The 120296-nt window shown below is 43.8% G+C and overlaps 3 protein-coding genes across 7 annotated transcripts; all 3 read right to left on the reverse strand.

Moving 5' to 3' along the window:
- Nucleotides 1–4229: 4229 nt before the first annotated feature.
- Nucleotides 4230–31165, reverse strand: LOC101112843 (cationic amino acid transporter 3-like). 3 transcript variants are annotated; one of them, XM_027978744.3, is made up of 24 exons: nt 31014–31165; nt 29888–30029; nt 26249–26644; nt 22889–23066; nt 22450–22562; nt 22059–22281; nt 21745–21884; nt 21540–21642; nt 21171–21370; nt 20802–20972; nt 20238–20346; nt 14171–14315; nt 13363–13434; nt 10843–11242; nt 10093–10251; nt 7141–7312; nt 6790–6902; nt 6423–6636; nt 6114–6253; nt 5911–6013; nt 5530–5729; nt 5165–5331; nt 4807–4915; nt 4230–4641 (listed from the first exon to the last, which is right to left on the reverse strand). In XM_027978744.3, the coding sequence occupies exons 3-24, from the start codon at nt 26616–26618 to the stop codon at nt 4553–4555; spliced, it is 3690 nt and encodes a 1229-aa protein (XP_027834545.3). In that variant the 5' UTR covers nt 26619–26644; nt 29888–30029; nt 31014–31165; the 3' UTR covers nt 4230–4552. The 3 variants fall into 3 exon arrangements, with proteins under 3 accessions (XP_027834545.3, XP_027834546.2, XP_060255128.1); XM_027978745.2 differs by lacking the exons at nt 20238–20346; nt 20802–20972; nt 21171–21370; ... (6 more) ...; nt 29888–30029; nt 31014–31165 and having other exon boundaries at nt 10843–11239; nt 14171–14307; XM_060399145.1 differs by lacking the exons at nt 14171–14315; nt 20238–20346; nt 20802–20972; ... (7 more) ...; nt 29888–30029; nt 31014–31165 and adding an exon at nt 11531–11705 and having other exon boundaries at nt 13363–13421.
- An 87-nt stretch (nt 31166–31252) lies between these two features.
- LOC101108819 (cationic amino acid transporter 3-like) lies at nt 31253–78074 on the reverse strand. The gene is given in 14 exon segments (XM_027978749.3): nt 31253–34704; nt 35851–36334; nt 36497–36605; nt 36877–37043; nt 37242–37441; nt 47702–47804; nt 47907–48046; nt 48215–48391; nt 48393–48435; nt 48593–48705; nt 48910–49087; nt 50045–50203; nt 51208–51606; nt 77978–78074. Coding segments are annotated over 12 exon segments (1857 nt in total). The 5' UTR covers nt 51578–51606; nt 77978–78074; the 3' UTR covers nt 31253–34704; nt 35851–36236.
- Nucleotides 78075–90746: 12672 nt separating this feature from the next.
- On the reverse strand, nt 90747–99964 carry LOC101115398 (cationic amino acid transporter 3-like). 3 transcript variants are annotated; one of them, XM_060399147.1, is made up of 12 exons: nt 99868–99964; nt 96447–96514; nt 95775–95933; nt 94212–94410; nt 93897–94009; nt 93509–93731; nt 93202–93341; nt 92989–93091; nt 92592–92788; nt 92228–92394; nt 91860–91968; nt 90747–91695 (listed from the first exon to the last, which is right to left on the reverse strand). In XM_060399147.1, exons 2-12 carry the CDS (start codon nt 96502–96504, stop codon nt 91574–91576), a joined length of 1590 nt encoding a protein of 529 aa, XP_060255130.1. In that variant the 5' UTR covers nt 96505–96514; nt 99868–99964; the 3' UTR covers nt 90747–91573. The 3 variants fall into 3 exon arrangements, with proteins under 3 accessions (XP_060255130.1, XP_004015916.3, XP_060255129.1); XM_004015867.4 differs by having other exon boundaries at nt 96447–96846; XM_060399146.1 differs by having other exon boundaries at nt 96447–99603.
- Between the last annotated feature and the right edge of the window lie 20332 nt (nt 99965–120296).

Consider the following 120296-nt stretch of genomic DNA (forward strand, 5'->3'; position numbering starts at 1 on the left):
CTATGCCAAAGCCTTTGACTGTGTGGATCACAAGAAACTGTGGAAAATTCTGAAAGAGATGGGAATACCAGACCACCTGACCTGCCTCTTGAGAAAACTATATGCAGGTCCGGAGGCAACAGTTAGAACTGGACATGGAACAACAGACTGGTTCCAAATAGGAAAAGGAGTACGTCAAGGCTGTATATTGTCACCCTGCTTATTTAACTTCTATGCAGAGTACATCATGAGAAATGCTGGGCTGGAAGAAACACAAGCTGGAATCAAGATTGCCGGGAGAAATATACATCACCTCAGATATGCAGATGACACCACCCTTCTGGCAGAAAGTGAAGAGGAACTAGAAGCCTCTTGATGAAAGTGAAAGAGGAGAGTGAAAAAGTTGGCTTAAAGGTCAACATTCAGAAAACTAAGATCATGGCATCTGGTGTCATCACTTAATAGAAAATAGATGTGTAAACAGTGTCAGACTTTATTTTCGGTGGGCTCCAAAATCACTGCAGATGGTGATTGCAGCCATGAAATTAAAAGACGCTTACTCCTTGGAAGGAAAGTTCTGACCAACCTAGATAGCATATTCAGAAGTAGAGACATTACTTTGCCAACAAAGGTCCGTCTTTGGTCCATCTATGGTTTTTCCTGTGGTCATGTATGGATGTGAGAGTTGGACTGTGAAGAAAGCTGAGCACCGAAGAATTGATGCTTTTGAACTGTGGTGTTGGAGAAGACTCTTGAGAGTCTCTTGGACTGCAAGGAGATCCAACCAGTCCATCCTAAAGGAGACCTGTCCTGGGTGTTCATTGGAAGGAATGATGCTAAAGCGGAAACTCCAGTACTTTGGCCACCTCATTGCAAGAGTTGACTCATTGGAAAAGACTCTGATGCTGGGAGGGATTGGGGTCAGGAGAAGAGGACGACAGAGGAAGAGATGGCTGGATGGCATCACCAACTCGATGGACATTGAACCCGGGTGTCCTGGATGAAAACCAGGACTCCTAGCCGCTCGTCCACCAGGGGCCAGAGGCTAGAGACAAGGTTCCCCTGACTCTTGCCTCCATTGAAAAATGCATTTCTCAAGGAGGAAAAAAATGTTTTTACATCTAAAACAGGTACAAAGTGTATTATTAGAGACACAGCACAACAGTGAGAGAGCACTCAGAGGAAGTTTGCTCAGTTAAGACAGAAGCGAGGCAGAGATACACAGCTGGAGAGAAAGAGTGTAGACCTCCTCCCAGGAGGAGGAGCCCCATAACCCAACAAAGTCAGTAAAATCATCCACAAGGGCAGTTCTGAGTTTGCTTATCTTTAGCCAATTATCCACTTATTTTAACACAACTGACCTGCCCTAGGACCCTCACCCACTCGCCTGCGCAACTTTTTTTCAGGATGTATTCCAGCCGGGGGGCCATGGGATGGGGTGGGTCCTGGCACCTCATGTTATGGGGGGATGCCCTCCTCCTCTCTGACCCTCAACATGTGCCATGTCTCCCTGGCCACAAGGCTGGGAAATCTGTCACTCTTGACCTCTAAATCAAAGAGGGTTTAGGCCTGCCACAGTTGTTGCCTGAAAGTGTCCACAGGAGACAACGTCCAGCTACTCACTCTGTTCTTGTCGTTTCCATCTTGAAGAGCCAACAGGAGGCTGCTTGTAACTCTCTAGCCCAGAGCCCCCTGCCTCCTTCCTCAGGAAATGTAAACAGAAGTCTAATTGTAAATGCCCAGCCTGGAGCCCACTAGCTCCTACCTCAGGACCATATGGGGCTCCTGGGAATGAAGGCTTTTTTCTGTCCCCTGTTCCTTTTTCAAAAGTATTTTAAATACCAAAAACATTTTGTAGTGGGGTGTAGCCAAGGAATGATGGTGGCGTAGGTTCAGGTCAACAGCGAAGGGACTGAGTCTCACATGGACTTGTGTCCATTCTCCCCCAAGTCCCGTCCCGTCCAGGTTGCACCCAACACTGAGCAGATTCCTTGTGTCTACAGTAGGTCCTGGCTGCTTTTCCATTTTATATATAGCAGTGTGTACCTGACCTCCCAAAGTCCCTAGCTATCGCTTCCCCTGGCAGCCATAAATTCATTTCCTAAGTCTATGCGTCTCTGTCTGATTTGTGAGTAGGTTCATTTCTGTCCCTTGTTTTTTGTATCCAGACTCAGCTTCCCTGACCTGCTCTGAGTTCCAAAGGGCAGCTTCAAGCAGTGGCTGCTCACAGAATCTGAAACTCCAATACTCTGCCCACCTGATGTGAAGAGCTGACTCATTTGAAAAGACCCTGATGCTGGGAAAGATTGAAGGCAGGAGGAGAAGGGGATGACAGAGGATGAGATGGTTGGATGGCATCACCGACTCAATGGACATGAGTTTGGGTCAACTCCGGGAGTTGCTGATGGACAGGGAGACCTGGTGTGCTGCAGTCCACTGGGTTGCAAAGAGTCGGACATGACTGAGAACTGAACTGAACTGGACGGAATCATGGAAGGAGCTGCTGAGAAGCCTCCTGAGGCAAAATTAAAAGGGCCAGAGACCCCTTAAGTTTTCATCTTTGTCAAGACGAGGAGACCTACCGCCTGGGACCCTGCAAACACCCTGCTCTGTCAGCAACTGCGCCCTGAACAGTTGCCATAAAACTCCTCACCGAACTCGCCTGGGTCGGGACTCAGTTTCAATGGCAGGAGCCCGCTCTGTCCCCTGGGCCTGGCAAAGCAATGAAACTGTTCTTTCCTCCTCCACCCAGAACTCTGCCTCTGAGGTTGGACTCCACACTGGTGTTCAGAGAGGCTGAGCTTTCAGCATCACTTGCTGTTAATGCAGGTGTGACCGACCCAGATAGCCGGAGTTGGACGGGTGACAACCTCATCATTAATAGACAAAGGAGACCTCATTTCTCTCATTTCCTTTATTTATTTATGATTTTGTCTGTGCTGGGTCTTTTCTGCTGCATGTGAGTTCTTTCTATTTGCGGGGAGTGGGGGCTACTCTCCGGTTGGGGTGCAGGGGCTGCTGGCTGCCGTGGCTTCAGGCTCTCGAGCGCAGGCTTAGTAGTTTTGGACAGAGTCTGAGCTGCTCCGAGGCATGTGGAATCTTCCTGAACCAGGGATTGAACCTGTGTCTTCTGGATTGGAAGGTGGATTCTTATCCACTGGACCACCAGGGAAGTCCCCTAGATGCCATTTCTTCTCAGGAAAATTTGCCTGACACCCAGTCAGGACCTGGCCCTTTGGGGAGACGTGCAGTCAGGCTCCAGTTGTCTCCTTTAACTAAGTAGGTCTTAACTATTTTTTGTAGTGAAACAAGTAAAGCGTACCCTTAATCCATATATCTTATACGGGTATGTATTTTATGCGTGTTGATTACACATGCACACACATGCTTCACTTTTTGCCAATGCTGCCTTTTTCACAAATTGTGGATTTGCGGCCACTATGTTGTCAGTTAATGTTCACCATATCTTAGAAAAAAATTATTTTACAATCAAAGTATGTACAGTATATATATATTTTTTACAGGTTGTTTTTTCTCACCCTGACATCAGCTTGATGTATTTTTTGCAGCCAAAGATGGAGAAGCTCTATACAGTCAGCAAAAACAAGACCGGGAGCTGACTGTGGCTCAGATCATGAACTTCTTATTGCCAAATTCAGACTTAAATTGAAGAAAGTGGGAAAACCCACTAAACCATTCAGGTATGACCTAAATCAAACCCCTTATGATTATACAGTGGAAGTGAAAAATAGATTTAAGGGACTAAATGAACTACGCCTAATGAACTATGGACGAGGTTCATGACATCGTACAGGAGACAGGAATGAAGACCATCCACAAGAAAAAGAAATGCAGAAAGGCAAAATGACTGTCTGAGGAGGCCTTACAAATAGCTGTGAAAAGAGAAGTGAAAAGCAAAGGAGAAAAGGAAAGATATACCCATTTGAATGCAGAGTTCCAAGGAATAGCAAGGAGAGATAAGAAAGCCTTCCTCAGCAATCAATGCAAAGAAATAGAGGAAAACAATAAAATGGGAAAGACTATTTTGAAGAAAGATCTCCTCCAGAAAATTAGAGATACCAAGGGAACATTTTATGCAAAGATGGGCACATTTCATGCAAAGAGTCTTAGCCACTGGACCATCAGAGAAGCCCCTAAAGTGTAACTCCTGACATAATACATAGTTACCTGAGTTTCCTTCCCATGGGACAATCTCGTTCTTATTGGAAATAAGTACAAGAAGGTGCGTCTTCTGTGTAGGCTAATATTTTATTTCTTCCTCTAGTTGTCAGTAACATCATAATACTTTCTTTGTGAAGATTCATCTTACTACACACTTATGAAGCATGCAATCTTCTGATGCATATTAAGCTTAAAAAAGTTTACTTAAAAATTATACAATAGCAAAGTCATTTTGTCCACTGGCAATAAACACAGAGCACTAAATGCTTTCCACTTGCACAGTCCATAGAGGCTCAAAGTGCGCCTTGAACCAGCAGATACCTCCAGTGTATGGAAGGGTCCACACAGCATCTATTTCCTTTGGCTAAGATGCTTCATCACTAGGGGTGTTTTAGTCTGGAGTCTGGGAGGTGGAGGCTGGTGGCTCATTGTTCTCCTCCAAGCTGTGTCGGACCCCATATCCAAAGTATATGGCAAATCCTAGTAGGGAAATGAGACAGTAAGAAGAAAAACAGGGGCCCTCTTCACTTATGAATACCCAGTAAGCCTTCTATTATGGTGTCTGACACGGTTTGGGGGGAGGGGGTAGGAAGAAGATTGGGCTCAGTCACTCAAGAAGCCTCTTCAGCCCAGAAAGTCACTCACCAACGGCATTCCAGATGCCAAAGAGGATCCAGGCCCCAGAGGTCATCTGCATCATCAAGTAAAGGTTCACGAAGATGCTCACCAGTGGGAGGACAGGCAGAGCAGGGACCTGAGGGCAGAGTCAGTTCATCCCTGAACACAGCCCAACATCGGAAAGGGAGACCCTGACCTTCGTGGGTCAGGCTTTGTGTTCAGTGCCTATTGATCCTGGTTTGTAAGCACTGAGTGTGGATCAGGGAAGAGTCCACTGGTTTCAGCAACTCCTCTTCTTCCCTGGTCCAGCCAGGGATGTTTAGGTCTCAAAGCATGCAGACCTCCTTCATTCAACATAGACACTCTGTACATATAGGTCACATACCCTGAACGTAAGAGGACTGGGGCTCTGGGGCTGCCTCCAGATGATGGCCGTCACCCCAGTGATGAGCAGCAGCAGCAGCACAGCCACTGTTGTGAGCACGGGGTCTCCAGAGAACACACGTCTGGGCCACTGGGCCAAGACCAGGCTCAGGATGCTCAGCAGGAGAACTGCAAGGGTCAAGGAGGAGGAGAACAGTCTGGACCCAGAAGACAAAGAAGTCAGGACCTCGGGTCCCACCCCTCCCTGAAACCACCAGCATCAGGAAGGGCCATCATATCTCCCAGACCCCTTAACTGACAAAATACACACTCTCACTCCATCCTGTCCATTTCAGAACATGAGTTAAGGGAAACCCCACTGCTTACCAAGCAGGAAGGCACATCTATAGACAATCTGGCCAGATTTCCGGGTGGGGGTGGTGCTAGTAGGGAACCACAGGCTCTTTAGAATGTTTGAGGTTCCTGCTTCCGGTACAGAGTCCAAAGGACTTCCTACAGGTACAAGCTCCGTCTCAGTTTCTTCTTCCGTTTTCTCACTCTTACTTAAATTCTGATCTGGCTGGTACCTGAGTTAGAGGTTTAAAGGCAATATTAACAGCAGCCACTATTCACAGAACACCAGATTGTCTATTCCACTTCTTTCTTCTCTTGAACAATCAGAAGGCATAATGAAGACACAGACCAGGATGACCTCCCCATCATCCCCATGACCCCAAGCCCCTCAGTCAAGGTGTAGCGGGGTCTCACCTGAGAACAAGGACCGAGAAGGACACCATGGAGTAAGCAAGCAGGGACGCAACTGCCATGAGGTTTGCAATGTGGCTGAACTCAAAGAGTAATGCCATGATCCCTAGAATGGGGGAGCAAAAACGGTGGGGTGGGATTAAGAAACCACTGGGACTGCACTTAAGGGAAATGGATCAAGGAAGGAGCGAGCTTTGTTTATTCACCTGCAAGGCTTCCAGAAGACATGATGGCCACGACGGGGATTTTTCTGTGACCATAGACCCGGGCAAGTCCCCGGAAAAGGAGCCCGTCCTCTGCCATTGCACGGATTAACCGAGACATGGGGAACATGTCACCCAGGAGGCTGGGAGAGAAAGTGGAGACACGTGTGAGGACGTGGAGAAGCAGGGGAGACCAGGGCATGTGCTCCCTAGTCTACACGGAGCAAGATGCCTTTCCCTCTTGTGTCTCAGTCCCACGGGCTGGGGTGCATGAGCTTCTGACAGTAGACGGGGAGAAACCCGGACACTGACCTGGACGTAAGAGCACAGAGGATGCCAACAGCCACCACACATCTGGCAGGGCCCCAGCCAACATGGAGAAAAGCCTCGGGCAAGGGGCTGTGGTGATGAATCTGGTAGTAGGGCACCATGAGGGTGAGTGCCCCGGAGACAGCAAAATACGCCAAAAAGCACATGAGGAGTGAGATCAGGGAGATGGACCGCTGAGGATTTAGGTCTCCTCTCTCTGCAAAAGGGGTGGAAGCAGCAGGTCAGGAAAACGCCATGGGGTGAAAGCACAGAATTGCCTAAAGCAGGCTAACCTTCTCCCAACCTCTGTGCCCAAGGGCAGCCCAAACTCTGTCCAAACCCCCAATGGGACACTCAGTGATCATGTTACCTCTAGTGGCAATGGCAGCAAAGCCAACAAATGCATAGAAACACGTAGCTGCTCCTTGGACAACCCCCTCAAAGTCAAAAGGCACAAACCCTCCAGCACCTGGAGGGCCCAAGCTGTGGTGAGAGAAGGACCAAGAAAGATCGTGGGTGAGGTGGGTTCAGCCATCACTTCTGGACTCTTCCCTCAATACCACAAACTCTGGCCTCCAGGAAACCCACCATCCGGATCCACCAGCCTCAGTCTCTTTACTCCCCACCAGATTCTCAGCTCCCACCTCCCTACACACACACACACACACACACACACACACACACACACACACATTAATATGACCAAGGGTACGCTCATAACCTATACGAGAATACAGCTGTTGACAGTGTGTAGTCCTGTTCTGTGAGCTTCCAGTTGTGCGGGTCTCCATTAATGAAGCCAGAGATGATGATGAAGCTGAGAACCAAAAGGTTGATGCCCGTGAACACTCTGTAAACCCAGGCTGACTCAGGAACTCTCAGAGCGAGTAGTACTGCAGGAGAGATGGAATACGAGACACGCACAGTAACTAAGTCCATAGCGCCAGGGAGCAGCCTGGGGGCTGGGGGCTGTGGGGGTGGGGTGGATGGACCGTGATGCTCAGGGATACAGGGTGTCTTTTGGGGGAGATGAACATGTTTGAAGGTCGATGGAGGTGATGGCTGGACAACATTGTGAATGTACTAGTGCTCCTGAATTGTACCCGTAAGATAGTTAATTTCTTTTCTTATAATTAAAAAAAATTTTCATTTTATTTGTATTTGGCTGGGCTGAGTCTTCGCTGTGGCATAACAGAATCTTTAGTGGTGGCATGTGAACCTTTAGTTTCATTAAGTAGGATCTGAGTTCCCTGACCAGGGGTGGAACCTTGGTCCCCTGCACAGTGAGTAAGGAGTCTCGGCCACTGGACCACCAGGAAGGACCTAATAGTTCATTTCTTATTGTGGTGATCATCTCACATAGGCAAGTCTATCAGATAGTCACTGTGAGACTTTCCTGGTGGTCCAGTGGTTGGAAGTCTGCCGGCCAATGCAGGGGACATGGGTTCCGTCCCTTGTCCAGGGACATTTCACGTACTGCAGACCAACTAAGCCGATGTGCTGTAACTACTGAGCCCGAGCTCTAGAGCCCGTGCTCTGCAACAAGAGAAGCCACGAGAACGAGAAGCCTGTGTATCACAGCAAAGAGTAACCCAAGCTCTCTGCAACTAGAGAAAACCTGTGAGCAGCGATGAAGACCTAGTACAGCCAAAAAAAAAAAAGCACATTGTACACCTCAAACTTATCATGCTGTATGTCAGTTTTATCTCAGTAAAGCTGGGGGAAATAGCATAATGATAAATTTATGCTGTGTAGATTTCCTATGAAATAAAAAATAAAAATCTTTTGTCTCAGTACCAAGAAGAAAATATGTCAGTCTAAGAAAATGATTCTCACCTGGGAGTAAATTTTATTCCCCAAATATTTGGCATTGTTTAGAGACATTGAATTGTCAAAATTCCAGAGTGTGTTTCACTGGTATCTAGTCATGTGTGGATGTGAGAGTTGAACTATAAAGAAAGCTGAGCACTGAATAACTGATGCTTTTGAACTGTTGTGTTGGAGAAGACTCTTGAGAGTCCCTTGAACTGTGAGGCGATCCAAGCTGGATCTAGAAAAGGCAGAGGAACCAGAGATCATATGGCCAACATCATTGGATCATGGAAAAAGCAAGAGAGTTCCAGAAAAACACCTACTTCTGCTTTATTAACTATGCCAAAGCCTTTGACTGTGTAGATCACAACAAACTATGGAAAACTCTTCAAGAGATGGGAATACCAGACCACCTGACTTGCCTGTTGAGAAATCTGTATGTAAGTCAGGAAGTAACAGTTAGAACTGGACATGGAACAACTGACCGGTTCCAAATTGGGAAAGGAGTATGTCAAGGGTGTATATTGCCACCCTGCTTATTTAACTTATATGCAGAGTACAGCAGGAGAAACACTACGCTGGATGAAACACAAGCTGGAATCAAGATTGCTGGGAGAAATATCAATCACCTCAGATATGCAGATGACACCACAGTGATGGCAGAAAGCAAAGAGAACTAAAGAGCCTCTTGATGAAAGTGAAAGAGGAGAGTGAAAAAGCTGGCTTCAAACTCAATATTCAGAAAACCAAGATCATGGCATCTGGCCCCATCACTTCATGGGAAATAGAAGGGAAACAATGGAAACAGTTAGAGACTTTAATTTTGGGGGCTCCAAAATCACTTCAGATGGTGACTGCAGCCATGAAATTAAAAGCTCCTTGGAAGAAAAGCTATGACCAACCTAGGCAGCCTATTAAAAAACAGAGGCATTACTTTGCCAACAAAGGTCTATTGAGTCAAAGCAATGGTTTTTCCAGTGGTCATGTATGGATGTGAGAGTTGGACTGTGAAGAAAGCTGAGTGCCAAAGAATTGATGCTTTGGAACTGTGGTGTTTGAGAAGACTCTTGAGAGTCCCTTGGACTGCAAGGAGATCCAACCAGTCCATCTTAAAGGAAATCAGTCCTGAATATTCGTTGGAAGGACTGATGTTGAAGCTGAAATTCCAATACTTTGGCCACCTGATGCGAAGAGATGACTCACTTGAAAAGACCCTGATGCTGGGAAAGATTGAAGGCGAGAGAAGAAGGGGACGACAAAGGATGAGATGGTTGGATGTCATCACCGACTCAATGGACATGAGTTTGAGTAAACTCCAGGAGTTGGTGCCAGACAGGGAGGCCTGGCATGCTGCAATCCATGGGGTCACAAAGAGTCCATCAGGCCTGAGTGACTGAACTGAACTGAATTTGGCTGAGTTGGCTCTTAGCTGTGGGATCTTTTGTTGCGACCCAAACAGCAAAGTTTGGGAATCAGTGGATAAAGAATCTGCCTGCAATGCAGGAAACACAGGAGACATGGGTTCACTTCCCAGGTCAGGAAGATCCCCTGGAAAAGGTAATGGGTAACTCACTCTGGTATTCTCGCCTGGAGAATCCCAGTGACAAAGGAGTCTATTTTGCTATGGTCCAAAGGGTCACAAAGGGTCAGACGTGACTGAGCAACTAGACACACACACACAGAGATTCTCTAGTTGTAGTGTGCAGGCTAAGGACTTGGGCTTAATTGTTCTGCAGCACATGAGATCTTAGCTCCCTGACCAGGGATCGAACCCTTGTCCGCACATTGCAAGGTGGATTCTTAACCACTGGACCACCATAGGAGTCCCCTCATCACATCTTATATCTAACCGCTGACTCACCCGCAAGCAGCAGCACCAGACCCAGTGCAAAAAAGTCTGCATCCGTGGCCAGGAAATAGGGTGCGTGCAGAGGGACAGTTTCCTCCAATTTCTGAGAGACGTGGTCCCCAATGAGGCTGTCAAAGGCGTATCTCCAGGCGCGGGCTGTACACGCAATGGCTGCAGCAGCAGAAAAACGAACATTCACAGACAAAATTGAACACCTAGTAAGTGCCAACGGACGTATTTTGGAGGAAAAAATATACAAAATATAGAAGCTCAAAGATTTTTTTTCCATGGGGTATCGAGAGCAGACTGAGATGACTCACAAAAAAGGTCCTCTATTTAATATGTTAGGAGGAGATCAGTGTTTCACAAGGAAAGAAAACAGGGGAGTTGGACCAGGAGGGCTAAAAGATGAGGGATGAAATTTTAAATCAAGTGGCAACGCCCCCCCCCCCAAAAAATCACTCAGAGGCAACAGCTGAGCAAAGACTCCAATACAATGAGGTGATGAGCCTGTGGGACACGCCTCCCTCCCACCCGTGCCCAGTTTCCTTTCCTTCTCTTTCTCAGTCCAATTATTTAAGGAAAGCAGGAGAGAGCTGACCAGAATGAAGTTGTGGGGTTTTCCAGCCACAGTTACCCATTTCCCACCTCAAGTCAGGTAACAAAGTGCCCATGAATGAGACCACAATCCCATCTCCCAGTTTCCTGACCTTAGCCCCCACACCTTTCCCCCACACCTGTCGCCTGGTCCCATCACCTCACCAATTAAAAATAACAGTATGATGTTCCAGCCAACGACGAAGGCCCAGAGCTGTCCCATCGTGACGTAGCTGCAGACATACGCAGAAGAGGAGCGTGGTACCCGTGCATCAAACTCCACATAGCAGAGCCTCGACAGCAGAGAAGACAGGCCGGCCACCAAGAAGGAGACGACAATCGCTGGTCCAGCTACGTACTTGGCCACTGCACCAAGCACGATGTACAGGCCGGCTCCCAGGTTCCTGCCCACACCCAAGAACACCAGGTCTGTGGCGCTCAGATGAATCTTGAGACCGTCAGACTCCTTTATGGTGTCTGCCCCTCGCCTGCGGACCAGCCTCTGACCAAACTGGCGAACATACTGACGCACCATCCTAGACATAGTTGAGGAGGCTATGATCTGCTGAGAAAACAAGACACAGAGCCAGTAAGATTGTTTATCTGTCCCTGACCCTAGGAGTTAAATTCCATGAAGTATTGGAGTGATGAGGGGCAGGTGGTAAAAGGACGCACTGGGCAAGTTCTCCCATCTCTGAGCTTTGGTTTCTTCAGACACAAAGAAGCCTCTTAATGTGTTTCACAATTACTAGAAAGAACGTTTAAAGACAAGTGATGGGGAGCAGAATCAGTTCAGTCACTCAGTCGTTGGGACCCCATGGACTGCAGCACCCCAGGCCTCCCTGTCCATTACCAACTCTTGGAGCTTCCTCAAACTTGTCCATCGAGTCAGTGATGCCATCCAACCATCTCATCCTCTGTCGTCCCCTTCTCCTCCCAGCTTCAATATTTCCAAGCATCAGGGTCCTTGCAAATGAGTCATCTCTTCACATCAGGTGGCCAAAGTATTGAAGTTTCAGCTTCAGCATCTGTCCTTGCAATGAATATTCAGTGTGGATTTCCCTTAGGATGGACTGGTTGGATCTCCTTGCTATCCAAGGGACTCTCAAGAGTCTTCCAAGCATTTGCTTTTCCCATCTTCCCTTGGGTTCTCTTCCTCCCATTTCAAGCCGAAGATTCCTACTCCCTTCTCTTTAGGTCAGGGGAGGATATGAGCCTCAGTTGTTTGAAAGTCTTTGAGTCTCAGAACTTTTATGGGGCTTCCCTACAAGCAAATTGAATCTCCTAATCTGTCTTTTTTTGTTTGTTTGTTTTGGCTGTACTGGGTCTTAGTTGCAGCACAGAGATCTTTCGTTGAGGCAGGTGAACTCAGTTGTGGCATACGGGGTCTAGTTCTCCAACCACGGATGGAGCCCAGGCCCCCTGCAGTGTGGGCACAGAGTCTTAGCCACTGGACCACCAGGGAAGTGCCTGTCTGACCAGCCAACGAGCTTAGAAAAGGAAATCTCTGCCCCTACAGAAGCAAAACCTGGCACACTGCCTGGCTCACAGTATCTGCTTAACTGGTATGAACTGAGTGGATAAGAATGCTGATTTCTTCTTTTTAAGCAAAATCAATCAGGTCTGCCATTTCAAATCCAGCTCTGCTATTTATTAGCTTGTTGACACTGCGCACACTAGAGCCCATCTTTGTCCTGCTGTTGTGGGAAACCTGTCATGATCGTTACTTCCTTCTGTCTTAGATAGGGATGAAGTGACTAATGGGCTTGGGGATCAGAAATCCCAGACTCCGCCTGTTTCCATGATGAAGATCCTAAAAGCTGGTAGCTTCCTGTTCTGTTGCCTTCAGAGTGACATGGAACAGGGACTCTGCTTTGGGGCAGAAGCAGATGGAATTTGTAGGGAGGGACAGACTCAAGCCCAGCTCAGTCAAAGCATCACAGCAGAGTGGCCTCCCAACTACCTGCCTGGAGGAAGAGAGATCAACTTTTATTCTGAATCAGGAAGGACAGGACTCTATTTCCTGCTGCTTTGGGGCATGAAATGTCCCCTCACTACACTGCTCTGCAGGGCTAGGATGACCCACAAGTCACCATCAGGGGGCTTCCACCCCTGATACTCGGAAGTCCAAGTTTAGAGTGTTGGTTCAGAGCAAGGATTCAAAAACCCAGGAAACTCTGATTTGAATCTTGGCTCCTCGAACACTGCTGTGCCTTTGAACAAGTCATACACTTCTCTGGACCTGTGTTTTCTTCTTGCTCAAATGCTGCTGACGAACCCCTGTGCACCGTGAGCAGGAATGTAAGGTTCTCTAAAGAAACTAAAACTGGAATTACCACCTGATCCCGCAATTCCACTGCTGGGTGTACACCCCAAAGAACTGAAAATGGGATCTCAAACAGATATTTGCACACCTATTTTCATAGCAGCATTATTCACAACAGCTGAAAGCTGGAAGCAAGCCAGCTGTCCAACCTCACAGAAATGGATAGATGTGATGAGGCCTATACATGCATTGAAATAATACAGTTTCATTTGCTAATCCTAGTCATGAATCAGGTATTATAAAGCTCACTGGATTATAATCAACAGTTTTAATAAGTAAAAGTTGAAAAGATTTCCTTTCCATTTCCCACCCTCAGGCTCAGGAACTAGAGATAATTAGATTAGATAAGAGACTTGTACCTCAGAGCGCTGTCTTAAGGCACAGGAAAGCCATGTTCTTCTAGCAGAACGTCTTCTCTCAGTGTCAGAATTCTGGGGGGAAAAAAAGTATTTTAAAAGCTAGCTTTCTCTAACTGCACATGCAAAAAGAACCAGTTTTTGTGTGTTTATTTTTGTTTGGGGAGGTTGTTTTTGTTGTTTGGGTTTTTTTTTTTTCCTACCCAATTTCAAAAAGTTTTATCTTAGCCAGTTTTCTCTGGAATCCAGAGAATTTTGTGGCCACACCAGGTCATAATAAAATGTCATCTTTCTTTTCATTAGTCAAAGTTTTATAGCTAAAATTTAGACCAAATAGTGCTCAATTTGGCCCAGATAAGAATGGCAGATTGGCTGAGAAAATGCTGTCCCACAGGGAGAGTCCCTCTGGGGAGATGGCGTCTTAGTTGGATTAGATGAGGGGGAATGAGACGGCAGAGGAGCAGGTGGGTGTGGAGTTCCTCTGTCTCCAGAGATACCTCAGGAAGACACCTTCAGACACAGGCGATCTTGCAGAACGGCAGAAGAGAGCAGGCAGGAGCACCTGGCCACCGGAGAAGACTATATAGAACCACACAGAACTCGGCAGGGTGGAAGACGTGGGGCAAAAGAGAGTCAGTGGGCCTGGACCTGCCCTGGGAGGGTGGGGGACTGAAGCAGGGGCCCGGTCCCAGCGTGGGGGCCCTTGGAGGCTGAGGAAACTGTTCAGGGGACAGAGGAGAAGCACTCGAGGCTGAGAGTGAAGCAGCTGGTCTGTGAGGGTCTGAATGGAATGAGAATCACGGAGACAAACCTTGCAGCAGCCATAAGTTCCCCGGAGAGGGATGCAGGGACGCATGTCCCCTGGGAGGCGCAGGGCTGGGAGCTGGAGCACCGGGATCCTGGAGCGATCCCGCGGCGAGGTCAGCTGTTGACTGCGGGGAGACGCCTGAGGGGACCTGAGGGCGGAGTCGGCAGTGGGAAAGGCCTGAGCAGGAAACCCGGGCAGCCAGGGAGGCAGGGCGACCTGCTGAGTCACTCGCAGGCGGTGGAGCCATCGCTGTGGCCTCTCTGTCCCCACAGGTCAGCCCTGGAGAGGGGAAGGCCCCAGAGAGAGGCTGGCCTGTTACTGCCTTCACGGGGGAGGGAGCCGGGAGCAGAGAAGGACCGGCCCCAGAGGCGCTCTGACCACAGCTGCCAGAGGCCAGGACGACACCCTGGAGGGCCAGAGCTCCCTCGGCTGAGACAGCTGGGGTCCCTGCACACTCGGCGCCCCCAGAGTTCCCACGATCCGAGCAGCTGTGCCACCCCCACGCTGGATGCCGCTGGGGCAGAGCTGCCAGAGGCTAGAAAGCCCCTTTCCTGGGGCCCTAGGCTCCAGTTCCCATGAGCACCTGGTGCCCCGGGCCCTGCCGCCCCAGCAGCTGCACCCCCCTCACCCCCTCCTCCCTGGGGCAGACCCACGCCCTCCAGGGCAGCCTCAGGAGCAAAGCCCTGTGGACGACTCACAGGCAGAGGCGGAGACAAAGCCACAGCTGAAACCCAGGGGCAGTGTGGCTAAGGAGGAGGACTCAGAACCTTCCCCCTGCTGCACAAGTTGCAAATTGAATCCACCCCATCAAGGAGGCAGACTCTGTGTCTCTGGAATATAAGAAAGGACACCGAGCGCTCCCGCAGAAGAAACCACGCCAGCTCTGGCAGCTGTGGACCTTGGAGGCAAGAACACCCAGGAGTAGGACCAGATTAGAATCTGAGCTGTCCACGCAGCAGGGCCAGAGACCAGCACAGTGTTGGAGGGTATCCAGGGCAGTCGAGGTGCATGGAGACTCCCAGAGAGGGAAGGCAAGCCGACAGCTGAGATCCAAGGAAAACGCTTATTATTCTTATACTTTGACTTGTTCTCTAGTTGCTTCTGGATTTTTTTCCCCCACTCTGTTGCTGTAGTAGTTGATTTTATTAGTACTGTTAAATCTACTTAAGCTTTTGAGAACTTTTTAGCCCCCTGGGAGAATTTTTTTATCACACTTTGTATTTGCTGTTTATACTTCTGCCTCTATGTTGGCCTTCTCTGGTTCTTTGGGGTTTTCCTTTTAAATTCTTCAAGTTTTAAATTTTATTATTATTATTTTTCTACATGTATTCTTTGGCTTTTCTTACTGCTATTTTCCTGTTGTAGTTATTCCTTAATACGCATAAATCTTTATTTACCTCGACTTACATTTGCTTCTTCTCTCTTCTTCTTTCTTTTTCTCACCATATTTGTTTTGTTTCTGTTGCTTTACTCCCTAGTTGGCACCTTGATTTGGTTTTATTTTCCAGTTTGTGCTTTATTTAATTTTGTTTTTAACTGGTGGCTATCATTTTGGTTCCCTTTGCTTGCTGGGTCCATCTCTTGTACTTTATTGAGTTTTTGACTGTTTGGGTTTTGTTTATGGGTGTATATGTCTGTGTGTGTGTATTCCATTGATTTCTTTTGGCTGATCAGAACAATCTGAACGAGTAAGAGAACTTGCAGGAGTGGGGAAAGCTTGATTTCCCCCCTGAGATTTGGAGGAAGATCAAAGGGGATCGTTTAGAATGTAGGGGGGTTAACCTCCATCCATGTTCCTATACTCTGGCAATATAGATCTAATTGTAGGATAGTATTATAAATGAGAAACCAAATTTTTTCATGCACCAACTTAAATAAAGGCCAGGCAACATTACAGCAAAGCTTAGTTTTCCTTTCTCAGCCTCTCTGGCTTAGAAAGGGGATTCTCCATGTGAAGAGCTGACCCATTTGAAAAGACCATGATGCTGGGAAAGATTGAGAGCGAGAGGAGAAGGGGACAAGAGAGGATGAGATGGTTGCATGGCATCACTGACTCAATGGACATGAGTTTGGGTAAACTCCAGGTGTAGGCGATGGACAGGGAGGCCTGGTGTGCTGCAGTTATGGGGTTGCAAAGAGTCAGACATGACTGAGCAACTAAACGGAAGGTAAGAAAAACCCAAGTAAGATGGTAGGTGCTGAGAGAGGGCATCAGAGGGCAGACAGACTGAAATCACAATCACTGAAAATTAGCCAATCTGATCACATGGACCACAGCCTTGTCTAACTCAGTGAAACTAGGCCATGCCATGGGGGGCCACCCAAGATGGATGGGTCATGGTGGCGAGGTCTGACAGAATGTGGTCTACTGGTGAAGGGAATGGCAAACCACTTCCGTATTCTTGCCTTGAGACCCCCATGAACAGTATGAAAAGGCAAAATGATAGGATACTGAAAGAGGAACTCCCCAGATCAGGAGGTGCCCAATATGCTACTGAAGATCAGTGGAGAACTAACTCAAGAAAGAATGAAGGGATGAAGTCAAAGCAGAAACAATACCCAGTTGTGGATGTGACTGGTGATAGAAGCAAGGTCCGATGCTGTAAAGAGCAATATTGCATAGGAACCTGGAATGTCAGGTCCATGAATCAAGGCAAATTGGAAGTGGTCAAAGAAGAGATGGCAAGAGTGGACGTTGACATTCTAGGAATCAGCAAACTAAAATGGACTGGAATGGGTGAATTTAACTCAGATGACCATTATATCTACTACTATGGGCAGGAATCCCTCAGAAGAAATGGAGCAGCCATCATGGTCAACAAAAGAGTCCAAAATGCAGTACTTGGATGCAATCTCAGAAACAATAAAATGATCTCTGTTTGTTTCCAAGGCAAACCATTCAACATCATGGTAATCCAAGTCTATGCCCTGACCAGTAATGCTGAAGAAGCTGAAGTTGAATGGTTCTATGAAGACCTACAAGACCTTTTAGAACTAACACCCAAAAAAGATATTCTTTTCATTATAGGGGACTGGAATGCAGAAGTAGGAAGTCAAGAAACACCTGGAGTAACAGGAAAATTTGGCCTGGAGTACAGAATGAGGCAGGGCAAAGGTTAATAGAGTTTTGCCAAGAGAATGCACTGGTCATACCAAACACCCTCTTCCAACAACACAAGAGAAGACTCTACACATGGACATCACCAGATGGCCAATACGAAAATCAGATTGATTATATTCTTTGCAGCCAAAGATGGAGAAGCTCTATACAGTCAGCAAAAACAAGACCCGGAGCTGACTGTGGCCCAGATCATGAACTCCTTATTGCCAAATTCAGACTTGAAGTTGAAGAAAGTGGGGAAAACCACTAAACCATTCAGGTATGACCTGAATCAAATCCCTTATGATTAGACAGTGGAAGTGAGAAAAAGATTTAAGGGACTAGATCTGATAGGCAGAGTGCCTGATGAACTATGGACAGAGGTTTGTGACACTGTACAGGAGACAGGGATCAAGACCATTCCCAAGAAAAAGAAATGAAAAAAGCAAAATGGCTGTCTGAAGTGGCCTTACAAATAGCTGTGAAAAGAAGACAAGCGAGGAGCAAAGGAGAGAAGGAAAGATATACTCAATTGAATGCAGAGTTCCAAAGAATAGCAAGGAGAGTTAAGAAAGCTTTCCTCAGTGATCAATGCAAAGAAATAGAGGAAAACAATAGAATGGGAAAGACTAGAGATCTCTTCAAGGAAATTAGGAAGGGAGCATTTCAAGCAAAGATGGGCTCGATAAAGGACAGAAATGGTATGGACCTAACAGAAGCAGAAGATATTAAGAAGAGGTGGCAAGAATACACATAAAAATTTTACAAAAAAGATCTTCACGACCCAGATAATCACGATGGTGTGATCACTCACCTAGAGCCAGATGTCCTGGAATATGAAGTCAAGTTGGCCTTAGGAAGCATCACTATGAACAAAGCTAGTGGAGGTGATGGAATTCCAGTTGAGCTACTTCAAATCCTGAAAGATGGTGCTGTGAAAATGCTGCACTCAATATGCCAGCAAATTTGGAAAACTCAGCAGTGGCCACAGGACTGGAAAAGGTCAGTTTTCATTCCAATCCCAAAGAAAGGCAACGCAAGAATGCTCAAACTACCGCACAGGTGCACTCACCTCACACGATGGTAAAGTAATGCTCAAAATTCTGCAAGCCAGGCTTCAGTAAAACATGAACTGTGAACTTCCAGATGTTCAAGCTAGTTTCAGAAAAGGCAGAGGAACCAGAGATCAAATTGCCAACATCTGCTGGATCATGGAAAAGCAAGAGAGTTCCAGAAAAACACCTATTTCTGCTTTATTGACTATACCAAAGCCTTGATGGTGTGGATCACAATAAACTATGGAAAATTCTGACAGAGATGGGAATAGCAGGCCACCTGACCTGCCGCTTGAGAAGCCTGTATGCAGGTCAGGAAGCAACAGTTAGAACTGGACATGGAACAACAGACTGGTTCCAAATAGGAAAAGGAGTCCGTCAAGGCTGTATATGGTCACCCTGCTTGTTTAACTTCTATGCAGAGGACATCATGAGAAACGCTGGGCTGGAAGAAGCACAAGCTGGAATCAAGATTGCTGGGAGAAATATCAATCACCTCAGATATGCAGATGACACCACCCTTATGGCAGAAAGTGAAGAAGAACTAAAAAGGCTCTTGATGAAAGTGAAAGAGGAGAGTGAAAATGTTGGTTTAAAAGTCAGCATTCAGAAAACTAAGATCATGGCATCTGGTTCCATCACTTCATGGGAAATAGATGGAGAAACAATGGAAACAGTGACTGACTTTATTTTGGGGGGCTCCAAAATCACTGCAGATTGTGATTGCAGCCATGAAATTAAAACACACTTACTCCTTGGAATGAAATTATGACCAACCTAGACAGCATATTCAAAAGCAGAGACATTATTTTGTCAACAAAGGTCCATCTAGTCAAGGGTATGGTTTTTCCAGTAGTCATGTATGGATGAGAGAGCTGGACTATAAAGAAAGCTGAGCGCAGAAGAATTAATGCTTTTGAACTGTGGTGTTGGAGAATACTCTCAAGAGTCCCTTGGACTGCAAAGAGATCCAACCTATCCATCCTAAAGGAGATCAGTCCTGGGTGTTCACTGGAAGGAGTAATGTTGAAGCTGAAACTCCAATACTTTGGCCACCTGATTTGAAGAGCTGACTTACTTAAAAAGACCCTGATGCTGGAAAAGATTGAGGGCAGGAGGAGAAGAGGACAACAGAGGATGAGATGATTGTATGGCATCACCAACTCAATGGACATGAGTTTGGGTGAACTCCAGGAGTTGGTGATGGACAGGGAGGCCTGGTGTGCTGCAGTTCATGAGTCGAAAAGAGTCAGACATGACTGAGCAACTGAACTGAACTGAACTGAAATGCATTGCACCTTCATAGTCCATAGAGGCTTAAAGTGCCCCTTTAACCAGAAGATTCCTCTAGCATATGAAGAGATTCCACATGGCATCTATGTCCTGTGGTTAAGATGATTCAGCAGCAGGGATGCTTGAGTGAAGAGTTTGGGAGGTGGAGGCTGTTGCTTCTAGTTCTCCTCCAGGCTATGTCGGATCCTATAGCCAAAGTATATGGCAAATCCTAGTAGGGAAATGAGACAGTGAGAAGGGAAAGTAGATGCTCTCTCTACTGATACGTGCTTGTGTACACGCTCGTGTGCATGCTCAGTCCCTCAGTCGTGACTGACTCTTTTGTGATCCCATGGACCATAGCCCTCCAGGCTCCTCTGTCCATGAGATTCTTCGGTGAAGAGTACTGGAGTGGGTTGCTATTTCCTCCTCCAGAGGATCCTCCTGACCCAGGGATAGAACCCATGTCTCTTACATTTCCTGCATTGACAGGTGGATTCTTTACCATTGAGACACCAAGGAACCCCACTCTTGCTCACTAGGTCTCCTATGAAGGTGTTTGACACAGTTTAGGGGAGTGGTGTTAGGAAGAAGATGGGGATCAGTCAACTGAGAGGTCTCTTAATCCCAGAAAACCACTTACAAATGGCATTCCAGACACTGAATTGGATCCAGGCCCCAGAAGTCATCTGCACCATCAGATAAATGTTCAGAAGGATGCTCACCAGTGGGAGGACAGGCCGAGCAGGGACCTGTGGGCAGAGTCACTTCATCCCTGAACACAGCCCAGACGTTGGGAAAGGGGCCTGCAACCCACATGTGGGCAGGAAGACTCCAGTCCTGTTGAAGCTGTGTGTTCAGTGCCTACTGAAACTGGGTATGTGAAGCATTGAGTGTGGATCAGGGAAGGGTCCATTGGTTTGAGCAATTCCCATCTTCTCACATTCAGTAAAGGATGTTTAGACCTCAAAGCAGGTGAACTTAAGGCCACCTACTTTTTAAAAAAATTAATTAACTAATTAACTAATTAATTTGGCTGCATCAGAACTGAGTTGTGGCCCAAGGGCTTCTCTAGTTGTGGGGGCATGGGCTTATCTTCCCTGCAGCACATGGGGTATTTTTACCCCCACCAGGAATCTAACCTACATCCCCTGTATTGCAAGGTAGATTCTTAACCAACCACTGGACCACCAGGGAAGTCCCTCACCTACCCTGAACGGAAGAGGAGAGGGGTTCTGGGGCTGCCTCCAGATGATGACTGTGACCCCAGCGATGAGCAGCAGCAGCAGCACAGCCACTGGTGTGAGCACAGGGTCTCCAGAGAACACCTGGCTGGGCCACTGGGCCAGGACCAGGCTCAGGATGGCCAGCAGGAGAACTGCAAGGGTCAAGGAGGAGGAAAACAGGCTGGACCCAGAAGACAAAGAGGTCAGGACCTCGGGCCACATCCCTCCCCAGGCTGCCCACATCAGGAAGGGGCATCATATCTCTACTACTTCGTAACTGAAAAAGACACGTATTTCCAACCCATCCTGTCAGTTTCAGAATACCACCAAAGAGAAGTCCCATTGCTCACCAAGCAGGAAAGCACATCCATAGACAATCTGGCCAGATTTCCAGGTGGGGATGGTGCCAGTAGGGAACCACAGACTCTTCAGAATGTCTGAGTTTCCTGCTTCAGATACAGGCTCTGGGGGCTTTTCTTCAAGTTTAGGCTTCATCTCAATTTCCTCCTCTGTTTTCTCCTTCTTGCTGAACTTCTGATCTGGCTGGTACCTGAGTGAGAAGATATTAAGGCCATATTAACAACAGACCATATACTCATCCATCACCAGAGAGTTTAATCCAACTCTCTCCTGATTTCAGCAGAGCAGGACATGAAGCTAGAGGAGTTTTAGCTCCCCTTGAGTCCACAACTCTGAGCCAAGTTGTAGCGGAGTCTCACCTGAGGGCAAGCACAGAGAGAGCCACCAGGGAGTCAGCAAGCAGGGTCCCAATTGATAGGAGGTCCACCAGATCGCTGAACTTGAAGAGTAATGCCATGATTGCTAGGATGAGGGCACAGACAAGGTGGGGAAGGGAGTGAGAAACAGCCAGAAATATCCAAGGTAAGGAAATGATCAAACAAGGGGTGGGTTTTGTTTATCCACCTGCAAGGTTTTCAGAAGACATGATGGCCCTGACAGGCGTGCCTGTGTGGGCGTGGATCTGGGCAAGGCCCCGAGAAAGGAGTCCATCCTCTGCCATCACGCACATCCCCCGAGGCATGGGGAACATATCACCGAGGAGACTGGAAAAGAAAATGGAAACATGTATGAGGACATGGAGAGACGGGAAGGGAGGACCGGGGCTTCTGTTTCCTAGTCTACTTGGGTCAAGGTGTCCTCCCCTCTTGTCTCTCAATCCCAAGGGCTGGGATACCCGAGCATCTGACAGTCAGTGGGGAGAAAGCCATGATACTGACCTGGACGTAAGAGCACAGAGGGCGCCAACAGCCACGACATATCTGGCAGGGCCCCACCCAACGTGGAGGAAAGCCTCTGGCAAGGGGCTCTCAGGATGGATCTGGTGGTAGGGCACCATGAGGGTGAGTGCTGCTGAGACACCAAAGCACACCACAAAGCAGATGAAGATCATGATCATGGTGCTCACGGGGATGGAGCGCTGAGGATTGAGGGCTTCTTCCCCTGCAGGATGCATAGATGTACTAGGTTAGGAAAACACAGGGAGCGAAAACACAATACCCCCTTTCCTCTTGCACCATCAAAAGCAGCTTATCCTTCTTCCGACCCCATGCCCAAGGGCAGCCTAATCTGTCCCCAAACCCCTGATGAGAAGCACAGTGACTATATTACCTTTAGTGACAATGGCATCAAAACCAATAAACATGTAGAAACACAGAGCTGCTCCCTGGAGAATCCCATCAAAGCCGAAAGGTGCAAACCCTCCGGAACCCAGAGGGCCCAACCTATGGTGAGAGAGGAATGAGGAAGAACATGAGTGAGGTGAGTTCAGCCATCTCTACTGGGATCTTCCCTTCATACCACAAGTGCTGGGCTCCAGGACCCCCATCACTTAGATCCATCAGCCCAGGTCTCTTTGGTGGTGGTTTACTCATTTAGTCATGACCAACTCTTTTGACTCCATGGGCCGTAGCCTGCCAGGCTCCTCTGTTCATGGGATTATCCAGGTAAGAATGGTGGGGTGGGTTGCCACACTTTAGTCCCCACCAGATTTCCAGACTTGCACCCACCTTCACACAAGTGTCGCTATGGACAAGAGAACCCTCCTAACCTAGAGGTGCCAATGGATTCAGAAGTGTTCAATGTGTAGTCCTGTTCTGTGAGCTTCCAGTTGTGCAGGTCTCCCTTGATGAAGCCAGAGATGATGATGAAGCTGAGAACCGAAACGTTGATGCCTGTGAACACTTTGTAAAGTAGAGTTGACTCAGGAGCTCCCAGAGTCAGTAGTCCTGTGGGAAAGAAGGAATATGAGACATCCAAAATAACCAAATCCATGGAGACAGAAAGCAGACCAGTGGCTACAGTGTCAGGAGGGCTGATGGTGGTGGATAGATGGACAGTGACTGCTCAGTGAGTGCAGGGTTTCCTTTGCTTGTGATGTAAATGTTTGGAACTAGATGCAGGCGATGGTTACACGACACTGTGAAGGTACTAAGTCCCACTAAGTACACTTGCAGACAGCTTGTTTCTTACTGTGGCCATCATCTCACAGTAGACATGTCTATCAAATCATCATGTGGTACACTTTAAACTTATACAATGTTGGATGTTAATTAACTCAACAAAATTGGGGAGAATAATTAAATGGTTAATTTTATGCTATGTAAATTTTCTCTCAATTAAAAAAAAAAAGTTTGGTCTTAGTATAGAGGAAGAAACTTGTCAGTCTAAGTAAATGCTTCTCAGCTGGAAGTGGTTTTGTTCCCCAAGGGACTGTTGGCAACGTCTGGAGACATTCTCTTTGGTTTGTTGTGGGTTCATTTTTTGGCCATGCCATGGTTTGTAGGATCTCCATTCCCTTGCCATGGATGAACCTGGGCCATGGCAGTGAAAACCCAGAATCCTAACCACTAAACCACCAGATACACAGATGACACCACCCTTATGATAGAAGATGAAGAGGAACTGAAGAGCCTCTTGATGAACGTGAGAGAGGAGAGTGAAAAAGCTGGCTTAAAACTCAACATTCAAAAAACTAAGATCATGGCATCTGGTCCCATCACTTCATGGGAAATAGATGGGGAAACAGTGGAAACAGTGTCAGACTTTATTTTGGGGGGCTCCAAAATCACTGCAGATGGTGATTGCAGCCATGAAATTAAAAGACACTTACTCCTTGGAATGAAATTATGACCAACCTAGATGGCATATTCAAAAGCAGAGACATTACTTTGCCAACAAAGGCCCATGCAAGCCATGGTTTTTCCAGTAGTCATGTATGGATGTGAGAGTTGGACTATAAAGAAAGCTGAGCACTGAAGAATTGACGCTTTTGACCCACGGTGTTGGAGAACACTCTAGAGGGAGAGTGTTGGAACACTCTAGAGAGTCCCTTGGACTGCAAGGAGATCCAACCAGTCCATCCTAAAGGAAATCAGTCCTGAATATTCATTGGAAGGACTGATGCTGAAGCTGAAACTCCAATATTTTGGTCACATGATGCAAAAAACTGACTCATTGGAAAAGACCCTGATGCTGGGAAAGCTTGAAAGAGGGAGGAGAAGGGAATGACAGAGGATGAGATGGCTGGATGGCATGACTGACTCGATGGACATGAGTTGAGCAAGCTCTGGGAGTTGGTGATGGACAGGGAAGCCTGGCGTGCTGCATTCCATGGGGTTGCAAAGAGTTGCACATGACTGAGCGACTGATCTGAGGTGAAGCCACCAAGAAACTCCCTGGAGACATTCTGATTGTCACAACTTGGGGGGTTGGTGTCACCCATATCTAATGAACATAGTTCATAGATGCTACACATCCAACAATGATTAAATTAAGATAACCCTACAGTGCACTGGTTAGCCCCCACACCAAAGGCTCCTCCAGCCTAGAAGATCAGTAATGCCAAGGGTGGGAAATAACGGTCTATGTCTTGCCTTCCTGTCTCTCATACCAAAGACCATTCTTCCTAGTTCTAATCTCCCATATGCTGCTACCCCAAGCCTTCCCCACCCCTTTTCCCCTCCACACCCCACCCTTCCTGTCCCATCATGAAAATCCCCAGCTTACCAGGGAGAAGCGGCAACACGGCCATGGCAACAAAATCTGGGTAGGTGGCCGGGAAGTAGGGCATATACGGAGAGAAAGTTCCCTCTAACGCCTGAGAGATATGGTTCCCAATCAGGCTGTCGAAGGTGTGGCTCCAGGCCCTGGCCACACTTGCAACGGCTGCAGCAGCAGCAGCAGAAGGAACATTTGTTAACAAACATAAATTGAACCCCTCTGTGTGCCATAGGATATATTTTGGGGGAAAATTACAAAATACTGATGCTGATCAGAGCTCTGTGGGACTCTGGGCACAGAGGCCTTTTTGTTCCCCATTTCTTGTAGGCAAAACTTCAGCCTCCATGACCTTCCCTGAGTTCCAAAGGACAGATTCAAAGAGTTGTTAATCAAGGTAGGGGGGCCAAGAAACCACCTGAGGCAAGATTAAAGGGAACACAGAAGCTCATCAATATTAGGTGGTTTGTTGGTTGCTTTCCTGATGGTCCAGTGGTTAAGAATCTGCCTTGCAATGAAGGGATTCACATTCAAGATCCCATGTGGCACAGAGCAACTAAATGTGAGCATCACAACTAGAGAGTCCATGCCCCACAATGAAAGATCCTGTGTGCTGTAGCTAAGACCTGACACAGTCAAATAAATAAATATTCAAGAAAAGAAAGAAAGAAGAAAACACTTAAAAAAAATTAGGAGACCTGATCACCTGAGACTCTGCACATACCGTGAGCTTCTCAGGATAGCTCTGACCAGGAGCCCTGACTATATATTCTCTCCCTATTCCCATGGCAGTGGGGGCACTGTTATTAAGGCACAAACCTACTGTCTTCCCACTTTGCCTGGCAGAGAAATAAAGCCACTCTCTCCTTCTGCTTTATGACTCTGTCTCTTTTCTGTTTGGTGTTGGTGCACAGAGAGCCAAGATTTTGCATCAATACCTACTCTCAAAGAGTTCTTCTTCATGAGGTGGGGAGAGTAGAGTCAAATGATCACCAAATAGGTCAACTATTTAACACATTAGCAGGTGATCAATGTTATGTAAGAAAACAGTGAAGTGGGAACAGGAAGATGGGAGACAAGGGTTGAAATCTTAAATCAAGTGGTAAAGGGAAATCCCATGAATGCAACAACTGAGCAGAGACTTCAGTACGGTGAGTGGAGGAGCCTGTGGGACACACCTCCGTCTCACCCACTCCTAACAGTTCCCCTTCCTCTGGCTTCTTGGTCCATCATGTAAAGAAGCAGGAGAAAGCTGAGTACAACGAAGTTGTGGAGTGTTCCTGACACTATTACCCTCCTCCTTCTCCTCCAAGAAAGTGGATGACAAAGTGCTCGTGAACGACCGAAGACCCAACTCCTCACTCCTAAATTCTGATCTCAAGCCCCACAGCTTTTCCACCCATCATCTCACCAATGACATAAGCTAGTATGAGGTTCCAACCAGTGACGAAAGCCCACAGTTCTCCCACACTGATGTAGCTGTAGAGATGCGCAGAACCGGTCCATGAGACCCGTGTCCCAAACTCGGCATAGCAGAGCCCAGACAACGCAGAAGACAGGGCAGCCACCAAGAAGATGACGATCGCTGGTCCAGCAATGAACATGGCCACTTCTCCCACCAGGATGTAAACGACGGCCCCCAGCGTGCTGGCCACACCCAAGACCACCAGGTCAAAGGTGTTCAGGTGACAGGCCTTGGGACTCTCAGGCCCCTCAGTGGGCTTCAACTGTTGCCTTCGCACCAGCTTCTGACCAAATTGGTGAACATCCTGACATTGCATCCTAGACAGAGTTGAGGAAGTAAGATCTGCTGAGAAAACAAGACACAAAGCCATCAAGAATGTTATCCACTCTTGGCCCTGGGAGTTTCACAGATGAACAGCGTGATGGGGACCACATGGTCAAAGGACACATTGGCCAAGTTCTCCACCTGTGAGCTTTGGTTTCTTTAACATAAAGAAGGCTCTTAATATGATTCAAAGTTACTAGAAAGTTTGCTTAAAGAGAAGTGAAGGGGAGCAGACTATGTCTCCCCCAAATGTCCCACTTTGGCATGCAGGTTGCTTTGAGCTAAAATTAATTAAGACCCAGAAGACTCAGGAGAAGTTCCTTGTCTCTCCTTTAACTGCTCAAAATAATGTAGATTAGACCTATGCCAGGAAGAGAGTCATTTACCAGGGATAGCTTTTTATCTCAGAAAGACTTACCTGTCTGGAGTGGCAAATGTTTGCTTCCCAAATAATAGCTCTTCCCATCATCCTGTGGGTTGTCTTCCTCCCTTTTGAAGCCCCAGATCCTTAACCCCTTCTCCTTAGCTCGGGGCAGAGGGCATATAAGCCTCAAATGCCTGTCTTTGAGCCTCTGAGTTTTCATGGGGCTCCAATACATAACAAAGTAAGCTTGTCAATCTAACTTATGCCAATTTAATTATTAGACCAGTCAAAGCACCCTATAAAGAAATGTTTTCTGCTCCTACAGAAGCAAAGGCTTCCAGCAAAGTGCCAGGCACAGAGTAGCTGCTTCGTTGGTATGAGTTGAGTGGATAAGAATACTGGCTTTCGGATAGAAATCCGTCTGTTGGTTCAAATTTCACTCTGCTACATAATAGTTTATCTGCTTTTGCACAAGCTACATACCACTCTTCGTCTTCCTTTACTTAATCCCTGGGTCAGGAAGATCCCCTGGAGAAGGGAATGAAAACCCACTCCAATAGAGTTGCCTGGAGAATTCCACAGGCAGAGGAGCCTGGCGGGCTACAGTCAGTCCATGGGGTCGTAAAGAGTTGGACAATACTGAGCGACAGAATGGAAAAGACTAGAGATCTCTTCAAGGAAATTAGAGACACCAAGGCAGCATTTCAGGCAAAGATGGGCTCAATAAAGGACAGAAATGGTATGGACCCAACAGAAGCAGAAGATATTAAGAAGAGGTGGTAGGAATACACAGAACTGTACAAAAAAGATCTTCATGACCCAGATAATCACGATTGTGTGATCACTCACCTAGAGGTAGACATCCTGAAATATGAAGTCAAGTGGGCCTTAGAAAGCATCACTACGAACAAAGCTGGTGGAGGTGATGGAATTCCAGTTGAGCTATTTCAAATCCTGAAAGATGATGCTGTGAAAGTGCTGCACTCAATATGCCAGCAAATTTTGGAAAACTCAGCAGTGGCCACAGGACTGGATAAGGTCAGTTTTCATTCCAATCCCAAAGAAAGGCAATGTCAAAGAATGCTCAAACTACCGCACAATTGCACTCATCTCACATGCTAGTAAAGTAATGCTCAAAATTCTGCAAGCCAGGCTTCAGCAATACATGAACCATGAACTTCTAGATGTTCAAGCTGGTTTTAAAAAAGGCAGAGGAACCAGAGATCAAATGGCCAACATCCGCTGGATCATGGAAAAAGCAAGAGAGTTCCAGAAAAACATCTATTTCTGCTTTATTGACTATACCAAAGCCTTTGACTGTGTGGATCACAATAAACTATGGAAAATTCTGAAACACATGGGAATACCAGACCACCTGACCTGCCTCTTGAGAAACCTATATGCAGGTCAGGAAGCAACAGTTAGAACTGGACATGGAAAAACAGACTGGTTCCAAATAGGAAAAGGAGTACGTCAAGGCTGTATATTGTCACCCTGCTTATTTAACTTCTATGCAGAGTACATCATGAGAAATGCTAGGCTGGAAGAAGCACAAGCTGGACTCAAGATTGCCGGGAGAAATATCAATCTCCTCAGAGATGCAGATGACACCACCCTTATGTCAGAAAGTGAAGAGGAACTAAAAGCCTCTTGATGAAAGTGAAAGAGGAGAGTGAAAAAGTTGGCTTAAAGGTCAACATTCAGAAAACTAAGATCATGGCATCTGGTCTCATCACTTAATAGAAAATAGATGTGTAAACAGTGTCAGACTTTATTTTCGGTGGTCTCCAAAATCACTGCAGATGGTGATTGCAGCCATGAAATTAAAAGATGCTTACTCCTTGGAAGGAAAGTTCTGACTAACGTAGATAGCATATTCAAAAGCAGAGACATTACTTTGCCAACAAAGGTCCGTCTTTGGTCCATCTATGGTTTTTCCTGTGGTCATGTATGGATGTGAGAGTTCGACTGTGAAGAAAGCTGAGCACCGAAGAATTGATGCTTTTGAACTGTAGTGTTGGAGAAGACTCTTGAGAGTCTCTTGGACTGCAAGGAGATCCAACCAGTCCATCCTAAAGGAGACCTGTCCTGGGTGTTCATTGGAAGGAATGATGCTAAAGCAGAAACTCCAGTACTTTGGCCACCTCATTGGAAGAGTTGACTCATTGGAAAAGACTCTGATGCTGGGAGGGATTGGGGGCAGGAGAAGAGGACGACAGAGGATGAGATGGCTGGATGGCATCACCAACTCGATGGACATGAGTTGATGATGGACACGGAGGCCTGGCCTGCTGCAGTTCATGGGGTTGCAAAGAGTCGGACATGACTGAGCAACTGAACTGAACTGAACTGAGTGACTAAAACTTTCACTCCATAAAACAGGGAACTTAACTAACACCATTATCCCCTCCCTTGTTTGATATGCTTGAAGTGACTCTTTTAGGAGCCTGATGATCAGAGAGTTCAGACTCCACACATTTCTTCACCAAGGATCCTGAAACTTGTTATCTTCCTGTTTATTACTCACAGAGTGACATGGAATAGGAACTCTGCTTTACAGCTGAAGGAGATGGAGTTTGTAGGAGGGACAGATTGTGGCCCAGCTCAGTCAAAACATCAAACCAGAGTGGCCTCCCAACTGGAGGGAGGGGCTAACCTTCATTCTGAATCAGAAATGACAGGACTCTGTTTCCTGCTCCTTTGGGGCATGAAATGTCCCCTCACTACACTGCTCTGCAGGGCCAGGATGACCCAGTGACCACAAGTTACTGCCATGGGATTTCTGCCTGTGATACTCCAAAGTCCAAGTTTAGCATTTTGGTTAAGAATAAACATTCAAAGAGCCAGAAAAGTACGGTTTTTTTGATACCACCTGTGCCTTTGAACAATTCACTTACTTCTCTGGTCCTCTGTTTTCTTCTTGTTTAAATTGGCTGATGAACCGTGGTGCACAGTTAGTAGGAATGTAAAATGGTGCAGCTGCTATGGTGGTTCCTCCAAGAACTAAAAATGCATTTACTATGTGATCCAGCAGTTTCCCTGTGGGTGTACATCCAAGAGAACTGAAATCAGGATCTCAACGAAATATTTGTACACCCATACTCATAGCAGCATTATTCACAATAGCTGAATGTTGGAAGCAGCCCAACGGTACATGCAGGAAAGAACAGACATACACAATGTAGTCTATAAATATAGAAAAAGGCAGGAAATTCCGGGCCATGCTACAATGTGGAGGAACCATTGGAACATTATCATAAGCGATTTCACAGTCACAGAATGACAAATGTGTCTATTTCTTCCTGTGTGAAGTTCCTAAGAAGTCAAATTTATAGAAGTAGAAACAAAAAAAATAGTTGTTTCTCCAGGGCTGGGGTGAAGGGAAAAACAGAGAGTTAATTGCTAAATGGGGACACAGTTTTGAGTTTACAAGATGAGAAGAGTGCTGGAGGTTGGATGCACAACAATTTAAATATATTCAATGTTGCTTAACTGTACACTTAAAACAGTTAAGATGGGAAATTTTATGTTAACGTGTGCTTTACCACCACTTTCCTAAACTGCTGCCCATGGTAAATAATACAGCCGGCTTCACAGAGTTGCTGTTAGTAGCAAACCTCAACATGATATAATATAAATTACCAAACTGTCGCCCCTCAGGAATACCCACAGCCGCGGGTGCTCGAGTTCCTCCTAGTCACCCCTGCATCTGCAGACACGAAGAGCAGGCAGTAGAGTGAGGAGTGAAGTCAGTGGTGCACGCGTCACATTCACTGTGCGAGCATAATTACTGTTTGCACATGAGTCAAAATAGTCTTATATGCAAGGACGTTGATCCACACACGCTTCTCTTTTCACCCACATCTGTAGGTCCCAGCTCCTGCTTTCATCTGGAAAATGTGTCTCTCCACCCTCAGGCTGGAGCTGGGCTCACCCCCCACACTCTGGGATTGCAGAGGTCTCTTTGGGAGGATGTGAACTCAGTGCCCAGTCTCCCACAGAAGAGGGTGACCTGAGACTTACTGGATCCTTGGAGCAGAGCCTGGAGCACTGGGTCAGTCAGGGAGGCTGAGGGTAAGCCATGCGGGGCTGGAGCTGAGACATCTCCAAGAACCGAAGTGGGGAGTCCTGAGCACAGAAAACAGTTCCCACCCCTGGGTTGTTGGGGTGGAGATGGGGTTGGGCGGGTGGGGAGGATCTGCAGTGTTGTTATCAGTCTTTGACACTTATGTGGTTACCCTGGGGGGAGACTGTAAGAGGGCTTTTTTTTTTTTTTAATTTTTTTTATTGTGGTAAAACACACACAACTTAAAATTGACCATTTTAACCACCGTTAAGTCTCCATATCAGTAGTAGTAAGTACATATACACTTTGCGCAACCAAACCCCAGGAGTTTTTTCACCTTGCAGAACTTCAGCTCTGTACCCATTCATTAGCAACTCCCCCTTTCTCCTCCACCAGTTCAGTTCAGTTTGCTCAGTGGTGTCCAACACTTTGTGACCCCGTGGACTGCAGCACACCAGGCTTCCCTGTCCATCACCAACTCCTGGAGCTTGCTCAAACTCATGTTCATTGAATTGGGGATGCCAACCAACCATCTCCTCCTCTATCGTCCTGTTCTCTTCCAACCTTCAATCTTTCCCAGCATCACAGTCTTTTCCAATGAGCCACTTCTTTGCATCAGGTGGCCAAAATATTGGAGTTTCAGCTTCAGCATCAGTTCTTGCAGTGAATATTCAGGACTGATTTCCTTTAGGATGGACTGGTTAGATCTCCTTGCAGTCCAAGGGACTCTCAAGGGTCTTCTCCAGCACCACAGTTTATTTTTTTTTTAAGGTTTTTACAATAACATTTATTTCTTAAAAGTTAACATATACATAATAGGAAACCAAAAAGCACAAGAAGCAAAAAACGAAGTCATTCATAATCACAAGCAGTTTACCGTTTGACATCTCCTTCTAGGTCTCATTTGTGTATTTTCACAACTAAGCATTCATTTTTATGTAATTAAGACCATACAGTTATGTATCATGCTGTTTCACACATCATGAATATTTACCATTTCAAAGTCCCAAAGCTATGAGTATTTTGATAACCAAGAATACACTACACCAACTCAATCTGGAAGGAAAAAAATGTAATCTTGCCTTTCTTGGCAACAAAAATTTTAAAGACAAAAATGGCAACAGGCCTCTAGATAAACATATTGGCAGAGCTATGATTAAAATACTACATTCCCTTAATGTTCAATTAAAATGAGACATAAAGCAACAGAGTACACAAAGTATAATAGTTCTAAGAGGATTCATCATCTGATCTAAACTATTAAGGTATTAGCAAGGAGGTATGTTTCTGCTGAATTATTTAGCAATGCATTCCTATAGGACAGCCAGGAGATGCACACACATCAATGGTTATCATCAAAATATAAACGCGAGCGCATCCACATACAGCCTTCCCTCTATACTTCCTTCCTCCCCTCAGCACCACAGTTTAAAAGCATCAGTTCTTTGGCATTCAGCTTTCTTTATGGTCCAACTCTCAAACACACACATGACTACCAGAAAAACCATAGCTTTGACTAGATGGACCTTTGTCAGTAAAGTAAGGCCTCTGCTTTATCATATGCTGTCTAGGTTGGTCATACCTTTTCATCCAAGGAGCAAGTGTCTTTTAATGTCATGGCTGCGATCACCATCTGCAGTGATTGTGGAGATGAAGAAAATGAAATCTTTCACTGTTTCCATTGTTTCCCCATCCATTTGCCATGAAGTGATGGGGCTGGATGCCAGGATCTTCGTTTTTTGAATGTTGGATTTGAAGCCAGGTTTTTCACTCTCCTCTTTCACCTTCATCAAGAGGCTCTTTCATTCCTCTTCACTTTCTGCCATAAGGGTGGTGTCATCTGCATATCTGAGGTTATTGATATTTCTCCCAGCAATCTTGATGCCAGCTTGTGCTTCATCCAGCTCTGCATTTCACATAATGTACTGTGCATATAAATTAAATAAGCAGGGTGACAATATACAGCCTTGATGTACTTTCCTAATTTGGAACTAGTCTGTTTTTCCATGTATGATTCTAACTGTTGCTTCTTGACCTGCATACACATTTCTCAAGAAGGAGGTCAGGTGGCCTGGTATTCCCATTTCTTCAAGAATTTTCCACAGTTTATGGTGATCCACACAGTCAAAAACTTTAGGTAGTCAATGAAACAGTAGTAGATGTTTTCTGGAATTCTCTTGCTTTTTTTTTTTTATGATCCAATGGATGTTGGCAATTTGATCTCTGGTTCCTCTGCCTTTTCTAAATCAAACTTGAACATCTGGAAGTTCTTGTTTCAAATACTGTTGAAGCCTAGCTTGGAGAATTTTGAGCATTGCTTTGCTAGTATGTGAGATCAGTGCAATGCTGCGATAGTTTGAACATTCTTTGGCATTGCCTTTCTTTGGGATTGGAATGAAAACTGATCTTTTCCAGTCCTGTGGCCACTGCTGAGTTTTCCAAATTTGCTGGCATATTAAGTGCAGCACTTTCACAGCTGTGATCAAAACTATCCTCAAGAAAAAGAAATGCAAGAAGGCAAAATGGTTGTCTGAGGAGGCGTTACAAATAGCTGAGAAACAAAGAGACAGGTAAAGGAGAAGATGAAAGATATATCCATCTGAATGCAGAGTTCCAAAGAATAGCAAGGAGAAATAAGAAAGCCTACCTAAGTTTTCAATGCAAAGAAATAGAGGAAAATGATAGAATGGGAAAGATTAGAGACCTCTTCAAGAAAATTAGAGATACCAAGGGAACATTTCATGCAAAGATGGGCTCGATAAAGGACATATATGGTATGGACCTAACAGAAGCAGAAGATACTAAGAAGAGGTGACAAGAATACAGAGAAGAATTATAGAAAAATTATCTTCATGACCCAGATAACCACGATGGTGTGATGACTCACCTAGAGGCAGACATCCTGGAACGTGAAGTGAAGCAGGCCTCGGGAAGCATCAGTATGAACAAAGGTAGTGGAGGTGATGGAATTCCAGCTGAGTTATTTCTCCTCCACCAGTTCCTGGAAGTTACCCTTCTCCTCTCTGTCTTGATGAATCTGACCACTCCAGATACTCCATTTAAGTGGAATCACAGAATATTTGTCCTTTCCTGTCAGGTTTATCTCACTTAAAAGAATGAGTTCATGAGGTTCCTTCATGTTGTAGCATGTGTTAAGATCCCCTTCCTTTTTAATGACGAATAATACTCTGTTATTTGTGCTTGCCACATCGGCTCATCTATTTCTTAGTCAGTGGGCACTTGGATTGCTCTCATGCTTTAGTTATTGTGAACAATGGTGCTGTGAACATGGGTGTACAAATATCTCTTCTAGAGTGTGCTTTCAACTCTTCCAGGTATATCTTCAGAGGTAGAATTACTGGATCATGGAGTTCTAAGATTTTTATCTGCTGATGATGGAGAAAATGTTCACATATTGAGGGGAGGTCAACTTAGCTTATACATGGTTCAGCCTGAACTTTGTGTGAACCAAGGCTGCATTGTCCAACCCTCATAGCTCATCTAATTTAACCCTTGGGGTAAAGAACATCTGTTTTGAAGATAAGGATGAGTAACTCCCTTCTCATCGGCTTCCCAGGTGGCTCAGTGGTAAAGAATCCGCCTGCCAAGCAGAAGACACCAGTTTGATCCCTGCATCGAGAAGATTCCCTGGAAGAGAAAAAGGCAACCTACTCCAGTACTCTTGCCTGGAGAATCCCATGGACAGGGGAGCCTGGCAGGCTACAGTCCATGGGGTCACAAAGGGTGAGACTTGACTTTGTAAACACACACATCACTAAGACAGGCTTACTGATTGATTCTGAAAGAATTGAGAGAATCCTGACTTTTTCAATTCTCAGAATAAAGAAATCTCTCAGGGGGTTTCCGACTAAGTGGACACGGGTGTGAACAAACTCCAGGAGATGGTGAAGGACAGGGAAGCCTGACATGCTGCAGTCCATGAGGTTGCAGAGTCTGACATGACTTGGCAATTGAACATCAACAACACAATTTTACAGGAATTTGGTACCTAGTTTTTTCCACATTGTCCAATCTCTCTGTGCCTTAATAAAGTCTACACAACCAGACCCATTGAACAAATGACAAAAGCCGTAAAGTTATAAATGCTTTAAAATATGCAACAGCCCAAGCTCCAGCATTAGGCCATCCTAACTATAAATGACTATTTTCACTCTTTGCTCCTTAAGATAGAAGATTCACCTTGAGCATATTAACTCAGAGACATAGTGACTCATATGGACCCATTGGCTATTCTGCACCCGGAGTTAGATATCTAACCAAATGCAGGTTCAGCCACTTGCTGCTCAACAGACAATAAACCATGGGGCAAGCTTTCATTGAGCAGAAAGATGCTTTCATCAGAAAAGCCAGTGATCTGAGGAAAAGGTGGACTTGTATCCATGACAGTTCTGCTCAGCCATGAACATCTTTAAAGGGAAACAATCTCAGTTAATCGTTAAGGCAGAAAGTTACTGTCATTTTTCCATTGCTGCAAGCCTGCTGACTTCCTATTTTCTCCAGGACACTGTCTTGCTTGAGTCATCTTAACCACAACCTGCAACCAGAGATTCTCTTGCCCGTATGGTCCACCTGCATTTTAATAAGGGGAAGCTAGGGGAGGAAAGTCAGTCATTCTTAAACCAATTTTTTTTTGGCTACACCATTGGGCATGCAGGGTTTTGTTCCCCAACCAGGGGTCGAATCCAAGCCCCCTGCAGTGGGAGCATGGAGTCTTAGCCACTGGACTGCCAGGGAAGTCCCTGGAGTATAACTCTTCACATAATTCGTCCTCACCTGAGTTTCCTTCCAATGGGGCAGCCTCTGTGTTCTTGTTAGAAATAAGTACAAGAAGGTGCTTCTAATGTGCCCATAATAATTTATTTCTTCCTCTCATTGCTGCTTACATTGTGGTCCTTTGTGAAAATTCATCTTGCTGCACACTTATGAAGCATGCACTTATAAGTATGTATAGTATGCTTTGAAAAGTTTACCGAAAATTGCACAACAGTCCAGTCACTTTCTCCACAAGCAACAAATACAGGGCTTTAGATGCCTCCACCTTCACACTCCACCGAGGCTCACAGTGTCCCTTGCACCAGCAGATCCGCCAGGGCATGGAGGGATTCCATGCAGCATCTACGTCCTGTGGTTAAGATGACTCAGCACCAGGGATGTTTTTGTCAAGAGTCTGGGAGGTGGAGGCTGGTGGCTGGTGGCTGTTGATGATTGTTCCCTGCCAGGCTGTGTTGGATCCCATATCCAAAGTATATGATAAACCCTAGAAGGGAGATGAGACGATGAGAAGGAAACGTAGGTGCTCTCCTCACTTCCAAATGCCCAGTAGACCTTCTATGGCGTCTGATACAGTGTGGGGAGAAATAGCAGGAAGATGTTGGGTGCAGTCATTCGAGAAACCTCTTTATCCCAGAAAGCAACTTACCAATGGCATTCCAGACGCCAAACAGGGCCCAGGTCCCAGAGGTCGTCTGCATCATCAGGTAAACGTTCACGAAGATGCTGACCAGCGGGAAGACAGGCAGAGCAGGGGCCTGTGGGCAGAGGCAGCTCATCCCTGAACACAGCCCAGGTGTCCTAAAGGGGACCCCTACCCCACGTGGGTGGGAGGCACCTGTCCTCCTCGGGCTGTGCATTCAGTGCCTACTGAGATCGTGTATGCAAAGCCCTGAGGGTGGATCAGGGAAGAGTCCATTGGTTTCAGTAACTCCCCTCATTCCCTGTCCAGGAAAGGACATTTTGCCATCAAAGCACACAGACCTCATTCACCCAAGGAGGACACTTTGGACACATCAGCTCACTTACCCTGAATGGAAGAGGAGAGGGGTCCTGGGGCTGCCTCCAGATGATGGCTGTGACACCAGTGATGAGCAGCAGCAGCAGCACAGCCACTGTTGTGAGCACAGGGTCTCCAGAGAACACCTGGCTGGGCCACTGGGCCAGGATCAGGCTCAGGATAATCAGCAGGAGAACTGCAAGGGTCAAGGAGGAGGAGAACAGGCGGGACCCAGAAGACAAAGACGTCAGGACCTCGGGTCACATCCCTCCCTGAAACCACCAGTATCAGGAAGGGCCATCATATCTGCAAGACTCCTCCACTGACAAAACACACACTCTCACTCCATCCTGTCAGTTTCAAAATATGACCAAAGAGATGTCCCAGTGCTCACCAAGCAGGAAGGCACATCCGTAGACAATCTGGGCGGATTTCTGGGTAGGGCTGCTGCTGACAGGCAACCACAGACTCTTGAGAGTCTTTGAGCTTCCTGCTTCAGGTTCAGAGTCCAAAGGATTTTCCTTGACTAGAGGCTTCATCTGAATTTTGTCTTCTGTTTTCTCATTCTTGCTTAAATTCCAGTCTGGCTGGTATCTGAATTAGAGATATTATAGGAATATTAACAGCAGTCCCTACTCATTCAAAAACAGATATCCTAATGCACCACTTTCCTGCCTTAAGCAGAGCAGGACTTTAGAAGGCTGAAGGAGGTGGCGGGTGGTGGGTAGGGAGGTGAGGCCAAGACAGCAGAAGAATAGGACTGGGAGACCACTTTCTCCACCACAAATTCTTCAAAAGAACATTTGAACGCTGAGCAAACACCAGAAAACAAATTCTGAACGTTGGCAGAAGACATCAGACACCCAGAAAAGCAGCCCATTGTCTTCAAAAGGAGGAGGACAAAATATAAAAGATAAAAAGAGAGACAAAATAGGGACAGAGATCCTTCTCGGGAAGGGATTCTAAAAAGAGAAGTTTCCAAACACCAGGAAACCCTCTCACTGGTGGGTCTGGGGGAGTTTTGGAATCTCAGAGGGCAACAAAACCAGGAGGAAAAATAAATAAAACCCACATGTTACGTCCCTAATGGCAACTCCCAGAGAAGTACCCCAGACCTTTCCTCCACCACCAGCAAGCAGGGACTGATTGGGGATGAGCTGGCTGCCTTGCTTAGCCTAAGGACCATGCCTGAATGGCTTGAGGGCAATCTGAGGGAGCTAACATGAGACGGAAACCTAAAGTGTGGAATAGCCAGAGAGAGAGAGGGAAAAAAAGAGAAAGAGAGAAAGAGAGAGAGAGAGAGAACTATCCCGTGAAAAGCCCAAACCTAAGGCACTGCCAGCCTGCTCACAGAACTAAGGACTGAGCGAATACCAGAGGAGAGCTAGCTGGCTGCAGACCGGCCATCCCCAGCTGGAGGCAGGTGGGGGGCAGCCAGAGCCAGAAAGGGGCAATCTCGGCCCCACAGAGGGCATCCCCTACCAAACTGCAAAGAGGCTTCCAGTTTCTAACCAAGACTTCCTGAGATTCTCAGAGGGTAACATCCACTGGGAGGGTCGCAGCCAGAAATCAGCTCCCCAGAAAAGCCACACCTCCCACCGTAGATGGGCGTGCCTGAGGAACCAAGCGGCTGGAACTGGGGAGGTGATAAGATGCACCGCACATTAGGACAGTGTGCTCTCCAAGCACCTGGTCTCCTGAGCTGCTCGGATCATGGAAGGGCACAAACGCAGGCCCAACCGAGTCTGTGCTTTTGTGGAGTACCCGAGAACCTGAACCTGAGCAGCTTAGACCTGGGAAGTGCATGCAACCCAGAGCCCGCTCCCTGCAGAGCAACCTGAAGCCCGAGCAGTGTAGACTGGGAAAGCACACACGCCACGAGCAGGGGCAAACTCTGTGTGGCCGAGACACTGTGAGCACGCCCCACACACGCCTGTGATATTTGTTTGCAGTGTTCCTCCCTCCCCACAGCACCACTGAACAAGTGAGCCTAAACAAGAGATCACCTTCGCCCCCTTGTGTCAGGTCGGAAATTAGACACTGAACAGACCTGCAAACAGAAGAAGCCAAATAAACACAGGGAACAGCTTTGGAATTGACAGGTGCCACAGATTAAAATCCCTGTCGTTAACACAGACTACATTGGAAGGGGCCTACAGATCTTGAGAAATATAAGCTGGAACAGGGAACTACCTGAAACTGAACTGACCCTACACTGCCCGCAACAGCTCCAGAGAAACTCCTAGATATATTTTTACTATTACCATTCTTTTTAATTAAACATTTTTTTCCCTTTTTTAAAATTTCTCTATGGTGAAGTCGCTCAGTTGTGTCCGACTCTTTACGACCCCATGGGCTCTAGCCTATCAGGCTCTTCTGTCTATGGGATTTTCCAGGCAAATAGTCCTGGAGTGGATTGCCATTTCCTTCTCCAGGGGATCTTCCCAACCCAGGGATTGAACCCGAGTCTCCTGCATTGTAGACAGACGCTTTACCATCTGAGCCACCAGGGAAGTCACTTAAATTCCTCTATTACTCCTTTAATATTCATTTGTATAAATTACTATTACATTGCAAAAAAAAAAACCCTATTTTGAAAACAAACTTCATATATATATTTCTTATATATTTTGTGATTTTTTTTATGATATTGTGTTTTTGAGAGTCTAACCTCTAGATTTTTAATCTTTGCTTTATGGTATTTGTTATCAGTTTTGTACATTTAAGAATCCAATCTTCAGTACCCATTTTTACTTAGGAATATGATTACTGGCTTGATTAATCTCTCCCCCTTTTGACTCTCCTTTTTCTCCCCCAGGTCACCTCTATCTCCTCTCTCCCCCTTCTCTTCTCAACCCAACTCTGTAAATCTCTGTGTGTGTTCCAGGATGCTGAGAACACATAGGGAACAGAATACAGCCTAGATCTATCTCTCTCCTCTTGATTCCCCCCTTTCTCCTCCTGCTCACCTGTATTTCCTTCCTCCCTCTCCTCTTCTCCATGTAACTCCATGAACCTCTCTGAGAGTACCAGACTGTGGAGAGCACCTAGGGAATTGATTACTGGCTAGCTTGCTCTCTCCCCTTTTGATTCCCACTCTTCTCCTTCTTGTCACCTCTATCTCCTTACTCCCTCTTCTCTTCTCTGTGTAACTCTGTGAACCTCTATGAGGGTTCCAGACTGTGGAGAGCACATAGGGAATTGTTTACTCGCTAGCTTGCTCTCTCCCCTTTTGATTGCCCCCTCTTTTCCTCCTGGTCATCTCATCTCCCTCCTTCCTCTTCTCTTCTCCATGTAACTCTGTGAACCTCTCTGGGTATCCCCCACTGTGGAGAATGTTTTCACCATTAACCTAGAAGTTTTATCATCAGTGCTGTATGGATGGAGAAGTCTTGAGGCTACTGTAAGAAGAAGGCTGAAAACCAGAGGTGGGAGACTTAAGCCCAAAACTTGAGAACACCAGAGAACTCCTGACTCCAGGGAACATTCATTGATAAGAGATCATCCAAAAGCCTCCATACCTACACTGAAAGCAAGCACCACCCACGAGCCAATAAGTTCCAGAGCAAGACAACCATGCATATTCTCCAGCAATGCAGGAACACAGCCCTGAGCTTCAGTATACAGGCTACCCAAAGTCACACCAAACCCACAGACATCTCAAAACTCACTACTGGAGACTTCATTACACTCCAGAGAGAAGAAATCCAGCTCCACCCACCAGAACACTGACATAACTTCCCTAACCAAGAAACCCTGACAAGCTGCATGTCCAAGACCACCCACAGAGAGAAATCTCCACAATAAAGAGGAACCACAAACTGCCAGAATACAGAAAGGCCACCCCAAACACAGCAACCTAAATAAGATGAAAAGGCAGAGAAATACTCAGCAGGTAAAGGAACATGATAAAAGCCCACCAAACGAAACCAAAGTGGAGGAAATAGGGAGTCTCCCTGAAAAAGAATTCAGAAAAGTGATAGTAAAAATGAACCAAAATCTTGAAAATAAAATGTAGTTACAGATAAATAGCCTGGAGACAAGGATTGAGAAGATGCAAGAAATGTGTAACAAGGACCTAGAAGAAATGAAAAAGAGTCACTCAATAATGAATAATGCAATAAATGAGATCAAAAACACTCTGGAGGGAACCAACAGTAGTTTAAAGGGGGCAGAAGATAGGATAAGTGAGGTAGAAGATAGAATGGTAGAAATAAATGAAGCGCAGAGGAAAAAAGAATTAAAAGAAATGAGGACAACCTCAGGGACCTCTGGGACAATGTGAAACTCCACAACATTCGAATCATAGGAGTCCCAGAAGAAGAAGACAAAAAGAAAGGCCATGAGAAAATACTTAAAGAGATAATAGTTGAAAAATTCCCTAAAATGGATAAAGAAATAGTCACCCAAGTCCAAGAATCCCAGAGAGTCCCAAACAGGATAAACCCAAGGTGAAACATCCCAAGACACATATTAATCAAATTAACAAAGATCAAACACAAAAAATAAATGTTAAAAGCAGCAAGGGAAAAACAGCAAATAACACACAAGGGGATTCCCGTAAGAATAACAGCTGATCTTTCAATAGAAACTCTTCAGGCCTGAAGGGAATGGCCTGAAGGACATATTTAAACTGATGAAAGAAAAACCTACAACACGTATGACTGTACCCAGCAAGGATCTCATTCAAATAGGAAGGAGAAATCAAAAGCTTTACAGACAAGCACAAGCTGAGAGAATTCAGCACCACCAAAGCAGCTCTCCAACAGATGCTAAAGGATCTTCTCTAGACAGGAAACACAGAAACGGTTTATAAACTCGAACCCAAAACAACAAAGTAAATGGCAACGGGATCATACTTATCAATAATTACCTTAAATGTAAATGGGTTGAATGTCCCAGCCAAAAGACAAAGACTGGCTGAATGGATACAAAAAGAAGACCTCTATATATGCTGTCTACAATAGACCCACCTCAAAACAAGGGACATATACAGACTGAAAGTGAAGTGCTGGGAAAAGATATTTCATGGAAATGGAAACCAAAAACAAAAAAAAAGCAGGAGTAGAGATATTTATATCAGATAAAAAAGACTTTAAAACAAAGGCTGTGAAAAGAGACGAAGAAGGACGCTACATAATGATCAAAGGGTCAATCCAAGAAGAAGACATAACAATTATAAATATATATGCATCCAACATAGGAGCACCTCAATATGTAAGGCAAATGCTAACATGTATGAAAGGGGAAATTAAGAGTAACACAATAATAGTGGGAGACTTTAATACCCCACTCACACCTATGCATAGATCAACTAAACAGAAAATTAACAAGGAAACACAAACTTTAAATGACACAATGGACTAGTTAGGCCTAATTGATATCTATAGGACATTTCATCCCAAAACAAGGAATTTCACCCTTTTCTCAAGTGCACACAGAACCTTCTTGAGGATAGAATACATCCTCGGTCATGAATCTAGCATTGGTAAATTCAAACAAATTGAAATCATTCTAAGCATCTTTTCTGACCACAATGCAGTAAGATTAGATGTCAGATACAGGGAAAAAATTTTTTTAATTCCATCATATAGAGGCTAAACAATATGCTTCTGAATAACCAACAAATCATAGAAAAAATAAAAAAGAAATCAAAATATGCATAGAAATGAATGAAAATGAAATCACAACAACCCAAAACCTGTGGGACACTGTAAAAGCAGTGCTAAGGGGAAGGTTCATAGCAATACAGGCTCACCTCAAGAAACAAGAAAAAAGTCAAATAAATAACCTAACTCTACACCTAAAGCAATAGAAAAGGAAGAAATGAAGAACTCCAGGGTTAGTAGAAGGAAAGAAATCTTAAAAATTAAGGCAGAAATAAATGCAAAAGAAACAAAGGAGATCATAGCCAAAATCAACAAAGCTAAAAGCTGGTTCTTTGAGAAGATAAATAACATTGACAAACATTAGCCAGACTCATCAAGAAACAAAGGGAGAAGAATCAAATCAACACAATTAGAAATGAAACTGGAGAAATCACCGCAGACAATACAGAAATACAAAGGATCATAAGAGACTACTATCAGCAACTATATGCCAATAAAATGGACAACTTGGAAGAAATGGGAAAATTCTTAGAAAAGTATAACTTTCCAAAACTGAACCAGGAAGAAATAGAAAATCTTAACAGACCCATCACAAGCACTGAAATCGAAACTGTAAAAAAAAATATTCCAGCAAACAAAAGCCCAGGTCCAGACGGCTTCACAGCTGAATTCTACCAAAAATTTCGAGAAGAGCTAACACCTATCCTCCTCAAACTCTTCCAGAAAATTGCAGAGGAAGGTAAACTTCCAAACTCATTCTATGAGGCCACCATCACCCTAATACCAAAACCTGACAAAGATGTCACAAAAAAAGAAAACTACAGGCCAATATCTCTGATGAACATAGATGCAAAAATCCTCAACAAAATTCTAGCAATCAGAATCCAACAACACATTAAAAAGATCATACACCATGACCAAGTGGGCTTTATCCCAGGGATGCAAGGATTCTTCAATATCCGCAAATCAATCAATGTAATTCACCACATTAACAAATTGAAAAATAAAAACCATATGATTATCTCAATAGATGCAGAGAAGGCCTTTGACAAAATTCAACATCCATTTATGATAAAAACTCTCCAGAAAGCAGGAACAGAAGGAACATACCTCAACATAATAAAAGCTATCTATGACAAACCCACAGCAAACATTATCCTCAATGGTGAAAAATTGAAAGCATTTCCCTAAAGTCAGGAACAAGACAAGGGTGTCCACTTTCACCGCTACTATTCAACATAGTTCTGGAAGTTTTGGCCACAGCAATCAGAGCAGAAAAAGAAATAAAAGGAATCCAAATTGGAAAGAAGAAGTAAAACTCTCACTGTTTGCAGATGACATGATCCTCTACATGGAAAACCCTAAAGACTCCACCAGAAAATTACTAGAGCTCATCAATGAATATAGTAAAGTTGCAGGATATAAAATCAACACACAGAAATCCCTTGCATTCCTATACACGAATAATGAGAAAGTAGAAAAGAAATTAAGGAAACAATTCCATTCACCATTGCAACGAAAAGAATAAAATACTTAGGAATATATCTACCTAAAGAAACTAAAGACCTATATATAGAAAACTATAAAACACTGATGAAAGAAATCAAAGAGGACACTAATAGATGGAGAAATATACCATGTTCATGGATTGGAAGAATCAATATAGTGAAAATGAGTATACTACCCAAAGCAATTTACAAATTCAATGCAATCCCTATCAAGCTACCAGCCACATTTTTCACAGAACTAGAACAAATCATTTCAAGATTTGTATGGAAATACAAAAAACCTCGAATAGCCAAAGCAATCTTGAGAAAGAAGAATGGAACTGGAGGAATCAACTTGCCTGACTTCAGGCTCTACTACAAAGCCACAGTCATCAAGACAGTATGGTACTGGCACAAAGACAGACATATAGATCAATGGAACAAAATAGAAAGCCCAGAGATAAATCCACACACATATGGACACCTTATCTTTGACAAAGGAGGCAAGAATATACAATGGAGTAAAGACAATCTCTTTAACAAGTGGTGCTGGGAAAACTGGTCAACCACTTGTAAAAGAATGAAACTAGATCACTTTCTAACACCGCACACAAAAATAAACTCAAAATGGATTAAAGATCTAAATGTAAGATCAGAAACTATAAAACTCCTAGAGGAGAACATAGGCAAAACACTCTCAGACATAAATCACAGCAGGATCCTCTATGATCCACCTCCCAGAATTCTGGAAATAAAAGCAAAAATAAACAAATGGGATCTAATTAAAATTAAAAGCTTCTGCACAACAAAGGGAACTATAAGCAAGGTGAAAAGACAGCCTTCTGAATGGGAGAAAATAATAGCAAATGAAGCAACTGACAAACAACTAATCTCAAAAATATACAAGCAACTTCTGCAGCTCAACTCCAGAAAAATAAACGACCCAATCAAAAAATGGGCCAAAGAACTAAATAGACATTTCTCCAAAGAAGACATACGGATGGCTAACAAACACATGAAAAGATGCTCAACATCACTCATTATTAGAGAAATGCAAATCAAAACCACAATGAGGTACCACTTCACACCAGTCAGAATGGCTGCGATCCAAAAATCTGCAAGCAATAAATGCTGGAGAGGGTGTGGAGAAAAGGGAACCCTCCTACACTGTTGGTGGGAATGCAAACTAGTACAGCCACTATGGAGAACAGTGTGGAGATTCCTTAAAAATTGCAAATAGAACTACCTTATGACCCAGCAATCCCACTGCTGGGCATACACACCGAGGAAACCAGAATTGAAAGAGACACATGTACCCCAATGTTCATTGCAGCACTGTTTATAATAGCCAGGACATGGAAACAACCTAGATGTCCATCAGCAGATGAATGGATAAGAAAGCTGTGGTACATATACACAATGGAGTATTACTCAGCCGTTAAAAAGAATTCATTTGAATCAGTTCTGATGAGATGGATGAAACTGGAGCCGATTATACAGAGTGAAGTAAGCCAGAAAGAAAAACACCAATACAGTATACTAACACATATATATGGAATTTAGGAAGATGGCAATGACGACCCTGTATGCAAGACAGGGAAAGAGACACAGATGTGTATAACGGACTTTTGGACTCAGAGGGAGAGGGAGAGGGTGGGATGATTTGGGAGAATGACATTCTAACATGTATACTATCATGTGAATTGAATCGCCAGTCTATGTCTGACGCAGGATGCAGCATGCTTGGGGATGGTGCATGGGGATGACCCAGAAAGATGTTATGGGGAGGGAGGTGGGAGGGGGGTTCATGTTTGGGAATGCATGTAAGAATTAAAGATTTTAAAATTTAAAAAATAAAAAACTAAAAAAAAAAAAAACACTGATTAAAGAAATCAAAGAGGACACAAATAGATGGAGAAATATACCATGTTCATGGATTGGAAGAATCAATATAGTGAAAATGAGTATACTACCCAAAGCAATCTATAGATTCAATGCAATCCCTAAAAGCTACCAACAGTATTTTTTACAGAACTAGAACAAATAATTTCACAATTATTTTGTATAGAAATACAAAAACTTCGAATAGCCAAAGCAATCCTCAGAAAGAAGAATGGAACTGGAGGAATTGACCTGCCTGCCTTCAGACTATACTACAAAGCTACAGTCATCAAGATTGTATGGTACTGGCACAAAGACAGAAATATAGGTCAATGGAACAAAATGGAAAGCCCAGAGATAAATCCACGCACCTATGGACACCTTATCTTTGACAAAGGAGGCAAGACTATACAATGGAGAAAAGACAATCTCTTCAACAACTGATGCTAGGGAAACTGTTCAACCACTAGTAAAAGAAACAAACTAGAACACTTTCTAACACTATACACAAAAATAAACTCAAAATGGATTAAAGATCTAAATGTAAGACCAGAAAGTATAAAACTCCTAGAGGAGAACATAGGCAAAAAAACTCTCTGACATAAATCACAGCAGGATCCTCTACGACCCACCTCACAGAGTAATGGAAACAAACGCAAAAATAAACAAATGGGACCTAATTAAACTTAAAAGCTTTGCACAACAAAGGAAACTATAAGCAAGGTGAAAAGACAGCCTTCAGAATGAGAGAAAAGAATGGCAAACAAACAACTGATAAAGAATTAATCTCAAAAATGTACAAGCAGCTCCTGCAGCTCAATTCCAGAAATGTAAATGGCCCAATCAAAAAGTGGATCAAAAAACTAAACAGACATTTCTCCAAAGAAGACATAGAGATGGCTAACAAACACATGAAAAGATGGTCAACCTCACTCATTATCAGAGAAATGCAAATCAAAACCACAATGAAGTATCAACTCACGCTGGCCAGAATGGCTACTATCCAGAAGTCCACAAGCCATAAATGCTGGAGAGGGTGTGGAGAAAGAGAACCCTCTTACACTGCTGGTGGGAATGCAAACTAGTACAGCTACTATGGAGAACAGTGTGGAGATTCCTTAAAATACTGGAAATAAAACTGCCATATGACCCAGCAATCCCACAGCTGGGCATATACACCGAGGAAACCAGAATTGAGAGATCCGTATATCCCAATGTTCTTCGCAGCACTGTTTACAATAGCCAGGACATGGAAGCAACCTAGATGTCCATCAGCAGACGAATGGATAAGAAAGCTGTGGTACATATACACAATGGAATATTACTCACCCATTAAAAAGAATACATTTGAATCAGTTCTAATGAGGTGGGTGAAGCTGGAGCCTATTATACAGAGTGAAATAAGGCCGAAAGAAAAACACCAATACAGTATACTAATACATATATATGGAATTTAGGAAGAAGGTAACAATAACCCTACATATGAGACAGCAAAACAGACACAGATGTATAGCACAGTCTTTTGCACTCTGTGGGAGAAGGTGAGGGTGGGATGATCTGAGAGAATAGCATTGAAACATGTATATTATCATATGTGAAACAGATCACCAGTCTAGGTTCGATGCATGAGACAAGGTGCTCAGGGCTGGTGCACTGGGATGACCCAGAGGGATGGGATGGGGAGAGTGGTGGGAGGGGAATTCAGGATAGGAAATACGTGTAAACCCATGGCTGATTCATGTTAATGTATGGCAAAGACCACTCCAATATTGTAAACTAATTAGCCTCCAATTAAAAAAAAAAAACCTGAAGAGGACGAACTGTCATTTACTCTTTAGGAATGTAAGAGCCCCAGTCAGGGTGCAGTGGAGTCTCACCTGAGGACAAGGACAAAAAACGCCACCAAGGAGTAAACCAGCAGGTGTCCAATCGACATGAGGTCCACCAGATTACTGAACTCAAAGAGCAACGCCATGATCCCTAGAATGAGGGCACAAACGAGGTGGGGGTTGGCATGGAGAAACCACTGGATGTACCCAGATAAGGAAAGGGATCAGAGGAGGAGTGAATTCTCCTGCTCACCTGCGAGAATTCCAGAGGACACGGTGGCCATGATGGGGATCTTCGTGTGGGGAAGTGTTTGGGCAAGTCCTCGGAAAAGGAGCCCGTCCTCTGCCATTTCCTGGATCACCTGAGGCACGGGGAACAAGGAGCTCTGCAGTCTGGAAGGGACGGTGGGAACACGGGTGGGGATGTTGAGAAGCAGGAGAGACCAGGGCTCTGGCTCCCTAGACTACCTGGTAAGGGGTCTTCCCCTCTAGTCTCTGAATCCCAAGGGCTGAAACACCTGAGCATCTGACAGTTCATGGAGAGAAGGCCTTGACACTGACCTGTATAAAAGAAAACAGAGGATGCCAATAGCCACGACATATCTGGCAGGGCCCCACCCAACATGGACGAAAGCCTGTGGAAAGGGGCTGTCAGGCTGAATCTGGTAGTAGGGCACCATGAGGGTGAGAGTCGCCGAGACACCAAAATACGCCAAAAAGCAGATGAAGACCGTGCTCGACGCTGATGGGGATGGAGCGATGAGGATTTGGGGCTTCTTCCCCTGCAGGGTGGGTGAACATCTCAGGTTAGGACAACACTGATGGCACAGCACAAAATCCACTTTCCTCTAAACTTTCAAAAGCTTTAAAAAATCTTCTATCAGCCCCTATGCCCAGGGGAAGCCCAATCCCCTGATGGGGCACAAAATGACCAGTTACCTTTAGTGACAATGTCATCAAATCCCACAAACGAGTAGAAACATAGAGCTGCTCCATGGAGAATTCCGTCATAGTCAAAGGGCACAAACCCTCCAGAACCCAGAGGGCCCAAGCTACAGTGAGAGAAGAAGCAAGAAAGACCATGAGGGAGGTCCGTTCAGTCATCTCTGCTGGACTTCACCCTTAATACCACAAGCCCTGGGCTCCAGGACCTCGTTATCCAGATCCACCAGCCCAGGTCTCTTTAGGCCCTGCCAGATTCCCAGCTCTGCACCAGCCCCAACAAGCATGACAAGGACCAGGAGCACCCTCCTGACCTATAGATGTCACCAGATTCAGACGTGTTCAATATGTAGTCCTGTTCTGTGAGCTTCCAGTTGTGCAAGTCTCCCTTAATGAAGCCAGAGAGGATGATGAAGCTGAGAACCAAAAAGTTGATGCCTGTGGATATTTTTCCAACCAGGACTGACTCGCGAGCTCCCAGAACCAGTACTCCTGTGGGAAAGATGGAATATGAGACATTCCAAGATAGCCAAATCAAATCCATAGACACAGAAAGCAGACTAGTAGTTGCCAGAGGTTAGGGGGCTGTGAGATTAAGATGGATAGTCTGTCTTTGCTCGGTGGGTACCGGGTTTCCTTTTGCTGCATTGAAAATGTTTGAAGCTAGATGAAGGTGATTGTTATACGTATTGACCGTAAGTACCACTGAATTGCATATTTTAACATGGTTAGTTTCTTACTGTGGCCATTATCATATAATATGGGCTCAGTCACTTGGTCGTGTCCAACCCCTTGAGACACACGGACTGTAGCCTGCCAGGCTCCTATGTCCATGGAATTTTCCAGGCAAGATTACTGGAGTGGGTTGCCATTTCCTACTCCAGTCACATAATATACACATCTATCAAATCATCGTGTTGTTCACCTTCAGCTTACATAACGTTGTATGTCAATTATATATCAATAAGGCTAAGGAAAAATAATAAAATGGCTAATTTTATGCTATGTTAATTTCCTCCTAATTGAAAAATGTCTCAGTACAGAGGAAGAAACTTGTCACTTTAAGTAAATAATCCTCAGCTGGGGGTGATCTGTGTTCCCAAGGGACATTTGGCAATGTCTGGAGACATCCCGATTGTCACATTTTGGGAAATATGAGTCACAGGTGTTTAGTGAATGAATTCCAAAGATGCTACACACCTGACAGTGATTGATTAAGAAAATCCTGCAGTGCACACATCAGCCCCCAACACCAAAGGCTGTTTCAGCCTGGAAGGTCAGTAATGCCGAGGCTCGGAAACAAGGGTCTATATCTTGACTTCCTGTCTTTGGTTAACCAAACCCTAATTTCTAGTTCCCACAGTTCTGCCTCCTCACGCCTTTCCCACCCTAGTTCCCCCGCCACCCCACATCCCAGTCTTCCCATCCTAACTTGGATCCCTGCCTCACCTGTGAGCAACAGCACCAGGGACAGGGCGACAAAGTCTGTATACATGGCCAGATAGTAGGGCATATATGAAGAGAAAGTTCCCTCTAAGGCATTAAAGATGTGGTTCCCAATCAGGCTGTTGAAGGTGATGCTCCAGGCCCTGGTCACACTGCCTGTGACTGCAGCAGAATAAGAAGGAACATTCATTGACAAATATAAATTGGAACCCCCCTCCCCCATACACCAAGACCCCTTCGTGGATCACAGCATTGTCATGGTGAAGGGCGAGCATAGCTCAATAAAACTATGACCCATGCCATGCAAGACCACTCAAGGCGGACAGGTCACAGTGAAGAGTTCTGACAAAACATGGGCCCTGGAGAAGGAAATGGCAACCCACTCCAGTATTCTTGCCAGGAGGACCCCATGGACAGCATGAAAATGCAAAAGGTATAATGACCGAAGAGGAGCCCTCCAGATCAGAAGGTGTCCAACATGGGAAAGATTGAAGATAAAAGGAGAAGGGGGCAGCAGAGGATGAAATGGTTGAACAACATCACTGACTCAGTGAACATGAGTTTGAGCAAATTCCAGGAGAGAGTGGAGGACAGAGGAGCCTGGCATGCTGTAGCCCATGGGGTTGCAAAGAGTTGGACACAATTTAGTGATGGAAAAACAACAACAAATTCACAAAGTCATGTATGTTGGGGAAAAAATACAAAATACCAAATCTCAGAGCGCTTCTTTTCATGGGGTGGGGAAAATAGACCCAGATAATTCTAAAATAGGTTAATGTCAGTGGGCAATCAAAGTTATGCAAGAAACAAGGAAAGTGGGAGCAAGTTGTCTGGGTGATGAGGATTAAAATTTTAGTTCAAATACTAATGGAAACTCTATGAAGGCAACCGCTAAGCAGAGACTTCAGTATGGTGAGGGGATAAGCCTATGGGCCATGCCTCCCTCTCACCCACTCCCTACAGTGCCCTTTCCTCTGGGTTCTTGGTCCATCACTTAAGGAAAGCAGGGGAGAGCTGAGAATGAAGTTGTGGACTTTTCCTGATGTTATTTCCCTCTCCCCTCAAGGAGTGGATGACGCAGTTCTCATGCACAACCAAAGACCTAAACACCCTATCCTGGTCTCCCAGACTTCAGCCCCACACCTACCCCCCACCCATCCCCTCACCAACGACATAGGACAGGATGAGGTTCCAGGCAGTGACGAAAGCCCACAGTTCTCCCACGCTGATGTAGCTGTAGAGATACGCAGAACCGGTCCACGAGACCCGTGTCCCAAACTCGGCATAGCAGAGCCCAGACAACACAGAAGACACAGCGGCCACCAAGAAGGAGATGACGATCGCTGGCCCAGCGATGAACATGGCCACTTCTCCCACCAGGATGTACATGCCAACCCCCACGGTGCTGGCCACACCAAAGGCCACCAGCTTCAGGGTGTTCAGAGGAGCCATGGGACTCTCAGAATCCTTGGCGGGCTCCAGGAGCCGCCTGCGGACCAGCTTCTGACCAAACTGGTGGAGATCCTGACACCGCATCCTGGAAGGAGTTGAGGAGCTGTGATCTGCTGAGGAAACAAGACACGAAGCCATCAGCAAGGTCCACCCGCCCTTGGCCCTGGGAGTCCAATTCCACGGAGCAGTGGAGTGACGAGGGGCAGGTGGTAAAGGATACTTGGGACAAGGTCTCCATCTCTGAGCTTTGGTTTCTTCAAACCCAAAGAAATCTCACATATTTCAAAGTTACTGGAAAGGCTTTTTAAAGAGAAGTGATGTGGAGAGGATTAGGCCTCCCTCAAAAAGTGCCACTTGGAATATGGATTGTTTGGTGTGTGTATATGCTCACTCTGTCTGACTCTTTGAGACCCCTTGGACTGCAGCCTGCCAGGCTCCCCTGTTGTGGGATTCTCGAGGCAAGAATGCTGCAGTGGGTTGCCATGATCTCTTCCAGGTGATCTTCCCAACCCAGGGATCAAACCTGAGTCTCCTGTGTCTCCCGCATTGGCAGGTGGACTCTTTACCACTGAGACCCCTGGGAGATCCCTGGATTGTCTTGAGCTGAAGGCAGTTAAGACCTGCAGACTCAGGAAATGCTTTCTGTCTCTCCCTTAACTGCTCTAATGTAGATGTACAAGCACAAACATACATCCACTTATTGTGCCACAATATATAGACTTTTTTAAAAAACTGAAGGTTTGTGGCAACTGTATGTTGTCAGATGATGGTTAGCAATGTTTCTTTTTATAAATATAGTGTCCTAAAATTACAGAATCTGAAGGAGTAAGGAATCCTGGAGCCTGGCAGGCCATAGTCAAAGGGATTGCAAAGAGTCAGACAAGACTGAGCGACTAAACAACAACAACAGGATTGGCGAAGCTTGGGTTCCCCCTGAGAGTTGGGAGAAGTTAGAAGGGGGTCATTTAGAATGTCAGGAGAGTTAACCTCAGTCCATTTACCTATGTTGTGGCAACTAAGATCTAATTGTAAGATAGCATTATAATCTAGAGACCCAAGTTTTAGGCCACTTTCCAACCCCCAACTTAAATAAAGCCTCGACATTGTTAAAGCAAACTTGAGTTTTCCTTTTCTTGGCCCATCTGGCTTTTGAAGGGAATCCTCCTGGGTTGAGCTTCCCTGGGGGCTCAGACAGTAAAGAATCTGCCTGCAGTGCAGAAGACAAAGATTCGATCCCTGGGTGGGGAAGATGCCCTGGAGAAGGGAATGGAAACCCACTCTAGTATCCTTGCCTGGAGAATCCCATGGACAGAGGAGCCTGGCAGGCTACAGTCCACAGGGTCACCGAGTTGCACATGATTTAGTGACCAAACAATAGCTACAACAAAGTGGGAGCAATTTGATGGCTGTGGTGGTAGGTGCTGTGCCTTGATTCAAGGCGTGATTCTCCCAAAGTTGATGAGGAACCTCTTCTTGGGTGAGGGAAAGGCTGGGTGTTGTTGTTTAGGCAGAATGAGAGAAATGGGGAGAAGGGCAAGAAAAAGATAAGTGGGGCTCCTTTATTGAGCAGACCTAGGTTAACCTCTGTAGGTCTTGGAAAGAGAACAAAGCAGAGAGTGAGAGCAAGTTTTCCTGTGAGAGAGAGAGAGTCAGAAGTCTCCAGCCAGCCGTTTGGAGAAAACCTCAGTTTACCTTGAAATCCTGGGTTTCAGGCCCAAATGATCTCGGAGAGAGAGAGAGCCGTGAGTGCTGGCTTAGTTCTGTGCCCAAGAATTGGGCTCGAGTACGCTGTAAGAAAACCAGGACCCCTAGTCGCCAGTACATCGGGGGCTAGAAGCTAGAGACAAGGTTCTCCTGGCTCTCATAACCAGTTTAAAAAAAAAAAAAAAAAGAAGAAGAAGCATTTCTCCGGGAGGCAAAAACTAAAAATATGGTAAAGGTTTATTAGTAGAGACACAGCACCGTCGTGTGGGAGCACACAGAGGAACAGTTTGTTTAGTTAAGACAGAAGCCAGGCAGAGCTCACACCCAAGAGAAAGGCTGTGGGAGTCCTCCCAAAGGAGGAGGGGCCCCATAAAGAGACTGTTAAATCGTCTATGCAGGGCAGTTCTTCCCATCTTTGTTTACCTTGGCCAATTACCTGGTTTCTTTTTCCACACCTGCCCTGCCTTAGGACCCTCCCTGACAGGTGTGTGCAGCTATTTTTCTAGATGGGTTCCAGCACACAGGCCTGTGAGGGCCTGGACATCACCTACTATGAGATGGCACCCCCGCCTTTTTGCCCCCTCAAGGAGTTTTTCTGCACATGTGTGGTGTCCCAGAGATAGAAAATATGTGACCTCTTGACCTTTTACACACGCAGGGTTTAGCCCCTTTCGGTCCCTGCCATGATTGTTATAGTAACACGTCCACAGCAGGCAAAGTCCAGTTATTTACCCTGTTCCTGGCATTTCCATCTCCAAGTGCAAACAGAAGTCTAGTGTAAATATCTAGCCTAGACCTCTCCTGCCTTGTTCCTCAGGAAACGTAAACAGAAGGCTAGTTGTAGATGTAGTTTTTCTCCTGTTCATCTACCCTTCATGTGTCTTCTTTGCAGGCTCTAGACAGAGAACCTAGGAGGATAGAGGACAAGATTATCTGCCCCAAGAGCAATAAAGTTTAAATGCTTCTACAATATGATGAGGGTTCCCTGGTGGCTCAGATGTAAAGAATCTGCCTACAACACAGGAGTTCCCAGTTCAATCTCTGGGTCAGGAAGATCTCCTGGAGAAAGGAATGGCAACCCACTCCAGTATTCTCACCTGGGTAATCAATCCCATGGACAGAGGAGCCTTGCAGGATATAGTCCATGGGGTCACAAAAGAGCCAGACACAACTGAGTGACTAAACAACAACAAATATATATATATCAGTTCAGTTCACTTCAGTCGCTCAGTCGTGTACGACTCTTTGCAACCCCATGAATCGCAGCACGCCAGGTCTCCCGGTCCATCACCAACTCCCAGAGTTCACTTAGACTCACATCCATCGAGTCCGTGATGCCATCCAGCCATCTCATCCTCTGTCGTCCCCTTCTCCTGCCCCCAATCTCTCCCAGCATCAGAGTCTTTTCCAATGAGTCAACTCTTCCCATGAGGTGGCCAAAGTACTGGAGTTTCAGCTTTAGCATCATTCCTTCCAAAGAAATCCCAGGGCTAATCTCCTTCAGAATGGACTGGTTGGATCTCCTTGCAGTCCAAGGGACTCTCAAGAGTCTTCTCCAATACCACACTTCAAAAGCATCAATTCTGCGGCGCTCAGCCTTCTTCATAGTCCAACTCTCACATCCATACATGACCACAGGAAAAACCATAGCCTTCACTAGACGGACCTTAGTCGGCAAAGTAATGTCTCTGCTTTTGAATATACTATCTAGGTTGGTCATAACGTTTCTTCCAAAGAGTAAGCGTCTTTTAATTTCATGGCTGAAATCTCCATCTTCAGTGATTTTAAAATAAAAATAAAGTCTGACATTGTTTCCACTGTTTCCCATCTATTTCCCATGAAGTGATGGGACCAGATGCCATGATACACATACATATATATTCATACATGCATACAATGGAATGAAACTCAGCCATGAAAAATGTAACAATGATACTTGCAGCAGTGTGGACCTAGAGCTTATCATAGCTAGTGAAGAAAGTCAGAAAGAGAAAGAAAAACACCATATGATGCCACTTATATGTGGAATCTAAAATACAGTCCAAATGAACTTATCTATGAAACAGAAAGAGACTCACAGATATAGAGACCACACGTATGATAGCCAAGGGAGAGAGAGAAGGAAGGACTGGGAGTTTGGGATTAGTACATGCAAACTATTCTATATAGATAAACAACAAGATCCTACTGTATAGCACAGGGAACTATAATCAATATCTTGTGATAAATGTCACTGAAAAGAATATATCAATATATATGTATATCTGAGTCACTTTGCTGTACAGAAAAAATTATCTCAACTGTAAATCAACTATACTTCAATAAAATGAAAAGAATATAGTTCAAATTGAAGAAGCCAACAAGTGAGAGTCTAAATTAAAAAAAATAAGACATCTAAAATAGGCATTAGGGATTTAGTAGTAAGGAGCACTTCCTTCTTTCACAACAGCAGGACATTTGGAATCCAACCCACATATATTATACTGAAAAAAATTCCACATTGGTTTTAAAACATCTGACTTTTTAAACAACTGTAATATAAAAGGAGAAAACATACAGAGTTTAAACTAATGTAAGGACAGAGACTTAAGCTATGAGAAAGGCATGTCTGATATCACCTTGTATAGCATTTTCTTGTTCTTTAGTCACGCAGTCATGTCTGACTCTTTTGTGGCCCCATGGGCTGTAACGTGCCAGGTTCCTCTGTCCATGGGGTTTCCAGGCAAGAATACTGGAGAAGGTTGCCATTTCCTCCTTTAGGGGATCTTCCTGTCCCAGAGGTCAAACCCGGGTCTCCTGCATTGGCAGGCAGATTCTTTACCACTGAGGCACCAGGGAAGCCCAGTAGACAACCCTAACTGACAGGCACTCTCTTCCTGTTATGATTCATGAGAGAGCCACTCAGGTCCACCTCTGCTACTTTCTCCCCACCCTCTCCTCTTTCCAACATAATTTCCCATGTTTTTAATTCATCTCACGGTGACTGCGGTAACTGTCAGAGGTATGCTCACATTCCTGTTCTTTTCCCTTTTTCATTCAACAGTTACCCTGTGTCTCCAAATGAGTGTCCTGATCATTATCCCTTCCCTAACTTCCCAGCCCTCTGACCTCTATCTCTCAAATACTAACACTTTTCATTTTTGTGTACTTCCTAAAGTGTCTGAAATTATTACTCAATTCTATATCCATCGCTGAGTTTGGGTGCTTTGTATTTACATATGTGAATATTTTACATTGATGTTGAGTTCAGTGTGGCCTGTGACTCACAGTTGATAACCAGCCCCTCCCCCGCCCCTCCTCCCCTCCCTCACCCCAGTCTTCAGCATGTTAGTCCTCCCATCTGTACCTCCTCTTCCTGCCTCTTTTCTGTCTCAGATGGAAACACTTCTTCATCACACTCTGTCTCTCTCTTGCCTTCTGCCCCCTCCCCCATGCATCCTGTTTTTGACATGAGCTCATCACTGTGCCTTAGACCAGTGGGTTTCCTGTTTTGGTTGCATTTGGAAATCAATCCAAATCCCTAAGCCAGGCTAGCCCTGACAGAATGGAAACTAAATCACAGGGGAATCGAGAAAATGTCATGTGACCTGGGAAGAGGATGAAACAATTCCCAATCGTGGTATCATCAAAGATTACGAGGGGACCCTCTTGGGAACACACATACACACACACCACGAGTTTTCTCCATTATCTTGTAAAAGGAAGGAGTCTAGAAATAAATGTAGTTTTTTCATGTTTGTTGATATTCTTACTTTTTGACTTCCCTGGTGGCACAGTGGATGAGAATCCACCAGCCAATGCAGGGCATATAGATTCGATTCCTGGTCTGGGAAGATTTCACGTGTATGGAGCAACTAAGCCTGTGCTCCACAACTACTGAGCCTGTGCTCCACAATAAGAGAAGCCACCACGAGAAGCATGCACACCAAAGCAAAGAGCAGCCCCCTCACCACAACCAGAGAGAAAGCCCACGCACAGCAACTAAAACCTAGTGCAGCCAACATTTTAACGTTTTTTTAGAAATCAAATGTTTTGTAAAAATTGCCAGTGAAACTATCTTTTCTGTGTTGAGAGTTTTCTTATCACTGATTTAACCTCCTTACTTGTTTGTTACACGTATTGTTTATTTTATTCTGATTTTGTCTTGATATGTTGGATGCTTCTAAAAATTTGGTCTGTTTCTTCTAGGTTATCCAATTTGTTGGCATATAGTTTTTCATAGCAATTTCTTATAAGACTGTGTATATATAAACTACTATTTATAATATTTCCTCCTTTCTGATTTTATTCGAGTGTTCTCTTTTTAAATTTTTTTTAAAAAATTATTAATTTTAATTGGAGGCTAATTACTTTCCATTATTGTAGTGGTTTTTGCCATGCATTGACATGAGTCAGCCACGGGTGTATTGCTTTACAATGTCGTGTTAGATTCTGCAACAGAAAGAAGTGAATCAGCTTTGTTGCTGGTTAGTCACTCAGTCGTGTCTGACTCTGTGCCACGCCAGGAACTGTAGCCTGCCAGGCTCTTCTGTCCATGGGATTCTCCAGGCAAGAATACTGGAGTGGGTTGTTATTTCCTTCTCCAAAGAATCTTCCCAACCCAGGGATCAAACCGGCATCTCCTGCATTGGCAGGTGGATCCTTTACTGAGCCACAAGGGAAGGAAGCCCAGTGAATAGCTATATGTATACATGTGTCACCTCCCTGCTGGGTCTCCCTCCCACCCCGTCCCCCAACCCAACCCTCTAGGGCATCACAGAGCTGCAAGCTGAGGTGCCTGTGCTTATGCAGGTTCCTATTAGCTATCTGTTTTGCACATGTAGTGTATACATGTCAATCCTAATCTCCCAGTTTGTTCAACCCTCTCCTTCCCCCAAAGGGTCCACATGTCAGTGAGCTATCACCTCACAGAAGTCAGAATGGTCAGCATTGGAAAATCTACAAACAATAAATGCTGGAAGGGATGCAGAGAGAAGGGAACTCTTCTGCACTGTTGGTGGGAAAGTAAACTGACACAGCCACTATGGAGACCAGGATGGACATTCCTTAACAGTCTAGGAATAAAACTACCATACAACCTGGCAATCCACTACTGGGCATAAACCCTGAGAAAACCAAAGTCAAATCAAACCAAATCACAAAGATACATGTACGTGAATGTTCTTTGCAGCGCTGTTTACAACAGGCAGGACATGGAAGCAACCTGGATGTCTACAGCCAGGTGAATGCATAAAGAAGATGTGGTACATACATATAACGAAACGTCACTCAGCCAAAAAAAGGAAAGAATCTCAGTCACTTGTAGTGAGGTAAATGAACCTAGAGTCTGTTATACAGAGTGAAGAAACTCAGAAAGAGAAAAGCAGATATTGTATATCATGCATATGTATGGCATCTAAAAAAATAGGACAGATCAACCTATTTGTAGGGAAGGAATGGAGATGCAGATGTAAGAACAGACTTGTGGACACAGTTGAGGGAGGTGAGGGTAGGACGAACTGAGAGAGGAGCACTGACATTTATACACGATTGTGTGTGAAACAGATAGCTCGTGGAAGCCACTGTAGAACACGGGGAGCTCAGTCTGGAGCTCTGTGGTGACCTAGAGGGATGGGGACATACACATATAGTTATGACTGAGCCTCCTTGTTTTAAGCAGAAACCAGCACAATACTGTAAAGCAATTATTCTCCAACTAAAAAAAACTTTGTAAAAATTTAAAAAATTAAGTATTATTAAATTTGTGGAAAAAAAGAAAAAGGGAAAACAGATGGCCTCCCAAGTGCCTGAAGGGAGGGAGGAATAATCTTCATTCTGAATCAGAAACGAGAGACTTTGTTTTCAATGTTTGGGACATAGAATGTCTCCACATCACACTTGCTCTGCGGGGCTAGGCTGACTCAGTGAACACCAGTTAAGGTCAGGCGGCTTCTGTCCATGTTACTCTAAAGTTCAAGTTGAGTATTATGGTTGAGAATAAGCATTCAAAGAGTCAGGAAGCTATAATTTGCATCTTGGCCCCACGAACACCTCTCTGCCCTTGTGCAAGTCATATACTTCTCTCGACACGTGTTTCCTTCTTGGTCAAATGCTTCTGATGAACCTTTAAGCCCTCTCGTTAGGAACATAAAATGCTGCAGTTGTTGTGGATAAAGTATGGTGGCTCCTCCAAAAAACCAAAACTGAAATTACCATCATGGTTGGGCAATCCCACTTCTCAGTGTACACCAAAAAGAACAGAAACTGAGGTCACAGGAGACATTTGCACACCCAGGTTTGTAGCAGCTTGGTTCACAACAGCTGAAAGATGAAAGCAGCCCAAATGGCCATCCACGAAAAACGGATGAACAGAAAGTGATGTGTGCCTACAGAGGAATATCATTCAGGAATAAAAAGACAGGAAATTCTGACCCATGCTACAACAGGGACAATACCCTTGTGGACAAGAGATTTGAGGACAATATGCTAAATGATAAAAAGCCAGTCTCCGAAAGACAAATACTATGTGGTTCACTTCTATGAAGTACCTGATATAGTCAAATTTACAGAGGCAGAAATAGAATGGTGGTTTACTACGGCCTGGGTGAGAGGAAAAATACCGAGTCATTGGTAAATGAAAATCCGGTTTCAGTTTTATAAGATGAAAAGAGTTCTGCAAATTGGTGTCACAGCTGGGTAAATTTACCCAATATTGCTGAACAGTTCATTCAAAAATAGTGAAGATGGCAAATTTATGTGTATTTTACTACAATTAAAAAAAAATGATGCCAGTGATAAACAGGAGAGCCAGCTTCACAGAGTTGCTGAGTGTACAAAACTCCAAGGTAACTTAACATGAAGCACCAGTGAGTCGTCCTCAGCAGAATGCTCAGCTCCTAGATGAGGCATCAGCAGACATGGAGGGCAGAAAGAGACAGGAGACTGAAGGCAGTGGTACCCAAATCACAAACTCTATGTGAGGGTCATCTGAGTGTTGAGTGAGCACCAGTCTAAAAGTGGTTGAAGAGCCTTTGGACATAGATCCAATCTCTCCCAGCCCCTCCTCTTCTCATACAAACACAACAGCTCCCAGCTCTTTCTACTTTCATCTGGAAAACAGGTCTCTCCACTCTCAGGCTGGAGCCGGGCTGACCCCTGCACTCTGGGATTGCAGAGGTCTCTTTGGGAGGATGTGAACTCACACCCAGTCTCCAATCGAAGAGGGTGACCCGAGAGTTACCGGATCCTTGGAGCAGAGCCTGGAGCACTGGGTCAGTCAGGGGGGCTGAGGTTAAGTCGTGCAGCGCAGGAGCTGACCTTTGTCCAAAAACCAAAGAAGGAAGTCCCTGAGCAGAGAAGACAACTGTTAACCCCTGGGTAGTTGGGGTGGGGAGGAGGCTGAGGGGACCGGAAGCTGCTGCAAAGTTCCTGTCAGCCCTTAACATGTCTGTGGTTACCGTCACAGGATTTTCAAAGATGTTTTTAAACTGGGGTAATGTACAAATGACATCTCCCTCATAGCCCAGTCGGTAAAGAATCTGCCTGCATGCGGGAGACCAGGTCCGATTCCTGAGTTGGGAAGATCCTCTGGAGAAGGGATAGGCTACCTACTCCAGTATTCTCACCTGGAGAATCCCATACACAGAGGAACCTGGCAAGCTAAAGTGCATGGGATCGCAAGAGTCAGACATGACTTAGTGAATAAACCACCACCAAAAGGCAGAGGAACCAGAGATCAAATCGCCAACATCCGCTGGATCATGGAAAAAACAAGAGAGTTCCAGAAAAACATCTATTTCTGCTTTATTGACTATGCCAAAGCCTTTGACTGTGTGGATCACAATCAACTGTGGAAAATTCTGAAAGAGATGGGAATACCAGACCACCTGACCTGCCTCTTGAGAAATCTGTATGCAGGTTAGGAAGCAACAATTAGAACTGGACATGGAACAACAGACTGGTTCCAAATAGGAAAAGGAGTACATCAAGGCTGTTATTGTCACCCTGCTTATTTAACTTCTATGCAGAGTACATCATGAGAAACGCTGGACTGGAAGAAACACAAGCTGAAATCAAGATTGCCGGGAGAAGTATCAATAACCTCAGATATGCAGATGACACCACCCTTATGGCAGAAAGTGAAGAGGAACTAAAAATCCTCTTGATGAAAGTGAAAGAGGAGAGTGAAAAAGTTGGCTTAAAGCTCAACATTCAGAAAACGATCATGGCATCCCGTCCCATCACTTCATGGGAAATAGATGGGGAAAGAGTAGAAACAGTATCAGACTTAATTTTGCGGGGCTCCAAAATCACTGCAGATGGTGACTGCAGCCATGAAATTAAAAGACGCTTACTCCTTGGAAGAAAAGTTATGACCAACCTAGAAAGCATATTCAAAAGCAGAGACATTACTTTGCCGACTAAGGTCTGTCTAGTCAAGGCAATGGTTTTTCCTGTAGTCATGTATGGATGTGAGAGTTGGACTGTGAAGAAGGCTGAGCGCCGCAGAATTGATGCTTTTGAAGTGTGGTGTTGGAGAAGACTCTTGAGAGTCCCTTGGACTGCAAAGAGATCCAACCAGTCCATTCTGAAGGAGATCAGCCCTGGGATTTCTTTGGAAGGAATGATGCTAAAGCTGAAGCTCCAGTACTTTGGCCACCTCGTGCATAGAGTTGACTCATTGGAAAAGACTTTGATGCTGGGAGGAATTGGGGGCAGGAGGAGAAGGGGACGACAGAAGATTAGATGGCTGGAAGGCATCACGGACTCGATAGATATCAGTCTTGTGAACTCCGTGAGATGGTGATGGACAGGGAGGCCTGGCATGCTGAGATTTATGGGGTCGCAGAGTGGGAAACGACTGAGCGACTGAACTGAACTGAACTGAATGTACAAATAACAGGAAATTGAATATTTAAACCCTCTTTAAGTAATCAGTTCAGTCGTGTCATAACCAAAAGCAGAGTCCAGCTGCTGGCTCCTCAAAAGCCATTAAGAATACTGGAGAGTGGAATACAGGTTGGTGGAAGGAAAGTCTGCTTTATTTTGAATGCCAGCAATGGGCAGGAGGGGGGTTATACTACTGCCAAAGGTCAACTCCCCTGCCCACCCCAACAAGTAGACAGTAACAGCTTCAACAGGTTTCCCTGGTAGTTCACCTAGTAAAGATTCCACCCACAGCGAAGGAGATACCACTTCGACTTCTGGGTCAGGTGGACCGCCTGGAGAAGGAATAGGCTAGCCACTCCAGTATCCTTGGGTTTCCCTGGTGGCTCAAACAATGAATAATCTGCCTGAAGTGCAGAAGCCCTGGGTTCAAACCCTAGGTTGGAAGGTTTCCTGGAGGAGGGCATGGCAATGCCCTCCAGTATTCTTGCCTGGAGAATCCCATGGACAGAGGATCCTGGTGGGTTACAGTCCATAAGTTCGAAAAGAGTCAGACATGACTGAACACAGCACAAGAGCTTTTATAGACTCAGAGAGGGTGATACACTCAGAAACAGCACAGTTCACTCTGACAGTCATCTTGAAATTGGTCATCAGTGAGCTGACCAGCATTGTCTGGATTGTTCTAGGTACAGTTAATCTGTGAAGAGGAACGAAAAAGCCTCTTGATGAAAGTGAAAGAGGAGAGTGAAAAAGATGGCTTAAAGCTCAACATTCAGAAAACGAAGATCATGGCATCTGGTCCCATCACTTCATGGGAAAAAAGATGGGAAAACAGTGGAAACAGTGTCACAGTTTATTTTGGGAGGCTCCAAAATCACTGCAGATGGTGACTGCAGCCATGAAATTAAAAGACACTTACTCCTTAGAAGAAAAGTTATGACCAACCTAGATAGCATATGAAAACAGAGACATTACTTTGCCAACAAAGGTCCATCTAGTCAAGGCTATGGTTTTCCAGTGGTCATGTATGGATGTGAGAGTTGGACTGTGAAGAAAGCTGAGCGCCAAAGAATTGATGTTTTTGAACTGCGGTGTTGGAAAAGACTCCTGAGAGTCCCTTGGACTGCAAGGAGATCCAACCAGTCCATTCTGAAGGAGATCAGCCCTGGGTATTCTTTGGAAGGAATGATGCTAAAGCTGAAACTCCAATACTTTGGCCACCTCATGTGAGGAGTTGACTCATTGGAAAAGACTCTGATGCCGGAAGGGATTGGGGGCAGGAAGAAAAGGGATTGTCAGAGGATGAGATGGCTGGATGGCGTCACCGACTCGATGGATGTGAGTTTGAGTGAACTCTGGGAGTTGGAGATGGACACGGAGGCCTGGCAGGCTGCAATTCATGGGGTCACAAAGAGTCGGACACGACTGAGCCACTGAGCTGATCTGAACTGAATCTTCAGTAACAAGGTCAGCTTGTTCCCATTTCCTTGAGGACGGTTCTCAGAACTGGGGCAGCTGTTGTCATGGCTACACTCTGGTCATCAGTTAGTTAACTTCTTCCAGCTGGTGGAAATGTCTGTATCTGCATGCTCTCAGAATATTGTCTGTAGCCCTTGAGAAGGAACTAAAGGTCTTTGACTATGCTTAATCACTATATTATTATTATTATGCATTCTCCTTTTATTGTTTTCCTTTGTTTCTGCATGCTCTTACTTCTTGGATTAAATTTTTTCTTTAGATAAGCTTTTGCCACAGACAGAAGGCAGGCAGAGGACATGGGCTCACGACTTGCCCCATTTCCATGTTAAGTACATTCACATTTTGTGCCACCAAACTCCAGGACTTTTTTCCTCTGGCAAAACAGAAACTCTGTACACATTCAACAACAATTCCCCCTTCCTCCTTCCCCATTTCCTGGCCACACCGTTCTACTTTCTCCCTATGTATCTGACCACTCTGGCCACTTCATTTCAGTGGAACCATCCAATATTTGTCCTCCCTTTTCAGCCTTATTTTACTTTGTATAATGTCCACTAGGTGTATCCATGTTGTAGCATGTATTCTATTCTATTCTCTTTAAATGCTGAATATACTGTGTTATTTGTACCTACCACATCGGCTTAACCATGCTTTGGTCAATAGGCACTTGGGTTGCTTTCATGTCTTAGTTACTGTGAATAATGGTGCTATGAACACGAGTGTACACATGTCTCTTCCCAAGTGTGATTTCAACTCTTCTGGGTTTATCCTCAGAGGCAGAATTGCAGGATCATATGTTTCTAAGATATTTTATATTCTGTGATGGAGAAAATGTTCACATACTGAGATATGGGGAAGTCAGTTTGGCTTATCTGTGATTCAGCCTGAACTTTGTGTAAACAAAGACAGCTGGTCAGACCCTCAAAGCATATCTGCTTTAACCTTGAGGTAAAGAAAACTGTTTTGAAATATTAAAAGCAGAAAGGGAAAAACAACAAATAACACACAAGGGGATTCCCATAAGAATAACAGCTGATCTTTCAATAGAAACTCTTCAGGCCAGAAGGGAATGGCAGGACATACTTAAACTGATGAAAGAGAAAAACCTACAACCCAGATGACTACCCAGCAAGGATCTCATTCAGCTATGAAGGAGAAATCAAAAGCTCTACAGACAAGCAAAAGCTGAGAAATTCAGCACCACCAAACCAGCTCTTCAACAAATGCTAAAGCATCTTCTCTAGACAGGAAACACAGAAACGGTTTATAAACTCAAACCCAAAACAACAAAGTAAATGGCAACAGATTCATACTTATCAATAATTACCTTAAACAGAAATGGGTTGAATGACCCAGCCAAAAGACAAACACTGGCTGAATGGATACAAAAACAAGATCCCTATATATGCTGTATACAAGAGACCCACCTCAAAACAGAGGACACCTACAGACTGAAAATAAAGGGCTGGTAGAAGATATTTCACACAAATGGAAACCAAAAGAAAGCAGGAGTAGTGATACTCATATGAGATAAAATAAACTTTGAAATAAAGGCCATGAAAGAGTCAAAGAAGGACACTACATAATGATCAAAGGGTCAATCCAGGAAGAAGGTATAACAATTAAAAATGTGCATGCACCCAACATAGGAGCACCACAATATATAAGGCAAATGCTAACAAGTATGAAAGGGAAAATTAATAGTAACCCAATAATAGTGGGAGACTTTAGTACCACACTCACACCTATGGATAGATCAATTGAACAGAAAATTAGCAAGGAAATACAAGCTTTAAATGACACAACGGACCAGTTAGACCTAATTGCTGTCTATAGGATATTTTACCCCAACAATGAATTTCACTCCTTTCTCAAGTGCACACAGTAGCTTCTCAAGGATAGATCACATCCTGGGCCATATATCTAGCCTTGGTAAATTCAAAAAATTGAAATCACTCCAAGCATTTTCTTCTGATCACAATGCAGTAGGACTACAGGAAAAAAAAAAAAAAAGAAAGAAAGAAACTGTTAATAAAACAAACATATGGAGGCTAAATAACATGCTTCTGAAGAACTAACAAATCACAGAAGAAATCAAAAAGGAAACCAAAATATGCATAGAAATGAATGATAATGAAAACACAACAACCGAAAACCTATGGGACTCAGTGCTAAGGAGAACGTTCATAACAATACAAGCTTACCTCAAGAAACAAGAGAAAACCCAAATAAATAACCTAGCTCTACACCTCAAGTAACTAGAAAGGGAAGGAGTGAAGAACCCCAGGGTTAGTAGAAGGAAAGAAATCAGAAAAAGTAGGGCAGAAAGAAATGAAAAAGAAACAAAGGAGATCATAGCCAAAATCAACAAAGTTAAAAGCTGGTTCTTTGAGAAGATAAGTAAAACAGACAAACCATTAGCCAGACTCATCAAGAAACAAAGGGAGAAGAATCAAATCAACACAATTAGAAATGAAAATGAAGAAATCACAGCAGACAACACAGAAATACAAAGGATCATAAGAGACTACTATCAGCAACTATATGCCAATAAAATGGACAGCTTGGAAGAAATGCGAAAATTCTTAGAAAAGTATAACCCTCCAAAACTGAACCAGGAAGAAATAGAAAGTCTTAGCAGACCCATCACGAGCACAGAAATTGAAACTGTAATCAGAAATCTTCCAGCACACAAAAGCCCAGGACCAGACAGCTTCACAGCTGAATTCGACCAAAAATTTAAAGAAGAGCTAACCCCTATCCTACTCAAACTCTTCCAGAAAATTACAGGAAGGTAAACTTCCAAAGTCATTCTATGGGGCCACCATCATCCTAATACCAAAACCAGAGAAAGATGCCACAAAAAAAGAAAACTACAGGCCAATATCACTGATGAACATAGATGCAAAAATCCTTAACAAAATTCAGCAAACAGAATCCAACAACATATTGAAAAGATCATACATCATGACCAAGTGGGCTTTATCCCAAGGATGCAAGGATTCTTTAATATCCACAAATCAATCAATGTGATAGACCATGTGAATAAATTAGAAGATAAAAACCATATGATTATCTCAATAGATGTAGAGAAAGCCCTTGATAAATTTCAACATCCATTTCTGATAAAAATCCTCCAGAAAGCAGGAGTAGAAGGAACATACCTCAACATAATAAAAGCCATATATTATAAAGCCACAGCAAACATTATCCTCAATGGGGAAAAAATTGAAAGCATTTCTTCTAAAGTCAGAAACAAGACAAGTGCCCACTCTCACCACTACTATTCAACATAGTTTTGGAAGTTTTAGCCACAACAACCAGAGAAGAAAAAGAAATAAAAGGAATCCAAATTGGAAAAGAAGAAGTAAAACTCTCACTGTTTGCAGATGACATGATCCTCTACATAGAAAACCCTAAAGCTCCACCAGAAAATTACTAGAGCTAATCAATGACTATAGTAAAGTTGCAGGATATAAAATTAACACACAGAAATCCCTTGCATTTCTATATACTAACAATGAGAAAACAGAAAGAGAAATTAAGGAAATAATTCCATCCACCATTGCAACAAAAAGAATAAAATACTTAGGAATAAGTCTACCTATAGAAACAAAAGACATATATATAGCAAACTATAAAGCACTGATGAAAAAAATTAAAGAGGACACAAATAGATGGAGAAATATACCATGTTCATGGATTGGAAGAATCAATATACTGAAAATGAGTATACTACCTAAAGCACTCTATACATTCAATGCAATCCTTATCAAGCCACCAATGGTATTTTTCAGAGACCTAGAACAAATGATTTCATAATTTGTATAGAAATACAAAAAACCTCAAATAGCCAAAGCACTCTTGAGAAAGAAGAATGGAACTGGAGGAACCAACCTGCCTGCCTTCAGACTATACTACAAAGCTACAGTCATCAAGACAGTATGGTACTGGCACAAAGACAGAAATATAGATCAATGGAACAAAACGGAAAGCCCAGAGATAAATCCATGCACCTATGGACAATTTTTCTTTAACAAGGGAGGTAAGAATATACAATGGAGAAAAGACGATCTCTTTAAAAACTGGTGCTGGGAAAACTGGTTGACTACTTGGTAAAGAATGAAACTAGAACACTTTCTAAGACCATACACAAAAATAAACTCAAAATGGATTAAAGATCTAAATGTAAAACCAGAAACTGTAAAACTCCTAGAGGAAAACAGGCAAAACACTCTCTGACATAAATCACAGAAGCATCCTCTATGACTCATCTTCCAGAGTAATGGAAATAAAAGCAAAAATAAACAAATGGGACCTGATTAAACTGAAAAGCTTTTGCACAGTGAAGGAAACCATAAGCAAGGTGAAAAAACAGCCTTCAGAATGGGAGAAAAGAATAGCAAACAAAGCAACTGACAAAGAATGAATCTCAAAAATGTACAAGCAGCTCCTGCAGCTCAATTCCAGAAAAATAAACGACCCAATCAAAAAGTGGGCCAAAAAACTAAACAGACATTTCTCCAAAGACGACATACTGATGGCTAACACAAGAAAAGATGCTCAAGATCACTCATTATCAGAGAAATTCAAATCAAAACCACAATGAGGTACCATCTCATGCTGGTCAGAATGTCTGCTATCCAAAAGTCTACAAACAGTAAATGATGGAGAGGGTGCAGAGAAAAGGGAAGACTCTTACACTGTTTGTGGGAATGCAAACTAGTACAGCCACTATGGAGAACAGTGTGGAGATTCCTTAAAACACTGAAAATAAAACTGCAATATGACCCAGCAATCCCACTGCTGGGCATACACACCGAGGAAAGCAGAATTGAGAAACACGTGCACCCCAGTGTTCATATTGTATATTGTCACTCTGCTTATTTAACTTCTAAGCAGAGGACATCACTTGAAATGCGGGGCTGCAGAAATCACAAGCTGGAATCAAGATTGCCAGGAGAGATAACAACAACTTCAGATATGCAGATGATACCACTCTTGGACTGCAAGGAGATCAAACAAGTCAATCCTAAAGGAAATCAGCCCTGAATAGTCATTAGAAGGACTGATGATGAAACTGAAGTTCCAATACTTTGGCCACCTGATGTGAAGAGCCAGCTTATTAGAAAAGACCCTGATGCTGGGAAGGATTGAAGGCAGGAGGAGAAGGGGATGACAGAGGAGGAGATGGTTGGATGGCATCACCCTCTTGATGTACACAAGTTTGAGCAAGATTCTGGAGATGGTGAAGGACAGGGAAGCTTGGTGTGCTGCAGTCCATAGGGTCACAAAGAATCAGATATGACTGAGCTACTGAACAACTACAACAACCACTCTAAAGGCAGAAAGTGAAGAGGAACTAAAGAGCTTCTTGATGAGGGTGAAAGAAGAGAGTGAAAAGGCTAGCTTGAAACCCAACATTCAAAAAATTAAGATCATGGCATCTGGTCCCATCATTTCATGGCAAAGAGAAGGGGGAAAAAGTGGAAGCAGTGGCAGATTTTATTTTGGGGGACTCAAAAATTAATATGGAAGTTGACTGCAGTTGTGAAATAAAAGACATTTGCTCCTTGGAAGGAAAGCTATGACAAACCTAGACAGTGTATTGAAAAGCAGAGATATCACTTTGCTGACAAAGGTTTGTATAGTCTGAGCTATCATTTTTCCAGTAGTCATATACGAACGTGCGAGTTGGACCATAAAGAAGGCTGAGCCCTGGAGAATTGATACTTTCAAGCTGTGGTGCTGAAGAAGACTCTTGAGAGTCCCTTGCACAGTAGGGAGATCCAACCAGTCCATCCTAAAGGAAATCAGTCCTGAATATACATTGGAAGGACTGATGCTGAAGCTGAAGCTCCAATACTTTGGCCACCTGGTGAGAATAGCTGACTCATTGGAAAAGATCCTGATGCTGGGAAAGACTGAGGGCAGGAGGAGAAGAGGATGACAGAGGATGAGATGGTTAAATAGCATCACCGACTCAATGGACATGAGTTTGAGCAAACTCTGGGAGATGGTGGAGGACAGAGGAACCTGTCATGCTGTAGTCCATGAGGGTCACAGAGAGTTGGACATGACTTAGTGACTGAACAACAACAACCCAGGACTGGGTGCCTAGAATCTGACAGTAGAGGAGAAGAAAGCTTTGATATTTATGTGTTTAAATGTGTGAACAAGGTGAGAACAGCCATGGCATATCCAGCAGGGCCCCACCCGAGATACTGAAAAGCCTGTGGCAAAGGGTTTTAAGGATAAATCTGGTAGTAGGGCACCATGAGGGTGAGTGGTGCCAAAAAGCAAATGAAGATGGAGATCACCATGGTCAGGGGGATGGAACGATGAGGATGTTGAGTTTCCCTGCAGGACAGACATATCAGGAAAATTGCTGTGAAACAAAATCCATCTTCCTTTTTCACCTCCTAAGCAGGCTAAGTTTCTCCCAAAGCAGGCTAACCTTCTTCCAAACCCTGATGGGACACAGACAACCATGTTATCTGTGAGGCAATGGCATCAAAACCAGTAAGTGCGTAGAAACAGAGCTGCTCCATGGAGAATTCCATCAAAGCCTCCTGAACGCAGAGGGCCTATCCTATGGTGAGAAAAGGAATGAAGAAGAATATGGGTGAGGTGTGTTCAGCCATCTCTACTGGAATCCTCCTTTAATACCAGAGGTCCTGGGCTCCAGCACTCCCATTGCCTGGATCCATTAGTCCAGCTCTTTAAGTTTCAACTGTATTTCTACTGCATCCTCCCCAACCAGCAAGCATTACTATGTCCGGAAAACCCTCTTAACCTATAAATGTCACTGGATCCAGATGTGTTCAGTCTGTAGTCCTGTTCTGTGAGCTGCCAGTTGTGCATGTCCCCTTTAATGAAGCCAGAGATGATCATGATGATTGGAAACAAAAAGTTGATGCCTGTGAACACTGGTACCTAGGGGTGTCACACGAGCTCCCAGAATCAGTAGTCCTGTGGGAAAGATGGAATATGAGGCATCCAGAATAACTAAATCAGTAGAGACAGGAAGCAGACTAGTCATTTCCAGGGGCTGGCTGGCAGGGAGGGTGGACAGACAAACAGTGACTGTTTAAAGGGGAACAAGGTTTCCTTTTGTTGTGATGAACATGTTTAGAACTAGATGGAGGTAATGGTTGCATAACACTGTGAGTGTACTGAGTGCCACAGAATTGTATGTTTTAAAATGTTAGTTTCTTACTGGAGCAATCATCTCTCTTATATCTATCAAATCACCACATTGTGCACCTTAAACATACAATGTTGTATGTCAACTATATCTAAGTAAAGCTTGGAAAATTAGTTTATTTTATGCTATATATGAATTTCCTCTCAAGTATAAAAGCATTGATTTCTTTGGGTTTGACAAAGTTGTAAATTTATATTTATTGACTTGAAAATAGTCTAATAATAGGTTAAAACAGTATGATGCATATAGTGCATGTACATATATAAAAATAGCTATAGATACATATAGGGGCTTTCTGAGTGGCTCAGTGGTGAAGAATCACCTCCCAATGCAGGAGACTTGGATTTGGTCCCTGGATCAGGAAGATGCCCTGGAGAAGGGAATGGCAACCCACTCCAGTATTCTTGCCTGGAAAATTCTATGGACAGAGGAGCCTGGCTGGCTACAGTCTGTGGGGTCAAAAAAGATCTGGACATGACTGACTAAACAACAACATAGGTGTGGTGTATTTCTAATTTTGTAAATACATATGTTATATATACATATCTATAAAAGGACAGGAATAATATATCAAAATGCTAGTGATTATAATCAGTAGACGCCAAAATTTTCAGTTACTTTAAATTTTTTTATATCTGTATTTTCTACTTTTTTTCTAAAGCAACTATAAATTACTGGAGTAGTGAAAAAAATTAAGAGAGAAAAATCCACAGATAATGTTACCAGAGGAAACATTGACAGATAAGACCTAACATCAAAAATTAAAACTCTCCCACACTACTTTATATAAAATAAATTAACCAATAAGGACCTACTGTATAGCACAGGGAAATCTACTCAATACTCTTTAAATGGTCTAGAAGGGAAAATAATCTTCAAAAATGCATACAAAAACATATTTGATTTTAACACAGAAGAAGGAACTTGTTGGTTTAAGTGAACGATTCTGAGCTGGGGTGATTTTTCTCCCACAAGCGACATTTAGCAATGTCTGGAGACCTCCTGATTGTCACAGTTTGGGGGGAATGGACACCACTGGCATCTAGTGAGTAACGGCCAGGGATGCTACTCAAGAGTGTACAATGTCTTTAAAAAAATTGGAGTATAATTGCTTTACAATGTTTTGCTAGTTTCCACTATACAAATAAGCGAATCAGTTATAGGTATACAAATATCCCCTCCCTCTTCAACCTCCCTCCCAACCCACCCCCATCCCACCGCTCTAGGTCACCACAGAGCACTGAGCTGAGCTTCCTGCGCTTTGTAGCAGATTCTATTTTGCACACGGTAGTGTATACACATCAATTCTAATCCCCCAGTTCATTCCACCCTTCCCTTCCCACCCTGTGTCCACATGTCCTTTCTCTACTTCTACCGATGGACATTTAGGTTGCCTCCACGCCCTGTCTATTGTAAATAGTGCTGCAATGAAAACTGGGTTATCCAAGTCTTCTTACATTATGGTTCTCTCAAGGTATTTGCCTTGGAGAAGGAAATGGCAACCCACTCCAGTATTCTTGCCTGGAGAATTCCATAGACAGAAGAGCCTGGTGGGCTATACTTCATGGGATTGCAAACAGTCGAATATGACTGAGCGACTATCGCTTACTCAAGGTATTTGCCTACTAGTGGGATTCTGGGTCATATGATAGTTCTATTAATTTAGTTTTTAAGGAACCTCCATACTGTTCTCCATAGTGACAGTATCAATTTACATTCCCACCAACAATGCAAGAGGGTTCCCTTTTCTCCACACCCTCTCCAGCATTTATTGTTTGTATTTTTTTGATGATGGCCATTCTGACTGGTGTGAGGTGATATCTCATTGTAGTTTTGATTTGCATTTTTCTAATAATCAGTGGGGCTTTTATGGTGGCTCAGCAGTAAAGCATCCACCTGCAATGTAGAAGAAGTCAGTTCAATCCCTGGATTGGGAAGATCCCCTAGAGAAGGAAATGGCAGTCCACTCTGGTATTCTTGCCTGGGAAATCCCATGGATAGAGGAGAATGGTGGGCCACAGTCAGAAAAGAGTCAGATAGAACTTAGCAAATAAACAATAACCAGTGATGTTGAGCATCTTTTTATGTACCTCTTGGCCATCTTTATGTCTTCTTTGAAGAGATGTCTATTTAGGCCTTCCACCCACTTTTTGATTTTTTTTTTTTATATTGAGATCCACAAGCTGTTCATATATTTTTGAGATGAATCCCTTGTCAGTTGCTTTGTTTGCAAATATTTCCATTCATTCTGAGGGCTGTCTCTTCATCTTGTTTGTGGTTTCTTTTGCTGTGCAGAAACTTTTAAATTTAACTAGGTTCCATTTGTTTATTTTTGTTTTTATTTAGGAAGCCTCTCCTTGCTCTAGGAGGTGGATTAAAAAAGATATTGCTGTGATTTATATCAAAGAGTATTTTTCCTATGTTTTCTTCTAAGAGTGTTAGTTACAGTGTCCAGTCTAACATTCAGGTCTTTAATCCATTTTGAGTTTATTTTTGTGTATGGTGTTAGGGAGTTTTCTAATTTCATTCTTTTACACGTATCTGTCCAGTTTTCCCAGCACCACTTATTGAAGAGATTGCCTTTTCTCCACTGTATATTCTTGTCTCCTTTGTCATAGATTAGGAGACCATAGGTGCATGGGTTCATCTCCAAAACTGTACAATGACTTAAAAAAAAAAAAAACAAAAAACCCTTCAATTCACAGGACTGCCACACACACCAAAGATTGATCCAGCCCAAATTGTCAATAGTGCCAGTGGTGGGAAACAATGGTCTATGTCTTACCTTTCTAGCAGACCCTTCTTTCCAATCCAAATACCCTGCCATTCTGCCACCTCAAGCCTTTCCCACCCCAGCTCCCTCTATACCCCACTTTCCCTATACCCCATTTGACTCCTGTCTCACCAGTCATCAGCAGCACCAGAACCAGGGTGACAAAGTCTGGGTACGTGGCCAGGAAGTGGGGCACACAAGAGAAAGTTCCCTCGAATGCCTGAGAGATGTAGTTCCCAATCAGGCTGTCAAAGCCACTGCTCCAAGCCTTGGCCACACAGGCAGAGGCTGCAGCAGAAAAGGGAGTATTCATTAAGAAACATAAATTGATCCCCTGCTGTGTTCTTGGGATATATGTTGGGGAAAAGAAAAACAGACAAAATACCTACTCTCAAAGAATTTCTTATCATGGGTGCAGAGGGCATACCCAGAGGATTCACAAAATAGGTCACCTATTTAATATGCTAGGAAGAAATCAATGTTATGCAAGAAAACAATACAAGAAAGTGGGACCAGGAGGGCTGGGAAATGAGGATTGGTATTTTAAATCCAAGTGTACAGGAAAATCTCACAAAGGCAACAGCTGAGCAAAGACTTCACCATGGTGAAGGGATGAGCCTATGGGACATGCCTCCCTCTCACCCACTCCCTGCAGTTCCCTGTTCTGTGGGTTCTTGTTTCATCATTTAAGGAAAGCAGAATAGAGCCGAGTCGACTGATGTTGTGAAGTTTTCCTGATGCTATTATCCTTTTGCTTCCTAAGGTGAATAACAGTATGCTCATGAATTTGTGAAGATTGCAAGACCCCCTCCTAGTTTCCTAATCTTAAGACCCACACTTTCCCCCACTCCATCATCTCACCAATGATTAAATACAAGATGAGGTTCCAGCCAGTGATGAAAGTGCACAGTTGTCCCATGGTGATGTAGCTGTAGAGATACACAGAACCAGAGTATGGTACTCAAGCTGCAAACTCAGCATAGCAGAGCCCAGACAACACACAAGATAGGGCTGGCCACCAAGAAGGAGATGATGATTGCTGGCCCGGCGACAAACGTGGTCACTCCACCAGCCGGGGTGTACCCACCAGCTCCCAGGGTGCTGGCCACACCAACGACCACTAGGCCCAGGGTGGTCAGATAAGCTCTGGGTCTCTCAGACTCTTTCCTGGGCTCCAGAGGCCACTTGAAGACCAGCTTCTGACCAAACTGGCAAACATACTGACACAGCATCCTAGACATAGTTGAGGAGGTTACAAGCTGCTGAGAAAACAAGACACGAAGCCATCAGTGATTTTCATCCATCCTTGGCCCTGCAGCTCAATTCTACAGAGCAAAGGAGTGACGGGGAGCAGGTGGTGAAAGAACACATTGGGCAAAGTTCTCTGAGATTTGGTTTCTTCAAATATAAAGAAGACTCTTCATATGATTCAAAGAGTCATATTAAGACTGGAAGAGTTGCCTGAAAAGAAGTGAGGGGGAGGAGAATACATCTCCCCAAATATGCCACTTTGGCTTGGGCGTAGTTTATGAGTTAAGGGCAGTGAAGACCTGGCAGACTCAGTAGAAGTTCCTTGTCTCTCCCTTAACTGCTCCAAACAATTAGATTAGGAGACCTATGCCAGGAAAAGAGCTATTACCAGAGAACAACTTTTAATTTCAGGAAGACTTCCCTCCCTGGAATGGTAAGCATTTGTTCACCAAGAACTTGTTCTTCTCATCCTCCTGTGGGTTCTCTTCTTCCTCCTTGAAGACCCAGACCCCGACCCCTTCTCCTTAGCTCAGGGGGGCATGAGGTGAGGTGAGGTGAAGTTGCACAGTCGTGTCTGACTCTTTGCAACCCCATGGACTGTAGCCCACCAAGTTCCTCTGTCCATGGGATTCTCCAGGCAACAGTAGTGGAGTGGGTTGCCATTTCCTTCTCCAGGGCATCTTCCCGACCCAGGGATCAAACCCAGGTCTCCCACATTTCGGGCAGACACTTTAACCTCTGAGCCACCAGGGAAGCCTCAATTGCCTGGCTGTCTTTGAGCCTCAGAGTTCTTTATGGGGCTCCTGTACATACCAAACTAACTTTGTTCATCTGTTTTATGGCAAATGAATTATTAGCCCAGCCAAAAAAATCTAGAGCGCAACATCTTCTGCCCCTACAGAAGCAAAAGCTTCCAACACAGAATCTGGCACACAGTAGGTGCTTAATTGGATTGAGTTGAATGGATATAAATGCTGATTTCTGAATTGAAATCAACCAGCTCTTCTTGTCTGATTTTGCACAAACTGCATTCCATATTTGTTCTATTTTCCTCTGTAAAAACAGAGCAAGTTATCATCATTATTCCCTCCCTTCTTTGATATGTGTGAAGTGACTCTTTTAGGAGCTTGCTGATCAGGACACTCAGACTCCATACGTTTCTTCACAATGGATCCTAAGCCTGGTAGCTTTCTGTTTCATTTCTCTCAGAGTGACATGGATTAGGAACTCTGCTTTGGGGAGAAGGAGATGGAATTTGTGGGGAGGGACAGATTGTAGCCCAGATCAAAGTGTCAAACCAGAGTGTCCTCTCAACTACCTGGAGGGAGGGGGTACTAGCCTTCATTCTGAATCAGAAAGGACAGGACTGTGTTTCCTGCTGCTTTGGGACATGAAATGTTTCCTGCATACACAGCTCTGCAGGGCTAGGCTGACCCAGTGACCACCAGTTATTGTGAGGGGGGCTTCCACCCCCAATATTCCAAAGTCCAACTTAAACATTTTAATTAAGAGCAAGCATTCAAAGAGCCGGGAAACTATGAACAAGATCTTGGTTCTGCCAACACTCCAGCACTCTTGAACAAGTGTGGACTTGTGGACTTCTCTGGACTGTGTTTTGTTCTTGCTCAAATGCTGCTGCTGAACCTTCTGCACTGTGAGTAGGAATGTAAAATGGGGCAGCAGCTATAGATGCAGTATGGTGGTTCCTCAAAAATGAAAAATGCATTTACCACATGATCCAGTAATGCCACTTTGGGTATATGCTCCAAAGAATTGAAAATATTTGTGCACCTGTGTTCCTTAGCAGCATTATTCACAATAGCTGAAAGTTGGAAGCAACCCAGATGTCCATCCATGAAGGAATAGGTAAACACAATGTGGTCTATACATGCAGTGGAATATTATTCAGCCTTGATTAGACAGGGAATTCTTTTTTATAAATTTATTTTTCATTGGAGGATGATTGCTTTGCATTGTTGTGTTGGTTTCTGCCATATACCAACGTGAATCAGCCACAGGTATGCATATGTCCCCTCCCTCTTGACCCTCCCTCCCATCCCCTTACTCCATCCCACCCCTCTAGGTAGTCACAGAGCACCGGGTTGAGCTCCCTGCATCACACAGCAAATTCCCACCAGCTATCTATTTTACACATGGTAGTGTATATGTTTCAATGCTACTCTTTGAATTCATCCCACGTTCTCCCTCCCCCTGTGTGTCCACAAGTCTGTTCTCTAAAAGAGACAGGAAATTCTGATGCATGCTATAGTGTGGAGGAACACTGAGGACATTATGCTAAGTGACAATCACTCAGTCGTGTCCAACTCTTTGCGATCACATGGACTGTAGCCCACAAGGCTCCTCTGTCCATGGGATTCTCCAGGCAAGAGTACTGGAGTGGGTTGCCATTTCCTTCTCCAAAGTGACATAAGCCAGTCACAGAAACAGATGCTATGATTCCATGTCTATGAAGCATTGAGAAGAGGCAACTTCATAGAGACAACACAGAATGGTGGTGTGCCAGGGGCTGGGATGAAAGATAAAGCTGGGAGTTATTGTTAAATGGAGACAGTTTCAGTTTTCTAAGATGAAAAGAGTTCTGGAGATCAGTTGCACAACAATAGAAATATACCTAACAGCCCTGAACTGTATACTTAAAAATGGTTAAGATGGCAAATTTTAAGCTATATTTAATTTTCCACCACATTTTAAAATTACTATCAATAACAAATAATAGAGCCAATTTCACAGAGTTGCCAGCTTAGCAAACCAATGGTGACTTAAGATAAATCATCACACAGCCCTCCTCCAAGGACAGCAAAATCCATGGATGCTCAAGACCATTATAGTCGCCTGGGCATCCACAAAGGAGGAACCTGCAGATTCAGGGGTCAGCAGTACACAGGAGACTGACATCAGTGGTCCTCACACCATAAACCCTGTTCAAGGGGAATCTTTGATATTGTTTGAGCACCAGTCAAGAAAATGAGCCTTGGAATCTCCAGGCAGTTATCCAAACCCTCCACCTCTTCTATGTAAACAAATCAGCTCCCAGCTCCTGTTTTCATCTGGCAAGTGGGTCTCTCCACTTTCAGGTTGGAGCCAGACTGACCCCCCTGCACTCTGGGATTGCAGAGGTCTCTTTGGGAGGATGTGAACTCAGTGCCCAGTCTCCTACAGAAGAGGGTGACCCGAGACTTACTGGATCCTTGGAGCAGAGCCTGGAGCACTGGGTCAGTCAGGGAGGCTGAGGATAAGCCATGCGGGGCTGGAGCTGAGACATCTCCAAGAACCGAAGTGGGGAGTCCTGAGCACAGAAAACAGTTCTCACCTTGGAGTTTTTGGGGTGGAGATAAGGCTGGGCGGGGGGGGGACCTTCTTCAGTGTAGCCATCAGCCTTGACTCTTCTGTTTACCATCAGGGAGTGGTTCAGAGAGGTTTTTCTTTTAAATGCTATTACTCATAACATAAAATTGAGCATTTTAACCATCTTTAAGTGTCCATTTCAGTAGTGTTAATTTCATTTGCATTTTAAACAACCAAACTCCAGAACTTTTTCTCCTTGCAAATATCAACTTTGTACCCATTCAACAACAATTCTTCCTTTCTCCTTTCTGAGTTCCTGGAGATTGTTCTTCTACTTTCCCTTTCAAGTCTGAGCACCCCAGGTACCTCATTTCAGTGGAATCAAACATTTTTTATCCCTTCCTGTCAGGCTTATTTTGCTTAGTAGAATGTGTACTAGGTTTCTCCATGTTGCAGCATGGGTTACATTCCTCTCCCTTTTAATGCTGAATAATACTGTACTATATGCACATAGCACGTGGATTTAGCCATTCTTTGATCAGTGGGTACTTGGGTGTCTTTCATGCTTTAACTGTTTTGAATAATGCTGCTAAGAACAAGGATGTAGAAATATCTCTTCCCCAGTGTGCTCTCAATTCTTCTGGGTATATCCTCAAAGGTAGAATTGCTGGATCGTAAAGTTCTAAGATTTTTATATCCTGTGATGCAGAAGATGTTCACATATTGAGGAATGGGAAAGTCATTTTGGCTAATCCATTGTTCAGGCTGCACTGCGTGTGAGCTAAGACAGTCTGCCCAACCCTGACAGCACATCTGCTTTAACCCTGAGGTAAAGAACATCTGTTTTGAAGATAAGAATGAATAACCCCCTTCTCATGGCATCCATGTTAACACTCCGTGGAAGATAAGGTTCCCTTCCCAGACACCAGGGTCCTGTTGTCTCACTGTCTAAGTACTAAGTCTGTCTATTTTTAAACCTTGAAGGAGTACATCCTGTTGTGTTGATGTATGTGCTTTTTTGGATGAGGTATAAGACTTTACTTCAATGGAGCAGTTCCCCAGAACTGAGAGGGTGGCCTCAAGCTATAGCCCTCAGTTCAGCTCAGTTCAGTCGCTCAGTCATGTTTGACTCTTTGCAACTCCATGGACTGCAGCACACCAGGCCTCCCTGTCCATCACCAACTCCTGGAGTTTACTCAAACTCATGTCCATTGAGTCTGTGATGCCATCCAACCATCTCATCCTCTGTTGTCCCCTTCTCCTCCTGCCTTCAATCTTTCCCAGTATGAGGGTCTTTTCAAATGAGTTAGCTCTTTGCATCAGGTGGCCAAAGTATTGGAGTTTCAGCCTCAGCATCAGTCCTTCCAATGAATATTCAGGACTGATTTCCTTTAGAATGAACTGGTTGGATCTCCTTGCAGTCCAAGTGACTCTGAAGTTTCGGTAAAATAAAACTTTCCCATTTCTATTGTGTTTCTTGATTATTTCTCTGGACAGTTGAACTCATTGATCAGCAAGGCCACCAAAGTAGAAAGAGTGTAAACCTAGGGGACCCAGCTGCCAACCCTCCTCCCTCCCAGTAACTAACTGATTTGTTTTTGGCTGCACTAGGTCTTTGTTGCTGAGCCCTGTCTTTCTCAGCTGCAGTGAGTGGGGCTGCTCTCTAGCTGTCGTGCACTCTGCAGTTGTATTGTCTGGGCTTGTCACTGCAGGTGCTTTATAGTCTGCTGTTACTTAGTGGCTGAGTCTTGTCTGACTCTTTTGCGACCCCATGGACTGTAGCCCACCAGGCTCCAATGTCCATGGGATTCTCCAGGCAATAATATTGGAGTGGGCTGCCATTTCCTCCTCCAGGAGATCTTCCCAACCCTGGGGTCAAACCCACATTTCTTGCATTGACAGGCAGATTCTTTACTGCTGAGCCACCAGGGAAGCCGAATCATAGACATGGCATTAAAGTCTAATTTTCCACTCCAAGTAGTTTAACAATATTATTTTTCCCAATCAAATACTGTTGTTTCCCTTTAATAATTTTTGGTGAATAAACTTCCCCATCTCGGGTCGTGTAAATTATTATATGTATGTGTGGTTCTTTTGTTATGCAGCTCATCAAATATACCTGAGCACTTATTGTATTCCAGACAGTGTTCTAGGTGCTACAAAGGAAATGGTAGTCAGAAGTGTGATGGGACTGAATGTGTCTCCCCACTTTCAAATTCATATATTGAAGTACTAAACCCTAGGACCTTGGAATATGACTCTATTTGGTGGTGAGAGGGTAACAGGCAGGAAGGCCAGGGGTCTCCAAATGGAGGAAATAGGCTGAAAGTGTCAGACATGTTTTATCTCTCTCTTAAGTGGCAGGAGGAAACAGACTACAAGTGTCAGATTTTTTTTCCCCCTTCCCTATACAAATTTGAAAGGAGGTTTCTTTCAAAATTCTGTGTTGCCATGAGGATACCTAATTCTACCTGAGCTCATCTTTTCTCAAACCTTGAGCTAACCAATGCGTTTTTCTTATGGAAATGTTAATGAACTATGTATTTACCTTCAACTCTTTCTTTAAGTTGGTAAGACTCAGAACTGATAATGGCTCAACATACCAGCGTGTTTTACTCGTACAATTGTTCTAACGAATGTTAATAAAACTATATATTTGCTTGGAAACCTGCCTTTCTTCAAGATTCATGTCAATCATTTTATGGCCCAGGATGACTCACATTGTGCCAATGTTATCTCAGAAAGCATGTTGTGGGAGAGGGGCCTGGTGCCACTCTCTGAGTTTTGAGACATTTTATTTCTCTAATTAGCAGTCTGCTAGTAGCCCATGGATGGAGGAGCCTGGTGGGCTGCAGTCCATGGGGTCGCTAAGAGTTGGGCACGACTGAGCGACTTCACTTTCACTTTTCACTTTCATGCATTGGAGAAGGAAATGGCAACCCACTCCAGTATTCTTGCCTGGATAATCCCAGGGACAGAGCAGCCTAGTGGGCTGCCGTCTATGGGATCACACAGAGTCGGACATGACTGAAGCAACTTAGCAGCAGTAGCAGCAGTAGCTATACAACGACCTGCTAAAGACTAGCAGGGGGCCACTCTTTCTGCCCCCTTCTGATATCTATGTCAGAAGCTTTGTCTATCTCTTTTATACTTTAATAAAACTTGATTACACAAAAGCTGTAAGCTATCAAGCCTTGTCACTGGCCCCGGATGGAATTCCTCTCTTCTGGAGACCAAAAATCACAGTGTCTTCCACGGTTCAGCAACAACTTTTCAGGGGTAGGGCCTTAAAGAGATAATGAAGATTATATGAGGTCATCAGGATGGGACCTAAGTCATATAGAGTATGACTATACTCCTTGTGTGTGTTAGTCGCTCAGTTGTGTCTGACTCATTGTGACCCCATGGACTGTAGCTTGTCAGGCTCCTTTGTCCATGGGATTCCCCAGGCAAGAATATTGGAGTGGGTTTCCAATTCTTTCTCCAGGGTATCTTCCCAATGCAGGGATCCAGTTGGGTCTCCTGCATTGCTGGCAGATTCTTCACCATCTGAACCATCTGGGAAACCCTTTATACCAAGACAATCTTAGATTAAATTACAAGACAATTAGATAGTCTATATTTAGATCGACAATGGACCTTAACACATATATTTTAATACACATATCATATGTACATATTTTATGCATATTAATTATACACATACCTATTTAAATATACATACACACATACACATGTACAGGCATATGTCATTTTATTGTGCTTCACAGATGCTACAATTTTGCAAGTTGAAAGTTAGTGACAACCATGGGTTACAGATGATAATTCGCATTTTTAGCAATAAAGTATTTTTAAAGTATGTACATTTTTTTAAAAGACAGAATGCTACAGCACACTGAATACCCTGACATGTACTATGAACATATGTTTACATGCACTGGGAAACCAAAAAGTTGTGTGATTCTCCTTATTTCCAATTGTCTTTACTGTGGTGGTCTGAAATCAAACCAGCAATATCTCTGAGGCCTGCCTGTAGGGTCATATCATTTAATTATTATAGAAAGTGCACAATTTTTTTTCCCTGGAGAAATTACCCGTATTCTGGGTTTGGGTGATTGCATTTTCAGTTGAAATTGGAATATATCCCTCATATCTGCTGTAAATTAGCATTTGATCTAGAGGCTTGGTTATGTCCTGATTCAACTTTTTGTCAAACTATGGGCAGTGTTCTGTGTTGTCTGTTACAGCACACTGGGAAGCACGTGATGTCTGGTTGGCCCACAGCAGTAAGGGAGGAACAATAACCAAGTGATGTCAACCTTTTCATCAAAGTTTCACCTGACAGTTTCAGTCTCCATTAATTGTTTCCTAAGTCAGTACTTTCAGTAGAACTTGGAAGTTAGTGATATTTCTAATTCTGTTAATCCTCCTCCATCTACTTTTAAATTCACCTAATAATTTTGCTATCCAGTTTCTTGACTGCCATAGCCCCTTCAGTCTATTTCCATTGTTGTTCCTAAGAAAGAATCTTATAATTCAATATTACCAATATCTTCAATGTCCATAATCTCCATTTCGATCATTCTGTTCTGAAGCAATAACTTTTTAATCTTGTCTCTGCAACTTAACTTTGTTTTAGTTCCACTCAACTGTACCTATTTATCAGTCAACCATTACTTTTCACCTTATTCCCCCTTCACAGCAATGCAGGTGTTCTGTTTGTTTGTTTCAAATAAGAACTTTTCCTCATCAACTCTATCATGCAATTCTAAGGGTCTTTGAATTGATACTTTCAAAATTGATGCTTGTGAACTGTGGTGTTGGAGAAGACTCTTGAGAGTCCCTTGGACTGCAAGGAGATTACACCTGTCAATCCTAAAGGAAAATCAGTCCTGAATATTCATTGGGAGGACTGACGCTGAAGCTGAAACTCCAATATTTTGGCCACCTGATGCCAAGAGGTGACTCAATGGAAAAGACTCTGATGCTGGGAAAGATCAAAGGCAGGAGGAGAAAGGGACGACAGAGGATGAGATGGTTGGATGGCATCACTGACTCGATGAACATGGGTTTGAGTAAGCTCCTGGAGTTGGTGATGGACAGGCAGGCCTGGCATGCTGCAGTCCATGCATCACAAAGAGTTGGACACAACTGAGCAACTGAACTGAACTGAAGGGTCTTTGATGGAAAAGTAATCATTTATGTCTTCTTACATGATATCTCAATAAAGTTGGAGAAAAGAATTAAAATGATCATTTCTCTTTATCATTATGAACTGATCCACTTCGTCTGTTATTATTCTCTTTTTCTCAAAATCTACTTTGCTATTAATATATTTACCCTAGCTTTCTTTCATTGTGCTACTGTTTGCACAATGTGTCTGTTCCCTTTCTTTTATTTCCAACATGTTGTTGTTCAGTCACTCAGTCATGTCTGACTTTTTGCAACCCTATGGACTGCAGCTCGCCAGGCTTCCCAGTCCTTCGCTATCTCCCAGAGTTTGCTCAAACTCATGTCCATTTAGTCAGTGATGCCATCCAGCCATCTTATCCTCTGCTGCCTCTGTCTCCTCTTGCCCTCAGTCTTTCCTAGCATCAGAGTCTTTTCCAATGACTTGGTTCTTCACATCAGGTGGCCAAAGTATTGGAGCTTCAGTTTCAGCATAAGTCCTTCCAATGAATATTCAGGGTTAATTTCCTTTAGGATTGACTGGTTTGATCTCCTTGCTGTCCAAGGGACTCTCAAGAGTCTTCTCCAACACCACAGTTCAAAAGCATCAGTTCTTCAGCGCTCAACCTTCTTTATGGTCCAACTCTCACGTCCAAACATGACTACTGGTAAAACGATAGCTTTGACTATATGGATCTTTGTCAGCAAAGTAACATCTCTGCTTTTTAATATGCGGTCTAGGTTTGTCATAGCTTTTCTTACAAGGAGCAAGTGTCTTTTAATTTCATGGCTGCAGTCACCATCTGCAGTGATTTTGGAGCCCAAGAAAATAAAGTCTGTCACCATTTCCATTGTTTTCCCATCTATTTGCCATGAAGTTATGGGCCCAGATGGCATGATCTTCATTTGTTGAATGTTGACTTTAAGCCAGCTTTTCCTGTCTCCACTTTTGCCTTCATCAAGAGGCTCTTTAGTTCTTCTTCACTTTCTGCCATAAAGGTGGTGTCATCTGCACATCTGAGGTTACTGATATTTCTCCAGGCAATCTTGATTCTGGCTTGTGCTTCATCCAGCCTGGCATTTTGCATGATGTACTCTGCATAAAAGTTAAATAAGCAGGGTGACTGTATACAGCCTTGACGTACTCCTTTCCTAATTTGAAACCAGTCTAGTGTTTCATGTCCGGTTTTAACAGTTGCTTCTTGACCTGCATCCAGATTTTTCAGGAGGCAGGTAAGGTGGTCTGATATTTCCATCTCTTTAAGAATTTTCCAGTTTGTTTTGATCCAGTCAAAGGCTTTAGCATAATCAATGAAGCAGAAGTAGATGTTATTCTGGAATTCTCTTGCTTTTTCTATGATCCAACAGATAGATGCTGGCAATTTGATCTCTGGTTCCTCTGCCTTTTCTAAACCTAGCTGGAACATCTGAGGCTTCTTGGTTCACGTACTGTTGAAGCCTGGGTTGGAGAATTTTGAGCATTACTTTGCTAGCATGTGAAATGAGTGCAACTGTGCAGTAGTTTGAACATTCTTTGGCATTGCCTTTCTTTGGGATTGGAATGAAAACTGACATTTTCTAGTCCTATGGCCACTGCTGAGTTTTCCAAATTTGCTGGCATATTGAGGGCAGCACTTTTACAGCATCATCTTTTAAGATTTGAAATAGCTCAACTGGAATTCTATCATCTCCACTAGCTTTGTTTGTAGTGATGCTTCCTAAGGCCCACTTGACTTCACACGCCAGGATGTCTGGCTCTAGGTGAATGATCATACCATTGTGGTTATCTGGGGTCATTAAGAACTCTTTTTTGTATAGTTCTGTGTATTCTTGCCACCTCTTCTTACTATGTTCTGCTTCTGTTAGGTCCATACCATTTCTGTCCTTTAATGTGCCCATCTTTGCACGAAATGTTCCCTTGGTATCTCTATGGTTTTTGAAGAGATCTTTAGTCTTTCTCATTCTATTGTCTTCCTCTATTTTTCTTTTTCTTTTTTTTTTTTGCATTGATTACTGGGGAAGGCTTTCTTATTTCTCCCTGTTATTCTTTGGAACTCTGAATTCAATGGGTATATATTTCCTTTTCTCCTTTGCCTTTTACTTCTCTTCTTTTCTCAATTATTTGTAAGCCTTCCTTAGATAGCCATTTTGCCTTTTTCCATTGCTTTTCTTTGGGAATGGTCTTGATCACTGCCTCCTGTACAGTGTCATGAACCTCCATCCATAGTTCACCAGGCACTCTGTCTATCAGATCTAATCCTTGAATCTTTTGTCACTTCCACGGTATAATTGTAAGGGATTTGATTTAGGTCATACCTGAATGGCCTAGTGGTTTTCCCTACTTTCTTCAATTTAAGTCTGAATTTTGCAATTAAGAGTTCATGATCTGAGCCATAGTCAGCTCCCAGTCTTGTTTTTGCTGGCTGTATAGAGCTTCTCCATCTTTGACTCCAAAGAATATAATCAATCTGATTTTGGTATTGACCATCTGGATATGTCCACGTGTAGAGTCATTCTTGTGTTGTTTGAAGTGGGTGGGTGTTTTCTATGAACAGTGCATTCTCTTGGCAAATTCTGTTAACCTTTGCCCTGCTTCATTTTATACTCCAAGACCAAACTTGCTTGTTACTCCAGGTTATCGTTTGACTTCCTACTTTGTATCCAGTTCTCTATGATGTAGAGGACATCTTTTATTTGGTGTTACTTCTAGAAGATCTTGTAGGTCTTCATAAAACCATTCAACTTCAGCTTCTGCAGCATTAGTGATTAGGGCATAGACTTGGATTGCCATGATATTGAAGAGTTTGCTTTGGAAACAGACAGAGATCATTCTGTTGATTTTGAGACTGTACTCAAGTACTGCATTTCAGACTCTTCTGTTGACTATGTGGGCTACTCCATTTCTCCTGAGAGATTCTTGCCCACAGTAGTAGATATAATAGTCATCTGAATTAAATCCACCAGTTCCAGTCCATTTTAATTCACTAATTCCTAAAATGTTGATGTTGCCATCTCCTGTTTGACCACATCCAACTTACCTTGATTCATGGACCTAACATGCCAGATTACTATGTAATATTGTTCTTATTATAGCATCAGACCTTACTTTCACCACCAGTCACATCCACAACTGAATGTTGTTTTTGCTTTGGCTCAGCCTCGTCATTCTTTCTGGAGTTGTTTCTCTGCTCGTCTCCAGTAGCATATGGGAACCTAGTGACCTGAGGATTTCATCTTTCAGTGTCATATCATTTTGCCTTTTCATACTGTTCATGGGGTTCACAAGGCAGGAGTGCTACAGTGGTTCACCATTCCCTTCTCCAGCAGACCACATTTTCAGAACTCTCCATGACGACCCATCTGTCTTGGCGGCTCTACATGGCAGGTCTCATAGTTTCACTGAGTTAGTCAAGGCCGTGGTCCATGTGATCAGTTTGGTTAGTTTCCTGTGATTGTGAATTTCATTCTGTCTGTCCTTTGATGGATGGATGAAGATAACTGGCTTGTGGAAGCTTCCTGATGGGAGGTACTGGCTATGGGGAAAACTGGGTCTTGCTTTGGTGGGGAATGCCATGCTCAGTAAATCTTTCATCTAATTTTCTGCTGATGGGTAAGGCTGTGTTCCCTCCCTGTAGTTTGGCCTGAGGGCAAACTATTGTAGGGGTAATGGTAATGGTGACCTCCTTCAAAAAGACTTATGGCAGCATCCAGAACCTTCCAGAATATTTGTGTCCTAATATTTAAAGTGGCGGTTGGCGCACTAAGCGCAGGCGTCGGTGGCGGCAGCCAGCGCACTAAGCACGGCTAAGAGCTACCCCACGTCTGATCAGGGGTGACCGCCGGGAGGAGATAACCCGTGTTTGAGGCCAGGAATGGCGACCAGGAGGAGCCAGCGCACGTCCGAGGTCAGGGGCGATGGCTGAGAGGAGCCACCCCGCGTCCGAGGCTAGGCGCAGCACCTGAGGCCAGGGGCAGTGGCAGGAAGGAGCAACCCCACCCCTGAGGCCAGGGCGGTGACCGGGAGGAGCAACCCCATGTCCAACGAGTGGTGGTTGTGTGGGTGCAGGAGGGCCTAGAGGAGCCATCCCACATTGAAGGTCAGGAAGGATGGTGAGAGGAGATACCCCTCATCCAAGGTAAGGAGCAGTGGCTGTGCTTTGCTGGGGCAGCCATGAAGAGATACTCCACACCCAAGGTAAGAGAAACCCAAGGAAGATGGTAGGTGTTGCAAGAGGGCATCAGAGGGCAGACACACTGAAACCATACTCACAGAACACTAGTCAATCTAATCACACTAGGACCACAGCCTTGTCTAACTCAATGAAACTGAGCCATGCCTGCGGGGCAACCCAAGACAGGCGGGTCATGGTGGAGAGGTCTGACAGAATGTGGTCCACTGGAGAAGGGAATGGCAAACCACTTCAGTATTCTTGCCTTGAGAACCCCATGAACAGTATGAAAAGGCAAAATGATAAGATACTGAAAGAGGTACTCCCCAGGTCAGTAGGTGGCCAGTATGCTACTGGAGGTCAGTGGAGAAATAATTCCAGAAAGAATGAAGGGATGGAGCCAAAGCAAAACCAATACCCAGCTGTGGATGTGACTGGTGATAGAAGCAAGGTCCAATGCTGTAAAGAGCAATATTGCATAGGAACCTGTAATGTCAGGTCCATGAATCAAGGCAAATTGGAAGTAGTCAAACAGGAGATGGCAAGAGTGAACATCAACATTCTAGGAATCAGTGAACTAAAATGGACTGGAATGGGTGAATTTAACTCAGATGACCATTATATCTACTCCTGCAGGCAGGAATCCCTCAGAAGAAATGGAGTAGCCATCATGGTCAACAGAAGAGTCTGAAATGCAGTACTTGGATGCAGTCTCAAAAACGACAGAATGATCTCTGCTCATTTCCAAGGCAAACCATTCAATATCACAGTAATCCAAGTCTATGCCCCAACCAGCAATGCTGAAGAAGCTGAAGTTGAACGGTTCTATGAAGACCTACAAGACCTTTTAGAACTAACACCCAAAAAAGATGTCCTTTTCATTATAGGGGACTGGAATGCAAAACTAGGAAGTCAAGAAACACCTGGAGTAACAGGCAAATTTGGCCTTGGAATGTGGAATGAAGCAGGGCAAAGACTAATGGAATTTTGTCAAGAAAATGCACTGGTCATAGCAAACATCCTCTTTCAACAACACAAGAGAAGACTCTACACATGGACATCACCAGATGGTCAACAATGAAATCAGATTGATTATATTCTCTGCAGCCAAAGATGGAGAAGCTCTATACAGTCAACAAAAACAAGACCAGGAGCTGACTGTGGCTCAGATCATGAACTCCTTATTACCAAATTCAGACTCAAACTGAAGAAAGCAGGGAAAACTGCTAAGCCATTCAGGTATGACCTAAATCAAATCCCTTATGATTATACAGTGGAAGTGAGGAAGAGATTTAAGGGCCTAGATCTGATAGATAGAGTGCCTGATGAACTATGGAATGAGGTTCGTGACATTGTACAGGAGACAGGGATCAAGACCATCCCCATGGAAAAGAAATGCAAAAAAGCAAAATGGCTGTCTGGGGAGGCCTTACAAATAGCTGTGAAAAGAAGGGAAGTGAAAAGCAAAGGAGAAAAGGAAAGATATAAGCATCTGAATGCAGAGTTCCAAAGAATATCAAGCAGAGATAAGAAAGCCTTCCTCAGCGATCAATGCAAAGAAATAGAGGAAAAGAACAGAATGGGAAAGACTAGAGATCTCTTCAAGAAAATTAGAGATACCAAGGGAACATTTCATGCAAAGATGGGCTCGATAAAGGACAGAAATGGTATGGACCTAACAGAAGCAGAAGATATTAAGAAGAGATGGCAAAAATACACAGAAGAACTGTACAAAAAGGATCTTCATGACCTGGATAATCACGATGGTGTGATCACTCATCTAGAGCCAGACATCCTGGAATGTGAAGTCAAGTGGGCCTTAGAAAGCATCACTAAGAACAAAGCTAGTGGAGGTGATGGAATTCCAGTTGAGCTGTTTCAAATCCTGAAAGATGATGCTGTGAAAGTTCTGCACTCAATATGCCAGCAAATTTGGAAAACTCAGCAGTGGCCACAGGACTGGAAAAGGTCAGTTTTCATTCTTTCCAAAGAAAGGCAATGCCAAAGAATGCTCAAACTACTGCACAATTGCGCTCATCTCACATGCTAGTAAAGTAATGCTCAAAATTGTCCAAGCCAGGCTTCAGCAATACGTGAAGTGTGAACTTCCTGATGTTCAAGCTGGTTTTAGAAAAGGCAGAGGAACCAGAGATCAAATTGCCAACATCTGCTGGATCATGGAAAAAGCAAGAGAGTTCCAGAGAAACATCTATTTCTGCTTTATTGACTATGCCAACGCCTTTGACTGTGTGGATCACAGTAAACTGTGGAAAATTCTGAAAGAGATGGGAATACCAGACCACCTAACCTGCCTCTTGAGAAATCTGTATGCAGGTCAGGAAGCAACAGTTAGAACTGGACATGGAACAACAGACTGGTTCCAAATAGGAAAAGGAGTACATCAAGGCTGTATATTGTCACCCTGCTTATTTAACTTATATGCAGAGTACATCATGAGAAATGCTGGACTGGAAGAAACACAAGTTGGAATCAAGATTGCTGGGAGAAATATCAATAACCTCAGATATGCAGATGACACCACCCTTATGGCAGAAAGTGAAGAGGAACTAAAAAGCCTCTTGATGGAAGTGAAAGAGGAGAGTGAAAAAGTTGGCTTAAAGGTCGACATTCAGAAAACGTAGATCATGGCATCCGGTCCCACCACTCCATGGGAAATAGATGGGGAAACAGTGGAAACAGTGTCAGACTTTAATTTTTTGGGCTCCAAAATCACTGCAGATGGTGATTGCAGCCATGAAATTAAAAGACGCTTACTCCTTGGAAGAAAAGTTATGACCAACCTAGATAGTATATTCAAAAGCAGAGACATTACTTTGCCAACTAAGGTCCGTCTAGTCAAGGCTATGGTTTTTCCAGTAGTCATGTATGGATGTGAGAGTTGGACTGTGAAGAAGGCTGAGCACCGGAGAATTGCTGCTTTTGAAGTGTGGTGTTGGAGAAGACTCTTGAGAGTCCCTCCAGTACTTTGGCCACCTCATGCGAAGAGTTGACTCATTGGAAAAGATTCTGATGCTGGGAGGGATTGGGGGCAGGAGGAGAAGGGGACGACCGAGGATGAGATGGCTGGATGGCATCAAGGACTCGATGGACGTGAGTCTGAGTGAACTCCGCTAGATGGTGATGGACAGGGAGGCCTGGCGTGCTGCGATTCATGGGGTCGCAAAGAGTCGGACAGGACTGAGTGACTGAACTGAACTGAACTGAATATTTACAGTGCAACTCTCAACGTAATATACAGTTGCCTGTGTTTTCATCAAAAAGTGGCAAACTGTGTGTTTTCATTGGAAATAGACACAGGAAGTTGTTTCTCATGTGCCAGGTTAATATTTTATTTCTTCCTCTGGTTGCTGGTTACACTGTCATAATTTCCTTGTGAAAATTCATCTTGCTGCACACTTATGTTTTTGTTATTCTGCTGCTCAGTCATGTCCAACTCTTTGTGACCCCATGGACTACAGCATACCAGGCTTCCATCTTTCACTATCTCCCTCAGTTTGCTAAACTTAATGACCATTGAGTCAGTGATGCCATCCAAATATTTCATCCTCTGTCACCCCTTTCTCCTCTTGCCCTCAATCTTTCCCAGCATCAGGGTATTTTCCAATGAGTCAGCTCTTTGCATCAGGTGGCCAAAATATTGGAGCTTCAGGTTCAGCATCAGTCCTCACAATGAATATTCAGGGTTGATTTTCTTTAGGATTGATTGGTTAGATCTCCTTGCTGTCCAAGGGACTCTCAAGAGTCTTCTTCAACATTACAGGTTGAAAGCATTGATTCTTTGGCTCTCAGTCTTCTTTATGGTCCAAATGTCACATTCGTACATGACTACTGGAAAAGTCATAGCTTTGACTATAAGGATCTTTGTTGGCAAAAGATGTCTCTGCTTTTAAATACACTGTTAGTCATAGCTTTTCTTCCAAGGAGCAAGCTTATGAAGCATGTACTTTTCTGTATATATAGCACAATTTGAACAATATCAGTTATATAGCATAAAAATCATTTTGTCTGCTGGCAATGAATACGAGGCTTTAAATGCTTCCCACCTTCAAATTCCATAGAGGCTCATAGTGCCCTTGAACAAGAAGGTACGTCCAGTGCATGGAGAAATTCCACACAGCATCTATTCCCTGTGGTTAAGCTGACTCAACACCTGGGATGTCTTCATCAAGAGTCTGAGAGATGGAGGCTGGTGGCTGTTGGTCATTGTTCTCCTCCATGCTGTGTCGAATTCCATATCCAAAGTATATGACAGATCCTAGGGAGATGAGATGATGAGAAGGGAAAGTAGGTGTTCTTATCACTTACAAATTCTCAGTAGGCCTCCTATTATGGCATCTGACACAGTTTAGGGGAAGAGACAGTAGGAAGAGGATTGGGTTTGTCACTCAAATATTCTCTTTGTCCCAGAAAGTCATTTACCAATAGCCATCCAGATGCCAAATATGGCCCAGGTCCTAGAGGTCATCTGCATCATCAGGTAAATGTTCACAAAGATGCTCACCAGTGGAAGGACAGGGAGAGCAGGGACCTGTGGGCAGAGTCAGGTCATCACTGACATCTGCAAGGGAGACAATGCTTTCCCGTGGGCAGGAAGATTCCAGTGTTCAGGCTGTGTGTTCAGCACCTACTAAGGTTGTATATGTAAAGCACTGAGTGTGGATCAGGGAAGGGTCCATTGCTTTTAGCAACTCCCCTTCTTCCTTGGTCCAGCAAAGGGTGTTTAGGCCATGAAGCATACAAGCTTCATTCAGTAAAGGTGGACAGTTTGGGCACATAAGGTCACCTACCCTGAACATAAGAGGAGAGGGGTTCTGGGGCTGCCTCCAGATGATGACCGTGACTCCAGTGATGAGCAGCAGCAGCAGCACTGCCACTGTTGTGAGCACGGGGTCTCCAGAGAACACCTGGCTGGGCCACTGGGCCAGGACCAGGCTCAGGATGGTCAGCAGGAGAACTGCAGGGGTCAAGGTGAAGGAGAACAGGCTGGACCCAGAAGTCAAAGATGTCAGGACCTTGGGTCACACCCTTCCCCAGGCTGCCCAAATCAAGAAGGGCATCATATCTTATTACTTCTTAACAAAAAAAGACACACATTTACACCCCATCCTCTCAATTTCAGAATACCACCAAAAAAGAAATCCCAGTGCTCACCAAGCAGGGAAGCACATCCATAGACAATCTGGCCAGATTTCTGGGTGGGGCTGGTGCTGGGAGGGAACCACAGATTCTTCAGAATGTTCAAGATTCCAGCTTCAGGTACAGATTCCAAAGTAATTCCATCAAGGTCATGCATATCCATTTTCTCCTCTGTTTTCTCATTCTTGCTTAAATTCTGGTCTGGCTGGTACCTGAATTAGAGGTATTTAGGCAATACTTAGCAGTCACTGCTCATCCAACACCATGTAGATGTTGGATCCAACAATCCATCTTCTTTCCTGCGTTAAGCAGAGCAAGATTTTTAGAAGGCAGAATGAAGGCAGAAGATGATTACCTCGACACTAATCCTCAAGAGTCCAAGGCCCCAGGTCAAGGGGTAGTGGGGTCTTACCTGAGGACAAGGACAGAAAAAGCCACCAGCGAGTAAGCAAGCAGGGTCCCAATTGACACAAGGAACACAAGGTCAGTCAAGTCGAAGAGTAATGCCATGATCGCTAGAAGAAGGGCACAACAAAGGGGAAAGAGAGAGAGTGAGAAACCACCAGAAATATCTAAGTTAAGAAATTGATCAAAGGAGTCGGTTTGGTATTTTTTTATTTTTTACCTGTAAGATTTCCAGCAGACATGATGGCCATGATGGGGGTGCTTGTGCAGACAAAGATCCGGGTAAGTCCCTGGAAAAGGAGCCTGTCCTCTGCCATTGTGTAGATCAAAGGAGATATTCTGAACACGGCAGTATGGAGTCTGGAAGAGAAAATGGAACCATCTAAGGACATGGAGAAGCAGGACAGACTGGATTTCTGCCCTCTCATCTACAAGGGATAAGATGTCTTTCCCTCTTGCGTCTCATTCCTAAGGGTTGAGACACCCAAGCATCTGACAGTAGACAGGGAGAAAACCATGACACTGACCTGGATGTAAGAGCACAGAGGGTGCCAACAGCCACGACATATTTGGCGGGGACCCACCAACCATTGAGATGAGCCTGTGGCAAAGGGTTTTCAGGCTGAATCTGGTAGTAGGGCACCATGAGGGTGAGTGCCACTGAGACACCAAAATACACCAAAAAGCAGATCAAGAGAGAGATCACGATGCCCAAGGGGATGGCACGTTGAGGATTTACAGCTTCTTTCCCTGCAACAGTGGTGGAGTACTGACTCAGGAAAACACACTGAGGTGAAAGCAAAACTCCCTTTCTTTCTTGCACCGTCAAAAGCAGCTCAACCTCCCAATTCCTGTGCCCAACGGCAGCCCAGTCTGTACCCATACGCTGGTTGGGACACGTGAGGACCATGTTACCTTTAATGACAATGCCATCAACACCAAAAAACGTGGAGAAACATGTAGCTGCTCCCCGGAGAATCCCTTCAAAGCCAAAAGGTGCAAACCCTCCAGAACCCAGAAAGCCCAACCTATGGTGAGAGAAGGAATGAGGAAGAATATGGGGGAGGTGAGTGAATTCAGCCATTTCTACTGGACTCCTTCCATCATACCACACACAGGTCCTGGGCTCCAGGGACCCTGCTACCTGGGTTCATCAGCCCAGGTTTCTTTTGTTCCCACTATATTCCCAGCTCTGCACACCCTCTACTCATATGTTATGGCCTATATTACCCTCCTAAGCCATAGACATCTCTAGATCCAGATCTGGATCCAGATGCGGCCAATGTGTAATCCTGTTCTGTGAGCTTCCAGTTGTGCAGGTCCCCTTTAATGAAGCCAGTGATGATGATGAAGATGAAAACCAAGAGGTTGATTCCTACGGACACTTTGGTAACCAGGATTGACTCATGAGCTCCCAGAACCTGTAGACCTGTGGGAAAGATGAAATAGGAGACATCCAAAATAATTAAATTAAAAGACACAGAAAGCAGACAGATCATTTCCCAGGGCTGTGAGTTGTTGGTGGTGAATACACAGACACTGACTGCTCAGTGGGTACAGGGAGCAGTTTTTCCTTTTGGGGTTATGAACATGTTTGGAACTAGATGGAGGTTATAGTTGCACAGCATTGTGAGTGTACTAAATGTCATTGAGTTTACACTTTAAGATGGTTAATTATTGTGGCAACCATCTCACAATATACACATCTAACACCTTAAACTTCTACAATGGTGTATGCTAATTATATATCAATAAGCTGGGAAAAATAAAATGCTTAATTTTATGCTATGTGAATTTTCTCACTTTAAGTGACAAACTTTGGTCTCAGTTCAGAGGAAAACTTGTCAGTCTAAGTAAATGATTCTCAGCTGGGGGTAATTTGATTCACCAAGGGACATCAGCACTGTCTGGAAAAATTCTAATTATCACAGTTTGGACTTTGGACATCAAAGGTATCTAGTGAGCAAAGGCTGGGGGTGTAACTCAACACTCAAGAATGATTTTAACAAAAAACTAAATGCTTAAGCTCCAAAATCATTGTGGATGGTGACTGCAGCCACAAAATTAAAAGATGCTTGCTCATTGGAAGAAAAGCTATGAAAAACTTAGCATATTAAAAAGCAGAGACATCACTTTGGCAACAAAGGTCTGGATAGTCAAAGCTATGATTTTTCCAGTAGTCATCTATGATGTGAGAGTTGGACCATAAAGAAAGCTGAGCACCGAAAAATTGATGCTTTCAAACTGTGATGCTGGAGAAGACTCTTGAGAGTCCGTGAACAGCAAGGAGATCAATCCAGTCAATCTTAATGGAAATCAGTCCTGAATATTCACTGAAAGGACTGATGCTGAAGCTGAAGCTCCAATATTTTGGCTGGAGAGCTTACTCATTGGAAAAAACCCTGATGCTGAAAACAATTGAAGACAAGAAGAGAAGGGGATGACAGAAGATGAATGGTTGGATGGCATCACTAACTCAATGGGTGTGAGTTTAGATAGTGAAGGACAGGGAAGCCTGGTGTGCTGTAGTCCATGGGGTTGCAAAGAGTCAGACACAACTTAGAGACTGAACAACAACAAAAATGCACAGGATAACCCCCACACCAAAGAAATCAGCATATCAGTAGTGCCATGGGTGGGAAATTATGATCTATGTCTTGCCTTCCTGTCTCTCATATGGCAGACCCTTGTTTCCAGCTCTAATCCTCCAGCATTATTCCACCCCAAGCTTACCCACCCCAACTCCTCCTCCACACCCCATGTTTTCCATGCTGTCACTGACCCCTGTCTCACCTGTGAGCAGCAGAACCAGGCCCAGAGCAAAAAAGTCTACATATGTGGCCAGAAAGTGGGGCACATGCAGAGAGAGCATTCCCTGTAATGTTTGAGAGATGTGGTTCCCAATCAGGCTGTCAAAGATGTAGCTCAAGGCCCTGGCCAAACAGGCAGTTCCTATGGTGGCAGAAGAAGGAATGTTCATGGATAAATATGAATTGCTGTGCTGTGGGATGTAAAAACAGATGAAATACCTGATCTCAAAGAGTTTCTTTTCATGACTTGGGGAGAACAGACCCAAATGATTCACCAAAAGATCAACTGTTTTAATATGTTAGGAGGAGATCAATGTTATTTATGCAAGAAAAGAAAAGCAGAAAGTGAGATTGGGAGGGCTAGGATGAGGGAGGAAATTTTAAGTCAAGTGGTAAAGGAAAATCCCAGGAAGGCAAAAACTGAGCAAAGACTTCAATATGATGAGAGAATGTCATCTTTCCTTCTGGGTTCATGGTCCATCATTTAAGGAAACAGGATAAAGCTGAGTAGAATGAAGTTGTGGGGTTTTCCTGACACTATTACAAACTCTCCACAAGCTCAATAATAAAGTGCTCATGAATGACTGAGAACCCAATCCTCCAACATAGTTTCCCAATCTTAAGCCCCACACCATTCGCTGCCCCATCATCTCACCAGTGATTAAGCGAAGTATAAGGTTCCAGCCAATGATGAAGGCATAGAGTTGACCCATGGTGACATAGCTGTAGAGATACACAGAACCGGAGCATGGGACCCGGGCCCCAAATTCAGCATAGCAGAATGCAGACAACATAGAGAAGAGGGCAACCACCAAGAATGAAATGATGATTCCTGGTCCAGCTATGTATTTGGCCACTGCACCAATCAGGATGTACACGCCAGCTTTCAACATCCTGCTCACACCCAAGATCACCAGGTTTAGGATGTTCAGATGAGACACAGGTCTCTCAGACTCCTCTATAGTTTTCAGTAAACGCTTGCGGACTAGCTTCTGACCAAATTGGTGAACTTTCTGACATAGTATCCGAGACATAGTTGAGGACACTATGATCTGCTGAGAAAACAAGACAAAAAGGCATTAAATATGTCCATCTACCCTTGACCATGGGAATCTAGTTCTATGGAGCATAGAAGTGATGAGGAGCAGGTGGTAAAGGACACTTTTGGGCAAGTTCTCTATCTCTGCACTTTGGTTTCTCAAACATACATGAAAGTGTTAGTCAGTCAGTCATGTCCAACTCTTTGCAACCCCATGGACTGTAGCCTGCTAGGGTCCTCTGTCCATGGGATTCTCCAGGCAAGAATACTAGAGTGGGTGGCCATTCCCTCCTCCAGGGAATCTTCCTGACCTAGGGATTGAACCTGGGTCTCTTGCATTGTAGGTGGATTATGTACCATTTGAGTCACCAGGAAAGCCCATAAGGAAGACTCTTAATATGATTCAAAATTACTGGAAAGTTTGCTTGAAGGGAAGTGACATGAAGTGGATTATGTCTCCCCAAATGTGCTCCTTTGACAGGTTGACTGTTTTGAGCTGAAGACAGTTAAGACCCAGTAGACTCAGGAGAATCTCCTTGCCTCTCTCTTAAGTGCTCAAAATAATGTAGATTATGGAGATCTATGTCAGAAAGAGAGCCATTGCCAGAGAGAACTTTTTATCTCAGAAAGACTTACCTGCTGGAGCAGCAAACATTTGTTTCCCAAGCACTTGCTCTTCTAATTCTCCTGTGGGTTCTCTTCTTCCCATTTGAAGCCCCAGATCCCCACTCCTTTTTCCTTAGCTCAGGGGGGCATATAAGCCTCAATTGCCTGACTGTCTTTGAGCCTCCAAGTTTTTTATGGGGCTCTGAGCGACTGAACTGGACTGAACTGTACACACCAAACTAACTTTGTTCATCTGTTTTATGGCAAATGAATTATTAGAGCAGTCAATAAATCTAGAAAGCCAAGTCTTCTGCCCCTAGAGAGCAAAAGCTTTCAACACAGAGCCTGGCACACTGTAGGTACTTAATTGGTATGAGTTGAACAGATAAGAATACTGAATTTTTAACTGAGATCTATCAGCTCTCCTTTTCTGATTTTCACAAACTGCATTCCATCTTTGTTCTCTGACCTGGGGCAGAATGAGATGACATGTGACGGGAGGCACACGCTCTAGCCCAGCTCAGTCAAAGCATCAAACTACAGTGGCCTCCTAACTGCCTGGAGGGAGGGGGGACTAGCCTTCATTCTGAATCAGAAATGACAGGACTGTAGCCTGCTGCTTTGGGACATGAAATATCTCCTGCATACACTGCTCTGCAGGGCTAGGCTGACCCAGTGAATACGAGTTACTGCCATGGGTCTTCCACCCCTGATATTCCAAAGTCCAAGTTTACATTATGGTTAAGAGCAAGAATTCAAAGAGCCAGGAAACTGTGAATAAGATCTTGGTTCTGCCAACACTCCAGCACTCTTGAACTAGTCATATACTTCTCTGGACTGTGTTTGTTCTTGCTCAAATGCTGCTGCTGAACCTTCTGCACTGTGAGTAGGAATGTAAAATGGGGTAGCAGCTATAGATGCAGTATGGTGGTTCCTCAAAAATGAAAAATGCATTTACCACATGATCCAGTAATGCCACTTTGGGTATATGCTCCAAAGAATTGAAAATATTTGTACACCTGTGTTCCTTAGCAGCATTATTCACAATAGCTGAAAGTTGGAAGCAACCCAGATGTCCATCCATGAAGGAACAGATAAACACAATGCGGTCTATACATGCAGTGGAATATTATTCAGCCTTGATTAGACAGGGAATTCTTTTTCATAAATTTATTTTTCATTGGAGGATGATTGCTTTGCATTGTTGTGTTGGTTTCTGCCATATACCAACGTGAATCAGCCACAGGTATGCATATGTCCCCTCCCTCTTGACCCTCCCTCCCATCCCCTTACTCCATCCCACCCCTCTAGGTAGTCACAGAGCACCGGGTTGAGCTCCCTGCATCACACAGCAAATTCCCACCAGCTATCTATTTTACACATGGTAGTGTATATGTTTCAATGCTACTCTTTGAATTCATCCCACGTTCTCCCTCCCCCTGTGTGTCCACAAGTCTGTTCTCTAAAAGAGACAGGAAATTCTGATGCATGCTATAGTGTGGAGGAACACTGAGGACATTATGCTAAGTGACAATCACTCAGTCGTGTCCAACTCTTTGCAATCACATGGACTGTAGCCCACAAGGCTCCTCTGTCCATGGGATTCTCCAGGCAAGAGTACTGGAGTGGGTTGCCATTTCCTTCTCCAAAGTGACATAAGCCAGTCACAGAAACAGATGCTATGATTCCATGTCTATGAAGCATTGAGAAGAGGCAACTTCATAGAGACAACACAGAATGGTGGTGTGCCAGGGGCTGGGATGAAAGATAAAGCTGGGAGTTATTGTTAAATGGAGACAGTTTCAGTTTTCTAAGATGAAAAGAGTTCTGGAGATCAGTTGCACAACAATAGAAATATACCTAACAGCCCTGAACTGTATACTTAAAAATGGTTAAGATGGCAAATTTTAAGCTATATTTAATTTTCCACCACATTTTAAAATTACTATCAATAACAAATAATAGAGCCAATTTCACAGAGTTGCCAGCTTAGCAAACCAATGGTGACTTAAGATAAATCATCACACAGCCCTCCTCCAAGGACAGCAAAATCCATGGATGCTCAAGACCATTATAGTCGCCTGGGCATCCACAAAGGAGGAACCTGCAGATTCAGGGGTCAGCAGTACACAGGAGACTGACATCAGTGGTCCTCACACCATAAACCCTGTTCAAGGGGAATCTTTGATATTGTTTGAGCACCAGTCAAGAAAATGAGCCTTGGAATCTCCAGGCAGTTATCCAAACCCTCCACCTCTTCTATGTAAACAAATCAGCTCCCAGCTCCTGTTTTCATCTGGCAAGTGGGATTCTCTCCACTCTCAAGCTGGAGCCAGACTGACCCCCCGCACTCTGGGATTGCAGAGGTCTCTTTGGGAGGATGTGTACTCAGTGCCCAGTCTCCTACAGAAGAGGGTGACCTGAGACTTACTGGATCCTTGGAGCAGAGCCTGGAGCACTGGGTCAGTCAGGGAGGCTGAGGATAAGCCATGCGGGGCTGGAGCTGAGACATCTCCAAGAACCGAAGTGGGGAGTCCTGAGCACAAGAGACGGTCATCACCCCTGGGTTGTTGGGGTGGAGATGGGGCTGGGTGGGTGGGGAGCATCTGCAGTGTAGCTATCAGCCCCGACTCTTCTGTTTACCCTCAGGGGTGGTTTTGAGAGGTGTTTTTTTTTTTAATTTTATGTTATTACTCATAAAATTGAGCATTTTAATGATCTTTAAGTGTCCATTTCAGTAGCATTAAGTACATTTGCATTTTTGGAACCAAACTCCACAACTTTTTTCCCCTTACAAAATATCAACTTTGTATCCATTCAACAACAATTCCTCCTTTCTCCTTTCTGAGTTCCTGGCCATTGTTCTTCTACTTTCTCTTTCTAAATCTGAACACTGCAGGTACCTCATTTCGGTGGAATCAAACATTTTTTATCCCTTCCTGTCAGGCTTATTTTGCTTAGTAGAGTGTGTACTAGGTTCCTCCATGTTGTAGCATGGGTTATATTCCTCTCATTTTTAATGCTGAATAATACTCTAGTATATGCACATAGCACGTGGATTTAGCCATTCTTTGATCAGTGAGTACTTGGGTTGCTTGCATGTTTTAGCTATTGTGAATAATGCTGCTGTGAACAAGGATGTAGAAATATCTCTTCCCATGTGTGCTTTCAATTCTTCTCCGTACATTCTCAGAGGCAGAATTGCTGGATCACATGTTCTAACATTTTTATATCCTGTGATGGAGAAGATGTTCACATATTGAGGAATGGGGATGTCATCTTGGCTTATCCATGGCTCAGCCTGAACTGTGTGTAAACTAAGACAGCCTGTCCAACTCTCACAGCTCATCTGCTTTAACCACTGTGGTCAAGAACATCTGTTTTGAAGATAAGAATGAATAACTCCCTTCTCATGGTGAATATGTTAACATCCCTGGAAGATAAGGTTCTCTTCCCAGACACCAGGGAGCTGCTGTCTCGCTGTCTAGACACTAAGTCTGTCTCTTTTGAAACCTTGAATGAATGCATCCTGTTGCGTTATGTGTGAGCTTTGTTTGGATCAGGTGTAAGACTGCTGGAAACCATGCTTCAGTGGAGCAGTTCCCCAGAGCTATCTGAGAGGTTTCCCCCAAGCTATAGCCCTCAGTTTGGGTCGAATAAAACTATTTCATTTCTATTATGTTTCTTGATTATTTACCTGGACAGTTGAATTCATTGATCAGCAAGGACACTGAGGTAGAAGGAGCGTAAAACTAGGGGACCCAACTCACAACCCTCCTCCTTCCCAGTCTTTTTTTTTTTTTTTTTTTTTTTGGAATAAATTGACTTATTTTTGATCGCACTAGGTCTTTGTTGCTCTGTGCTGGCTTTCTCCAATCGCAGCCAGTGAGGGCTACTCTCTAGCTGCAGGCACGGATTTCTCATTGTGGCGGCTTCTCTTGTGGACCACAGGATCTAGCGAGCACGAACTTCAGTAACTGCTACCTGAGGGCTCAGTACTTGTGGCTTGTGCTTAGTTGCCCCACATCCTGTGGGATTGTCCCAGACAGTCATGTCCCCTGCCTGGGCAGGTGGATTCTTAACCACTGAACCACCAGGAAGGCCTTGTGGGAGAATTTTTAAACGTTCTAGTCTCTCTACTCTGACAACTCACCAGGCTGTCTCCTGGAGACCTGTCTCTGGATTTCCAGAAGGTGGCGCTACAGCTCCAGTCTGCGGGCGTCCTCACCTAGAGCGGGAAGGGGTGGGGGGCGGGGACGGTTTGTTGAGCCTGCTCCTTGTCTACCCGAGCTCCCCTGGGCACGGCAGGGTGAGGGTCCCACAAGGAGCCCCCGGAGGGCGGGTGGAGGGGAGGTGTGAGTCCAGCACTTGGGGCATTGAGGGTGTTCATGAACACAAGAGGGAGATTCCCGAATGTAGAACTCCCAGAGGCATGCAATTGGACTCCCTAAGAAAAACAATCCTTTTCATGCCCTTTGAAATGTTTATCTGCGTCTTTCCAAATATTTTTCCTCTCCCTCCTCATGGAGGTTCAGCTTCAGGTCTGTGGTGCTGCTGTCGAGAAACAGGTGTCCTGGAGAACTAGGGTAGCTGAGCACTCACTCATCATTCCCCTTTTCCGCGGGGGGATGTTTCCTTGCAGGGGGAAGGGCGAAAATTCTGTTAACCTCTGAATCTCCCTGCAGGAAAGTGGACCTTCTGCAAATTCTCTCAGGCATGAGTATCTGCCCAGGCCACTACTCTTCAGGTTACACCACCACCATCACGACCACCCAAGAGGTGCCTGGGCAGGTTATGCAGCCCATAGTGAGGTCTGTAGGCCTGTGATCCATATGTACAAAAGGACAAGACTCCTTCAGGGCTCCTTGGGTACATGGAGCTATGAACCCCACACCCAGAGAGGTGCTTTTACTCCTGAATAGATGTCTAATTTATTGATTGCTGATTAAAGTGTAGTTGATTTATAATATATTAATTTTAGGTGTACAGCATGGTGATTCAGTATTTTTACATGTATGCTTATATATGGAATTTAAAAAATAATACAAACGAATGTATACAGCAAAAGAGAAACAGACTCAAAGATTCTGAAAACAAACAGGTGGGTATCAGTGCTGAGAGGGAAGTGGGAGGGATAAAATTAGGGATATAGGCTTCAGAGATATAAACTATTATACTATGTACATAGTAGATAAGCAAGGATAGACTGTAACGCACAGGAATTATAGCCTTTGTAATAACTTTTGATGGAGTCTAACCTGTGAAAATACTGAAGCACTATGTCGCAAATCTGAAACTAACATAATATTGAAAAGCAACTATACTTCAGTTTTAAGATATACTGACATAACAAATAGTTCACACTTGCTTACTTCTTAGATCTCACTACAAATTACGATTGAAGGGAGTGATCCTAAGATGGTGGAGGAATAGAACAGGGAGACCACTTTCTCCCCCACAAATTCATCAAAAGATCATTTGAATGTTGAACAAATTCCACTAAACAACTTTTGAACGCTGGCAGAGGACACCAGACACCCAGAAAGATAGCTCATTCTCTTTGAAAGGAGGCCGCCTCTATCTCCTCCCTCCCCCTTCTGTTCTCTACCCAATCTGTGAAACTCTTTGGGTGTTCTGGGCTGTGGAGAACACTTAGGAAATTGATTACTGGCTAGATATGTCTCTCTCCTTTTGATTCCCCTCTTCTCCTCCTGGTCATCTCTATCATCTTCCTCCCTCTTCTCTTCTCTAGGTAACTCCGTGAACCTCTCTGGGTGTTCCCGACTGTGGAGAGCACATAGGGAAGTGATTACTGGCTAGATTGCTCCCCCCCCAACCCCCCCTTGGATTCCCCGTCTTCTGCTTCTGGTCACCTCTATCTCCCTCCTCCCTCTTCTTTTCTCCATGTAACTCTGTGAACCTCTCTGGGTGTCCTTCACTGTGGAGAATCTTTTCACCATTAACCTAAATGGTTTATTGTCGATGCTGTATGGATGGAGAAGTCTTGAGGCTACTGTAAGAATAAGACTTAAAGACAGAGGCAGGAGGCTTAAATCCAAAACTTGAGAACACCAGAAAACTCCTGACTCCAGGGAACATTAATCAACAAGAGCCCATCCAAAAGCCTCCATACCTGCACTGAAACCAAGCTCCACCCAAGAACCAACAAGTTTCAGAGCAAGACATATCAAGCTAATTCTCCAACAACACAGGAACATAACATTAAGCATTAAAATACAGGTGGCCAAAAATCACACCAAACTCACAGACACCTCAAAACTCACTACTGGACACTTCATTGCACTCCAGAGAGAAGAGATCCAGCTCCACCCACCAGAACACCAACGCAAGCTTCCCTAACAGGAAACTTTGACAAGCAACTCGTCCACCCCCACCCACAGGGAGGAACCTCCATAACAAAAAGGAACCACAAACTTCCAGCATACAGAAAGGCCACCCCAAACACAGCAATCTAAGCAAGAAGAAAAGGCAGAGAAATATTCAGCAGGTAAAGGAACATGATAAATGCCCACCAAACTAAACAAAAGAGGAGGAGATAGGGAGTCTACTTGAAAAAGAATTCAGAATAATGATAGTAAAAATGATCCAAAATTTTGGAAACAAAGTGGAGATACAGATAAATAGTCTGGAGACAAAGATTGAGAAGATGCAAGAAATATTTAACAAGGACCTAGAAGAAAGAAAAAAAGAGTCAATCAATAATGAATAATGTAATAACTGAGATCAAAAGTACTCTGGAGGGAACCAACAGTAGAATAACTGAGGAAGAAGATAGGATAAGATAGGATAGATAGAAGACAGAATGATAGAAATAAATGAAGCTGAGAGGAAAAAAGAAAAAGAAAGAAATGAGGACAATCTCAGAGACCTCTGGCACAATGTTAAACACCCCAACATTTGCATCATAGAAGTTTCAGAAGAAGAAGACAAAAAGAAAGGCCATAAGAAAATATTTGAGGAGATAACAGTTGAAAACCTCCCTAAAATGGGGAAGGAAATAGCTACCCAAAGAAACTGAGAGAGTCCCAAACAGGATAAACCCTAGGCAAAACACCCCAAGAAAGATATAAATCAAACTAACAAAGATCAAACACAAAGAACAAATATTAAAAGCAGCAAGGGAAAAACAACAAATAACACACAAGGGGATTCCCATAAGGATAACAGCTGATCTTTCAACAGAAACTCTTCAGACCAGAATGGAATGGTAAGACATAATTAAAGTGATAAAAGAGAAAAACCTACAACCCAGATGAGTGTACTCAGCAAAGATCTCATTCAAATATGAAGAAGAAATCAAAAGCTTTACAGACAAGCAAAAGCTGAGAGAATTCAGCACCACCAAACCAGCTCTCCAACAAATGCTAAAGGATCTTCTCAGGACAGGAAACACAGAAAGGGTGTATAAATTCGAACCCAAAATAACAAAGAAAATGGCAACAGGATCATACTTATCAATAATTACCCTAAGTGTAAATGGGTCGAATGCCCCAACCAAAAGACAAAGACTGGCTGAATGGATATAAAAACAAGACCCCTATATATGCTGTCTACAAAAGACCCACCTCAAACAAAGGGACACATACAGATTGAAAGTGAAGGGCTGCAAAAAGATATTTCACACAAACGGAGACCAAAAAAAAAAAAAAAGAAGCAAGAGTAGCAATACTCATACCAGATAACATAGACTTTGAAATAAAGGCTGTGAAAAGAGACAAAGAAGGACACAACATAATGATCAAAGGATCAATCCAAGAAGATATAACAATTATAAATATATATGCACCCAGCATAGGAGCACCAAAATATGTAAGACAAATGCTAACAGATATGAAAGGGGAAATTAATAGTAACACAATAATAGTGGGAGACTTTAATACCCCACTCACAGCTATGGATAGATCAATTAAACAGAAAATTAGCAAGGAAACACAAACTTTAAATGATACAATGGACCAGTTAGTCCTAATTGATATCTATAGGACATTTCACCCCAAAATAATGAATTTCACCTTTTTCTTAAGTGCACATGGAACTTTCTCCAGGATAGAGCACATCCTGGGCCATAATTCTAGCCTTGGTAAATTCAAAAAAATTGAAATCATTCCAAGCATCTTTTCTGATCACAATGTGGTAAGATTAGATGTTAACTACAGGGGGAAAAAGAAAACTAATAAAAATACAGGCATACGAAGGCTAAACAACACGCTTCTGAATAACCAACAAATCATAGAGGAAAACAAAAAAGAAATAAAAATATGCATAGAAGTGAACAAAAATGAAAACACAACAAATCAAAACCTATGGGATTCAGTAAAAGCAGTGCTAAGGGGAAGGTTCATAGCAATACAAGCTTACCTCAAGAAACAAGAGAAAAATCAAATAAATAATCTAACTCTACACCTAAAGCAACTAGAAAAGTAAGAAATGCAGAACCCTAGGGTTAGTAGAAGGAAAGAAATCACAAAAATTAAGGCAGAAATAAATGAAGAAAGGAACAAAGGAGACTATAGCAAAACCCAACAAAGCTAAAAGCTGGTTCTTTGAGAAGATAAATAAAATAGACAAACCATTAGCCAGACTCATCAAGAAACAAAGGGAGAAGAATCAAATCAACGAAATTAGAAATGAAAATGGAGAAATCACAGCAGACAACACAGAAATACAAATGATCATAAGAGACTACTATCAGCAACTATATGCAAATAAAATGGACAACTTGGAAGAGATTGACAAATTCTTAGAAAAGTATAACTTTTCAAAACTGAGCCAAGAAGAAATAGAAAATCTTAACAGACCCATCACAAGCACGGAAATTGAAACTGTAATCAGAAATCTGCCAGTAAACAAAAGCCCAGGACCAGACAGCTTCACAGCTGAATTCTACCAAAAGTTTAGTAAAGAGCTAACACCTATCCTACTCAAACTCTTCCAGAAAATTGCAGAGGAAGGTAAACTCCCAAACTCTTTCTATGAGGTCACCATCACCCTAATACCAAAACCAGACAAAGATGCAATTAAAAAAGAAAGAAAGAAAGAAAGAAAAGAAAACTACAGGCTAATATTACGGATGAACATAGATGCAAAAATCCTTAACAAAATTCTAGCAAACAGAATCCAACAACATATTAAAAAGATCATACATCATGACCAAGTGGGCTTTATCTCAGGGATGCAAGGATTCTTCAATATCTGCAAATCAATCAATGTGATACACCACATTAACAAATGGAAACATAAAACCACAGAATTATCTCAGTAGATGCAGAGAAAACCTTTGACAAAATTCAACATCCATTTACGATAAAAACCCTCCAGAAAGCAGACATAGAAGGAACATATCTCAACATAATAAAAACCATACATGATAAGCCCACAGCAAACATTATCCTCAATGGTGAAAAATTGAAAGCATTTTCCCTAAAGTCAGGAACAAGACAAGGGTGCCCACTCTCACCACTATTAGTTAACATAGTTTTGGAACTTTTAGCCACAGCAATCAGAGAAGAAAAAGAAATAAAAGGAATCCAGATTGGAAAAGAAGTAAAATTCTCACTGTTCGCAGATGACATGATCCTCTACATAGAAAATCCTAAAGACTCTGCCAGAAAATTATTAGAGCTAATCAATGAATATAGTAAAGTTGCAGGATATAAAATCAACACTCAGAAATCCCTTGTATTCCTATACACTAACAATGAGAAAACAGAAAGTGAAATTAAGGAATCAATTCCATTCACCATTGCAATGAAAAGAATAAAATACTTAGGAATAAATCTACCTAAAGAAACAAAAGACCTGTATATATAAAACTATAAAATACTGATGAAAGAAATCAAGTAGGACACAAATAGATGGAGAAATATACCATGTTCATGGATTGCAAGAATCAATATAGTGAAAATGAGCATACTACCCAAAGCAGTCTACACATTCAATGCAATCCCTATCAAGCTACCAACGGTATTTTTCGGAGAACTGAAATAAATAATTTCACAATTTGTATGGAAATACAAAAAACCTCGAATAGCCAAAGCAATCTTGAGAAAGAAGAATGGAACTGGAGGAATCAACCTGCCTGAGTTCAGGCTATACTACAAAGCCACAGTCATCAAGACAGTAAGGTACTGGCACAAAGTCAGAAATATAGATCAATGGAACAAAATAGAAAGCCCAGAGATAAATCTATGTACCTATGGACACCTGATCTTTGACACAGGAGGCAATAATATACAATAGAGAAAAGACAATCTCTTTAACAAGTGTTGCTGGGGAAACTGCTCAACCACTTGTAAAAGAATGAAATTAGAACATTTTCTAACACCATACACAAAAATAAACTAAAAATGGATTAAAGACCTAAATGTAAGACCAGAAAGTATAAAACTCCTAGAGGAAAACATAGGCAAAACACTCTCTGACATAAATCACAGCAAGATCTTCTATGACCCACATCCCAGAGTAATGGAAATAAAAGCAGAAATAAACAAATGGGACCTAATTAAACTTAAAAGCTTTTGCATATCGAAGGAAACTGTAAGCAAGGTGAAAAGACAGCCTTCAGAATGGGAGAAAATAATAGCAAATGAAGCAACTGACAAAAAATTAATCTCAAAAATATAGAAGTAGCTCCTGTAGCTCAATTCCAGAAAAATAAATGACCTAATCAAAAAATGAGCCAAAGAGCTAAACAGACATTTCTCCAAAGAAGACATATAGATGGCTAATAATCACATGAAAAGATGCTCAACATCACTCATTATCAGAGAAATGCAAATCAAAACCACAATGAGGTACCATCTCATGCTGGTCAGAATGGCTGCTATCAAAAAGTCTACAAACAATAAATGCTGGAGAGGATATGGAGAAAAGAGAACCCTCTTACACTGTTGGTGGGAATGCAAACTAGTACAGCCACTATGGAGAACAGTGTAGAGATTCCTTAAAAACCTGGAAATAGAACTGCCATTTGACCCATGGGCACACACACTGAGGAAACCAGAATTGAAAGAGACACGTGTACCCCAGTGTTCATCGCAGCACTGTTTATAATGGCCAGGACATGGAAGCAACCTCAGATGCTAGATATCCATTGGCAGATGAATGGATAAGAAAGCTGTGGTACATATACACAATGGAATATTACTCATCTGTTAAAAGGAATGCATATGAGTCAGTTCTACTGAGGTGGATGAAACTGTATTCTATTATACAGAGTGAAGTAAGTCAGAAAGAAAAACAGCAATACAGTATATTAACGCATATATATGGAGTTTAGAAAGATGGTAACAATGATCCTGTATGCGAGACAGCAAAAGAGATACAGATGTAAAGAACAGACTTTCGGACTCTGTGGGAGAACATGAGGGTGGGATGATTTGAGAGGATAGCATTGAAACATGTATACTATCATAGGTGAAATAGATAATCTGTCCAGGTTCGATGCATGTGACAGGGTGTTCAGGACTGGCGCACTGGGATGATCCTGAGGGAAGGGATGGGGAGGGAGATGGGAGGGGGTTCAGGATGGGGAACACATGTACATCCATGGCTGATTCACGTCAATGTATGGCAAAAATGACTACAATATTGTAAAGTAATTAGCCTCCAATTAAAATTAATTAATTTAAAAAAGATTGAAGTATTAAGAGTTCTGATTAATATGTGTAATTGAAAGGTTGTTGTTGAATCATGCAAAGATGCAGGGATTCTTGGCCCCCAGAGAAGAATTCAATCCGGGGCCAGAGACGAGGCTTGATCGCTCAGAGCTTTTGTGTAATAAAGTTTTATTAAAGTATAAAGGAGACAGAGAAAACTTCTGACATAGGCATCCGAAGCGGGCAGAAAGAGTACCCCCCTGCTAGTCTTCAGCTGGATATTATATAGTCACTAACAGTCTGTTAATGAAAGGAAGGAATGTCTTAAAACTCAGAATGGCACCAGGCCCCTCACCTATAAGATGAATTTTGGGATAATCTTGGCACCAAATGGTTCATCCTGGGCCATGAAATGATTAACTTGCATCTTGAAGAAGGGCAGATCACCATACAAATAGTTTCATTTACATAGATTAGGGGAACAATATCTGAGTATAACTTACTGGTTTGTCAAGTAGGTTCTGAGCCAAGAGGTGGAACCGACTTGAAAACAGAGTTTGGGGTAAATGCATAGTATATTAGCATAGCTTAAGACAAACATTTCCATAAGAAAAAGGCATTGGTTATCTCTAGGTTTGAGAATAGTTAACTTCAAGTGAAACCACCTGTCATTATGGCAACACGGTATTTTAAGAGAAACCTCCTTTTAAATTTGTACAGAGAAGGAAAAAATATCGATAGTTTGTTTCCTCCTGTTGCTTAAGAGATAAAAATGTCTGACACTTGCAGGCTATTTCATCCGTTTGGAGACTGCTGGCCTTCCTGCCTGTTACCCTCTCATAATTAGGCCTTCCAAAATTAATAAGGGAAACGTCATTTTGTTGAAGAAAAAAATTTTATTTTTGTGTGTGTTTTGGAACTGTTTATTATAAATTTATTTATTTTAATTGGAGGCTAATTACTTTACAATATTGTATTGGTTTTGCCATACATCAACATGAATCTGCCACGGGTATACATGTGTTCCCCATCCTGAACCCCCCTCCCACCTCCCTCCCCATACCATCCCTCTGGGTCATCCCAGTGCACCAGCCCCAAGCATCCTGTATCATGCATCTAATCTGGACTGGCAATTCATTTCATATATGATATTATACATGTTTTAATGCCATTCTCCCAAATCATCCCACCCCCTCCGTCTCCCACAGAGTCCAAAAGACTGTTCTATACATCTGTGTCTCTTTTGCTGTCTCGCATACAGGGTTATCATTACCATCTTTCTAAATTCCATATATATGCATTAGTATACTCTATTGGTGTTTTTCTTTCTGGCTTAAAAAGTTGTAAGGAATGAACATGCATTTTGTTAGGAGGAAAGAAGATAATTTTGTCCCAAAGTGACCTTAAAGTGACAGGGCAGGAAAGCACAGGACAAAAATCAGAATGTAGTAAAGGAAGTTATAGAAAGTTTGTGGAAAAGGAACTTGAAAAAAGATTTCTGTTTGTGGTCAGAACTGGCTAAGATGAGGATGCATTTGAGTGAATATTTTTACTATTAAAAGTAACCTGGTGGGGGTCGCAAGCAATATTATGCCCAAGTCGCGAAATCTCCCAGTGACCACCAGGGAGCCGATATCCGATGCAAAAGCAAGAGAGTGTTTATTACTAAGCTCGAGCTGGGGCTCCCACCATTACTGACACAGCAGCTACAGGGAGGAGCCCTGGGTTTTGGATTACATTGCTTATATAGGGATTGTTCATGAAAAAAAAAGGAATTTCTAGGTAGGGGGATGTCTGATTGGTCACTTTCTTTCGAAGGGTTGTGTGTTGGTTTTTGATTGGCCCCTATTACCTAGGTGGACCGCAAGTTCCTGAACGTTAAGTCAGGAGATTCTGGTCTGGGGTCTGATTGGCTCGTGGGTGGTGAGGGGAGGACAGGGAATTTCCAAAGGCTCTTTTCCTGGAACCTAACAAAATGGAGTTTTTCTTTTAACAAAATGGAGTAGCTTAGGTTCTTCAGCACCAGGTGTGCGCATGCGTGAACGAGGCCGGTTGGGCAGGGCTGAGAAGGGAGGGGGTGCCGGAGGCCGAGAAGGTGTAGTTGTTACTGCAGTCTGGGAGGTGTGTGGCGGTGCGGGTGGCCACAGCAGAAGTAGGTGGGGACCACGGAGTGGAGCCATTGAGACTTCCTTCCTCCCCTGCCTTAGAGCCACAGTACCCACCCCCAAGCCGCCACTCCCCACCCCGTGCGTGTGGCAGACCCTGGGGAGGCCAGGTCACCCTGTGCACGGCCCTGGCCCTCCTGCAGTGCTTTAGGCGTAATGGTTATGAAAGCTTGTAGAAGATGATGGTACAGGATGGGAGCTGGGTATACCAGAAAAGATAGAAAAAAGCAATACAAACTGGGTGGACATAACCCAAGATTTTGAGGAAACTTGTCAAGATTCAGTTCAGTTCAGTTCAGTTCATTTCAGCCGCTCAGTCGTGTCTGACTCTTTTCGACACCATGAATCGCAGCACGCCAGGCCTCCCTGTCCATCACCAACTCCCGGAGTTCCCTCAGACTCATGTCCATCAAGTCAGTGATGCCATTCAGCCATCTCATCCTCGGTCGTCCCCTTCTCCTGCCTCCAATCCCTCCCAGCATCAGAGTCTTTTCCAATGAGTCAATTCTTCGCATCAGGTGGCCAAAGTACTGGAGTTTCAGCTTTAGTATCATTCCTTCCAAAGAAATCCCAGAGCTGATCTCCTTCAGAATGGATTGGCTGGATCTCCTTGCAGTCCAAGGGACTCTCAAGAGTCTTCTCCAACACCACAGTTCAAAAGCAGCAATTCGCATCAATTCTTCAGCGCTCATCCTTCTTCACAGTCCAACTCTCACATCCATATATGACCACAGGAGAAACCATAGCCTTGACTAGACAGACCTTAGTCAGCAAAGTAATGTCTCTACTTTTGAATATACTATCTAGGTTGGTCATAACTTTTCTTCCAAGGAGTGAGCGTCTTTTAATTTCATGGCTGCAATCACCATGTGCAGTGATTTTGGCACCCCCCAAAATAAAGTCTGACACTGTTTCAAAATTACATTATGCAAAATACCAGACTGAATGAAGCACAAGCTGGAATCAAGACTGCAAGGAGAAATATCAGTAGCCTCAGATATGCAGATGATACCACTCTTACAGCAGAAAGTGAAGAGGAACTAAAGAGCCTCTTGAAAGTGAAACAGGAGAGTGAAAAAGCTGGCTTAAAACTCAACATTCAGGAAACTAAGGTCGTAGCATCTGGTCCATCACTTCATGGCAACTAGATGGGGAAAACAATGGAAACAGTGATAGAGTTTATTTTCTTGGTCTTCAAAATCTTGGCAGATGGTGACTGCAGCCATGAAATTAAAAGGCACTTGCTCCTTGGAAGAAAAGTTATGACCAAAATAGATAGGGTATTAAAAAGCAGAGATGTTACTTTACCCACAAAGGTCTGTCTAGTCAAAGCTATGGTTTTTCCAGTAGTCATGTATTGATGTGAGACTTGGACCATAAAGAAAGCTGAGCACTGAAGAATTGATGCTTTTGCACTGTGGTGTTGGAGAAGACTCTTCAGAGTTCCTTGTACAGCAAGGAGATCCAACCAGTCCATTCTAAAGCAAATCAGTCCTGAATATTCATTGGAAGGACTGAAGCTGAAGCTGAAACTCCAATACTTTGGCCACCTGATGCAAAGAGCTGACTCATTTGAAAAGACCCTGATGCTGGGAAAGATTGTGGGCAGGAGAAGGGGATGACAGAGGATGAGATGGTTGAATGGCATCACTGACTCAATGGACATGAGTTTGAGTAAACTCCGGGAGTTGGTGATGGACAGGGAGGCTTAGCGTGCTGCAGTCCATAGGGTCACAAAGAGTCGGACACAACTGAGTGACTGAACTGAACTGAGTTGTTTTCCAATGTGCAGGTTAATATCTTTATTTCTTTCTCTGGTTGCTGATTACATTGTGGTACTTTCTTGGTGAAGACTTATCTTATTGCACACATATGAAGCATGTACTTTTCTGTATACATACTATATTTTTGAAAGTTTACATAAAAATTGGACAACATTAAGAGTTCCCTAGAGTTCCAGTAGTTAGGACTTGGAGATTTCACTGTTGTGGCCTTCGCGTTCATTCTCTGGTTGGTGAACTAAGTTCCCCAAAGCCATTCGCTGTGGCCAAAAAAAAAAAAAAAAAAAAAGCACAACATTAAAGTCAGTCCACGGAATTATCCAGGCCAATGTTGGCAATTTGATCTCTGGTTCCTCTGCCTCTTTAGAACTCAGCTTGTACATGTGGAATAAAGGACAGAAATGGCAAGGATCTAAGAGAAGCAGAAGAGATTGAGAAGAGGTGGCAAGAATACACCAAAGAACTATACAAAAAATGTCTTAATGACCCAAATAACAACAATGGTGTAGTCAGTCACCTAGAGTCAGACATCCTGGAGTATGAGAGCAGGTGGGTCATGGGAAGCATCACTAGGAACAAAGTTAGTGGAGGTAATGGAATTACAGCTGAGTCCTTGGGACTATGAGACATAAGAGATAGATAGCTTACCCTGTGTATATGAAGAAACAGAAGCCCTAGGTGCCCTGGTTCTCCACATCCTCTTACATGTTCCCACTTTCCTTTCCAGCCTCCTGGGTTTCATGTCCCCCACATCTTGGTTGACCTATGCAATGGCAAATGACAAACCCCTTTTCCAGGGACTTGCCCAGACTTATGCTCTCACAGGCATCCACATCATGGCCATAATGGCTTCTGGAACTCTTACAGGTGAATAAACACCCTTTTATGATCTTATTTCTTAACTTAGATATTTCCAGTGGCTTCTCACTCCCTCCTCCCACCCTCATTCTAAGAGTCATGGCATTATTCTCAGAACTTGCTGGAACTTGTGGAATTCATGTCAATCAGGACCCTGCCAGTTTACTCCCTGGTGGTTTTCTCTGTGTTTGTACTCAGGTGAGACTCCACCACACCTTGGCTGGAGGTCTCAGACTCATGGGGATGATGGGGAAGTCACCATCTTCTACCTTCACACTGCCTTCTAATGTCCTGCTCTGCTTAAGGCAGGAAAGAGGTTGTTGTCTATTGTCTTCTAATGTCTGATGTTGGATGAATGGGGGTTGCTGTTAATATTGCTGTAATACCTCTAATGCAGGTACTAACCTTATCAGAGTTTAAGCAAGAATGAGGAAACAGAGGACAAAACCCAGATGGAACCTGTAGTTGAAGGAAGTCCTTTGGACTTTGTACCTGAAGCAGGAAACTCAAAGATTCTAAAGAGTCTGTGGTTTCCTATCAGCACCACCCTCACCTGTATATCTGGGCAGATTGTCTATGGATGTGCCTCCCTGCTTGGTGAGCAGTGGGGTTTCTCTTTGGGCATATTCTGAAATTGGCAAGATTGGATGGGAACTTGTGTCTTTGGCTGTTGAGGAATCTTGGAGATATGAACGTCCTTCCTGAGGTGGGCAACCTGGGGAGGGGTGTGACCCAAGGTCCTGACATCTTTGTCTTCTGGGTCCAGCCTGTTCTCCTCCTCCTTGACCCTCCCCCTTGACCCTTGACCCTTGAACTGGAGGAGTCTCCTGCTGATCATCCTGAGCCTGGTCCTGGCCCAGTGGCCCAGATGTGTGTTCTCTGGAGACCCCATGCTCACAACAGTGGCTGTGCTGCTGCTGCTGCTGCTCATCACTGGGGTCACGGTCATCACCTGGAGGCAGCCCCAGAGTTTCAGCCCTCTTATGTTTAGGGTAGGTGACCTTCTGTACCCAAAGTGTCCGCCTTGAGTGGAGGAGGTCTGTGTGCTTTAGGTCTAAACATCCTTTGCTGGACCAAGGAAGAGAGGGAGTTGCTGAAACCAATGGACTCTCCCCTGGTCCATACTCAGTGCTTTACATGCCCAAAATAAGTAGGCACTAAACACATAGCTGGAATCAGGCTAGAGTCTTCCCGCTCATGTAGGCTAGGCTCCCCCTTTCAGACATCTCGGGTGTGTTCAGAGACTAACTGACTTGACCCACAGGTCCCTGCTTTCCCTATTTTCCCACTAGTGAGCATCTTTGTGAACGTTCAATTGATGATGCAGATGACCTCTGGGTCCTGGGTCCTGTTTGGCATTTGGAATGTGATTGGTAAGTTTCTTTCTGGGATAAAAAGGCCATGTGAGTGACTGAATCCAACCATCTTCCTACCACCTCGCCCCTAAACTGTCTTAGCCACCATAATAGGAGGCCTTCTGGGCATTTGTAAGAAGGAAGAGTGACTACTTTCCCTTTTCATTGTCTTATTCTCCTACTTCCTAGGGCTTGTCATATACTTTGGATATGGCATCATACACAGCTTGGAGGAGAACAATGAGCAACAGCCACAAGCCTCCACCTCCTAGACTTGACAAAAACATCCCTGATGCTGAGTCATCTTAACCACAGAAAGTAAATCCTGTGTGGAATCCTTCCACACACCAGAAGTATCTGCTGGTTCAAGAAGTACTCTGAGCTTCTATGGACTGTGAAGCTGTATGCATTTAGAGCCTTGTATTCATTGACAGAGAACAAAATGGCTTTAATGCTGTATAATTTAAAAGCATAATATACATACAGAAAAGTCCATATTTCATAAGCATACAGCAAGATGAAATTTCACAAAACAATGTACAAGAATGTAAGCAGCACCTGGAAGAAGAAGATGATGTTAATCAGCATATGAAAAGCTCCTCCTTGTGCCTATTTCCAGCAAAAAGACAGACTGCCACATAGGAAGGAAATTCAGGTCACGGTATTGTGTCATGAGTTGCACTTTATGGAGGCGGCAATGGCAGCCCACTCCAGTATTCCCGCCTGGGAAATCCCATGGACAGAGGAGCCCAGAGGGCTATAGTCCATGAGGTGGCAAAGAGCCAGACATGACTTAGCAACTAAACAACAACAAGCCTTCACGATAGCAAAAGACAATACCTTGGGTCTTCGCTTGGTGGCTCAGTGGTAGTCCATCTGCCAATGAAGGAGACACAGATCCAATCCCTGATCAAGGAAGATCCTATATGTTGTAGAGCAACTAAACCTATGTGCCACAACTACTAAGCCTGTGCTCTAGAGCCCAAGAGTTGAAACCACTGAAGGCCATGCACCCTAGAGCTTGTGCTCTGCAACAAGAGAAGACACCACAATGAGAAGCTCCACCACAACTAGAGAAGAGCCCAGCAGCAACCAAGACCCAGCACAGCCAAAAATAAATAAATTGTTAAAAACTCTTTTAAAGAGTTGCACTTTAAATTCAGTTCAGTTCAGTTGTTCAGTCATGTCTCACTCTTTGCAACCCCATGGACTGCAGCATGCCAGGCCTCCCTGTCCATCACCAACTCCCGGAGTCTACTCAAACTCATGTCCATTGAGTCAGTGATGCCATCGAGCCATCTCATCCTCTGTCGTCCCCTTCTCCTCCTGCCCCCAATCCCTCCCAGCATCAGAGTCTTTTCCAATGAGTCAACTCTTCGCTTGAGGTGTCCAAAGTACTGGAGCTTCAGCTTTAGCATCATTCCTTCCAAAGAAATCCCAGGGCTGATCTCCTTCAGAATGGACTGGTTGGATCTCCTTGCAGTCCAAGGGACTCTCGAGATTCTTCTCCAACACCACAGTTCAAAAGCATCACTTCTTCGGTGCTTTAAATATCAGGATACAAATGTGTTGGAAGTAAAAGGAAGGGAATGGATACATGTGCAAACAGTAACATGAGAAAGCTAGGCTAGCTATATAACTATAAAAATAGACTTTGATAAAATAAGAATAATAATCAAGTGGATCACTTCATAATGTTAAAGAGAAATGATCATTTTATCTTCTCCCATAGCTTTATTAAGATGTAGTGTAACATGATGTAAATGGTCATTTTTCTTTCCTTTTCTGTAGCAGACTCAGAGTTACACAATAGAGTTGAAAAGGAAAAAAATTTTTTCTGCATTTCCAGTGGTCAAGGAAGGGGGCAGGAAGTGATGGTTAGTTGACAAATAGTTGGTTGGGACTAAAAGATAGCAACTGAGACTAAAAAAGACAGGAGATTTCCCTGGTGGTCCAGTGGTTAAGAAACTGCCTTCCAATTCAAGAGATACAGGTTTGATCCCTGGTTGGAACTAAGATCCCACAAGCCATGCTTTTCTGGCAGCATGGCTTAATTTAAAAATTTCTGGCAGCATACCTTAATTTAAAAATACTTTATTGCTAAAAAATGCTAACCATGATCTGACAACCCACAGTTACCATGAATCTTCAATTTGCAAAAAATGCAGTGTCCATAAAGCACAAGAAAGTGACATATACCTTCCCCTGTGTATGTATACATATTAAAATAAGTATGTGTACAATTAATATGTATAATATACAGATTAAAGTATGTGTTCATTATTTATATCTAAATTCAGTATATCTGGTTGTCTTGTAATATTATTTGCTAAACCTCTCACCCCTTGGTCTCTAGGTATGTGCTCTGCATTCTAATATCCTCTTGGTATAAGAACATTAGTTCTATTTCCTTAGGGCCCACCCTTATGACCTCGTTTAACCTTAATTACCTCTTTTTATATAATTTTCTTCATTTGAAGTATGAATTGTTAGTCACTTCAGTCATGCCCAACTCTGTGACCACATGGACTGTGGCCCTCCAGTCTCCTCTGTCCATGGCAAGAATACTGGAGTGTGTTGCCATTCCTTCTCCAGGGGATCTTCCCAACCCAGAGATCAAACCCAGGTCGCTTGCACTCCAGGCAGGTTATTTAACTTCTGAACCACCAGGGAATCCCTTTCTTCATTTAAGTCTCACCTTTATTTATTTTTGGCTATGTCGGGTCTTAGTTGTTGCACTCCAGCTCAGTAGTTGCCAGGTGGGCTTAGTCCAGACAAAGGATCAAACCCCCGTCCCCAGCTTTAGAAGGTGGATTCTTAACCACTGGACCACTAGGGAACTCCCTTCATTCTCTCATTAAGGCCCTATCACCACATACAATCACATTCCAAGGTCCTAGGGGTTAAGACTTCAACCTATGAATTCGAAAGTGGGGAAGTACCTTCAGACCACAACACTTGACACCGTTTTGCTTCCCAGTAGCTAAAACAGGGTCTGGAACACCATAAGTGCTCAGTTATCTTTGATGAGCCATATAATGAAAGAATCACATGTACACACTGTTTTACCTGACTCAAGGCGGAAAACTTTTTATTTACCGGAAACAACCAAAGGGAGGCCACAGTATTTGCTTTGGAGAGAAAATATTTTGTTAAACTACTTGGAATAGAAAGTGAAGTGAATGTGAAGGTCGCTCAGTCTTGTCCGACTCTTTGTGACTCCACAGACTATAGTCCATGGGATTCTCCAGGCCAGAATACTGGAGTGAGTAGCCTTTCCCTTCTCCAGGGGATCGTCCCAACCCAGGGATCAAACCGAGGTCTCTCGCATTGCAGACAGATTCTTTACCAGCTGAGCCACAAGGGAAGTCCATTATCAATGGTGATGCCTAGATCCTGTTCCAGGAGAAGACATGCAGACAGAAATTGGGAAAAGGAGAGAGAAGAGAGAGGGAGGGGAGATGGTGAAGGGTTCTGTGAGATGAGAACATCTTCCCTTGATCTGGCGTCACTTTCATATGAAAATCATGAAGTGATGGATGTAGGTGGGCGTCTCATGTAAAGCTGTGAAAGATTTTTAAAATGATTATCCTTAGTGTAGATTGATTAGGGGGATAAAACAGTTGGCAGAAGCAGGAGACAGAGCGAATCATGAACATTTTACTCCACGGAAATTCGTTAAAATGGGAGGTTCCCACAGGGCAGGGAGTCAGTGAGTGGTTGTGAGCAGAGCAACAAGATGAGGAAGCAGTTGGGGAGATGACTGAGGGCCTGCTGTCTTTCCAGGGACAGATATACAACGTGAACACCCTCCTGGCTTCACACATTCCTCTCCCCCCACCCCATGCCTCCCCACTTTACTGGCCATGTGAGCCTGGAAATGTCACCTAACCTTCCCTCTAACCCTCTAAAGGCTTGGCAAAGAAGTAGGGAAATAAGACACACGATGAGTCCTTGCATAACCTATGTAAAATTTCAGAGGCGAGGTGTTTGACTCTGTTGATGAATTTAAATAACAATCAAGGACTTAGCAGCAGCAGCAGCAAGGTAATTGAAAAGAAAAGAGGGACTTCCCTGGTAGTCCAGTGGTTAGGACTCTGCACTTTAAACTGCAGAAAACTAAAAGCCCACCAGCTATGTGGTACAGCCCCCCAAAATTTTTTTAATTATTTTAAATGTTAAAGAAAAGAGCTATTTCTGTAACATCTGGTTTTTTAAGATAATGACTAGAATTATGACTGATGATAATTTACCAGGACATACAAGATTTTCAGGACTTTCATATAATTTTTAGAAACATACATTAATAACATTTATCCTTCTGCTATAACCTTAGAAGGTTTATCATCACTTATTTCACAATGATACTCATGTAATTATATGTAAAGGGAAGGGAAGTCGCTCAGTCGTGTCCGACACTTCGCGACCCCGTGGACTGCAGCCTACCAGGCTCCTCCATCCATGGAATTTTCCAGGCAAGAGTACTGGAGTGGGGTGCCATCACCTTCTCCGAATTATATGTAAAAATAAAGATATTAAACTCATTATAATTAGGCATATAATTATAATGAGTTTAATATCTTTATTTGAGATGCTTCAGAGGCTCTCTAAAAAGTCCCCAAATTAGCTAGAGGTCAAAAAATACTATGTTTAAAATTTGATTAGCGCTCTTAAACATTTCATTGAAGAGGATTTTAGGTCTCTGTGAAACAATGATTATCCGCCTACCCAAATGACAATAAAATATTTCAAAAGCAAATACAAACATTCACAATAGAGTATTACTATTAACAAAATTAGGAAACAAAATTCTAGATCTGCACAAGCTTACTTTTAATATTAAAATTCACTCAGTTAACATTTGTTCTCATCTTTAGTGTTTTAGTGTTAGTCGCTCAGTTGTGTCCGACCCTTTGTGACCCCGTGGACTGTAGCCCACCGGGCTCCTTTGTCCATGGGGTTCTCCAGGCAAGAGTACTGGAGTGGGTTGCCATTCCCTTCTCCAGGAGATCTTCCTGACCCAGGAATCGAAGCCGGGTCTCCTGTATTACAGGAAGATTCTTTACCATCTGAGCTATAGGGA

The sequence above is a fragment of the Ovis aries genome, chromosome 14 (genome assembly GCF_016772045.2).
Source record: "Ovis aries strain OAR_USU_Benz2616 breed Rambouillet chromosome 14, ARS-UI_Ramb_v3.0, whole genome shotgun sequence".
NCBI classification, from domain to species: Eukaryota; Metazoa; Chordata; class Mammalia; order Artiodactyla; family Bovidae; genus Ovis; species Ovis aries.

Coding starts and splice junctions, on each gene's coding strand:
- LOC101112843 (XM_027978744.3), bottom strand. CDS start 26,618: ATGCAATGTCAGGATGTTCACCAATTTGGTCAGAAGCTGGTGCGAAGG. Junction 13,435..14,170: donor GAACTTATGGCTGCTGCAAG/GTTTGTCTCCGT, acceptor TTTTCCCCCCAG/AATTCTGACACTGAGAGAAG. Junction 6,254..6,422: donor CTCTGTGCTCTTACGTCCAG/GTCAGTGTCCGG, acceptor TTTCTCTCCCAG/CCTCCTGGGTGACATGTTCC.
- LOC101115398 (XM_004015867.4), bottom strand. CDS start 96,825: ATGTCTCGGATACTATGTCAGAAAGTTCACCAATTTGGTCAGAAGCTA. Junction 94,010..94,211: donor GATGTCTATGGCTTAGGAGG/GTAATATAGGCC, acceptor CTCTCACCATAG/GTTGGGCTTTCTGGGTTCTG. Junction 93,342..93,508: donor CTCTGTGCTCTTACATCCAG/GTCAGTGTCATG, acceptor TTTCTCTTCCAG/ACTCCATACTGCCGTGTTCA.